This window comes from Poeciliopsis prolifica, unplaced genomic scaffold, assembly GCF_027474105.1.
Source record: "Poeciliopsis prolifica strain line A6 unplaced genomic scaffold, Auburn_PproV2 SCAFFOLD032, whole genome shotgun sequence".
In the NCBI taxonomy this organism is placed as follows: domain Eukaryota; kingdom Metazoa; phylum Chordata; class Actinopteri; order Cyprinodontiformes; family Poeciliidae; genus Poeciliopsis; species Poeciliopsis prolifica.
In genome coordinates, this window is record NW_026562407.1 from 656,708 (window position 1) to 786,976 (window position 130,269).

Sequence of the window (130,269 nt, forward strand, 5' to 3'; positions counted from 1 at the left end):
CTCTCTAAATCTTTGTAATACTCCTTTAACTTCTCCATGTCTGACTCCAATTAGTTTTCACCTTTTGACTTTTATTCTCTGGCTTAATAAAACTCAAAATATTCACACTGACATTATTTACTTAACAATACAATCACCCCCATGTTGACAATTTGTCTTTGCTGATAAACTCTACTCTTGAGATCATGAAAAGGTCAAAGGTGTTTCTGTCTTCCTCCTTGATGTGCAGCCATAGATTCACAAACAGTAGGCTGCACTTCACTTTGGATCCAATATTGTTTTTTGAAGATGCGGTTTTTACTCAACAATGAAGATCAAAGTGTTCTTGTGTCTCCTCATTTCTTACTTCACTGCATAAGAGGAAACATTCTGATCTATGAGTGAGTTTATCTACATCACTTTGACGCCCAGCTTTGTTGATTTTCCTCATTCCAAGATGCTCATCATGCCACTGAGATCAAACTGTGCATTCAGAGTTATTTTCCAGTTCCTTGTTCTGTTTGCAATTCATTCATTTTTCTTTTAAATCCCCAAAACAATCAATGGTATCTTCTTCCTTATTAACAGATGTCTTGACTGCAGAATGGAATCTTGATAGTTTACTTCCTCATTGACATTTTTCTACTAATTTGTAACTCTGCGTTCAAGTACTTCACTTTTGGTTTTTGTTGGTGGGTAACTATAACTGACTATATCATCAAGGTCATTTTTAACTGGAACAGGCAAACTTGCTTAATTTACAGAAGAGCTTTGTTTGTATACTGCTGATAAAATGGCAGCAGTCACATTATTATTAAAATATACTTTGTCCAATTTATACTAGCTACATTACAACCATTATTTTTGGTGTTTTTTTTAACTCATTCCAATATATCAGCTTTGTTTAAGTCCCCAAGATTAAAATCTTATTTGTAGATTAGCAATAAATCAAAACTTCGAAATGTGCCATCTGTTAAATGTGATTCATCTGTGACTTGTTGGAAGGATGAAGACAAATATCCCAAATATACATGATCTAAACAGTGGATTGTTTTACTGATAAACTACAGTTCTTGAGACGTCCATAATATTCATCATCTCTGGCCGTCTGTGCAACAACTCCACTCTCTAAATCTTTGTAATACTCCTTTAACTTCTCCATGTCTGACTCCAATTAGTTTTCACCTTTTAACTTTTATTCTCTGGCTTAATAAAACTCAACATATTCACACTGACATTATTTACTTAACAATACAATCACCCCCATGTTGACAATTTGTCTTTGCTGATAAACTCTACTCTTGAGATCATGAAAAGGTCAAAGGTGTTTCTGTCTTCCTCCTTGATGTGCAGCCACAGAGTTCAGCAGCATTTATGGTCCACTGGACTGAATGCCATGAAATGTTTCCACCGGCATGGATTCATTGTCTTCAACATGGACTTAAGTTCTTTTTCACATTTACATCATGAAGTTTTCCTCTCCATGTGTCACTTCTAACTTCCTAATACATTCTTAAAAGTGCATAACAGTTTGTATATTTTTAAAATGTTTTGTACTTAGTAGTTTTTACTCATTATCTTTGGCCATCATGAAATAAGATGAAATACCCCACTCTCTAAGACTTTTATGATGCTGCTGTAACACCTTCAGCTCAGACTTCAATTGATTTTAAGGCACGAAAAGTTTGGAGTTTGTCATTTATTCACAAATTCTCAAATCTAAAATGATGAGAACAAACAAAGAAAATGTTTGGATCTGTGCAAACACAATTTTATACATTGCTAACAAAATTAAAGAGAACACTAAAATAACATCCTAGAACTCAATTAATTAAATATTCTAATTGAAAATCTTTATTATTAAATAAAATTGAATGAGAAGAAAATAACAAAAATGAGCAATGTGAATAAATGTAGCACAGGAAATACTGGGGTTCTTAATGTGCAGCATATTTTATTTTCAGTTGAGACAGATTAAACAAAGCTGTCTTGTTTCTTACTATTGTTAAAAAATCAGAACATATGTGTACCAAACTTTGGGTAACTACTGTTGAATGTGGCAATCTCTAAAATAACAGAGAAAATGCACAAAAAAAGAAATATATTTAATACAAGAAAAGAAATACAGCAGTGGCCTCTGGAAGCACAAACAAAATACAGAGTTGCATTACAATACACTGATTTAGACCACATGAAATTGTGATATAACTTATTTTATCAACACTTAGAATAGAATAGCATTCATTGAACAGGATTCAACGAAATTTCTATTGCAACTCCCGTGCAAAAGTCTCAGTTCACTCTTCATACTGGAGCACATCGATGATCAGACATCTTATCGTCACGTTCAGGAAATGGCCGCCCTGCACGACACATACAGATTCCCTGAACCATCCGTTTCAGAAATGCACCATCTTATTAAGATACTGACTGCTTATCACATACATGAGAATGTACCAACATGTTTCAACAACTGATGGTTTTATTTTCCTATTTTCTGCCAAATCTCTCCCCTGCAGATAATACACGTACAATTCACATCCAAGTTCAACATGCAGCAAAGCAACACAGGAAGAAAACAAGATGCATTTCCTGCCCATCTTGGGAAACAGTAATCACCTTGAAATAATGCACCAAAATGTGCAGCACCAAGACCAACTACCTGCACATATTTAAATGTGAAAAACAAATAAAATTACATAACTGAACCAAAATAATTCAACAGCATTACTGCTGTGTATAAAAGAAAACCAACATTTTAAAATGGAATAAAGATTTTCCATTTTGTAAATCTGGATTGGATTCATGCTCACTATGAAAGTTTAAAACATGACTGATTGAATCAGTTAATATTCCTTAGGTTTAGTCTGAATGAGGCTCAGTAGTGTGTGTGTGGCCTCCATGTGTCTGTGGCCTCCAGACAACATCTGGCCATGTTCCTGATGAAACCGCTGATGTTCTCCTGAAGGATCTTTACCTGGTCCTGGATTAGAGCAGCAGTTAGTTCCTGAACAGTCTGTGGTGTGATGTGGTGTTGGAGGATTGACCAGCAACTGGTCTTACTTTTGAGCCAGTATGAACACTGGATTCACAAACAGTAGGCTGCACTTCACTTTGGATCCAATATTGTTTTTTGAAGATGCGTTTTTACTCAACAATAAAGATCAAAGTGTTCTTGTGTCTCCTCATTTCTTTGTTGATTTTCCTCATTCCAAGATGCTCATCATGCCACTGAGATCAAACTGTGCATTCAGTTATTTTCCAGTTCCTTGTTCTGTTTGCAATTCATTCATTTTCCTTTTAAATCCCCAAAACAATCAATGGTATCTTCTTCCTTATTAACAGATGTCTTGACTGCAGAATGGAATCTTGATAGTTTACTTCCTCATTGACATTTTTCTACTAATTTGTAACTCTGCGTTCAAGTACTTCACTTGACCATGGTGATCCAGGTTAATTATTTATTTTTAAAAAATATATATATCCCTGGCATTTTGACAATTTATGTTTACTGACAAGCTCTATTGTTGAGATTTATAAAAGGTCAAAGGTCTTTTTGTCTTCCACCTTTATGTGCAACCACAGTCCAGCGGTATTTATGGTCCACTGCTGATTTAGATTTTAATAACATACATTTCCACTGTCATCCACTGTCACAACTTCTCCACAGATTCAGAAATTGTTCAGCTTTGTTGTATTGAGCATTGACCAAAAACTGACCAAGTGTGCAGCATATTTTACCACACTACTGATCTTAAGTGTGCTGCAGAAAAACAATGTTAATTTTAATAACATTGTTTTCAGTCTGACAAAAACTATTAGTATCTGGAAATTTAGTGAAATCCAAGTTAATCCAAAACATCAAAACATATAACATATGCCATAATGAAATTGTTCAAGTGAAAACTGCAGACGTTTCAACAAAAAATGAAAAAAGATCGAAGGTGACTTACATGATGTATTTTCTATACAAGAAGTCCTATTTTACTACTTACTTTAGAAAATGGTTTTTCAACTAAAGGAGGAGCTCTGCATTTGTTTTTTATTTATTTGAGTAAAAACCAGAGATCAGCTGCTACAAAAGTCAGTGTACTTTATTAATACAAAAATATAAGAAGACATTTACAACAATTAGCATAACAATGAATTGATGCAACAGAGGTCTACAGCAGCATCAGAGCCAGAGACCTTAAAAAGCTCAAAACCCTGATAAAGAAATCTGGTTCTGTTCTGGAGACGACGATGGAACCTCCGGAGATGATCATGCAAAGAAGGAGTCAGGAATTGTGTAGTTGTGGTGGTGAAGAAAGATGCTGTAGACCCAAATTGTAGTGTGAAATTATGATTTTAATGATAAAATACACAAAATCCAGGAAGCCTGGGTAAGCAGGGAACAGAGACGTGGGTAAATACATGGGATGCACACAACAAGGATTTGACAAGCGGCTGATGACACAAGTCGAGTTAAATATGTGAGGCCTATATGGCCCACACTCCGTTTTTAACACAAGGGGGAGCAAACAACTCAAAAAACCCAAACAGCGGAGATGTCAGGTGGAAGGTATTTCAATACAAAAAGTCACTAGTGGCACCGTTCTTTATAAAATCCAATGTTCAATAAAAGTCACCAGTTGAATGCCACAGGTTGGTCTCCGCTTATTATTTTGTTCGTGGAGGTGATCTATGCGCAGCGCACACTCTTGTTTTTCCACAGCCGGCTGCACAGCGCTCCAGCATCGCTCCACTCCTCGGCGTGCCACGCCCCCTTCCGTTCCGGTCCAACTAAAAGAAAACACAGGAAAGCGCCAGCATCGCCGCACCAGAACTCCGTCGGAAGACGTACTTCTTGCCAGCACTGTGCAGGATCGGTTCGATCGGAATGGAACTTTACTTACAGGCGCGGGCAGAGGTTAAGCTCCGCCCTGATCCTCTGTACTGGGCCGTCTGTTCCGTCTGCCCCCCCGCAGCGTGTTAATGTCAATGATATAATTGATCATTTCGGGTTTTAAATCAGCTTGGGGGAGTTGAAGATGATATAAATGCTGTTGTGAGACTGAACCCCCATGCTCAGAATGAAAGTTAAGCTCTCTTTCAGGCCTTTCTACATTCATACACGATACGCAGACCGGTAGGCAATTTGGGGTTAAGTGCCTTGCCCAGAGGCACATCGACATGTGGCAGGAGGAAGCTGGAATCGAATCTACAACCTTCCGATTACAAGACGACAACTCTGCCACACAGCCACGCTCTCCCTTCTTCTTCATTTTCTTTTCTATTATGGCGGATCGCAAGCAACTTTAAGGTGCATACCGCCACCTACTGTACACGAGTGTGTAGCAACAGTATTTTACATCAGTTAGATTCTACTTTTTAATTTTGAATTTTGAAGAAAAATAAATAGTGCTTTCCTTAATATGCAAATATCCATTATATTTCCATCATTTCCCAATATTCCTTTCAAACTCCATTCTTGATCTGTCCTTCCAACTATTCTTCTCAATTTCTCCCTTTCACATTCATATGTTTCACAGTTCAATAATACATATTCTACATTTTCTTTCTCTCCACATTCTTCACACGTCATTATTTTTCTTCCCTATTAAATATAAAGTATCATTTAAATATGTATGCCCTACTCTTAATCTAATCATTATTATTTCTTCCCTTCCATTTCTCTCCTTAATATTTCTAAATATTGACTTCTGTATTTTACATAATTTCCTTCCTTTCTTATCTTCATTCCATCTTTTTTGCCATATTTTCATTTCTTTATTCTTAATAATTGATTTTCCTTCCCCTTTCCCAATAGGTATTTTAATCGTTATAGCCTGATCTAAAGCCTTTTTGCTAATTTATCTGCCCTTTCATTACCTTTTACACCTTCATGTGCTGGTACCCAACAGAACCAAATATCAATGCCACCTCTATATAATCTAAATAAACTGTGTTGAATTCCAAGTACTAGATCTTTCCTATTGTTTCCTTCTCCCTAAATACTTCCTATTACTGCTTTGGAATCTGTGCAAATTACTCTGTCTGGGTGAACCTCCTCTACCCACTGTAAGCTGATGATAACTGCCACCATTTCTGCCGTGAATACAGATAGTTGATCAGATAATCTGTTAGAGATGTCAATTTTAAACTCAGATATATATATATATATTCCTATTCCCACACGTCCTTTTAAATTCTTAGAACCATCTAAATATATTTTAAAATAGTTATAATATGAGTTTTTAAAATATATATCAGTCTTTACCCCTATTTCATTTAAATTCCAATCATTTTTTATTTTAAGGAGTTTCATGTCAACATTTACCTCAGGAACACTAATGGGATTAAATTGAGCTATTTCTTTATCTTCTAATCCATATATTTTAATCCATTTGTTTATGATCCATCCAAATCCATTACTGTGGAACTTTGAGTATTCCCAACAATATTTTTATATTGTTGAATTTCTATTTTCCTCCTTACTACTTCTTATTTTCATTCAGTATGTCAGAGCTAATTTTATTTGTCTTATTTCCAATGGAATCTCTCCAGTCTCTATTAGAAGGGCATTAATAGGTGTCGTTTTCACTGCTCCTGTACATATACGTACAGCCCTATTCTGTAAAGTATCTATTTTTTGTAATGTTGTTTTAGCTGCTACTCCATATATAAAACTACCATAATCTATTATTGATCTCATGAGAGCCCTTGTGATGGCCAAATCTATGGCCACACCCTGATGTCAAAAAAGGATGAGAGTCAGAGTTCAGTAAGCTCAAGTGCTGATTGGATTACACTATTAGTTCCTGCTGGCAGGGGATATGGAAGTTTTGTTTAGATAAGTTTTGTATTTAAGTAAACATTAATATTTAAAGTTTATTTTTCATTTTCATTTTTGGGTCTTTAGTTTAGCCAAACTTAGCTGTATTATTTGTTTTGTGTTATTTGTATTCTTTAGTTATCCCTATTGTGTCTTGGTCTGATCAGCCAGTATATAAACCCCTCTGTGTCATTTCTTTGTTAGGTCAGTTATGTTTGTTTGTGCAGCTAGTTTGCTTACACTTTTTCCTGAGCTCAGTTTATCTTTTGTCATTTATGATTTTTGGGTTAAAATAAAAACCCTATTTTTTCTAAATATATCCTGTGACTCCTCCTGTTTTAACTCCGTCCATCACAGCCCTATATATGTTTAATAATGACTGTCTATCTGCACCCCAGTTATTTCCAGCCACAGCCTTTAGTAGATTTATAACTTTCTTACATTTAGTTTCCAGATTCTCTATATGCGTTTTCCATGTACATGATTGATCCAACCATATTCCCAGATATTTAAATTCTGCTACCCTTTCCAATGGTTGTTCATGTAATGTTATTGTTCCTATATCAATATTTTTCTTATTTGTAAAACCATATAAGATTTACTTGTTGATAATTTAAAACCCCATTCATAGGAGCATTTTTCAACTTTATTAATTGCTTTCTTAACTTTACCTACAACATATTCTATATTCTTTCCTCTCAACCATTTATATCCCGTCATCAGCATGTAATGCAGATTTTATACATTCTTCTGTTTCAGAAAAGATATCATTTATCATAATACTAAATAGTATTGGGCTAATTGCACTACCTTGTGGATTCCATTTTCAATATTAAATTCTTTTGTGTCATCATTTCCAATCTTCACTCTTATTTTCTGTCTGACAAAAAATTTGCTATCCAATTAAACATCTTCCCACCTATTTCCATCTGCTTATTTTTTAAGTAGTCCTTCTCTCCATAATGAATCATAAGCTTTTTTCTATATCCAAAAACACTACAATCATAATCTCTTTCATTTTTAAAGCTTTCTCTATATCATTACTTACTCTGGTTATTGCATCCATTATTGATCTCCCTTTTCTAAATCCACACTGATTTTCATTAAATGATTTCTTATGATCGAGACTAAATTCTAATCTATTAAGTATTATTTTCTCCATCCACTTACTTAAATGTGAAGTTAATGCTATTGGTCTATAATTATTTGGATTTATAGGATCTTTCCCTGGTTTATTAAATGGAGGATGATTGCCCTCTTCCAGCTATTTGGTATTAAACCTTCTTTCCATATTTTATTAAACAGTTTTAATATTAATTCTAATGTTACTTCAGGAACCTGTTTAAACATAGCATAGCATAGCTAATCCTCCCAGGAGCTGAATATCCTGTCCCTTTCAATACTGTTTTAATTTCTTTCATGGTTATATTCATGTCTAATGTTGAATTATATTTTTATGCTCACCAAGTTTTTGAATCTTCTGTTGTCTATGAATGTAAGATGTTCGCCACTATGTACTGCTGCAAAAGACTTGCCCAACAAATCTGTCTTATCTTTATTTAACACTATTTCCTGACCTCTAACTAAGGCTGGTATTTTAACATCACTCCTTTTCCCAATCATTTACCATTGAGGAACAATATTCCTCCACGTTTTCCTTTTGACTTCCTTAATAGTTTTATGAGCCACTGCTCTTTTCTATTTATAATCAATAAGACTTTCGATTGTTAAATTTTTCTGCTGTTAAATGCACTGTTACGATCTTTAACTGCTCTAGTACATTCATCATTCCACCAAGGAACTACTTTTTTCTTCCCTTTTATTATTATTATATTTGGTATGCTTGAATTTGCAGCATTTAAAATATGTTTTGTTATCTGACTTGTACTTTCTTCTATATTGGCTTTTAATGTAACCAAATGTCTGCTTTTCTCACAATTTACTTTTAATTTTTGCCAGTCAGCTTTATCAAAACACCGTCTTGTGATTATGACATCTTCTTGCCTCTTTATATTATCATAAAATTATAGTACTCACTGGAAAGTCTCTCCCTCTCTCAGTTCTACCTGGCTGTCACAGGTGAAATGCATTGAAGCTCATCAGCCAATCAATGATGAGCTTCATTCCAGCTGTCAGGTTCCTTTTTCCCTGTCCTTGATCTGAAATGATCTTGTTTGTCTGCTGACTGTTTGTGGGGATTTTGGTGATCTTGCTGCAGCTTTATTGGGAAGAATTAAGGGTCTTAACTAAAGTAATATGTTTCTATTCACAGTGGAAGCTGCCATTTTTATTCTATGTTGTTTTCTCCTGTTTTGTGATCAGCCAGGGAGTTCAGGTGTGGAACCTTTTTCAGTTCTCCTATAGAAAGTGTTTAATTTTATAGTTAAAAGGTGATGTTTAGTTTATGTTTTGGCCTTGGAGACCCTGAAGCTTAAAGCTTCTCCATGTTTTCTGTCTTCTGTGATTGAGGTTTTAACTGAACTGTAAAATAAAGTAAATCTTGTACCGACATGTTTTATTTTCCTATTTTCTGCCATGTAATCTCATTCTTACATTAGTAGCTATAATAGATCTAGTATTCACATCCCTGAGAAAAGCTCTCATACTTGTTAGACTTTGGAGCTGCAGCCACTTGTATCTTCGGGATACTCCTATCTGCCTCCCTCCACATTCCTTTTCTACTTTGTAATAAAAGAGAAAGCCCTAACAAAGGGTCTTCAGAGCGCTCAGTGAACGGCTGGAAGCAGCGGTTTGCTGAGTTCTCTCCTTTTGCAAAAGCTTTCATAAAATTCACTTGCGTTGTCTGTTTGTTCTTCTATTTAGATTCACAAATACCTATCATTTTGGTGCCGTGACCCGGATCTCGCGTTTTGTTCGCTGACAGATGAAGAACAACGCGCTGAAACCGTGCACGGCCAGAGTCATTAGGACTTGGAGAGAAAGACCCGGAAGTGAATTCTTCGCCAGGCCAGCGCCTTAGGTCCGACTTTGTCTGCCAGCGACGGGACTGCCGAGATCTGACCGAACAGAACGAGCCGACAGAAAGCGCAAGTGAAACAATTGATATTGCAGTTGATGTTTATCAGCTAAATTCTAGGTTGGAGTCCTTGTCAAATAGTATTTTGACTAAAGTACCAAAGAGTTAAAGGCCCAGTTGATGTTTATCAGCTAAATTCCTAGGTTGGAGTCCTTGTCAAATAGTACTTGACTAAAGTACCAAAGGTTTAAAGGCCCAGTTGATGTCTATCAGCTAAAAAGGTTGGAGTCCATGTCAGAACAACTTGACTAAAGTCCCAGAGGGTGTAGAATCCCTGTTGTCTCAGCTAAAATCTACGAGAGAGGTATTTTTAGAGCCCCTCTTTTAATGAGGACTTCCCATAAGGAAGAATCCTTGCACTGATAGGAAATTGTTAGTTGCTGCGATTTTTATTGCTGTGTCATTGTTAGTTGCTGCGATTTTTATTGTTGTGTCATTGTTTGTTGCTGCGATTTTTATTGCTGTGTCATTGCTGCTGCGCTGTGTGTGCGTGTGTGCGTGTGTGTGTGTGTGTGTGAGTGTGTGTGTGTGTGTGTGTGTGTGTGTGTGAGTGTGTGTGTGTGCATACAAGAGCGAGTGGTGCTCATCTCTCTCTGTGAGTAAACTTTCTGTCCTCGGAATTAGAATCCTAAGTGAAGAACCGGACTGAGGCTAGTCTCAGTCTAGAAGCCTGTTCTTCAGGGGACACTAAGCGCTGACCTCCAGCACTTACTTGAGAGAGAGCACAAAATATCAAGTCATTTCTAAAGCTAAATTGCAGAGTACTTAATAATGGGAAATAAAAATTCTTGTAATTCCTCACTTGTTGAGGACCCCACAGGGGATGAAAAGTACATGCAGTCCAGATTTCCTGGTAGCACAGTACACATGTCAAAATGGAAGAATATAAGATAGATGGGAAATTAAAAATTGAACAATGGCAAACTTTAGTGGGAATATTAGAAAAAAAAGTGTAGCTGAGAAAGAAAGGAGGAAGAACTGAAATGTGCTAAACAAATTAGAAAAAACAAAGACAAAAGGAGTAAAAGTGAGGAAGCCACTACTTTGTTTGTAAAGCCAGAAGATAACGAGCCCATACTAGGTGCAATGCAGGCCCCTCCTCCGCGCACACAGGCAGCGCTCCCCTTGGCTCCTCCAACTCTCACTCCTGCAAAATCACCACCAGCTGAGCTGACCACAAATCCACTGTCAGTTATCACTCCAAATACACTTTATCCACCTCTTCCTGTCTACCCACCGTTGCTATATGAGAAGGAAGGCGCAGGTCCCAGTAATCAGGGACATTCATATAATCTCAGGCAGTACAAACAGCCAAAAGTTTTGAACAGTTTTGACGGTACAGAACAATATCCAATGATCCAGGTCCCAAACCCAAATCCCAAATACCACACGTTTATGTTTTTAGACCCTGGACTTTAGAAGAGGCCAGGAAGGCTGTGGAAGGAATGACACATGTTGCAGAGAACCCCGATAAGTGGATAGAGGATATGGCTGGATTATTTCACTCATACAGACTAAATGGGGTAGAAGTAGGAGATGCAGCCATGTCCTCATTAGGGAAAGATTGGGCAAAAATAAGGGGAAATTATACAGGGAAAGCAACAGATGACAACATTTTTTTTCCTTTCTTTTCAATGTATTGATTACTTGGTAGAACAATTACAAAAGAAAATGACACCAACTTTGGTGCTGTGATCCTTTGGCTGTGTAACAGGTTGGCCTTTTACGGCTGGATTTTTCAGTGCAGATAGATATATCAGGCAGAGTTTAGGTGGAACAGCAGGTTTATTCCTCCCAGCATCACAAACAATGTCACACTCACAAATCTCAATGTCTCAATCTCTCACAGGTGAAAATTACAATCTTAAATAGTCCCAGCTGTGACAGTTAAAACAATCTGAAAATTCATAAGATAATTCCGTCTTACCCTGTTCCCCTTAATTGAATAAAAAACATTTTACTATAACCACATCAACTTCCTTTTATAAATATTTTTTATGTTTTATCCTTACCCTTACTGAAACACCATAAAACAGTACACCATAAAACAATACACCCCTCTCCCATTCTTCTCAATGGTCTCTCCCAGGACCTATATCATTGTCCAGCCCCTTAGGACAATATTTGTCCAAACATCCTGAGAGGACACATAAAAAGACAGGTGAGTCACTATATTAGCACATTCCATACCTAATAAATTATGCACATCATTTATTTAGTTTTATCCACCAATAGCTCATTGCTCTGAGTATCAATTCTCCTCTCTTCACAGTTAACCACCTCCACTGGCCAATGAGGAGCAGCTGTGCAGAGCCCAGAACAAAGGCTACACACCAATCCCTAAAATACTCAATAAATACAATTAAAACTTCCTGAGTGCAAAATGTTAATTTATAGATCTATTTTAAAAGTGCAGTGCTAAATAAAGTGCATAGCGAGAAAGTGCAAATGTTTCTACAGTGCTATACAATACTTTGAATAAATTAATTCAGTAATGAAGGCTTCTTCATTACATTTCCTCCCTCCTCTTTTCAGAGCTCAGTATCTCAGTCCTCTGAGACTCTGGATAAATAGTCAGCAACCACATTCGACTTTCCTGGCTTGTACTGAACTGTAAAGTCAAATGGCTGCAGTGCCAAGTACCATCCAGCGATGCGAGCGTTGGCATCCCTCATCTGTCTCAACCACTGAAGAGCACGATGGTCAGTCTCCAGGATGAAGTGACGTCCTAACAGATAATACCTGAGGGCCTCGATAGCCCACTTCATGGCCAAGCACTCTTTTTCCACTGTCGAATATCTCGACAGTGGAAAAACTGTCAAGCAGCTTCCGACTCAGAAACACCACGGGTCTTCTCTCACCGTCCACCTCTTGTTGCAGGACAGCTCCAAGCCCTACTCCTGAGGCGTCTGTCTGTAAGATGAATGGCTTAGCAAAGTCTGGTGTGTGTAAAACTGGATGAGTACATACTGCTTGTTTGAGATTGTTGAATGCCTTCTCACAGTCTTCTGTCCAACACACTTTGTTGGGGGCTGCATTCCTTGTTAGCTGCGTCAACACAGCTGATCGTTCTGCAAACAAAGATATGAATTTCCGGTACCAGCCCACCAAACCCAGAAATCCTCTCACCTTCTTCTTTGTAGATGGAACTGGAAAGGACTGGATTGCTTCCATCTTCCCCACTTGTGGCTTTATTTTTCCAAACCCAATAACAAAACCTAAGTACTCCACTTCTCTTTGTGCAACCTTACACTTCTGTGGGTTGACTGTCAGTCCGGCCCGCTTGATGCGGTGTAGCACCTCCTTCAGATGAATCAGATGCTCCTCCCATGTCCGGCTATACACTACAACATCATCCAAATATGCTGCAGAAAACTCTGACACATCTCTCAACACTTGATCCATTAAACGTTGAAACGTCGCTGGCGCCCCCTGGAGCCCAAATGGCATGACTTTAAATTGGTACATACCAAAAGGCGATTTGAAGGCCGTCAGTTCTCTTGCCTCTTGTGCCAAAGCCACTTGCCAGTAGCCTTTACACAAATCCAACGTTGTGTGTAGCTTGCTGAACCGACTTTCTTCAACAGATCGTCCACTCTAGGCATTGGGTATGGATCAAAGTTAGAGACACCATTTAAATATCTGAAATCTATGCAAAATCTCAGAGATCCACCCTTCTTTGGTACCAGCACAATTGGGCTGCACCACTCACTGCTAGACTCTTCAATGATACCCAAATCCATCATCAACTTTATTTCTTTTTCCAGCACTGGAACCAATCGCTCTGGAATGCGATAACTCTTTTGACGACTCGGTGCGTCTTGTTTCACCTGAATCCTGTGTTTAACCAGTGATGTAAATCCTGGAACTTCTCTGAAGAGCTGAGGGTCCAAGAGAGGTTTGATTTCTTCCTGCTCAGTTGGAGACAGATGAGAAATATCAACCAGAGCACAGTCAGACATGTTGGTAGGAAAGAATTTTTCAGTCACTTCCTCATCCTCAACCGCTCTCACAAATAACTCCTGATGCACAGGTTCTTGGTGACTGTGGAACTCCTTCAACAAGTTAACATGAAAGGCTTGATGCTTCTTTATCCGTTCCGGCATATACAGTTCATAAACCACTTTACTCACTTGTTTGGTGATCTCATATGGTCCATGCCATTTTGTCAGCAGCTTGTTGTCACTGGTAGGCAGCAGTAACAGAACCTTCTGTCTGGCAAAAAGACTGTCTCTGGCCTTCTGAGCGTACCATGTCTTTTGATGTTGTTGAGCTGCTTTCATGTTGTCCTGTGCAAAAGATGTCATTTCCTGCAATCGCTCTCTCATGTTAATGACATATGCTGCAATGTTTTCACCCTCAGGTTTCGCATCTTCCCAGCAGTCTCTCAGTAGATCCAGCGGACCTCTCACTTGACGTCCATACATTAAGTCAAAAGGTGAAAAACCTGTGGAGACTTGTGGAACCTCCCTGTAAGCAAATAACAGATACGGCAGCCACTGTTCCCAGTCGACACCCGTGTTGGAGACAAACTTGCGTAGCATGTTTTTAAGAGTCTGATTGTATCTCTCCACTAGCCCGTCCGTTTGGGGGTATAAGGGGTGGTCTTAAGTCCCTTAATCCCTAGTAATTTGTAAACCTGCTGCAACAGTTTGGACAAAAAGTTTGTCCCACAATCTGTGAGAATTTCTCGGGGTATTCCTACTCTAGAAAAGAGCTGCAGGAGACAATTAGCAACATGTCGGGCCTTAATGGATCTAAGATGAAAAGCTTCAGGATACCGTGTAGCATAGTCGCATATCACCAATATATAACGGTGACCTGTAGTGCTTCTTTCTAATGGACCCACAATATCCATGCCTAGCCTTCAAAAGGAGTGTCAATAATGGGCAGCGGTTGTAGCTGGGCTCTTGCTACTCCTTTGCCTGAAGTCAACTGACATTTTTCACAGGAACTACAAATTTTGAAATCTGGGTATACATTCGTGGCCAAACAAAACGACTACTGATTCTGTTCAGTGTTTTGTAAAAAGCCATATGACCTGCCCATGGAATTGAATGACCCAATTCCATAACTTTGTGTCTGAACTGTTGTGGAAGAGCTAATGCTTCACAATGTCCTTTCTTCTGATACAAAATACCTCCTTTAATAATGTAAACTGCATCTTCACGGAAGTCTACCTGGTGCTGATGAGTTTCCTCCTCCCTAGTTGCTTCTAAACCAAGGTTTTAGAGTAGGATCATCTCTCTGGAGTGCAGCTAAATCTGAGGGAATGTCAAACTCAAACATTATTTGGCTTAGACAGCTGTTCTATTCCTTCATTATTTGAGCCTTTGAACTTCTTTTCTTTTCTGAGCTTTTGACTTTTTAGTTTTCCCTGATCTGTTTCCAGAGACTCTCCAAAATAAGGGAGTTCTTCCACATCGTCTTTGAACTTTGAGCTCTTATGACTACATTACATGGTTTCAATATTTCTGGTACATCGGATTTGAAACATGGACCTGGGGCATCTCTGTTGGTAAGTACTTAAGGCTCATAATCCGACTGATGAAGAAGGTCTAAGAGAGTGGGAATATCATTACCAAGTATAACTGAATATGGCAAAGAGGGAACTACAGCTACTTGTACCAGGTATGTTTGACCTCCCACTGTCAAATACACCTCTGCACTAGGGTAGACATGCTCATCTCCATGTATACAGCTTATTTTAACCCCCACCTCACTTAACTTTTCATCTGGGATTAAGCTTGCATGTACTAAAGACTGAAAACACCCAGAATCAAGCAATGCTTCTTCTTTCTTCCCATTAACTAGCACCGAAGCCGTACAAGCTTTTCTTTTTTCAACTTCAGTAGCCGCTCTTGGAATTGAACACATCAGTGATGGCTTTGATTTCAGGGCGGGACAAAAATGTTGCGTATGGCCAAAACCATTACAGTTGTAACATCTAACATCCTGACCTGACAACTTATGAAATGACTTTTTAACCTTAGCAGGTCGATGGGAAGGGAACTGCTTAAAGCTAGAACCATTTCTAGCCTGACTTAGACCAGAGCCCTGTTCACCCCCAGTGGACTTACTTGGTTGGGCATAATGAGTCTCTTGGCCAGCATAGGGTCCAGCTCCCCCTCCTGGCTGATCTGAAGACCTCTGCGAGAGTAGCTGCTTCTTCTGCCGTCTTCGGGTCACGCTCACGTATCCAGACCTCCAATTCTGGATTAACCATCCTTAAAAACTGCTCCAGAATTATCTGCTCAGATATTTCTTGCACAGTAGATTTATCAGGTTTGATCCATCTTGAAAACAAGTCTTTCAGTCGAACATAAAGTTCACGCGGCGTCTCACCTGATTCAATCTTTAGGCATCTGAAGCGGCGTCGATAAGTATCAGCAGTAATTTCATATTTTGCCAGAATTGCCTCTTTCAGTTTATCATAGTTCTGAGAGTCAGCAATATCCATTAGAACATAGGCTGTGCGGGCCTTGCCGGTCAACAGAGGGACCAGACGAATCGCCCACTCATCTCTGGACCAACGACACACCTGGGCCATCCTCTCGAACGTCGTCAGAAAATGCTCAATGTCGTCATTCGTCGATAAGGGAAGAAATTTTGGTTCAATTATGGACCTGGAACCATGAGCCCTGAACATCACCACCATCTGATTCTTCTGCAGGTGCTTCAGATGTTGAAGGTTGATCCTGTGTTTCTGACTCATCATGTTTTTCCAATACCGCATTCACTTGTAACTGCATTTGTTGAAACTGATGCTGCATACTTTTCCACCTCTCCTGGCGGGAAAAATCTTTATCCATCTTCATGTCTCTAGCCACCTGAGACCGCATAATGGATTTCACCAACACCGCCAGTTCCTCCTTATCTTCAGGGGGTGGTCGCTGCCATGGTCTCCATTTCAGAGGAAGCTCCAGCTGCTTCATCAGGCTCTCCCTCTTGGCCTGGCTTTTTACCACCTCTGGTCATCATCTTCGCACTGTGGCATGAATAGACGCACTTCTGACACCACTTGTGACAGGTTGGCCTTTTACGGCTGGATTTTTCAGTGCAGATAGATGATATCAGGCAGAGTTTAGGTGGAACAGCAGGTTTATTCCTCCAGCATCACAAACAATGTCACACTCACAAATCTCAATGTCTCAATCTCTCACAGGTGAAAATTGCAATCTTAAATAGTCCCAGCTGTGACAGTTAAAACAATCTGAAAATTCATAAGATAATTCCGTCTTACCCTGTTCCCCTTAATTGAATAAAAAAAACATTTTACTATAACCACATCAACTTCCTTTTTATAAATATTTTTTATGTTTTATCCTTACCCTTACTAAAACACCATAAAACAGTACACCATAAAACAATACACCCCTCTCCCATTCTTCTCAATGGTTTCTCCCAGGACCTATAACATTGTCCAGCCCCTTAGGACAATATTTGTCCAAACATCCTGAGAGGACACATAAAAAGACAGGTGAGTCACTATATTAGCACATTCCACACCTAATAAATTATGCACACCATTTACGTAGTTTTATCACCAATAGCTCATTGCTCTGAGTATCAATTCTCCTCTCTTCACAGTAACCACCTCCACTGGCCAATGAGGAGCAGCTGTGCAGAGCCCAGAACAAAGGCTACACACCAATCCCTAAAATACTCAATAAATACAATTAAAACTTCCTGAGTGCAAAATGTTAATTTATAGATCTATTTTAAAAGTGCAGTGCTAAATAAAGTGCTATACAATACTTTGAAATAAATTAATTCAGTAATGAAGGCCTCTTCATTACAGGCTTTATGTTTGGGGTGTCAGCGATCAGAGTTTTGGTACCGAGCTGGACATTATCCAGCCTCTTATCTCACTTAGGCTTAAAATGAGAAGAGGGCTGCTCGCTGACTTCACACCTCAGCATTAGGATCAACAAACTTAAAGTAATTCATTGATCTCTGATGTTTTCTCAGACTAAGTTAACTTAAACTTAAATTAACTTACATTCTACATTAAACTCTAACATGGCAAAGGATAAAAGAGACTATGGGTTTAACATGTTTCATTTTTATATGTGTTCGAATAATAATAAGTGGCTAAAACTATATAATCTAAGAGAGAAAGATATATAGATAGAAATATATATATATATATATATATATATATATATATATATATTTTTTTTTTTTTTTAATATATATATATATACACAGATATATATTTAGAAATAAAAAAAAACAGAAAGAAAGGCAAACTCTAATTGACTCCTATTTGCTTCTTTCTTTTTCCTCTGTCTGAGCCTCGCTGCGGTGCGTCTGACCTCTGACCTCAACTCAAACCTGTCTTGCCATGGCCGAGATGATGTCCCTCCCCCTCACCAGCTAATGACAGTGATCAAGAAGACAAAGAAGAGATCTGCTGATCCTAATTTTCTGACAACAGGAACTGTCATTGAGCAACTACTGCATAGTGTCCTGCTGGACATTTGGACTGAAACTGAACTCTCACAACCTCCGCTGGTCTTCTCCCTGACATCAGCATGGAGAAGGAAGGATAATGTGCTTCAGAGACAACAAACCGAACTGTTTGACCCTTGTTTCATTTGTGGACAGCATGGACATTGAGTGAGGGACAGTCTGGGCAACTCAAAGATCCAATACAGAACCAGTTGGACTGACAGGAAACTGCAGAGAGAGAGGAGGAGAGGACCACGCTGCAGCGACGCCAGCAGCAGGAGGAGGAGGGAGAAGTGAGCTCATCCAAGATAAGTGTTATACACATACACAACTGTTATACACTGCTACTGCAATGAAGACTTGCTTGCTTTATAACTCTGTTCACATATTATCTAGCCAGAAAATAAAGTCTTAACGGCTTTTATGTTCAATGATAGACAAATTCTCTCATTTTGTCCCTTTTAACTCTGAGTCCTGAACAGCAGGGCCACTGCTAAGGATCCTCTTAGGGTCCATGAGCCACAGGTTGGGAAACCGTGAAGGGAAAATTGCAATCGCTAAAAGTTTAGCAAAGAACTAACGGAATTTATGCCACTAAATTACACCAGCTAAAAATGATCAAAGATTCCAAGCTAATAATTATTTACAAAAGTTTTCTTTTTCTTTTTTTTTAGGACTATCTTGATAATACATGCTAGAGTGGATTTAAAATTAAATATTTCTGAACGGTAATAAATAAATAAACAAATAAATAAATAAGAAATAAATGAAATAAAATTAATTGCAGTCAAATTGAACAGTTATCAATCTGCATTTTATTGAAATGGGTGAAGTGTTTCAGCAGCAGGAAATTCAGTTGTGGCTGGTTTCCAACACGTCTGAGATAGCTCTTAAAATGTATACATTACTTAAAAGAAGATTCTGACAACTAAAGATAAATATTAACACATTAAAAATGTTAACAAATCAAAAAATTCTTGAAGCTTCAGAAAATTGTATAACCATTTGAGCAAAGGAAAACAATGAAAGCAGACTATAAATTTGTGGCTGAAAATCTGATTAATTTTCATGTTTCTGTTTGTGTCACATTATGTTTATGGAAATGAGTGTGATTATGGGAACAAACAGATTGCACTCAAGAACTGAGTATTCTGATCAAATTATAATTTAAATCATAAAAATTACATTGCCAACTGGTCTGAAATGCAAGGTTAAATTAAATTGTGATATTTTATCTAACTAGTTACTCCAAATTGATGTTTGTGAATGAACATAATGTTTTCTAGATAACGCTTAAAACCTTTAATCCAAGGTTGATTGATTAATGATCATTAAATTCATAAAGAAATAATAATAAAGGTCAGCAGATTAAGTATCAAAAGAAGAACAGGACAACATGGAACTGAAAACATCCTAGAACAAGATGAAGAAGAACTAATAATAGATAAAACTATTTTAGCAGACATGCCAAATGACGTTTTCCGCAGGCAGAAAAACGAATGTAGATAACTAAGGGTGCGAAAATTAATGAGGAAATTTTTCAATTCAATAACAGACCAGTTGTCCCAAAGTCTTTATCTAAAGCAGCCGCAATTGTGGCACATGGGCAATGCCATGTGTCAACAGGGGGAATAGTGGGGATAATACAACAATATTTCACAACATATGGACTAAATTCTTACCTAAAAATTTTTTGTTCTGCATGTCCAGTTTGTGTTAGACAATCCACAAGGGAACATAAAGCCAAAAAGAGGACGTTTTCCAAAACCTTATCCATTTCAAACAATGCATATGGATTTTATTGAACTCACACAAAGTGGAACAAACAAATATTGTTTGGTAATAATTGATGCTTTTTCTAAATGGGTTGAAATAGTTCTAGCAAAGCATCCAGATGCTTTGACAGTAGCTAAAGCTATATGTAAAACTATTATTCCAACACCAGAAACTAGACTGAAAAGTAGATTAAAGAAAATGTATGGAACCAATTAAGACACTGTGGCCAGAATGTTTAGATTTGGTAAAGTTGTACATGAGAATTACACCCACACAAGAAGGATTAACACTATTTGAAATAATTCATGGAAGACCATACAGATTACCAATATTTTCTCCAGATTTGCAACATGCAGATGAGGAGCAAACACAGGCATATTACATGATCAGGACTCTGAAACAGACGGAGGTGTCAAATGCAAATTTACTGCCCTCTGACTCTTCTCTCCCGCAGGAAACCACTCCCACCAAGCCAGGAGACTGGGTGTTCATCAAAGTCATAAAGAGGAAGAGCTGGGCCAGCCCACGGTGGGAGGGACCATTCTAAGTGCTGATAACAACTCCAACTGCTGTAAAGATTGCTGAACGACCCAGCTGGATTCATCTCAGTCACTGTAAGTTGCAGAGAGTGTTAGACTTCTAGATTTGAGTGACGGGGAAGCCGGACTTCAAAGGGAGGTCACTGTCATAGATGTGATTTGTCTCAATGTCCGCAGAAGAAACCAACAGATCCTCACTCTTTTAGCCTAGAAGTCCTGACATCTCTGTAATCTGAGCAGCAATGGGATTCTCACAGGCCAGGTGGAATCTCTGCTGCGCTGTGACTGCAGCATGTTTTTTGTTCTGGAGTGGAAGCTGCCTCAGCCTCCACAAGATAAGGAGAGAAGCACAAACTCTTCCCCCAGTCTCATCCACATGACTACAGCACTAACCTGTGGTGGCAACTAATGAACAGGACTGCTCATGAGGTGAACTGCTATGTGTGTGCACAGCTGCCCTACGCCACACACAACTCAGGCCTTCGACCAGGTAACATCACTGATGACAAACAGATGTGTCTCTATGGCCTGAGCACACACCCACGGTACAGCATCCCCATACCAAAGGGATGCAGATGGTGCAAAAAGGACTATTCTTTTTCACTTCGGACAGGAGCTGCCGTAAAGGACTTTTTGGAGCTATGAAACTGTTCACTTGCTGATGATGTTCTTCCATTTTCACAGACTGTGATGAATACCAGAGATCATTTCCTTGGCAGGGGCCAAACCAGTGTCTCTCAGGAGCTGCATTTACAACAATGGACCTACAACACTGGGAATGCTCCCATGGAACCTGTGTAACACAGTTTACACCTTCTGGAAACAACCGGAATTCGTCGCCTGCATCGCCTGCAGAGGTCAGGAGCCAACCTCAGGACGCAGCATCTGGAACGATAATTCAGACTATCACGATTTGCTTCAGGAAAGGAGGATCGACATCACTCAGCAGACGAGAGGACGACAGGAGACAGCTTGTTGCAGCACCATAGTGCCAGGAGACTATGGTCAACGGGTGATGGCTGACTAGTACTTCCTGTGTGGACATGGAGCTTACATGTTTTTGAAAACTGTGTTGTGTTGGCTTTTCTCACAACCTCTCAAGGAGGCGTCTGCAAGATCATAGGTTCAACATGAGATGAAAGAGGAACTGGTGGAACTATTCATGATGCCCTGCATGATTTGGAAGAGCTTAAGAACTATGTGGACAGTGCAAACTCAGGGCTCACAAACTTTTGACTTTCTTTCTTGGCTGACCTCCAGACTCTGGTGGCAGCTTTTGTTTAAGATTGGAACACCCATCTTGACTGGACTGATCCTCTTCTGTCTGTTTACAACCTGCATCATTTCATGTTTTCAAAGCATGCTGTTAAAGACATTTAACACTGCTCTGCTCAGCTATCAGATGGTCAGAGTAACCTCTGACACAGATGAGGACTACATGTTGCTCCAGAAGAAAGAAGATGACTGGAAAACGAGTACATGAGATGTCTTGTAAATTAATAAACAGATTAAATCATTTGCTTGATGACTCCTACACTGACAATGTGAAAACAAATGGTGTTAGTGATGACTGCACTTGATTTTCTGCTGTTCTTGGTTTTGGGGTTGTTGTTTTTTTTTCTTTCTGTGTTCTCATTCTTACATTCAACATTATTATATCATTAACACATTATATGCATTTGGTTTTTAATGTTTCTTTTATATTTCTTTTTTTCCTATCCTTCTTATATTATATATAATGTATTCTACAACTCTTGTATAACATGTGTAATCCATTCTTTTCTTTTTATACTATTTTTTGCATAGTTATTACGTAAGAATTATAAACAGGGGGGAATGTTAGAATAATTATGTTTTGTTATCATTCTTACATTGGTAGTTATAATAGATTTAGTATTCACATCCCTGAGAAAAGCTCTCATACTTGTTAGACTTTGGAGCTGCAGCCACTTGTATCTTCGGGATACTCCTATCTGCCTCCCTCCACATTCCTTTTCTACTTTGTAATAAAAGAGAAAGCCCTAACAAAGGGTCTTCAGAGCGCTCAGTGAACAGCTTGAAGCAGCAGTTTACTGGTTCTCTCCTTTTGCAAAAGCTTTCATAAAATTCACTTGCGTTGTCTGTTTGTTCTTCTATTTAGATTCACAAATACCTATCAGACATCAACTGTTTACTGTTTTTGTGTTGCACCCAGTGCCAGAATTTACCCTTAATTTGTCTTGAGGAGGGGATGAAACTCTTCCTTAAGGATTCATGGGCTCATGATTAAGAGTTGTTGTTGATCCAACACAGCCAGAGATCAGGTTGGGCTGTTAGTGTGCAGCTTATAATTGGTCTTTAATGTACAACAGACACATTGTTTTAACTAAAGTAGCAAGATAATATCAGACTGATGAAACTGTTATTTGGCACCTGATTAAATACAAGATCATTTTTAAAATAGGCAGCAAATATTATCATGAAGTTATTTTTAGTAAATTCTGATAACTGATATAGTTCTGTATATCCACAACAATATTTTATTCATGTCATGCATGTTTCTTTATTTGGAGAATATAATATTTTAACAAAAAATGAGCAGCTTTATTTGTTTACACAAGAAAAGAGAATCAGCTGCTATGACATTTAGTTGGAAATAAAAACATTAATATAATTATCACAACAACACATCAAGTCAACACAGAACTAAAGATCTGACAAAAAACAAGTCATGTAAAAACTTTGAATTGAGTTGAACTGAATTTTCTGTTACATTTGATGATAAATGCTGAGGATAAAAACCTAAACACATTTGAATGAATTCTGAGAAAAACTCAAGATAAAACCCAGAACTAGATGTTTGTAAACCCTAAATATTTATGAATGTGACAAAATGATGAAAAGGGGAAGAATAAATTACACTTTTATGCAAACTATTTTTGAAAATGACACTGAATATGCAATCAAACAAATTAAATATAAGATTTTTTATTTAATAACATTCCTGCAACCATACAGCAAAAATTACCAAAAGAAAAATAATTTGACATCAATCTGAATTCATTAAGTTTGTTGTTCTAGCACTAATTCATAGCAAATGTAATCTCAATACTACCATATCTTATACAGAAATACATAATCAGTTCAACCACATCAGATTTAAAATTAAATAAATTCTAATTTGACCGATCAGCTGCGTTCAGATTGATATTTAATTTGGTGAAACTTTTTCTATCTAAGGAAACTCAGTAAATTGATCCAGTGATTGACTTTGCAGCAATGACCCACTGAATGATGTCATGATAATGGAGAATTGATCGCATTGAGTCGTTAACAATGAACAATAATTTGTACTGAAACTCTCCAATTATCCATATAATGTGGAAACAAAACATACAATCTTTCAACAAGAAATATTTTCAGACAAGATATGTTGCTACAAAAGTTAATAAAATAAGAGAATAACAAAATGCTAAAATTATAAATGATCAATGAAGAAAATAAGGAGCTGCAGTAAATTAAGGTGAAGCTTTTATATTGACAAAAAAACTACATGCAAGAACCAATTGTTAAACTAAACATGAATTATGGTTTCATTTGATGTTGAATGATTTCTTGAGGCTTATTACTGCCTGTTCTTCTGTGATTTTCTTCCAACCATCAGGAATGTCAGCAGGCTCTGCATCATATGCTTCTGCAAATTTCTTGTTGTATTTGTTCATCACATTTCCAATAATCTGCCGCCTGAAGGCTATCTGGAGAATATTCCAGTCTGGGTAAATCTGCCTATATTCTTTGTAAGGATGATATTCATTCTTTGTGTCACAGCAGGAAAAACGTTTTGCGGTGGTAACAAGAGAAGAGCAGATGTCAGTCGTGAGTTTCCAAGAGCCTTTATCCTTGTGTCCACCTAATCCATTTGGTCGATGCAAGAAGCAAAGTGTTCAGTGTGTTTTTCTCCACCTGCATCACAGGGTATTTTGGCAGAATGGACACTGTTTGCCACAACCAATCACTCTGTAAAAAGTTCATTCTCTGGTTTTATATGGAGACGTGAGAGTTTTGTTTCAAACTTGGTTGATTTAAACTTTTCTTTAAGAGTTTCTGTCATTTCTTCCACACACTTGTTGAGCCAGTGAGCAAACTGTTCCTGGTCAGATTGTTCAGAACCCATGAAGGGATCAAGAGCATCCTGGGAAATTACCAGTTTATCATCAAGTTCTTGCAGATCTGAAACAAATGTCTTCAGACTGTCAGTCTTTTCTGTTTTTTGCCTTTTTAATGGCAGCATTTATGTGGTTGATGCAAAACTTAAGATGTTTGTCCTCAAACTCACAAACTGCCCCCCACAGGAGAAATTCTCCTTTATTCTACCAGATATCCATGATTTTACATAAGTTTCATATGAACAAATGTAGCTCTTAAAGCTTTCAAAGTCACTTTTAGAAATCAGATCCAGTAAAATTGAATACAGGAAGGACATTCGTGTGCTGAACTCCTCTTTTTCAATTATCAAATATCAACACCAAGAGAACGACAGATGAAGTTTTCAACAGCAGGTTTCAGACACTGATTAGTGAATTCTTCAGCTTTTTTCTGGCATTGATCTCGTTTGTGGAAAATCTTTGAAATCTGTGCAAACCTTTCTTTGTTTTTCTGCAGACATTTTATAAGGATCATTTTCTTGATAAAATCTTCATGCATTTTCTGAAACTTTCTGGCTGCAGATCCACAAATGTGTTGTTTCAGAGACACTTCAAACTCAATGTCTGTGTCAACATCAGTTTTGTTCAGCCTCTCATCAATGAAGTGAAGAATCTCCTGGATGTAGTATCATGATAATTAGTTTTTCTCTTGATTTTATCACAAATAGAGTCATTGCAAGCAGAGATGATGCTGTCAGCAATAGTTTGTCTTTCCTTTATTAGATCCATCCAGGTGAAAAATCCTCTAAAAGGAGTTTTGATGTTTTCCTTCACTCCTTTAGGTTTGTATGTAAAAGGCTCCAGTCCACATTCTTTGAGGTTTTTTCACTCAGTAGTTCACATGCATGGCTTCCTTTGTGTGAAAGATTTGTTCGTAACTGATGGGAAACACTGGTGTAGATATTTATGTCTGTTGTTTAGAAAAAGTCAAACTGTTCAGTGTTTTAGTCCACATCTTATTAAATTTTCATCAAGCTCTCTGTCAGTCATTTGAACTTTTTTCTTCGACATTCATCAATTAAATCACAAACTGCTTTCTCAATTCTTTCTCTATAAGTGGCCTTGATTTTGTCGAGTTCTTTCAATCCCTTCTTAATATCAGCAGCTGCTGTGATCTGGTTGAACATTGATCTTTCAGTTTCTCGTCGAAGACTCTTGATGCTGTTGGAGAAATCCTCTCTGTATCCTTCAACCAGATAAACATGACCTTCTGGCTGCTCAAAGTATTTCTTAGGTTTTCAAGGATCTTTGTCTCCCACTTGATCAGCTCTGTGATTGCTTCACTTTTCAACTCAGTGATGAATTCATTCATGTCAGATATTTCATATGTTGCAGTAAATGAACCAAAATTGAAAATTCTTGTCTCTGCTTTGGTGACCATTTGTACATTTCCTTTTTGAACTCCCACTCCCATTGGTTGTACTCTGTGCAGAGCCATGTAAGCATCAGCCACCAGGCTGTTTCTGAAGCTGAAGATGAAGTTTTCATGTTTTACTGCGTTCCACAGGCTGGTTATCCACTCTCTGAACTCCAAGATGTCATTAGAAGTTGAGCCACACTTTCCCAGCTGTTGGATGATGTTTTTCTTGAGTTCATAGACAGTCTCACTGTATCCTGCATTGACTGGAGCCATTGGTGGGTTTCCATTCCAGAGTCCAGGAATATAGCAGTTCCAGTGTCTGGATTATAATCCATCACATCAGTGAAGCTCTTGTTTTCCTCTTTCTTCTCCATTCTAGCTGCTGCCTGGGTCATCTCATCCAGCTGTTCTAACAGCAGCTTCCTGTCTCTAGGTTCTTCTCATGGGCTGAAACATCAGAAACGTTCTGGTGAACAAACTGACATTGAGGCTTTTTGCCGACCTCCTTCATCCTGAGGAAAGCATGCACCACTATCTGCAGGATGTCCTTCATCTCTGTTAAATTCTCCATGGCAATATTGATAATGGTGATGTCACTCAGCCCAACAACAAGTGTTGCCAGCTCATTGTCGTGCTCATAGCTGTTGTCCAGCTGTGCTAGCTCTGGTGACTTTAAGCCTTCAGTGTTGATGATCATCATGAAGTCACAGTTGAGAACTTTCTTGAAGTCTTCATTGACTTTGATGAGCAGCATGAAGGCACCTCTAGTGCATCGACCACTGCTGACTGCAAACTGGACTCCAAACATGGTGTTAAGGAGAGTGGACTTCCTGTGCTCTGAACTCCAAGAACTGTGACGACCCGTATCTTGTTGTTGGAGACACCAAGTCATTGAGCTGAGAGAGAACATCACTCACCCATCTGAGAGGAATGTTGGAAGCATCTCCATCTACAAGCTCAATAGGAAATCCATCCAGCAACAACTGAGCACAGAGTTTGGGCAGATGTTGCAGTTGTTGACGTGATGGATCTGTTTCTGGAAGGGAAAGAGAAGCTTCATAGATCTGACCCATTTCACGGAAGAAGTGCTCAACTCCCAGTGAGCTGCTGGAAAGTTGTTGGTCAATTTCTTTGATCTCTTCTTTGTTCTCAGAATCTTTGCATTTTTCCTTGTAAAGCTCCCTGAGGACAGAAAGTTTGATTCTAGACAAGTTGTCGAGGTTCATTCTTAGCCATTTCAGAAAGTAACACCTCTCTCTGTTGGCTGGATATTGCACTAATGAAGCAGGTCATTGCTTTGGACATTGCATAAGAGTTTTGTTTTTTACGTTGCTCTTCTTTTTTCTCTTTAAGTTTGCTCTTGTAGTTTTCTATGTCTTCAGAACCAACTTTTCGGAGACGAAATTCTTCCTTTTCCAAGAAAGTCAGTTCCTTCCATATCTGACCTTGTAAGGAAAATGATTTTCTTTGAATTGAAAGTATCTTTAATCTCTAAAGTGATGGCATCTGCATTTTTCTTTCCATCCTGACCTCTGGAGAATCTTCATCAACAGAATTTCCATTTCATGAGCAACATCAGCCCTGCTCTACTGACATCTTTAACTGTGGGTTGGCAAGTACAGTAATCACAGTTTCCTTCAAACATTTGACAAAATTTGCATCATTTGTTTGTTTAGTTTTTATAATTATATTGTTTTTTGTCAAGTTCAGGCTGGTTGCTACTTTCTTCAAAACATCTGGAGTCAGACTCTTGCTCTTTTGGTTTCCCACTAAGAAGATTTGAGCTTTGTGGTTTTTGTTCATCAGCAGTTTGCAGTCAGAGTCCAGCTGGTCACAGAAAACAAAAACTGCAGCAGATGTCTGACACAAAAAGGAGAATTGAGTTTCAAATGAAGCAATGTCTCCACGAAGGTTAGCTATAGCAACTGGTTCACTGAAGATGTCCATGTTTTTGTTTCCACAGGGAAGGTACCAGGTCAGTTCAGTCAGTCCATTGGATATTCTTCTCTCAATGTCTCCACACTCCATGTGGTGAACAAAGGTGTCATGGTTGTTTAAAAGTTTGTTGAGGATCTCTGATTTGGACAGAGAGCACTCACCCAGTCTCACAAATGAGATCATTGGAAGTTCGGAAAGAACTATTCTTTCTTCTATGAAGCCTTTTGATTCTGAAGGATTTGAAGGTCTGTACTTCTTAACAATGTCTCTCATGGCCCACAGCATGAGGGTGCACTGCTGTGTATCACAGTTAGGAAGAAGCAGAGGAACAGAGAACTGACACATGGACATTTTTAGAGCCAGTTCTTGCTGAACAAACCCATCAGAACACAGGAAGAGAGCAGTGATTATATCAAGAGGATTTAGAGAGTCATTCATGTTATTACAGACAAATAGATCATTAAAATCACAATGATCCCTTAATGTATCATCACTGTTGGACTTGGAATCTGAGGCGCATTTTATCTTTCTAGCTGTTACATTCACTGCCATCAGTTTCTTAAGAAAATACCATGGAAGATCAGATTTACATTGTGAAGACTCATCTTTGGTGGTCTTCTCATTGATCTCCAGTATGTTGCTGAGTGACAGTTTCTCCTGGTAGAACTGGTCCAATCCCAGATCCTCCAAAAGCGTCGTCAGGTTGGTCCCTGTTCAACATAAAGCAATTTATCATACATGTGTCATTTAAATCCAAAATAATTATGTATACCTTTTAATGTTAATGTCAATAGTAAGTCCATCCAAAAGTAGTAATACCTGCTAATCTTTTGTTTTTTTAAACTTTTGTCACAAAACCACAAATTTCAAAGTGTTTCACTGAGATTTTGTGGAATGGATCAAAACAAAATAACACGATTTTGAAATCAAACAAAAACGATTAAATAGGTTTTTAAAAATATTCATAAATAACAATCTGACATCTATGGTGTGATTTTGTATTCAGTTCCCTGAGTCCACCTCCCTGAGGAGTTTGTATTTCTGGGTAATGAAACTGAATGAATCTGTTCAAATGCTTGTTATGTGTTTTCCTCTCTGCTCTCGGTGAAGACAGACTTTTCTCCTCTGCTCCCTCTGCTCTGTTTGCTCTATTTTTTTCTGACTTTTTCATAATTTTGGAGCCTCCAAATTGATCAAATTTTCTCATGAGGATCTGGCACAGGAGAGTCTTATCCTGCAGAGACACACCTGGCGGGATACACCCTGTATTTATTCATGATAACAGGATTTCTGCTGTTTGGAGCTTGCAGATATCTGGCTTATCAATGATTTGTGATGGACTTGGCAGAACTAGCGAACACTCAGACTGTTGGTTTGTACAGAGACATGTTGGATGTGAGTCTTGCTGAGACTCAAAAACTCACTAGGGGGATGAAATCAATCTTTGAGAAGTTTCTAGTTTCGTTTCAGTGGAACGACCAAACTAATCTGGATGATGGTGGATCTGTGAGTTACGACAAGACTGAGCAGAAGGTTAAACTTCAGACATGGCAGAATGTTTTGGGCATTAAATAACTGATTTAACCAAAACTGTTAATCATAGGATTATTATAGCCATTTAAAATCAAACAGATAGAGTTATGTCTCCCTCTGTGTGTCTCAATCACAGTTGAAAGTTGGTAGAGATGATTAATTACCATAGCATCAGAACACAGAGGAGGGCAGACTGCTGATTAGGACAACAAACACGACATGTTTGTAGTTCTATCTATGGCCAACACTCAGTTAAAACAGAGGGCTGAGCAGAATGTCAGAACTACAAACATGGTGGAACACATGGTCACTATAGAGGAGGACTGTAACTGTAACTGGTTCAACCCAACTACTGTTACACATGGGATTAGTTTGGCCATTTAAATGAAGCTCACTGAAAATTTCCTCTCAGGAATATTGAGGCATTAGCCTGCCTTATCTTTTTCTCTGATTAGGACCTAGGGCAGGTTAGGGCATTGCCTTGCTGCATGGCACCGCTAATGGCCAGCTAATGCACAGCTAATGCATTAGCCTTTTCTCTAAAATAAGCATTTAGATATTTCTTATGCATTACCTATGTTCAGTATACTGAATGGAGGAAGTGAATGTAAGTCAACATGCTAGTGATACCTCACATGCTACTCACAGCACTCATGCTAACATTAGCATTGATGCTAATTTTAGCCTATGCATTAAATTTAACATACTGAATGGTTCAAGTCCATATTAGTCAACATGGTTGTGATTCTCCACATGCTACGTTGTAATGTTTTAGCAAAGCTTAGCATTGATGCTAATTTTTAGCATCAGAGCACTGGGTCCAAACCAATGGGCACACTTTGGCAGGCCACGGTTAAATTTCTTCAGGATGTTTTTATTTTTTATTATTCCTTAGAAACTGTGTGTATTCATTGCTTTTCCAAATGTAGAGCATAATTAGAAAGTCCAAAAAATACTTACACTTATTTAACCTCTGCTCTGCTGACCAGAGCAGAGGTTGCTAATAACCCTGTTAAGGTAGCAACTAAGTTGGTAAAATAGTAGAATAAAGAAAAACTACCTCAGCAACCACTTTTTAGACTCTCATTCTTCTAAACCAGAAAAGGAGTTAGACCAAAAAAAACATACAGCTCATGAAAACCCAAAATTCCTATCTCACAAATTACCATATCATGAAAAGGATCTGTAAACGAGCCTAATCATCTGAATCAACAAATTAACTTTAAAACACCTGCAAAAGATTCCTGAGGCCTTTAAAACTCCCAGCCTGGTTCATCACTCAAAACTCCAATCATGGGTACCTGACTGCTGTCCAGAAGGCCATTATTGACACCCTCAAGCAAGAGGGAAAGACACAGAAAGAAATTTCTGAAAGAATAGGCTGTTCCCAGAGGGCTGTATCAAGGCATCTCTGTGGGAAGAAAAAAGTGTGGCAGAAACACTGCACAACGAGAAGAGGTGACCAGACCCTGAGGAAGATTGTGGAAAAGGGCCGATTCCAGACCTTGGGGTCCTGCAAAAGCAGTGGACTGAGTCTGGAGAAGAAACATCCAGAGCCACCGTGCACAGGCGTGTGCAGGAAATGGGCTACAGGTGCCGCATTCCCCAGGTCAAGCCACTTTGAACCAGAAACAGCAGCAGAAGCGCCTGACCTGGGCTTCAGAGAAGCAGCACTGGACTATTGCTCAGTGGTCCAACATACTTTTTTCAGATGAAAGCAAATTTTGCATGTCATTCAGAAATCAAGGTGCCAGAGTCTGGAGGAAGACTGAAGGAATTGCCAAAATGCCAAAAGTCCAGTGTCAAGTACCCACAGTCAGTGATGGTCTGGGATGCCATGTCAGCTGCTGGAGTTGGTCCACCTTGTTTTATCAAGGGCAGGGTTCATTCATGCAATTCTGAAACTTATTCATTCATTGAAAAGCTTAATGGAGATGAAGTTTTCATTTTTTTATCTTTGGAGCTGGCTCCTGCTCACAGTGCCAAAACCACTGGTAAATGGTTTACTGACCACGGCATCACTGTGCTCATTGGCCTGCCAACTCTCCTGACCTGAATCCCATAGAGAATCTGTGGGATATTGTGAAGAGAAAGTTGAGAGACGCAAGACCCAACATTCTGGAAAAGCTACAGGCCGTTATCTAAGCATCCTGGGCCTCCATAACACCTCAGCAGAGCCACAGGCTGAGAGCCTCCATGCCATGCCGCATTGAAGCAGTCATTTCTGCAAAAGGATTCCCGACCAAGTATTGAGTGTATAACTGTCCGTAGTTATTTGTAGGTTGACAATTTTTGTATTAAAAACACTTTTCTTTTATTGGTCGGATGAAATATGCTAATTTTATGAGATAGACATTTTGGGTTTTCATGAGTTGTTTGCCACAATCATCCATATTAAGACAATAAACGACCTGAAATATTTCAGTTAGTGTGCAATGAATCTAAAATATATGAATGTTAAATTTTTATCATTACATTATTAAAAATAATGTAATAAGTACAATGAATAAACTAAACTGAATTATATTGTGTATAACATCCAAAGCAGTGAGTCTCTACTGAAGGCAAGAGACAAACAGGGTCTTTTAAAACTATAGTTGTTTAAAAGAGAATAGGAGAGATAGTTGCTTATTATGGAGTATAATATTACATCATCTAATTTGTCACAGACTTACTAAATAAACACTAATAATACTTTACAACATCCACAGCAAATTAAACAGCTGCTATGGAGCTGCTTAACATGCAGAATGCTTTAAAGATCAAAATAGTTTATAGAGGTAACTACATCATTTTTCTATATTAGCTCCTCTGATAGATCTAGATCTGTAATGTTGGGACTGGAGATAAACTATATTCAACAGATCTCTTCTTTCTCAACAAGATCTTGAAAAGGACCTGTAAACTTTTACATATCTTGTCAAATCATCTCCATAAACATCAGTGGATCTTTGGTTCTGTGCAATTGTCAAATTTCAGCTATGAAAAGCTTGAAGAAACACATCCCACAATGTGGTTCTACAAAGTGTTGACTCAGTTACTGCTACATATGTGACAGTAAAAACAGGAATGTGAAAAGCAATAATATTATCTGAATAAACTGCGAGCACATATCACTTTCATTTTCAATTTTATTCTACTGACCTTTATCATCTGTACCAGCTTTTGGATCATCAATATCAGACCCAGCAGATGTTGATGCAGGTTCCTCTCCTCTCTCACCATCAGGAGCCTCAGATTTATCTTCAGTGCTGCTTCCCTTAAGATAAATAACAAAACATAAATAATTTAAGTATCACACAGAGATCAATTCATGGTTCATTTATTTGTATTATATTTTTGATGTTTGCAATGTTCTACCTCCATTCTGAGAATGGAAACTTTATCATCACTGTTGTGTTGAATATTGATGCATCTTGTCTCTAAATGGGAAAAAGACAGTAGTCACTCTGCTGTTTGGTTACATGGTGTGTAACACTCTCACCAGGGGCCAGAGGAAGCACGTTGAGGAGGTTAGAAAGAAAATTATCAACAAGCATGTTAAAGGTTATAGTACCATCTCCAAGTAGCTTAATGTTACTTAAGATCCATTGCACTGTAGCCAACCTCCATGGCTGCAGGAGGAAAATTGATGACAAAACAAAAGGCTCTTTTTTTTCTTCTGTAACAAAATAGCCCAGAAAAAATTCTTGAAAGATTAAAGATGAAGTTCAGCCTCAAGGAACATCAGTGTCAAATCTCACCATTCAATGTCGTTTTAGCCAAAGTGGATTTAATGGGAGATGACTAAGGAGAACACTATTGTTGAAAACAAATAATAAAAAAGCCAGACTAGAATTTGTCAAATATGTTGACAAGTCACAAGGCTTTTGGGAGAATGTCCTATGGACAGATGAGACAAAAACTGAAATTTTTGGCAAGGCACATAAGCTCTATGTTGGCAGACCAAAAAATGAAACATATCAAAGAAAAGAACATTGTCCCTACTGGGATTATCTATGCTTCATCTGGCACAGGGCATCCTAAATATGTACAGATTACAATGAAATCTCAATCCCATCAAGGGATTCTAGAGAGAAATGTGCTGCTCAGTGTCTTGGTTCTCAGTTGCAGATTATGGGTCTTACAAAAGAATAATGACCCAAAACACCAAAGAAATGCTAAGAGGAAAACATTGGAGTATTTTGAAGTGGTTTTCTATGAGCCCTGACCTAAATATTGAGCATCTTTGTAAGGAACTGAAGCATGTTGTCTGGAAAAGGTACTTTCAAACCTGAGACATCTGGACTCATGAGGACTGGACAAAAATACAGTGCCTTGAGAAAGTTTTCGGCCATCTTGAACTTTTAAACCTTTTGTCACTTTTCAGGCTTCAAACATAAAGATCTAAAAATTTTTGTTATTTTGTTAAGAATCAACAACAAGTGGGACACAATTGTGATGTGGAACAAAATTTATTGGATATTTCAAACTTCTTTTTAACAAATGAAAAACTGCAAAGTGGGGCATGCAATATGATTCGAACCCTTTACTTTCAGTGCAGCAATTTCACTCCAGAAGTTCAGTACGGATCTCGGAATGATCCAGTGTTGCCCTAAATGACTGATGAGGATAAGTAGAATCCACCTGTGTGTAATCGAGTCCCCGTATAAATGCATAGAATTTATGCATTTAAATAAAACCCTGAGCCATTTCTCAGGTTTTATTTAATGCTCAGAGAGCATCATTCTGACCACGGTGCAAACCAGGCAGTTCTGAGATCTGCCTGGTTTTATCTCAAACCAGGAGAAAATTAATCAGAGATGCAGCCAAGAGGCTCATGATCACTCTGGATGAACTACGAAGATCTGTGGCTCAGGTGGGAAAGTCTGTCCATAGGACATCAGTCAGATGTACGCTGTACAAATCTGGCCTGTATTTAAAGAAAGCCATTTCTCAACGATATCCATAAAATGTTTGTCACAAGCTACCTGGGAGACACCCTGGACAGGTGATCAGTTTGTCGCATGGCAACAGACATGCACACACACACACCACACACACACACACACACACCACACACACACACACACACACACACACACACACACCTACGGAGAATTTAGAGAGACCAATTAACTTAACAGTCATGATTTTGGACTGTGGGATGAACCCGGAGTCCCCGGAGAGAACCCGCCCTACACAGAGAGAACATGCAAACTCCATGCAGAAAGATCAGGAATTGAACCCAGGACCTTCTTGCTGAAACTGTGCCATTGTGCAGCCTTTTTTTCCACCTCACGATTGTGTTCCACTTGTTGATTCTACACAAAATGATAAAAAATTTTGATCTTTATGTTTGAAGCCTGACAAGCAGCAAAAGGTTGAAAAGTTCAAGGGGGCCGAATACCTGCTGAGAGGTGCAGAAGTAAAATTTATCTTTATAGGAATCGTTTTATGCAGTGATTGCCTCAAAACGTTGTAGAGTACCATCATTTTGTCCAGGCCTGTTTCATGAGTTTGTTTTTTAAATAATTAATTCTGTTGAGCACTCTTGAGTTTATTCAGGCTTTCTTCATTTAAAAAAACTACAATCCTTGATTTCAAATTTTTCAGTTGTGGATTCAAATTAAAAAATTATATGAAATCCATAGCCGATCCTAAAAATCCCCAAATATTCTCTGATCACTGTGTCTACATCTGAAATAACAAATATAAACACGTACAAAATTATTGGTACTTCTTTGTTCATATAAAAAATAACAAACACAATGGTGACAGAAATAACTTGAATCTGACAAAAGAAATGATGAATAAAAATTCTATGAAAACGGACAAATGACAGTCAGACTTTGCTTTTCAAAGATGCTTGCACTCTGATTTCATTTTCATTTTATTTTACTGACCTTCACCCTCTGTGCCCCCCTTTGGTTTGTCATCAGACTCAGCAGATGTTGATGAAGTTTCTTCTCTTGTCTTTCCATCAAGAGTCTCAGATTTATCTCCAGTGCTGGTTCCCTTATGATAAATAATAAAATATATAGCTTAAGTCTCACATGTACATAGATAGATTGATGACTCAATTACTTTCATTATATTTTAGACATTACAGTGTTCCTCTACCTTCTTTGTGGGAGTGGACTCTTTATTATCACACTCAGACTGATTGTTTGTCTCTGAAAGAAAAATAAGAAAAATGTTTTGGCTTTTATTTGTGTCTGCAAACAAAGACTCATGGTCCCAACGCCAGTTGTTGGATATCACAAAGATTTATAGAGGAAATCTGAGAACTGCAGAGGGAGAGAGTGTTAGCCTCTCTGAAGTGGAGAGGTGATCACCTCTCACAATAACAATGTTTAATTATTCATAAATATAAATCTGAAAAATTCTCCATTTACTGACATTAAGCCTCTCAAGTCAGTGTTTTCAGCAGGCATCTTTTGCTGCAGAAAATATTTTAGGGTAAGCCTCCACCAGTTTTGCCTAAAATGCAGAAATTATCGTATCTTTCCTAATTTATTACTTCCAGTTTCCTCAGCATTTATAATTTCACTCTTTCAGCTAATATTAATTTTAAAAGCTTCTGTAAATCAAAGTTTATTTGCTTCCATTTTAATGTTTGTTTGTATAGAGTTCATTTTAAATATGTTGTACTCTTCTTTGACTTTTGTCGACTGTATTTACAAATATGTGCAGGTGTTGCAGGAGGCTTACCTGGTTTGTTTGTTGGGCTTTCCTCTGGATTCTGACGGGTTCCCTCCTGGGGTTTACGTGAGAAGACTTGGCCTATCAGTAGTAGTGCAATGTATAATATACAGATATAGATCAGAGTCAGGAAGTCCATTTTACCATCAGGTGTTGAGTTGATAGGCAGGCTAACTGTAGATTTTGTGCTCTGCTGTCTCCATATGAATGGATCAAGCTGTGTGAAAGAAACAAAAAACAAACTTGGCATTAATAACTTCCCTAATATTTGAATGTTGTTTTTGTTTTTTGTAGGTATGACTGTCTGAAGAAAACCTACTAATCTTTATTAAAATGCTTGCCCTTTTATTAAAAAAAAAAGCCCGGATCCTCTTTTCCGGGATCCGTATTGGGTCTAGAAAGCAACTTTCTAGACCCAATAAACCTCACATTTAAGGTGTGTCGTCTCCACCTTGCTGGTCATCTTCAAAGCTAAGAGGGCAGAGGTCACTGCAAACTTTGAAACATGTTAATGTCTCTCTGGCTTCTGATGTCTCTAAAATATTCTGAAACCCTTTAAGACGTCTTGGTGTATTATCTCTGCAGGTAAATTTAAAGCTGCAGTAACTTTTATAAAAATGAATTTATTACATATTTGTTAAAACTGTCAAACAAAAGACAGATCATCTCTGAAAACATCAAAGTCCTCTGGCTCCCTCCAGTGGTTCTACTGCAGAAATGCACAGCCAGAAACTACCAAACAAATCCAGGAAGATTTTCGCACTGTCAATCTAGCTTGTGCATACGCTGCTCACACCCTTCCCTTGCACAGTACATACTAAAGCTCAAGATTATTGTGTGATGCAGTCGTGCTAATGGTGGAGAAACAATGTAACATTGCAGAAAAAATTCCCAAGTTCAACGGTAGTCTCTCTGCCAAAATGGGAGACTTGACAGGTAAGCCGATCACTAAAACCAATCACTTATATGTTACTTCACAGCCAGCCAGTGCAGCTGATCTCCTCTTTCCTTTACACTGCACAGCACCAAATCCTAAACAATGTGATGAGGAACTTCAACACTCGGAGTGAATGGAGAAGTGTGTGTGTGGAGACGAAGAAATAACTCGAGGCTGAAGCGCGTCAAAATGCATTAACACACCAAATCTGTTATGATATTTAAAAAAACAAACATTAAGCTACAATGTGGCTTGATGCAGGAAAAAAAGGCATCATGAGCAGCCAGGCAGCAGGTACAACGGTGCACAACTACCAGCATTCACCCGGAAGAGCATGATGGTCAGAAAGCTTAGCAAGTAACCCAAAAAATAATTTAAGTCAACAAGTTAGGGTTGGTGGTAATATTTCACAGACATAGCACCAGTTAACCTCCAGCAATGAACTCTCACACTGAACATCTGCTTGACGCTGCAGCATGAAACTTAAGCAAAAAGATTTGACATAAACTTTATGTCCTAACATAAAACAGATAATCTCTGAAATAAAAATAATTAAAAAACAAGATCTCCTTTGCCTCCTTCTGGCAATTTGCAGAATTACTCAGCAAGGTCAGAAACAACCAATCAGAACCAGCATTAATCAGCTAGCCATGATCTCAGGAAGTTTTGATTTGGTAATTTTGGATTGTTTATTTCGATGCAACCTGCATTCAAATTTGACAGTATTTGATATAGGCAGTGTTTTGAGATTTATTTGACTCATGCATAACTTAGGGTACAGTGAATATTACTGTCAAATATTAACTGACTGCAGATTTTTCAGTTCTCCTTTTGATTGAGTTCCTGCTGTATTTTGCCTGCAAGTATTTTGCATGTTTTGTTTAAATTTGGACAATTTTCCCATTTTGCCTGATCACATATAGTGCCTTACAAAAGTATTTGCCCCCCTTGAACTTTTCAACCTTTTGTCACTTCAGGAGAGCAAAATTATTCAAACCCTTTACTTTCAGTGGAACAAATTCACTCCAGACGTTCAGTGAGGATCTCTGAATGATCCAATGTTGTACTAAATGATTTATGATGATAAATAGAATCCACCTGTGTAATCAACCTAAAGTGAAAAATTAACATCCAATACAGGTGATCGGCATTGATCAGTGATCGGGCCTCACAGGTGATTATAAAGGTTTTATTGACATAATCAAAACACTTACCTTGAAAGAAGCTCTGTAGTGAAGCGATTCTGTGGAGGAGCAGTTCTGTCTGAGAGCTGATCAGCAGCCGACTCTTTTTATATCCTTGATTTTATTTTCACTTTGGATTTAAGTGAAACCACTTGATCTAATCTGTTTACAATTAAGGATATGATCATCATACCACAGGGGTGAAGCTGAGTTATTTACCACTTCCTTGTTCTGTGTTCAGTTCATTTCTGTATCTCATTGAGTCTGAGGTAAATCCCCAACACAATCAATGGTATGTTCGTCCTTCTTAACAGGTTTCCTAACTAAATAATGCAGGCTTCCTCATTGAAACTATTCTACTAATTTGTAACTCTGGTTTCCATTACTTGGCAGACCGATACTTTTGCCTGAGGTGTGTAATTCAAAGCAGGAAACCCGCATCAATTCAATACCATCAGCATCAGCTTTTGTTTTTTGTTTTCTGATTCACTCTGCCTGACTCTATGATTGAGGTATCGCATAATTAAAACAGGTAAATTTGATTAATTCACAGCAGAGCTCTGTTTGTACATGATTATTAAAATAATTGTCCAATTCAAACCATTAAAACTATTATTTTATTGTTTTTGAACCCCAACAGTCTGACACATTTTGAGATTCTTTTATTAGTAGAATAATTATTATTACTGTAATAATATTCATCATCTCTGGCCGTCTGTGCAACAACTCCACTCTCTAAATCTTTGTAATACTCCTTTAACTTCTCCATGTCTGACTCCAATTAGTTTTCACCTTTTAACTTTTATTCTCTGGCTTAATAAAACTCAAAATATTCAGACTGACATTATTTACTTGACATTTCACCCCCATGTTGACATTTGTCTTTGCTATAAACTCTACTCTTGAGATCATGAAAAGGTCAAAGGTGTTTCTGTCTTCCTCCTTGATGTGCAGCCATAGATTCACAAACAGTAGGTTGCACTTCACTTTGATCCAATATTGTTTTTTGAAGATGCGGTTTTTACTCAACAATAAAGATCAAAGTGTTCTTGTGTCTCCTCATTTCTTACTTCACTGCATAAGAGGAAACATTCTGATCTATGAGTGAGTTTATCTACATCACTTGATGCCCAGCTTTGTTGATTTTCCTCATTCCAAGATGCTCATCATGCCACTGAGATCAAACTGTGCATTCAGAGTTATTTTTCAGTTCCTTGTTCTGTTTGCAATTCATTCATTTTCCTTTTAAATCCCCAAAACAATCAATGGTATCTTCTTCCTTATTAACAGATGTCTTGACTGCAGAATGGAATCTTGATAGTTTACTTCCTCATTGACATTTTTCTACTAATTTTAACTCTGCGTTCAAGTACTTCACTTTTGGTTTTTGTTGGTGGGTAACTATAACTGACTATATCATCAAGGTCATTTTTAACTGGAACAGGCAAACTTGCTTAATTTACAGAAGAGCTTTGTTTGTATACTGCTGATAAAATGGCAGCAGTCACATTATTATTAAAATATACTTTGTCCAATTTATACTAGCTACATTACAACCATTATTTTTGGTGTTTTTTTTAAACTCATTCCAATATATCAGCTTTGTTTAAGTCCCCAAGATTAAAATCTTATTTGTAGATTAGCAATAAATCAAAACTTCGAAATGTGCCATCTGTTAAATGTGATTCATCTGTGACTTGTTGGAAGGATGAAGACAAATATCCCAAATATACATGATCTAAACAGTGGATTGTTTTACTGATAAACTACAGTTCTTGAGACGTCCATAATATTCATCGTCTCTGGCCGTCTGTGCAACAACTCCACTCTCTAAATCTTTGTAATACTCCTTTAACTTCTCCATGTCTGACTCCAATTAGTTTTCACCTTTTAACTTTTATTCTCTGGCTTAATAAAACTCAACATATTCACAATGACATTATTTACTTAACAATACAATCACCCCCATGTTGACAATTTGTCTTTGCTGATAAACTCTACTCTTGAGATCATGAAAAGGTCAAAGGTGTTTCTGTCTTCCTCCTTGATGTGCAGCCACAGAGTTCAGCAGCATTTATGGTCCACTGGACTGAATGCCATGAAATGTTTCCACCGGCATGGATTCATTGTCTTCAACATGGACTTAAGTTCTTTTTCACATTACATCATGAAGCTTTCCTCTCCATGTGTCACTTCTAACTTCCTAATACATTCTTAAAAGTGCATAACAGTTTGTATATTTTTAAAATGTTTTGTACTTAGTAGTTTTACTCATTATCTTGGCCATCATGAAATAAGATGAAATACACCACTCTCTAAGACTTTTATGATGCTGCTGTAACACCTTCAGCTCAAACTTCAATTGATTTTAAGGCACGAAAAGTTTGGAGTTTGTCATTTATTCACAAATCCTCAAATCTAAAATGATGAGAACAAACAAAGAAAATGTTTGGATCTGTGCAAACACAATTTTATACATCGCTAACAAAATTAAAGAGAACACTAAAATAACATCCTAGAACTCAATTAATTAATATTCTAATTGAAATATTTATTATTAGCACAATAAAATTGAATGAGAAGAAAATAACAAAAATGAGCAATGTGAATAAATGTAGCATAGGAAATACTGGGGTTCTTAATGTGCAGCATATTTTATTTTCAGTTGAGACAAATTAAACAAAGCTGTCTTGTTTCTTACTATTGTTAAAAAAATCAGAACATATGTGTACCAAACTTTGGGTAACTACTGATGAATGTGGCAATCTCTAAATAACAGAGAAATGCACAAAAAAAGAAATATATTTAATACAAGAAAAGAAATACAGCAGTGGCCTCTGGATGCACAAACAAAATACAAAGAGTTGCATTACAATACACTGATTTAGACCACATGAAATTGTGATATAACTTATTTTATCAACACTTACATTCCACAGTAACGTCTCAGTTCACTCTTCATACTGGAGCACATCGATGATCAGACATCTTATCGTCACGTTCAGGAAATGGCCGCCTGCACGACACATACAGATTCCCTGAACCATCCGTTTCAGAAATGCACCATCTTATTAAGATACTGACTGCTTATCACATACATGAGAATGTACCGACATGTTTCAACAACTGATGGTTTTATTTTCCTATTTTCTGCCAAATCTCTCCCCTGCAGATAATACACGTACAATTCACATCCAAGTTCAACATGCAGCAAAGCAACACAGGAAGAAACAAGATGCATTTCCTGCCCATCTTGGGAAACAGTAATCACCTTGAAATAATGCACCAAAATGTGCAGCACCAAGACCAACTACCTGCACATATTTAAATGTGAAAAACAATAAAATTACATAACTGAACCAAAATAATTCAACAGCATTACTGCTGTGGTATAAGAAAACCAACATTTTAAAATGGAATAAAGATGATTCCATTTTGTAAATCTGGATTGGATTCATGCTCACTATGAAAGTTTAAAACATGACTGATTGAATCAGTTAATATTCCTTAGGTTTAGTCTAAATGAGGCTCAGTAGTGTGTGTGTGAGGCCTCCATGTGTCTGTGGCCTCCAGACAACATCTGGCCATGTTCCTGATGAAACCGCTGATGTTCTCCTGAAGGATCTTTACCTGGACCTGGATTAGAGCAGCAGTTAGTTCCTGAACAGTCTGTGGTGTGACGTGGTGTTGGAGGATTGACCAGCAAACTGGTCTTACTTTTGAGCCAGTATGAACACTGGATTCACAAACAGTAGGCTGCACTTCACTTTGGATCCAATATTGTTTTTTGAAGATGCGGTTTTACTCAACAATGAAGACCAAAGTGTACTTGTGTCTCCTCATTTCTTACTTCACTGCATAAGAGGAAACATTCTGATCTATGAGTGAGTTTATCTACATCACTTTGATGCCCAGCTTTGTTGATTTTCCTCATTCCAAGATGCTCATCATGCCACTGAGATCAAACTGTGCATTCAGTTATTTTCCAGTTCCTTGTTCTGTTTGCAATTCATTCATTTTTCTTTTAAATCCCCAAAACAATCAATGGTATCTTCTTCCTTATTAACAGATGTCTTGACTGCAGAATGGAATCTTGATAGTTTACTTCCTCATTGAAATGTTTCTACTAATTTGTAACTCTGCGTTCAAGTACTTCACTTTTGGTTTTTGTTGGTGGGTAACTATAACTGACTATATCATCAAGGTCATTTTTAACTGGAACAGGCAAACTTGCTTAATTTACAGAAGAGCTTTGTTTGTATACTGCTGATAAAATGGCAGCAGTCACATTATTATTAAAATATACTTTGTCCAATTTATACTAGCTACATTACAACCATTATTTTTGGTGTTTTTTTTAACTCATTCCAATATATCAGCTTTGTTTAAGTCCCCAAGATTAAAATCTTATTTGTAGATTAGCAATAAATCAAAACTTCGAAATGTGCCATCTGTTAAATGTGATTCATCTGTGACTTGTAGGAAGGATGAAGACAAATATCCCAAATATACATGATCTAAACAGTGGATTGTTTTACTGATAAACTACAGTTCTTGAGACGTCCATAATATTCATCATCTCTGGCCGTCTGTGCAACAACTCCACTCTCTAAATCTTTGTAATACTCCTTTAACTTCTCCATGTCTGACTCCAATTAGTTTTCACCTTTTGACTTTTATCCTCTGGTTTAATAAAACTCAACATATTCACAATGACCATGGTGATCCAGGTTGATTTTTTTTTTTTTTTTAATATCCCTGGCATTTTGTCAATTTATGTTTACTGACAAGCTCTATTGTTGAGATTTTGAAAAGGTCAAAGGTCTTTTTGTTTTCCACCTTTATGTGCAACCACAGTCCAGTGGTATTTATGGTCCACTGCTGATTTAGATTTTAATAACATACATTTCCACTGTCATCCACTGTCACAACTTCTCCACCAGATTCAGAAATTGTTCAGCTTTGTTGTATTGAGCATTGACCAAAAACTGACCAAGTGTGCAGCATATTTTACCACACTACTGATCTTAAGTGTGCTGCAGAAAAACAATGTTAATTTTAATAACATTGTTTTCAGTCTGACAAAAACTATTAGTATCTGGAAATTCAGTGAAATCCAAGTTAATCCAAACATCAAAACATATAACATATGCCATAATGAAATTGTTCAAGTGAAAACTGCAGACGTTTCAACAAAAAATGAAAAAAGATTGAAGGTGACTTACATGATATGTATTTTCTATACAAGAAGTCCTATTTTACTACTTACTTTAGAAAATGGTTTTTCAACTAAAGGAGGAGCTCTGCATTTGTTTTGTTTTTTATTTATTTGAGTAAAAACCAGAGATCAGCTGCTACAAAAGTCAGTGTACTTTATTAATACAAAAATATAAGAAGACATTTACAACAATTAGCATAACAATTAATTGATGCAACAGAGGTCTACAGCAGCATCAGAGCCAGAGACCTTAAAAAGCTCAAAACCCTGATAAAGAAATCTGGTTCTGTTCTGGAGACGACGATGGAACCTCCGGAGATGATCATGCAAAGAAGGAGTCATGAATTGTGTAGTTGTGGTGGTGAAGAAAGATGCTGTAGACCCAAATTGTAGTGTGAAATTATGATTTTAATGATAAAATACACAAAATCCAGGAAGCCTGGGTAAGCAGGGAACAGAGACGTGGGTAAATACATGGGATGCACACAACAAGGATTTGACAAGCGGCAGATGACACAAGTAGAGAAAAACACTTCATCACATAGCTACAGCGCCAATGACAATCACTAAATAAAACACAAGGTATCTAACACTAGATAGTCTTGTTCCAGACACGGTTAAACAGAGCAAGTTGTACATCTTCACAGTCATAGTTTTATAGAAATCTAGCAGTTCAAAGTTGCCTTGCTTCCTGCTGAGAGTTAACCCTGCAGAAACCTGTTGTCACTGCTTTCCTTCAGTGAGGCCTTTTGAGAAAGGAATCAGAGTAATTCAACAATACAGAAAGATTCTTAATTCTAAGATGAAATTAAACAATAAAAGTATATAAGAAAAGATACATTTTAAGGATACATGAGAATAACAAATATTTGCTTAATAACATCCCACTTTATCCAACAGAAACAAAACATTTAACATAATTAACATAATGACACTTCAATCTGGAGAGACTCAGACACAGAAAGAAAGCGATTAGAAAAGTTTATTGACATGCATAAATTAAGTCTTTGGCGCTCGGGCCCCGGCTAAGGACATCGAGCTGATTGCGATAAGCTCGGATGAGCATTCCCGATGCTGACAGGAATGTCATCCCCCGGGACCCGATCCTGGTGGTGGAGGTCGGTGAATGAAGTATGCCTGGGAGCCAGAACAGTGGAGGTGGGTTGAGCGCAGCAGCGAAACAGAAGACGCCTTGGATGGACGTCCTTATCAACTGGGGCATGGTCGGTGATTGGCCATGACGTGACTTGATTCCAACAATGATTGGTCGTTTGTGATTGGCGGGATGCACCGACTGAATGCTGCAGGTGGGGCTAAAGAGTCTTCCAGTTTGAATTTGCGCCAAGGCTTCATATCAAGTCAACACAGAACTAAAGGTCTGACAAAAAGCAAGTCATGTAAAAATTTTGAATTGAGAAGAACTGAATTTTTCTGTTACATTTGATGATAAATGCTGAGATAAAAACCTAAATATATTTGAATAAAGTCCAAGATAAACTCAAGATAAAACCCAGAACTAGATGTTTGTAAAACCTAAATCCTTATGAATGTGACAAAATAATAAAAAGCAAAAAAAAAAAAGATATTTTATGCAAACAAAACACTATATCTAAAAATTACATTGAATATGCAATCAAACAAAATATATATAAGAACATTTATTTAATAACACCCTGCACCGACACAGAAAAAATAATAAAATAAAAATAATTTGACACCAACCTTAATTCAATTAAGTTTATTGTTTTAGCATTAACTCAAAGCAAATGTAATGTCAATATAATTTGGAATATAAACCAAATCAATTTAATATACAGAAATACATAATCAGTTCACCACATCAGATTTAAAATTAAATAAATTCTAATTTGAGCAATCAGCTGCGTTCAGATTGATATTTAATTTGATGAAACTTTTTCTATCTAAGGAAACTCAGTAAATGCATCCAGTGATTGACTTTGCAGCAATGACCCACTGAATGATGTCATGATAATGGAGAATTGATTGCATTGAGTCGTTCACAATGAACAATAAATTTGTACTGAAACTCTCCAATTATCCATCTAATGTGGAAACAAACAATATTTCAACAAGAGAGTAAATATTTTCAGACAAGATATGTTGTCTGAAAACAACATATCTTTCTACAGATGCAGATATCTGTAGAAAGATATGTATTTTATTCTATTAATAAAACAAAATGCTAAAATTATAAATGATAAATGAAGAAAATAAGGAGCTGCAATAAATTAAGGTGAAGTTGTTTATATTGGCTTTTGTTAAAGAGGTGAGTCCAACGTGTAAATTTGGCCTTTCAAAAAAGGACAAAAAAATCTATACATGCAAGAACCAATTGTGTTCTTACAACTAACATGATTATGGTTTCATTTGATGTTGAATGATTTGTTGAGGCTTTTTACTGCCTGATCTTCTGTGATTTTCTTCCAAGCATCAGGAATGTCAGCAGGCTTTGCATCATATGCTTTAGCAAATTCCTGGTTGTATTTGTTCATCACATATTTCCAATAATCTGACACCTCCAGGCTCACATCTGGAGGAATATTCCAGTCTGGGTAAATTTGCCTATATTTTTTGTAAGGATGCCATTCATTCTTTGTGGCACTGCAGCGAAAACATTTGTCACTGATAACAAGAGAAGAGCAGATGTCAGTCGAGAGTTTTCTAGACTCTTTATCCCTGCACTGACCTAATCCATTTGGTCGATGCAAAGAAGCAAAGTGTTCAGTGTGTTTTTCTCCACCTGCATCACAGGGTATTTGGCAGAATGGACACTGTTTGCCACAACCAATCACTCTGTTAAAAAGCTCATTCTCTGGTTTCATGTGGAGACGTGAGAGTTGTGTTTCAAACGTTATCTTTTCAAACTCTCCTCTAAGAGTTTCTTTCATTTCCTCCACACACTTGTTGAGCCAGTGAGCAAACTGTTCCTGGTCAGATTTGTTCAGAACCATGAAGGCACCAAGAGCATCCTGGGAAATGACCAGTTTATCACCAAGTTCTTTGCAGATATCTTCAACAAATGTCTTCAGACTGTCAGTGTTTTCTGTGTTTGCCTTTTTTATGGCATCATTTATGTGGTTGATGCAAAACTTAAGATGTTTGTCCTCTAACTCTCAAATTGTCTATTGGATGTCCATGATTTTACATATTTTTCATATGAGCAAATGTAGCTCTGAAAGCTTACAAATTCCCCATTTGAAATCAGATCCAGTAAAATATAATACTGGAAGGACATTCGTGTGCTGAACTCCTCTTTTGTCATCATTTTATCATATCAGGACCAAGAGAACGACAGATGAAGTTTTCAACAGCAGGTTTCAGACACTGATTAGTGAATTCTTCTGCTTTTTTCTGGCATTGATCTCTTTCTTGAAACACATCTTTGAAATCTGTGCAGAACATTTCTTTGTTTTCTGCAGACATTTATAAGGATCATTTTCTTGGATAAAATCTTCATGCATTTTCTGAAACTTTCTGGCTGCAGATCCACAAATGTGTTGTTTCAGAGGTACTTCAAACTCAATGTCTGTGTCAACATCAGCTTTGTTCAGCTTCTCATCAATGATGTGAAGAATCTCCTGGATGTAAGTATCATGATAATTAGTTTTTCTCTTGATTTTATCAGTAATACACTCATTGCAAACAGAGATGATTCTGTCAGCAATTTTTATTAGATCTGTCCAGGTACAAAATCCTTTAAAAAGAATTTTGTGTTTTTCCTTCATTCCTTTAGGTTTGTATGTAAAAGGCTCCAGTCCACATTCTTTCAGACTTTTCTACTCAGCAGTTCACATGCATGGCTTCCTTTAGGAGAAAGATTTGTTCTTAATTGATGGGAAACACTGGTGAAGATATTTATAGTCTGTTGTTCAAACAAGACAAACTGTTCATTATTTCATTCCACATCTTATTAAAACTTTCATCAAGCTCTGTCAGTCATTTGAACTTTTTTCTTACGACATTCATCAATTAAATCACAAACTGCTTTCTCAATTCTTTCTCTATAAGTGGCCTTGATTTTGTCAAGTTCTTTCAATCCCTTCTTAATATCAGCAGCTGCTGTGATCTGGTTGAACATTGATCTTTCAGTTTCTCGTCGAAGACTCTTGATGCTGTTGGAGAAATCCTCTCTGTATCCTTCAGCCAGATTAACATGACCTTCTGGCTGATCAAAGTATTTCTTCAGGTTTTTCAAGGATCTTTGTCTCCCACTTGTTGAGCTCTCTGATTGCTTCAGTTTTCAACTCAGTGTGATGAATTCATTCATATTAAATATTTCAGATATTGCAGTAAATGAACCAAAATTAGAAATTCTAGTTCAGAGTCTTTGCATTTTTCCTTGTAAAGCTCCCTGAGGCCAGAAAGTTTGATTCGAGACAAGTTGTCGAGATTCATTCTCATCCATTTCAGAAAGTAACACCTTTCTCTCTGTGGGCTGGATATTGCACTAATGAAGCAGGTCATTGCTTTGGACATTTCATAAGAATTTTGTTTTTTACGTTGCTCTTCTTTTTTCTCTTTAAGGTTGCTCTTGTAGTTTCTATGTCTTCAGAACCAACTTTCCGAAGACGAAATTCTTCCTTTTCCAAGAAAGTCAGTTCCTTCCATATTTGACCTTGTAAAGGAAACTGATTTTCTTTGAATTGAAAAGTATCTTTAATCTCTGCAGTGATGGCATCTGCATTTTTCTTTCCCTCCTTACACTCTGGAAAATCTTCATCAACAGTAATAAGTCATGAGCAACATCAGCCATCTGCTCTACTGACATCTTTAACTGTGGGTTGGCAAGTGCAGTAATCACTGTTTTCTTCAAAGATTTGACAAAATTTGCATCATTTGTTTTGTTAGTTTTTATAATTATATTGTTTTTTGTCAAGTTCAGACTAGTTGCTACTTTCTTCAAAACATCTGGAGTCAGACTCTTGCTTTGTTGGTTTCCCACTAAGAAGATTTGAGCTTTGTGGTTTTTGTTCATCAGCAGTTTGCAGTCAGAGTCCAGCTGGTCAAAGAAAACAAAAACTGCAGCAGATGTCTGACACAAAAAGGAGAATTGAGTTTCAAATGAAGCAATGTCTCCACGAAGGTTAGCTATAGCAACTGGTTCACTGAAGATGTCCATGTTTTTGTTTCCACAGGGAAGGTACCAGTTTCAGTTCAGTCAGTCCATTGGATATTCTTCTCTGAATGTCTCCACACTCCATGTTGTGGTGAACAAAGGTGTCATGGTATTGCTCAGAGTTACTCAGAAGCTTATTGAGAATCTCTGATTTGGACAGAGAGCACTCACCCAGTCTCACAAATGAGATCATTGGAAGTTCAGAAAGAACTATTCTTTCTTCCATGAAGCCTTTTGATTCTGCAAGATTCGAAGGTCTGTACTTCTTAACAATGTCTCTCATGGCCCACAGCATGAGGGGCACTGCTGTGTATCACAGTTAGGAAGCAGCAGGAACAGAGAACTGACACATGGACATTTTTAGAGCCAGTTCTTGCTGAACAAACCCATCAGAACACAGGAAGAGAGCAGTGATTAAATCCAGAGGGTTAAATGTTTCAGCCTCATTTGGGCTCTCAAACAGATCCTCAAAATTGCTCTCTGTACTCTCTGATAGATCATCACAGTTTGAATCAGAAGAGGCATCACTCAGATCACCTTTTATGTTCCTAGCAGTCACATTAACCATCACTAATTTCTTAAGAAACTACAAAGGGACATTTGATTTACAGTTGCTCGGGTCATCATTGATCGTCTTCTCATCAATCTCAAGTATTTTGCTTAATGATAACTTCTCTCTGTGGTACTGCTCCAAGCCCAAATCTTCCAAAAGCCTCTCAAGGTTGGTCTCTGTGAATGATAAAGATACATTAAGTTTTTTAATGTGTATGGGTGTGAATTCTAATTAAATACTATTTTTAACTTCAGCACTTTAGATCATATTTTTGCACAGTAGGCAAGAAACATTGTTCTACAATTGAAACTAATCATGTTTTATCTAATAACTTAAAAGAGACATATCCTGCAAAATATTTTTTTAGCACTTAATTAAATTTTGTTGTGTACTTGGCGTCTCTAATATTGCAGATAAATTTAGTCTGTTTACATTCTGTTTGGTTCTTATCTTTCTATTCGTCAACTTTTTCTCTATTCACTATTACATCCTTTGAACTATTACATCCCAGAATTTGTTGGTTTAACATGGGACGTCAATTTTGCAAATTTAATTTCTCGCATTGATTTTCAAGACAAAGTTCAATGATGCTGAAGCTGTGAGAAGATCAATGAAAATATTCAATTGTTTGGTGTATTAACACACACAAGTCATTACACATCCTGTAGCATCAGAGTCTCTGTGAACTTCCTGGTAAAAAACAAAACTTCATGCAAATGTTTGTTTTGCATGAAGGACGAGAAGGACTTCAGCAATCTCCAGTTCTATGAAGAAAGATTCTTTGAAAGACTTTGTCTGATTGAGGCGTCCGTTCCTTCTATCTATGGATTTTACATACATATCAACCAATAAGCTACAAATAACAATAAAATCACTCTTTTAGCCAAGAATTTATTATGCGTTGATATGACAACCTATCCAGTTTTTTTGCAGTAAATATTTGCCTTCTGCGTATGTTGGTGCTGTGTCATTGCGAACATAAACATGCCTTCATCATTATGTAGAGCTGAGTATCATCTGCATAGTTATGGTAGCTAATTTATTTCCTATTATAACCTGAGCTAATGGGAACACATAAATATTAAATAAGAGGGGTCCTAGGATTGAACCTTGGGGTACCCCACATGTGACCTTTGACCTCTTTGATGAGAAGTTTCCAATTGAAACAAAGAAATCCCTGTTCTTTATGTAAGATTCAAACCAGTCGAGCACCGAACCAGAGAGTCCAACCCAACTCTCCAGTCGATTCAGTAATATGTCATGGTCGACAGTGTCAAAAGCTGCACTGAGGTCCAACAGAACCAGCACCGTGGTTCTCCCACAGTCCGTATTTATATGGATGTCATTGAATACTTTGACTAGGCCAGTCTCCGTGCTGTGGTGAGCACGAAAACCAGACTGGAAAGTGTCAAAGCAGTTGGTTATTGTTAGGAAGCTATGTAACTGTTTACAGTTTTTTCAGTAACTTTGCAGATGAATGGGAGGTCAGAGGTCAGCCTGTAATTCTGCAATAGTGATTTGTCCAGGTTCTTTTTTATCAATGGTTTGATGACTGCTGTTTTCAAGGCCTGGGGGAAAACACCTGATGTAAGCGATGAGTTTACTATTTGGATCAGATCAGTAGCAATAACAGGCAGGACTTTCTTAAAGAAATGTGTGGGAAGGACATCCAGACAGCAGGAGCTTGAACTTAATTGACTTATAATTTCTTCTAGGGTTTTATAATTAAGTAGTTGAAAATGGGTCATTTTTCCTGTATTTGTTTTGTTTTGGTACAGCAATGGTTCTGGCTTTGAAGTTGATGTGCAGATTAATCCTCTGATTTTTTGAATTTTCTCTGAAAAGAAATCAGAAAACGTATTACAGGCAGCATTAGATTGGAGTTCAGGTGGAAACGTCACAGGAGGGTTTGTGAGCCTGTCAACTGTTGCAAATAAAGTTCGAGCATTATTAATGTTTTTGTTTATGACCTCTGCAAAGAAAGCCTCCCTTGCATGTTTTATTGTTGAGGGATAGTTACGTAGTCTTTCTATATAGATGTCATAATGTACGTGAAGTTGAGTTTTAAGCCATTTTCGTTCTGCTCTGCGGCAGAGTTGTCTTGCAGATTGAACTGTTTGTGCTTTTCTCCATGGATATTTATTCCTACTAGACACAACCTTCATGTTAATGGGTTCAGTAGAGTCAATGATATTTGAAACTTTAGATCTAAAATCAGTCAAACGGTGCTCAGATGGATTCTCCCATCAGATTGGAGTGGTATGGCTTTACATCATACGGAACAGGTTTTCGTCACTCGGCCCGATGGTCGGGTAAAACCGTCTCACTGAACCGTCTCCAGTACCATTGGTAATATTGTTCACCGCCTCGAATGCACAATGCTAAAATCCAGTGACATAATCCAATAAAATCAACGTGATTGTTTTTCTTCCAAATAATGTTGGGTTGTAAATAAAAATTTTTCTTAATATCTCACCTGATTAAACAGAAGTTAAATAATTTTAAAAAATGATCTTGAAGGAATACTGGCAGCAGACGTTGTGCTAGACTTATTTTGTTGTCTGTCATTTTGACTGACAGCGTCAAAAAAAATTCTGTCATATTCCATTTCTATCTGTGAATTTTTAAAAACATGGACATGGCCTATTCATTTCAAATTAAAGTTTTATGCGGTTTAATTAATATTTGACAAGTTGAACAGATTAATCAAGCAGATGAACATATCAAACTTTTTCTATACCTGCAAGCTCTCTTCCTCAAATTTAACCAAATCAAAAAACTTTCATTGTTGTGATATGATCTTAGTTATTAAATGCATCACAGATGGAGGAAATACATATTTAACTCCTGTTTGTGAAGCATGAATGCATTATCAGTGGTTTGGAATAAAGCTAATTTAATTCGCTTTGTTCTGTGTTGTTGATTTTTAATGCACTGCCTTTAGTTTAGATAAATTAATTTAAAATTTGGAAGACCACTTCCAATTTCTAGGGTTAGCATTTTAATAAAGTTGTGTGCAGGATGACCTACAATCCCTTTCTAATACCAGGCAAACATATTTAGTTCAAAATAAATTTATAAATTATGTATTTTTTTGCTTTGTATCAAAGTCAACACAAAATGCTTACTTTGTGTTTTCCTTTCTTTCTCAGGGTTTGGTTTTCCAGGGAGGTCACTGATTTCTGCTGAGTCATTTGTGTCTGTTGTCTCTTGTAACGTTCTTCCTCCCTGCACTTGATCACAATCTGGTTCTTCATTTCACCAACAGGAGTCGCCAGAGGCTGAGAAATTATTTTATGGCTGATTTTATACTGTGTTGTCTTCATATGACAGCAAACAGCTGTGAAGACAATAACAACAATCATAATAATACCTGAAGACACAGACTGCTCATTGTTCTTTGTCAAATTCAATGCACTGACCTTTAACATCTGGACCCGTTTCATGATATTCAGCTTTACAGTCAGCACATGTTGTTGATCCTGGGTCATTTCTTCTTCACAGTAAAAATCCACAAATGAATCTACAGCACTAGTTTCCTTAAGATAAAAATATAAGATTACATATTTTTCAGTCTTATAGTAGTTACAACATTTTTCATCACGTTTTTCTACAAAGTAGTTGTCTACCTCCATTGTAGAAAATGACTCTTTAATATTTCCTGCTTGGTTATTATTCAGGCATTTTTCACTGAAAGGAGAATGAGAAAAATTATTCAATTATTATTTGCATCTTTAACTTTCTCCAACACATTTATTATCCAATATAATCCCACAAAACCTAAAAGCTCTTTTTCCTCACAGACTCAAAGATGCAAGTTAAAAAAAAAACAGTTGTCTGTCTGTTATTAGCATGATAAATATTCTCAGGCTGGAGTAAAAGAATGTTAAAATAGATGGTCTGACCCAATGGGGGCCCAATTTAGTTTTTTTAATGTGAGTGTGGAACTCAGAATGGTTGAATGATTGTCAACAGGAGGTCAAATACATGCACTTTCACTTTCATTTAAATCAGAAAAAGGAAATTCACATACATCTAATTTTGTTTTTTTGAAACAGGAAAAAGTATTTAGTGTTTTTTTTCCCAGAAACCTTTCACTGCAAAATAAGCTCAGTGACCATCTGGACCACATTGATTAACATTAGTTTGGTATTTTATGTTTTATCTGCAGTTCATTCAAAATGAAGTCCAGTAAATCTGTTGAGCGTCTCCCGCGCAAATTAGTTTTCTGTCCTTTAGCACTGATAATATCAGAGGTTAGTACAAGTGAATATTAATGTTTATTTTTACTCTTATATTTCATTTTTTAAATCAATCAACAAAACAGGATGAATATCTTACCGTAGCAGAAGATCTGCTTGAGCACCGACTGTTAATAAAAATCAAACGTCCTCCTCCTTCCAACGAATCTGCAGGACTGTCCGTTTACAACCTGCTGAAAAACACTTTCACTTTCATAAACACATTTTCCAGTTTCTTGTAAATCACGTGGTTTCCAAGACATGGTCATTCCAGCTCTGTTGTATTTTTAAAAGTACTGCAGCAAAAGGCTATGACGTCATGACTGAACACCAGGGATAAAAAGGAAAAGAAGAAAAATATTTGCATGCAGAAAGAAATTTGTCTTTGCAGTTTCCTAAGTCATTGTCCAAAGTCGCCCCCTATCGGTCAACAACAATCCAACAAATTGAAAATTTTCTCTCTAAAAACTTGTAATCATTGAAAATGAATCTGTTTGCCATTTACTCCTGCTTAAAGCTTGCTCAAATAAATATAATATACATTAAAATTCTAATGAGGTTTGTGGACATTGATATTAATTGAGTCATCTCATTAGTATTGGTTCTTCTATTTAATGTAAAATCTATGTACATGGTTCTAGAAAGGTGGTGGCTTCAGTAAATCTATTTTGGACTGTAATATAGATTTACAGTAATATGTTGACAAATTATTTCTTAACATTGTTAGTGACCAGATTCTTCTTATAAAAGTCTATGTGAGATTTTCAAATAATACCCTTTAAATAAAAATAATAAAAAATATATTTGTTGGTACCGTGTCGTTATAGTAGAGACATCCTCAGTCTTTGGTATTCTGGATGACTGTCAAATAGACTTTTACTTTCAGTCTGTATTTCTGTCTGTCTCAGTGTCATTTGTCATGAAAACTGGTATGAGGAGGTGAGATCTGTCCAGGTTCATGCAGAAAACAGATCATAACTGGCCTGAGAGACTAAAGTAATATTGCATGCTGAATAATGTTTATTATGGAAAAATTTACTGTATTGAAGTATTGGTGATTATGAAGTAAGTAAATTCTGAAGTTGATTGTTGATAATTATATAAATCAGTTAAACAAGGAATCACAATTGAAAGTATAATCATACTGAATCAAAAGTAACGAGTATTAAAAAGTTATGATTGAAGAAATGTATTAAAAGTGTTTATGTCGATGAGTTATAAGTCTGTATAACATGTAAAAGACTGAAATCAGAATAATAAAATGCATAAGGACAGTCTTTGGGTGCAAAGTCAAGCCTGAATATGTTCTGGTTATGGGTGTGGACAGGCCTGACTCATCGCGGGGAGAGGACATCTGGGCAGTGAGCCCAGAGGCTTGATGCAAGTAGAGGATGAAGTGATCAGGGGGCCTGGTGTAAGCGAGCACAGAAACAGAGAGCTTCGGTTCTTCGTCTTCAGCAAGTGGAACGAGTAACAGCGGGCCAAGGAACCAACGAGGGAGCCTTGCCCCGGACCCAGAGGGAGGACAAGCTTACACTTCGCTGGAAGAAAGACGGGACCCGATACAACAACTCTGGCTCCTAATTTGACCGAGGCTCCACACTCAACCCGAAAGATCTCAAGAATTAATGCAACAGACTTGGGGATTGGACAAAGATCACAAAAGTGATGAAGATTTGGGACGTTTGAAAGATAACTACCAACTCTACTTTGCTCCTGTTCGGAGGAGAATTCGTCATATCATCACCAGAATCTGCCCAAGAAAGTTTACTTTTGTGTTGTCGAGATCCCCTGTCATCTGGATATGAGTTGCCTACACCCCAAACGCCTTCTTTAGTAAATTGATGGCACTATTAGGGAGAGGTGTTAGTGGAGATTTAAGTTGATCTTATACAAATTTAAATTTTACTCTCTAAAAAACTTGTAATCATTAAAAACTAATTTGTTTGCCATTTACTCCTGCTTAAAGCTTGCTCAAATAAATATTTATACATTAAAATTCTAATGAGGTTTGTGGACATTGAAATTAATTGAGTCATCTTATTAGTATTGGTTCTTCTATTTAATGTAAAATCTATGTACATGGTTCTGGAAAAGTGGTGGCTTCGGACTTTCCTTTAGTTGACAAATTAAATAATGACCCTGGGACTTACAAAGTCACTAAAACTATGCTAGTCATTAACAAGTGCTGGTTATTGTTAGAGAGAGGGCGACCGTTAACAGAAGTGGTTATTGCAGTTATGGGGTTGTGATGGCCACTCAACTGATTGCTTCTTTACTGAAAAGAGTCATAACTTCTGGATAGTAGGTAGTTAGAGCGAGACGAGTCTCTCTCGACACCAGCTTGGACAGATTGTTCCTCTCAGACCCTCTGCAGGGTAATACCCAGGTTTCAGGACCTTTCCGGACCCGTTAGACGGAGAGCTGGTCAGTAGTCAGCCCAGAAGAGTTGTGAGGATTAGGGCGGGGCTGGCTATTGCGTAATAACTTCATGAGTACATGTGATTGGTTAATTGATCTGTGTTCTTTATTAACACAAGCAGAACTATAAAAACCATAATTTCAGCAGGAGATCAGCACCAGCATCCATCCTGACACCACCGGGTACCAGGCTGTTAGAAAATGGATGGATGGTTTACTGTAGTAAAATACTTTATAGAAATACAAGAGAAAGAAATATCAAAGACTTGAGATTAACCAAACTGATAAACATTGAAATATATAGAAGAGCTTATCAAAGGTAATGATATTTCTATCACTTCAGAAGTTACTGTATCTAAGTGTTAAGGTCCATATTTTCCTCTGAGTCATTTCTTTCCTTCCTCTGCCGCCTGATTAAATAGTTTACATTCAAATTAATTTCCTCTACTGCTGGTCTGTTGAATTGAAGCTTCAGGATCATGGTCTCTGACCTTTAGGGTCTCTCTATCTTTATGAGAGCACTCTCACTCACTCTCTGTTTCAGTTCTACCTGGCTGTCACAGGTGAAATGCACTGAAGCTCATCAGCCAATCAGTGAAGAGCTTCATTCCAGCTGTCAGGTTCCTTTTTCCCTGGTCCTTGATCTGAAGTGATCTGGTTTGTCTGCTGATATTGCTGCAGCTTTATGGGGAAGAATTAAGGCTCATAACTAAAGTAATGTGTTTCTATTCACAGTAGAAGCTGCCAATTTTTTCTGTTTTCTCCTGTTTTGTGATCAGCCAGAGAGTTCAGGTGTTTTACCTTTTCAGTTCTCCTATAGAAAGTGTTTTAATTTTATAGTTAAAAGGTGATGTTTAGTTGATTGTTTTGGCCTTGGAGACCCTGAAGCTTAAAGCTTCTCATGTTTTCTGTCTTCTGTGATTGAGATTGTACCTGAACTGTAAAATAAAATACATCTTTTTCTGCTGACATCAACTGTTTACTGATTTTGTGTTGCACCCAGTGCCAGAATTTATCCTTAATTGTCTTGAGGAGGGGATGAAACTCTTCCTTAAGGATTCATGGACTCATGATTCAAGAGTTGTTGTTGATCCAACACAGCCAGAGATCAGGTTGGGCTGTTAGTGTGCAGCTTATAATTGGTCTTTAATGTACAACAGACACATTGTTTTAACTAAAGTAGCAAGATAATATCAGACTGATGAAACTGTTATTTGGCAGCTGATTTAAATACAAGATCATTTTTAAATAGACAACAAATATTATCAAGAAGTTATTTTTATTAAATTCTGATAACATTTTAACAAAGAGGTCTGTAGATCCACAACAATCTATTTTATTAAGCATGTCATAAACAAGATGTCCTATTTCTTTATTTGTAGAATATAATTTATTTTAACTAAAAATGAGCAGCTTTTTATTTGTTAACAGAAGAAAAGAGAATCAGCTGCTATGACATTTAGTTGGAAACAAAAACATTTAATATAATTATCACAACACATCAAGTCAACACAGAACTAAAGATCTGACAAAAAGCAAGTCATGTAAAAACTTTGAATTGAGTTGAACTGAATTTTTCTGTTACATTTGATGAAAAATCATGAGGATGAAAACCTAAATATACTTTTGAATGAAGTCTGAGAAAAACTCAAAATAAAACCCAGAACTAGATGTTTGTAAACCCTAAATCCTTATGAATGTGACAAAATGAAACAAAGGAAAAGAATAAATGACATTTTAATGCAAACAAAAACACTATGTCTGAAAATGACACTGAACATGCCAATCAAACAAATTAAACATATTGTACATAAGAACATTTATTTAATAACATTCCTGCACCGACACAGAAAAGATAATCAAAACAAAAATAATTTGACATCAATCTTAATTCAGTTAAGTTTATTGTTCTAGCACTAATTCATAGCAAATGTAATCTCAATCAAATCCATTTAATATACAGAAATACATAATCAGTTCAACCACATCAGATTTAAAATTCAATAAATTCTAATTTGACCCAATCAGCTGCGTTCAGATTGATATTTAATTTAGTGAATCTTTTTCTATCTAAGGAAACTCAGTAAATTGATCCAGTGATTGACTTTGCAGCAATGAATGATGTCATGATAATGGAGAATTGATTGCATTGAGTCGTTAACAATGAACAATAAATTTGTACTGAAACTCTACAATTATCCATCTAAGGTGGTTTACAAAAATGTAAATATTTTCAGACAAGATATGCTGCAAATAAAAAATTATAAAATAATAGGAATGACAAAATGCTAAAATAATAAATTATTAATGAAGAAAATAAGGAGCTGCAATAAATTAAGGTGAAGCTGTTTATATTGGCTTTTGTTAAAGAGGTGAGTCCAACGTGTGAATTTGGCCTTTCAAAAAAAAGGACAATAAAATCTACATGCAAGAAACAATTGTGTTCTTAAAACTAAACATGAATTATGGTTTCATTTGATGTTGAATGATTTCTTCAGGCTTTTTACTGCCTGTTCTTCTGTGATTTTCTTCCAACCATCAGGAATGTCAGCAGGCTCTGCATTATATACTTTAGCAAATTCCTTGTTGTATTTGTTCATCACATATTTCCAATAATCTGACACCTCAAGGCTCACATCTGGACAAAATTTCCAGTCTGGGTAAATCTGCCGATATTCTTTGTAAGAATGATTTTCATTCTTTGTGTCACTGCAGTAAAAAGTTAAGTTACTCATAACAAGAGAAGAGCAGATGTCAGTCGAGAGTTTTCTAGACTCTTTATCCCTGCGCCCACCTAATCCATTGGTCGATGCAAAGAAGCAAAGTGTTTAGTGTGTTTTTCTCCACCTGCATCACAGGCTATTTTGCAGAATGGACACTGTTTGCCACAACCAATCACTCTGTTAAAAAGGTAATTCTCTGGTTTTATATGGAGAAGTGAGAGTTTTGTTTCAAACGTTTTCTTTTCAAACTCTCCTCTAAGAGCTTTTGTCATTTCCTCCACACACTTGTTGAGCCAGTGAGCAAACTGTTCCTGATCAGATTTGTTCAGAACCATGAAGGCATCAAGAGCATCCTGGGAAATTACCAGTTTATCACCAAGTTCTGTGCAGATCTTGACAACAAATGTCTTCAGACTGTCAGTCTTTTCTGTTTTTGCCTTTTTAATGGCAGCATTTATGTGGTAGATGCAGGACTTAAGACGTTTGTTCTCAAATTCACAAATTGTCTCCCCAGAGGAGCAATACTCTCTAATTCTTTTAGATGTCCATGATTTTACATAATCTTCATATGAGCGAATGTATTCCTGAAGGCTTTCAAAGTCACTTTCCAGTAAAATTGAATACTGGAAAGACATTCGTGTGCTGAACTCTTTTCTTGTCATCATTTTATCAACAATATCAGGACCAAGAGAAAATAGATGAAGTTTTCAACAGCAGGTTTCAGACACTGATTAGTGAATTCTTCAGCTTTTTTCTGGCATTGGTCTCTTTCTTGAAACACATCTTTGAAATCTCTGCAGAACTTTTCTTTGTTTTTCTGCAGACATTTATAAGGATCATTTTCTTGTATAAAATCTTCATGCATTTTCTGAAACTTTCTGGCTGCAGATCCACAGATGTGTTGTTTCAGAGACACTTCAAACTCAATGTCTGTGTAAACATCAGCTTTGTTCAGCTTCTCATCAATGATGTGAAGAATCTCCTGGATGTAAGTATCATGATAGTTGGTTTTTCTCTTGATTTTATCACAAATAGAGTCATCACAATCTGAAATAATCCTGTCAGCAATTTTTGTCTTTCCTTTATTAGATCCGTCCAGGTCAAAAGTCCTTTAAAAAAAGTTTTGATTTTTTCCTTCACTCCTTTAGGTTTGTATGTAAAAGGCTCCAGTCCACATTCTTTTAGATTTTTTTCACTCAGCAGTTCACATGCATAGCTTCCTTTGTGTGAAAGATTTGTTCTTAACTGATGGGACACTTTGGTGAAGACATTTATAGTCTGTTGTTTAGAGAAAGACAAACTGTTCAGTGTTTTAGTCCACATCTTATTAAAACTTTCATCAAGCTCTCTGTCAGTCATTTGAACTTTCTTCTTACGGCATTCATCAATTAAATCACAAACTGCTTTCTCAATTCTTTCTCTATAAGTGGCCTTGATTTTGTCAAGTTCTTTCAATCCCTTCTTAATATCAGCAGCTGCTGTGATCTGGTTGAACACTGATCTTTCAGTTTCTCGTCTAAGACTCTTGATGCTGTTGGAGAAATCCTCTCTGTATCCTTCAAACAGATTAACATGACCTTCTGGCTGCTCAAAGTATTTCTTCAGGTTTTCAAGGATCTTTGTCTCCCACTTGATCAGCTCTGTGATTGCTTCACTTTTCAAATTAGTGATGAATCCATTCATGTCAGATATTGCATATGTTGCAGTAAATGAACCAAAATTGGAAATTCTTGTCTCTGCATTGGTAACCCATTTGTACATTTCCTTTTTGAACTCCCACTCCCATTGGTTGTTCTCTGTGCAGAGCCTCATATAAGCATCAGCCTCCAGGCTGTTTCTGAAGCTGAAGATGAAGTTTTCATGTTTTACTGCGTTCCACAGGCTGGTTATCCACTCTCTGAACTCCAAGATGTCATTAGAAGTTGAGCCACACTTTCCCAGCTGTTGGATGATGTTTTTCTTGAGTTCATAGACAGTCTCACTGTATCCTGCATTGACTGGAGCCATTGGTGGGTTTCCATTCCAGAGTCCAGGAATGTAGCAGTTCCCAGTGTCTGGATTATACTCCATCACATCAGTGAAGCTCTTGTATTCCTCTTTCTTCTCCATTCTAGCTGCTGCCTGGGTCATCTCATCCAGCTGTTCTAACAGCAGCTTCCTGTCTCTCAGGTTCTTCTCATGGCTGAAACATCAGAAACGTTCTGGTGAACAAACTGACATTGAGGCTTTTTGCCGACCTCCTTCATCCTGAGGAAAGCATGCACCACTATCTGCAGGATGTCCTTCATCTCTGTTGAATTCTCCATGGCAATATTGATAATGGTGATGTCACTCAGACCAACAACAAGTGTTGCCAGCTCATTGTCGTGCTCATAGCTGTTGTCCAGCTGTGCTAGCTCTGGTGACTTTAAGCCTTCAGTGTCGATGATCATCATGAAGTCACAGTTGAGAACTTTCTTCAAGTCTTCATTGACTTTGATGAGCAGCATGAAGGCACCTCTAGTGCATCGACCACTGCTGACTGCAAACTGGACTCCAAACATGGTGTTAAGGAGAGTGGACTTCCCTGTGCTCTGAACTCCAAGAACTGACGACCCGTATCTTGTTGTTTGGAGACACCAAGTCATTGAGCTGAGAGAGAACATCACTCACCCATCTGAGAGGAATGTTGGAAGCATCTCCATCTACAAGCTCAATAGGAAATCCATCCAGCAACAACTGAGCACAGAGTTTGGGCAGATGTTGCAGTTGTTGACGTGATGGATCTGTTTGTGGAAGGTAAAGAGAAGCTTCATAGATCTGACCCATTTCACGGAAGAAGTGCTCAACTCCCAGTGAGCTGCTGGAAAGTTGTTGTTCGATTTCTTTGATCTCGTCTTTGTTCTCAGAGTCTTTGCATTTTTCTTTGTAAAGCTCCCTGAGGCCAGAAAGCTTTATTCGAGACAAGTTGTCGAGGTTCAATCTTAGCCATTTCAGAAAGTAACACCTTTCTCTCTGTTGGCTGGATATTGCAGTAATGAAGCATCTCATTGCTTTGGACATTGCATAAGAGTTTTGTTTGTTACGTTGCTCTTCTTTTTTCTCTTTAAGGTTGCTCTTGTAGTTTTCTATGTCTTCAGAACCAACTTTTCGGAGACGAAATTCTTCCTTTTCCAAGAAAGTCAGTTCCTTCCATATTTGACCTTGTAAAGGAAACTGATTTTCTTTGAATTGAAAAGTATCTTTAATCTCTAAAGTGATGGCATCTGCATTTTTCTTTCCCTCCTGACACTGTGGAGAATCTTCATCAACAGGAATTTTCAATTCATGAGCAACATCAGCCATCTGCTCTACTGACATCTTTAACTGTGGGTTGGCAAGTACAGTAATCACAGTTTTCTTCAAAGATTTGACAAAATCTGCATCATTTGTTTTGTTAGTTTTTATAATTATATTGTTTTTTGTCAAGTTCAGACTGGTTGCTACTTTCTTCAAAACATCTGGAGTCAGACTCTTGCTTTGTTGGTTTCCCACTAAGAAGATTTGAGCTTTGTGGTTTTTGTTCATCAGCAGTTTGCAGTCAGAGTCCAGCTTGTCAAAGAAAACAAAAACTGCAGCAGATGTCTGACAAAAAGGAGAATTGAGTTTCAAATGAAGCAATGTCTCCACGAAGGTTAGCTATAGCAACTGGTTCACTGAAGATGTCCATGTTTTTGTTTCCACAGGGAAGGTACCAGGTCAGTTCAGTCAGTCCATTGGATATTCTTCTCTCAATGTCTCCACACTCCATGTCACGGTGAACAAAGGTGTCATGGTATTGCTCAGAGTTACTCAGAAGTTTGTTGAGGATCTCAGATTTGGACAGAGAGCACTCACCCAGTCTCACAAATGAGATCATTGGAAGTTCAGAAAGAAACTATTCTTTCTTCCATGAAGCCTTTTGATTCTGAAAGATTTGAAGGTCTGTACTTCTTAACAATGTCTCTCATGGCCCACAGCATGAGGGTGCACTGCTGTGTATCACAGTTAGGAAGCAGCAGAGGAACAGAGAACTGACACATGGACATTTTTAGAGCCAGTTCTTGCTGAACAAACCCATCAGAACACAGGAAGAGAGCAGTGATTATATCAAGAGGATTTAGAGAGTCATTCATGTTATTACAGACAAATAGATCATTAAAATCACAATGATCCCTTAATGTATCATCACTGTTGGACTTGGAATCTGAGGCGCATTTTATCTTTCTAGCTGTTACATTCACTGCCATCAGTTTCTTAAGAAAATACCATGGAAGATCAGATTTACATTGTGAAGACTCATCTTTGGTGGTCTTCTCATTGATCTCCAGTATGTTGCTGAGTGACAGTTTCTCCTGGTAGAACTGGTCCAATCCCAGTTCCTCCAAAAGCGTCTTCAGGTTGGTCCCTGTTCAACATAAAGCAATTTATCATACATGTGTCATTTAAATACAAAATAATTATGTATACCTTTTAATGTTAATGTCAATAGTAAGTCCATCCAAAAGTAGTAATACCTGTTAATCTTTTGTTTTTTTTTAAACTTTTGTCACAAAACCACAAATTTCAAAGTGTTTCACTGAGATTTTGTGGAATGGATCAAAACAAAATAACACGATTTTGAAATCAAACAAAAACGATTAAATAGGTTTTTAAAAATATTCATAAATAACAATCTGACATCTATGGTGTGATTTTGTATTCAGTTCCCTGAGTCCACTTCCCTGAGGAGTTTGTATTTCTGGGTAATGAAACTGAATGAATCTGTTCAAACGCTTGTTATGTGTTTTCCTCTCTTGCTCTCGGTGAAGACAGATGCTTTTCTCCTCTGATCCCTCCCTGCTCTGTTTGCTCTATTTTTTTTCTGACTTTTTTCATAATTTTGGAGCCTTTTTTTGTACATCCTCCAAATTGATCAAATTTTCTCAATGAGATTTCTGGCACAGGAGAGTCTTATCCTGCAGAGACACACCTGGCGGGATACACCCTGTATTTATTCATGATAACAGGATTTCTGCTGTTTGGATCTTGCAGATATCTGGCTTATCAATGATTTGTGATGGACTTGGCAGAACTAGCGAACACTCAGACTGTTGGTTTGTACAGAGACATGTTGGATGTGAGTCTTGCTGAGACTCAAAAACTCACTAGGGGGATGAAATCAATCTTTGAGAAGTTTCTAGTTTCGTTTCAGTGGAACGACCAAACTAATCTGGATGATGGTGGATCTGAGTTACGACAAGACTGAGCAGAATGTTAAAACTTCAGACATGGCAGAATGTTTTGGGCATTAAAATAACTGATTTAACCAAAACACTGTTAATCATAGGATTATTATAGCCATTTAAAATCAAACAGATAGAGTTATGTCTCCCTCTGTGTGTCTCAATCACAGCTGACAGTTGGTAGAGATGATTAATTACCATAGCAACAGAACACAGAGGAGGGCGGAGCTGCTGATTAGGACAACAAACACGACATCTTTGTAGTTCTATCTATGGCCAACACTCAGTTAAAACAGAGGGCTGAGCAGAATGTCAGAACTACAAACATGGTGCAACACATGGTCTATAGAGGAGGACTGTAACTGTAACTGGTTCAACCCAACTACTGTTACACATGGGATTAGTTTGGCCATTTAAATGAAGCTCACTGAAAATTTCCTCTCAGGACTATTGAGGCATTAGCCTGCCTTATCTTTTTCTCTGATTAGGACCTAGGGCAGGTTAGGGCATTGCCTTGCTGCGCATGGCACTGCTAATGCACAGCTAATGCACAGCTAATGCATTAGCCTTTGCTCTAAAATAAGCATTTAGATATCTCTTATGCATTACCTATGTTTAGTATACTGAATGGAGGAAGTGAATGTAAGTCAACATGCTAGTGATACCCCACATGCTACTCACAACACTCATGCTAACATTAGCATTTTGGCTAATTTTAGCCTATGCATTAAATTTAAAATACTGAATGGTTCAAGTCCATATTAGTCAACATGGTTGTGATTCTCCACATGCTACGTTGTAATGTTTTAGCAAAGCTTAGCATTGATGCTAATTTTTAGCATCAGAACACTGGGTCCAAACCAATGGGCACACTTTGGCAGGCCACGGTTAAATTTCTTCAGGATTTTTTTATTTTTTATTATTCCTTAGAAACTGTGGTGTATTCATTGCTATTTCAAAAAACTATAAACCTGGATTTCAAAGATTTCTGATGTGGATTGAAATTCAAAAATGTATATGAAATCCATAGCTGATCCTAAAAATCCCCAAATATTCTCTCTGTTTCTACATCTGAAATAACAAATATAAACACGAACAAAAATGTTGGTACTTCTTTGTTAATATAAAAAAATCCCACAATGGTGACAGAAATAACTTGAATAAAAATTCTATGAAAACGGACAAATGACAGTCAGACTTTGCTTTTCAAACATGCTTGCACTCTGATTTAATTTTCATTTTATTTTACTGACCTTCACCCTCTGTGCCCCCTTTGGTTTGTCATCAGACTCAGCAGATGTTGATGAAGTTTCTTCTCTTGTCTTTCCATTAAGAGTCTCAGATTTATCTCCAGTGCTGGTTCCCTTACGATAAATAATAATAATATATGGCTTAAGTCTCACATATACATAGATAGATTGATGACTCAATTACTGTCATTATATTTTAGACATTACAGTGTTCCTCTACCTTCTTTGTGGGAGTGGACTCTTCATTATCACACTCAGACTGATTGTTTGTCTCTGAAAGAAAAATAAGAAAAAATGGTTTGGCTTTATATGTGTCTGCAAACAAAGATTTAAGAGAGGAAATCTGAGAACGGTGGAGAGGTGATCACCTCTCACAATAACAATGTCTAATTATTCATAAATATAAATCTGAAAAATTCTCCTTTCACTGACATTAAGCCTCAAGTCAGTACTTTCCTCAGGCATCTTTTGCTGCATTTACAGTAGAAAATATTTTAGGGTAAGCCTCCACCAGTTTTGTACATCCAGACTGTAATTTTTGCCTAAAATGCAGAAATTATCTTTCCTAATTTATTATTTCCAGTTTCCTCAGCATTTATAATTTGACTCTTAATTTTTAGAAAGCTTCTGTAAATCAAAGTTTATTTGCTTCTAATTTTCTCTGATTAGGACCTAGGGCAGGTTAGGGCATTGCCTTGCTGCGCATGGCACTGCTAATGCACAGCTAATGCATTAGCCTTTGCTCTAAAATAAGCATTTAGATATCTCTTATGCATTACCTATGTTTAGTATACTGAATGGAGGAAGTGAATGTAAGTCAACATGCTAGTGATACCCCACATGCTACTCACAGCACTCATGCTAACATTAGCATTTTGGCTAATTTTAGCCTATGCATTAAATTTAACATACTGAATAGTTCAAGTCCACATTAGTCAACATGGTTGTGATTCTCCACATGCTACGTTGTAATGTTTTAGCAAAGCTTAGCATTGATGCTAATTTTTAGCATCAGAACACTGGGCCCAAACCAATGGGCACACTTTGGCAGGCCACGGTTAAATTTCTTCAGGATTTTTTTATTTATTATTCCTTAGAAACTGTGGTGTATTCATTGCTTTTACAAATTTAGAGCATAATTAGAAGTCCAAAAAATACTTACACTTATTTAGCAACCCAGAGCAGAGGTTGCTTAATAACCCGTGTTAAGGTAGCAACTAAGTTGGTAAAGTAGTAGAATAAAGAAAAACTACCTCAGCAACCACTTTTTAGACTCTCATTCTTCTAAACCAGAAAAGGAGTTAGACCAAAAAAAAAAAACACAGCTCATGAAAACCCAAAATTCCTATCTCACAAATTACCATATCATGAAAAGGATCTGTAAACGAGCCTAATCATCTGAATCAACAAATTAACTTTAAACACCTGCAAAAGATTCCTGAGGCCTTTAAAACTCCCAGCCTGGTTCATCACTCAAAACTCCAATCATGGGTAAGACTGCCGACCTGACTGCTGTCCAGAAGGCCATTATTGACACCCTCAAGCAAGAGGGAAAGACACAGAAAAATTTCTGAAAGAATAGGCTGTTCCCAGAGGGCTGTATCAAGGCATCTCTGTGGGAAGAAAAAAGTGTGGCAGAAAACGCTGCACAACGAGAAGAGGTGACCGGACCCTGAGGAAGATTGTGGAAAAGGGCCGATTCCAGACCTTGGGGTCCTGCAAAAGCAGTGGACTGAGTCTGGAGTAGAAACATCCCAGAGCCACTGTGCACAGGCGTGTGCAGGAAATGGGCTACAGGTGCCGCATTCCCCAGGTCAAGCCACCTTTGAACCAGAAACAGCAGCAGAAGCGCCTGACCTGGGCTTCAGAGAAGCAGCACTGGACTATTGCTCAGTGGTCCAACATACTTTTTTCAGATGAAAGCAAATTTTGCATGTCATTCAGAAATCAAGGTGCAAGAGTCTTGAGGAAGACTGAAGGAATTGCCAAAATGCCAGAAGTCCAGTGTCAAGTACCCACAGTCAGTGATGGTCTGGGATGCCATGTCAGCTGCTGTAGTTGGTCCACCGTGTTTTATCAAGAGCAGGGTCAATATAGGAGATTTTGGAGCACTTCATGATTCCATCTGCTGAAAAGCTTAATGGAGATGAAGTTTTCATTTTTTTATCTTTGGAGCTGGCTCCTGCTCACAGTGCCAAAACCACTGGTAAATGGTTTACTGACCACGGCATCACTGTGCTCAGTTGGCCTGCCAACTCTCCTGACCTGAATCCCATAGAGAATCTGTGGGATATTGTGAAGAGAAAGTTGAGAGACGCAAGACCCAACATTCTGGAAAAGCTACAGGCCGCTATCTAAGCATCCTGGGCCTCCATAACACCTCAGCAGAGCCACAGGCTGAGAGCCTCCATGCCACGCCGCATTGAAGCAGTCATTTCTGCAAAAGGATTCCCGACCAAGTATTGAGTGCATAAATGTCCGTAATTATTTGTAGGTTGACAATTTTTGTATTAAAAACACTTTTCTTTTATTGGTCAGATGAAATATGCTAATTTTATGAGATAGACATTTTGGTTGGGTTTTCATGAGTTGTTTCCCACAATCATCCATATTAAGACAATAAAGGACCTGAAATATTTCAGTTAGTGTGCAATGAATCTAAAATATATGAATGTTAAATTTTTATCATTATATTATGAAAAATAAAAAATAAGTAAGATGAATAAACTAAACTGAATTATATTGTGTATAACATCCAAAGCAGTGAGTCTCTACTGAAGGCAAGAGACAAACAGGGTCTTTCTAAAACTATAGTTGTTTAAAAGAGAATAGGAGAGACAGTTGCTGATTATGGAGTATAATATTACATCATCTAATTTGTCACAGACTTACTAAATAAACACTAATAATACTTTACAACATCCACAACAGATTAAACAGCTGCTATGGAGCTGCTTAAATAATGCTTTAAAGATCAAAATAGTTTATAGAGCCTAACTACATCATTTTTCTAGATTAGCTCCACTGATAGATCTAGATCTGTAATGTTGGGACTGGAGATAAACTATATTCAACAGATCTCTTCTTTCTCAACAACATCTTGAGAAGGACCTGTAAACTTTTGCATATCTTGTCAAATCAACTCCATAAACATCAGTGGATCTTTGGTTCTGTGCAATTGTCAAATTTCAGCTATGAAAAGCTTGAAGAAACACATCCCACAATGTGGTTCTACAAAGTGTTGACTCAGTTACTGCTACATATGTGACAGTAAAAACAGGAATGTGAAAAGCAATAATATTATCTGAATAAACTGCGAGCACATATCACTTTCATTTTCAATTTATTCTACTGACCTTTATCATCTGTACCAGCTTTTGGATCATCAATATCAGACCCAGCAGATGTTGATGCAGGTTCCTCTACTTTCTCACCATCAGGAGCCTCAGATTTATCTTCAGTGCTGCTTCCCTTAAGATAAATAACAAAACATAAATAATTTAAGTATCACACAGGGACTAATTTATGGTTCATTTATTTTTATTATATTTTGGATGTTTGCAATGTTCTACCTTCATTGTGTGAGGGGAAACTTTATCATCACTGTTGTGTTGAATATTTCTGCAGCTTGTCTCTGAATGAAAAAAGAAAATGATTTTATTTGCATCTGTAAACTCCTGATTGTCACCTACAGAACAACGTTCATGAACACATAGCCGGTCACTAAATATCTTTAAAAGACTTTTACCACTTATATTAAATATTTGAAATGGAAAAAAACAAAACAAACTATAGTTAATTTGTTTGTGACAGTCATGAAATGGATGTTTGTTGGTGGTGGGGATGGATGCGGTCAGAACCAGGGTTGGTACAAAGTGAGTTTAATGACAAAAACCAGGAAGTAGTGATGGACCATCTGAAGCCAGGCTTTGAGGTGAGTACTGAGTAAAAAGTCGGCGTGTCAGATGAAGACCCGCTTCAATGCTTGTGTCGTCTTGCTGAAAACCAAGTGACTGGCATCAAATTCTTTGGTAATTTTTCATTAAATTGTAAACTTTTAATAGAATTTTTAGAAATTCAGTTTATTGTTGGAAACTGTGACTATTTAGATGTTCTGAATGAAAAACCAATACATATACAAAAATCTGACAGTTCAAATTATTCCTCTATCTCCTTGTGACATCTTGGAAATGTACTGACATTATATAAATTGCAAATTAATATTTTTTCTGAAAAGACTATGGACATGTACGTTGTTGTTGGTGCTCCTCTGTTAATGAAAGGGAAACCCACAATGGTCACAGAAATAACTTGAGTCTCACAAAGGTAATGAATAATTGTTCTATGGAAATGAAGAAATGAACGTCAGACAAAGAAATAAACTCATAAAACAGGCCTGGACAAAAATGTTGGCACCCTGAAAGTAATGTGACCAAATACATATGGGACATCTTCACAAAGGGACATCTTCACAAAAATAACAAGCAATTTAAGGTGCATACTGCCACCTACTGTACATGAATGTGTAGCAACATTACTTGACATGTTAAATCAAGGTGTGTCCAATTGTCAGCATGGCAGGTGTCCACATTCTTGTCATCAGTCACTGGGTGTACATAGGGCTACAGATAGTCACTCTACTGTTTGGGTAATTGAACTGTTTGATAATTGAATCAATGGGAATGTGTGTCATTTGTGGTGAAATGGTGCTACACGAGTAAGATGAATAAACTAAGCTGATATTGTATATATCATCCAAAGTACTATGTGAGTCTGAAGGCAAGAGACAAACAGGGTCTTTTTAAAACTATAGTTGTTTAAAAGAGAATAGGAGAGATAGTTGCTTATTATGGAGTATAACATTACATCATCTAATTTGTCACAGACTTACTAAATAAACACTAATAATACTTTACAACATCCACAGCAGATTAAACAGCTGCTATGGAGCTGCTTAAAGAATGCTTTAAAGATCAAAATGGTTTATAGTTACATCATTTTTCTAGATTAGCTCCTCTGAGAGATCTAGATCTGTAATGTTGGGACTGGAGATAAACTATATTCAACAGATCTCTTCTTTCTCAACAAGATCTGGAAAAGGACCTGTAAACTTTTACATATCTTGTCAAATCATCTCCATAAACATCAGTGGATCTTTGGTTCTGTGCAATTGTCAAATTTCAGCTATGAAAAGCTTGAAGAAACACATCCCACAATGTGGTTCTACAAAGTGTTGACTCAGTTACTGCTACATATGTGACAGTAAAAACAGGAATGTGAAAAGCAATAATATTATCTGAATAAACTGCGAGCACATATCACTTTCATTTTCAATTTATTCTACTGACCTTTATCATCTGTACCAGCTTTTGGATCATCAATATCAGACCCAGCAGATGTTGATGCAGGTTCCTCTCCTCTCTCACCATCAGGAGCCTCAGATTTATCTTCAGTGCTGCTTCCCTTTAGATAAATAACAAAACATAAATCATTTTAGCATCACACAGAGATCAATTCATGGTTCATTTATTTGTATTATATTTTTGATGTTTGCAATGTTCTACCTTCATTGTGTGAGTGGAAACTTCATCATCACTGTTGTGTTGAATATTGATGCATTTTGTCTCTAAAGGGGAAAAAAACAGTAGTCACTCTGCTGTTTGGTTACATGGTGTGTAACACTCTCACCATGGGCCAGAGGAAGCACGTTGAGGAGGTTAGAAAGAAAATTATCAACAAGCATGTTAAAGGTTATAGTACCATCTCCAAGTAGCTTAATGTTACTTAAGATCCATTGCACTGTAGCCAACCTCCATGGCTGCAGGAGGAAAATTGATGACAAAACAAAAGGCTCTTTTGTTTCTTTTGTAAGAAAAGAGCCCAGAAAAAATTCTTGAAAGATTAAAGATGAAGTTCAGCCTCAAGGAACATCAGTGTCAAATCTCAGCATTCAATGTCGTTTTAGCCAAAGTGGATTTAATGGGAGATGACTAAGGAGAACACTATTGTTGAAAACAAATCATAAAAAAGCCAGACTAGAATTTGTCAAATATGTTGACAAGTCACAAGGCTTTTGGGAGAATGTCCTATGGACAGATGAGACAAAAACTGAAATTTTTGGCAAGGCACATAAGCTCTATGTTGGCAGACCAAAAAATGAAACATATCAAAGAAAAGAACATTGTCCCTACTGGGATTATCTATGCTTCATCTGGCACAGGGCATCCTAAATATGTACAGATTACAATGAAATCTCAATACTATCAATGGATTCTAGAGAGAAATGTGCTGCTCAGTGTCTTGGTTCTCAGTTGCAGATTATGGGTCTTACAAAAGAATAATGACCCAAAACACCAAAGAAATGCTAAGAGAAAAACATTGGAGTATTTTGAAGTGGTTTTCTATGAGCCCTGACCTAAATCTTATTGAGCATCTTTGTAAGGAACTGAAGCATGTTGTCTGGAAAAGGTACTTTCAAACCTGAGACATCTGGACTCATGAGGACTGGACAAAAATACAGTGCCTTGAGAAAGTTTTCGGCCATCTTGAACTTTTAAACCTTTTGTCACTTTTCAGGCTTCAAACATAAAGATCTAAAAATTTTTGTTATTTTGTTAAGAATCAACAACAAGTGGGACACAATTGTGATGTGGAACAAAATTTATTGGATATTTCAAAACTTCTTTTTAACAAATGAAAAACTGCAAAGTGGGGCATGCAATATGATTCGAACCCTTTACTTTCAGTGCAGCAATTTCACTCCAGAAGTTCAGTACGGATCTCGGAATGATCCAGTGTTGCCCTAAATGACTGATGAGGATAAGTAGAATCCACCTGTGTGTAATCGAGTCCCCGTATAAATGCATAGAATTTATGCATTTAAATAAAACCCTGAGCCATTTCTCAGGTTTTATTTAATGCTCAGAGAGCATCATTCTGACCACGGTGCAAACCAGGCAGTTCTGAGATCTGCCTGGTTTTATCTCAAACCAGGAGAAAATTGATCAGAGATGCAGCCAAGAGGCTCATGATCACTCTGGATGAACTACGAAGATCTGTGGCTCAGGTGGGAAAGTCTGTCCATAGGACATCAGTCAGATGTACGCTGTACAAATCTGGCCTGTATTTAAAGAAAGCCATTTCTCAACGATATCCATAAAAAGTTTGTCACAAGCTACCTGGGAGACACCCTGGACAGGTGATCAGTTTGTCGCATGGCAACAGACATGCACACACACATCCACACACACCCACACACACACACACACACACACACACACACACCTACGGAGAATTTAGAGAGACCAATTAACTTAACAGTCATGATTTTGGACTGTGGGATGAACCCGGAGTCCCCGGAGAGAACCCGCCCTACACAGAGAGAACATGCAAACTCCATGCAGAAAGATCAGGAATTGAACCCAGGACCTTCTTGCTGAAACTGTGCCATTGTGCAGCCTTTTTTTCCACCTCACGATTGTGTTCCACTTGTTGATTCTTCACAAAATGATAAAAAATTTTGATCTTTATGTTTGAAGCCTGACAAGCAGCAAAAGGTTGAAAAGTTCAAGGGGGCCGAATACCTGCTGAGAGGTGCAGAAGTAAAATTTATCTTTATAGGAATCGTTTTATGCAGTGATTGCCTCAAAACGTTGTAGAGTACCATCATTTTGTCCAGGCCTGTTTCATGAGTTTGTTTTTTAAATAATTAATTCTGTTGAGCACTCTTGAGTTTATTCAGGCTTTCTTCATTTAAAAAAACTACAATCCTTGATTTCAAATTTTTCAGTTGTGGATTCAAATTAAAAAATTATATGAAATCCATAGCCGATCCTAAAAATCCCCAAATATTCTCTGATCACTGTGTCTACATCTGAAATAACAAATATAAACACGTACAAAATTGGTACTTCTTTGTTCATATAAAAAATAACAAACACAATGGTGACAGAAATAACTTGAATCTGACAAAAGAAATGATGAATAAAAATTCTATGAAAACGGACAAATGACAGTCAGACTTTGCTTTTCAAAGATGCTTTCACTCTGATTTCATTTTCATTTTATTTTACTGACCTTCACCCTCTGTGCCCCCCTTTGGTTTGTCATCAGACTCAGCAAATGTTGATGAAGTTTCTTCTCTTGTCTTTCCATCAAGAGTCTCAGATTTATCTCCAGTGCTGGTTCCCTTATGATAAATAATAAAAATATATAGCTTAAGTCTCACATGTACATAGATAGATTGATGACTCAATTATTGTCATTATATTTTAGACATTACAGTGTTCCTCTACCTTCTTTGTGGGAGTGGACTCTTTATTATCACACTCAGACTGATTGTTTGTCTCTGAAAGAAAAATAAGAAAAATGTTTTGGCTTTTATTTGTGTCTGCAAACCAAGACTCATGGTCCCACAGCCAGTTGTTGGATATCACAAAGATTTAATAGAGGAAATCTGAGAACTGCAGAGGGAGAGAGTGTTAGCCTCTCTGAAGTGGAGAGGTGATCACCTCTCACAATAACAATGTTTAATTATTCATAAATATAAATCTGAAAAATTCTCCATTTACTGACATTAAGCCTCTCAAGTCAGTGTTTTCAGCAGGCATCTTTTGCTGCAGAAAATATTTTAGGGTAAGCCTCCACCAGTTTGCCTAAAATGCAGAAATTATCGTATCTTTCCTAATTTATTACTTCCAGTTTCCTCAGCATTTATAATTTCACTCTTTCAGCTAATATTAATTTTAAAAGCTTCTGTAAATCAAAGTTTATTTGCTTCCATTTTAATGTTTGTTTGTATAGAGTTCATTTTAAATATGTTGTACTCTTCTTTGACTTTTGTCGACTGTATTTACAAATATGTGCAGGTGTTGCAGGAGGCTTACCTGGTTTGTTTGTTGGGCTTTCCTCTGGATTCTGACGGGTTCCCTCCTGGGGTTTACGTGAGAAGACTTGGCCTATCAGTAGTAGTGCAATGTATAATATACAGATATAGATCAGAGTCAGGAAGTCCATTTTACCATCAGGTGTTGAGTTGATAGGCAGGCTAACTGTAGATTTTGTGCTCTGCTGTCTCCATATGAATGGATCAAGCTGTGTGAAAGAAACAAAAAACAAACTTGGCATTAATAACTTCCCTAATATTTGAATGTTGTTTTTGTTTTTTGTAGGTATGACTGTCTGTAGAAAACCTATTAATCTTTATTAAAATGCTTGCCTAAGTGACTTTCTAGACCCAATAAACCTCACATTTAAGGTGTGTCGTCTCCACCTTGCTGGTCATCTTCAAAGCTAAGAGGGCAGAGGTCACTGCAAACTTTGAAACATGTTAATGTCTCTCTGGCTTCTGATGTCTCTAAAATATTCTGAAACCCTTTAAGACGTCTTGGTGTATTATCTCTGCAGGTAAATTTAAAGCTGCAGTAACTTTTATAAAAATGAATTTATTACATATTTGTTAAAACTGTCAAACAAAAGACAGATCATCTCTGAAAACATCAAAGTCCTCTGGCTCCCTCCAGTGGTTCTACTGCAGAAATGCACAGCCAGAAACTACCAAACAAATCCAGGAAGATTTTCGCACTGTCAATCTAGCTTGTGCATACGCTGCTCACACCCTTCCCTTGCACAGTACATACTAAAGCTCAAGATTATTGTGTGATGCAGTCGTGCTAATGGTGGAGAAACAATGTAACATTGCAGAAAAAATTCCCAAGTTCAACGGTAGTCTCTCTGCCAAAATGGGAGACTTGACAGGTAAGCCGATCACTAAAACCAGTCACTTATATGTTACTTCACAGCCAGCCAGTGCAGCTGATCTCCTCTTTCCTTTACACTGCACAGCACCAAATCCTAAACAATGTGATGAGGAACTTCAACACTCGGAGTGAATGGAGAAGTGTGTGTGTGGAGACGAAGAAATAACTCGAGGCTGAAGCGCGTCAAAATGCATTAACACACCAAATCTGTTATGATATTTAAAAAACAAACATTAAGCTACAATGTGGCTTGATGCAGGAAAAAAAGGCATCATGAGCAGCCAGGCAGCAGGTACAACGGTGCACAACTACCAACATTCACCTGGAAGAGCATGATGGTCAGAAAGCTTAGCAAGTAACCCAAAAAATAATTTAAGTCAACAAGTTAGGGTTGGTGGTAATATTTCACAGACATAGCACCAGTTAACCTCCAGCAATGAACTCTCACACTGAACATCTGCTTGACGCTGCAGCATGGAACTTAAGCAAAAAAGTTTTGACATAAACTTTATGTCCTAACATAAAACAGATAATCTCTGAAATAAAAATAATTAAAAAACAAGATCTCCTTTGCCTCCTTCTGGCAATTTGCAGAATTACTCAGCAAGGTCAGAAACAACCAATCAGAACCAGCATTAATCAGCTAGCCATGATCTCAGGAAGTTTTGATTTGGTAATTTTGGATTGTTTATTTCGATGCAACCTGCATTCAAATTTGACAGTATTTGATATAGGCAGTGTTTTGAGATTTATTTGACTCATGCATAACTTAGGGTACAGTGAATATTACTGTCAAATATTAACTGACTGCAGATTTTTCAGTTCTCCTTTTGATTGAGTTCCTGCTGTATTTTGCCTGCAAGTATTTTGCATGTTTTGTTTAAATTTGGACAATTTTCCCATTTTGCCTGATCACATATAGTGCCTTACAAAAGTATTTGCCCCCCTTGAACTTTTCAACCTTTTGTCACTTCAGGAGAGCAAAATTATTCAAACCCTTTACTTTCAGTGGAACAAATTCACTCCAGACGTTCAGTGAGGATCTCTGAATGATCCAATGTTGTACTAAATGATTTATGATGATAAATAGAATCCACCTGTGTAATCAACCTAAAGTGAAAAATTAACATCCAATACAGGTGATCGGCATTGATCAGTGATCGGGCCTCACAGGTGATTATAAAGGTTTTATTGACATAATCAAAACACTTACCTTGAAAGAAGCTCTGTAGTGAAGAGATTCTGTGGAGGAGCAGTTCTGTCTGAGAGCTGATCAGCAGCCGACTCTTTTTATATCCTTGATTTTATTTTCACTTTTGGATTTAAGTGAAACCACTTGATCTAATCTGTTTACAATTAAGGATATGATCATCATACCACAGGGGTGAAGCTGAGTTATTTACCACTTCCTTGTTCTGTGTTCAGTTCATTTCTGTATCTCATTGAGTTGAGAAATCCCCAACACAATCAATGGTATGTTCTTCCTTCTTAACAGGTTTCCTAACTAAATAATGCAGGCTTCCTCCTTGAAACTATTCTACTAATTTGTAACTCTGGTTTCCATTACTTGGCAGACCGATACTTTTGCCTGAGGTGTGTAATTCAAAGCAGGAAACCCGCATCAATTCAATACCATCAGCATCAGCTTTTGTTTTTTGTTTTCTGATTCACTCTGCCTGACTCTATGATTGAGGTATCGCATAATTAAAACAGGTAAATTTGATTAATTCACAGCAGAGCTCTGTTTGTACATGATTATTAAAATATAATTTGTCCAATTCAAACCATTAAAACTATTATTTTATTGTTTTTGAACCCCAACAGTCTGACACATTTTGAGATTCTTTTATTAGTAGAATAATTATTATTACTGTAATAATATTCATCATCTCTGGCCGTCTGTGCAACAACTCCACTCTCTAAATCTTTGTAATACTCCTTTAACTTCTCCATGTCTGACTCCAATTAGTTTTCACCTTTTGACTTTTATTCTCTGGCTTAATAAAACTCAAAATATTCAGACTGACATTATTTACTTAACAATACAATCACCCCCATGTTTACAATTTGTCTTTGCTAATAAACTCTACTCTTGAGATCATGAAAAGGTCAAAGGTGTTTCTGTCTTCCTCCTTGATGTGCAGCCACAGAGTTCAGCAGCATTTATGGTCCACTGGACTGACTGCCATGAAATGTTTCCACCGGCATGGATTCATTGTCTTCAACATGGACTTAAGTTCTTTTTCACATTTACATCATGAAGTTTTCCTCTCCATGTGTCACTTCTAACTTCCTAATACATTCTTAAAAGTGCATAACAGTTTGTATATTTTTAAAATGTTTTGTACTTAGTAGTTTTACTCATTATCTTTGGCCATCATGAAATAAGATGAAATACCCCACTCTCTAAGACTTTTATGATGCTGCTGTAACACCTTCAGCTCAGACTTCAATTGATTTTAAGGCACGAAAAGTTTGGAGTTTGTCATTTATTCACAAATCCTCAAATCTAAAATGATGAGAACAAACAAAGAAAATGTTTGGATCTGTGCAAACACAATTTTATACATCGCTAACAAAATTAAAGAGAACACTAAAATAACATCCTAGAACTCAATTAATTAAATATTCTAATTGAAAATATTTATTATTAGCACAATAAAATTGAATGAGAAGAAAATAACAAAAATGAGCAATGTGAATAAATGTAGCATAGGAAATACTGGGGTTCTTAATGTGCAGCATATTTTATTTTCAGTTGAGACAGATTAAACAAAGCTGTCTTGTTTCTTACTATTGTTAAAAAATCAGAACATATGTGTACCAAACTTTGGGTAACTACTGATGAATGTGGCAATCTCTAAAATAACAGAAAATGCACAAAAAAAGAAATATATTTAATACAAGAAAAGAAATACAGCAGTGGCCTCTGGATGCACAAACAAAATACAAAGAGTTGCATTACAATACACTGATTTAGACCACATGAAATTGTGATATAACTTATTTTATCAACACTTACATTCCACAGTAACGTCTCAGTTCACTCTTCATACTGGAGCACATCGATGATCAGACATCTTATCGTCACGTTCAGGAAATGGCCGCCCTGCACGACACATACAGATTCCCTGAACCATCCGTTTCAGAAATGCATCATCTTATTAAGATACTGACTGCTTATCACATACATGAGAATGTACCGACATGTTTCAACAACTGATGGTTTTATTTTCCTATTTTCTGCCAAATCTCTCCCCTACAGATAATACACGTACAATTCACATCCAAGTTCAACATGCAGCAAAGCAACACAGGAAGAAAACAAGATGCATTTCCTGCCCATCTTGGGAAACAGTAATCACCTTGAAATAATGCACCAAAATGTGCAGCACCAAGACCAACTACCTGCACATATTTAAATGTGAAAAACAAATAAAATTACATAACTGAACCAAAATAATTCAACAGCATTACTGCTGTGGTATAAAAGAAAACCAACATTTTAAAATGGAATAAAGATGATTCCGTTTTGTAAATCTGGATTGGATTCATGCTCACTATGAAAGTTTAAAACATGACTGATTGAATCAGTTAATATTCCTTAGGTTTAGTCTAAATGAGGCTCAGTAGTGTGTGTGTGGCCTCCATGTGTCTGTGGCCTCCAGACAACATCTGGCCATGTTCCTGATGAAACCGCTGATGTTTCTCCTGAAGGATCTTTACCTGGTCCTGGATTAGAGCAGCAGTTAGTTCCTGAACAGTCTGTGGTGTGACGTGGTGTTGGAGGATTGACCAGCAACTGGTCTTACTTTTGAGCCAGTATGAACACTGGATTCACAAACAGTAGGCTGCACTTCACTTTGGATCCAATATTGTTTTTTGAAGATGCGGTTTTTACTCAACAATGAAGACCAAAGTGTTCTTGTGTCTCCTCATTTCTTACTTCACTGCATAAGAGGAAACATTCTGATCTATGAGTGAGTTTATCTACATCACTTTGATGCCCAGCTTTGTTGATTTTCCTCATTCCAAGATGCTCATCATGCCACTGAGATCAAACTGTGCATTCAGTTATTTTCCAGTTCCTTGTTCTGTTTGCAATTCATTCATTTTCCTTTTAAATCCCCAAAACAATCAATGGTATCTTCTTCCTTATTAACAGATGTCTTGACTGCAGAATGGAATCTTGATAGTTTACTTCCTCATTGACATTTTTCTACTAATTTGTAACTCTGCGTTCAAGTACTTCACTTGACCATGGTGATCCAGGTTAATTATTTATTTTAAAAAATATATATATATCCCTGGCATTTTGACAATTTATGTTTACTGACAAGCTCTATTGTTGAGATTTTGAAAAGGTCAAAGGTCTTTTTGTTTTCCACCTTTATGTGCAACCACAGTCCAGCGGTATTTATGGTCCACTGCTGATTTAGATTTTAATAACATACATTTCCACTGTCATCCACTGTCCAACTTCTCCACCAGATTCAGAAATTGTTCAGCTTTGTTGTATTGAGCATTGACCAAAAACTGACCAAGTGTGCAGCATATTTTACCACACTACTGATCTTAAGTGTGCTGCAGAAAAACAATGTTAATTTTAATAGCATTGTTTCCAGTCTGACAAAAACTATTAGTATCTGGAAATTTAGTGAAATCCAAGTTAATCCAAAACATCAAAACATATAAATACCATAATGAAATTGTTCAAGTGAAACTGCCAGACGTTTCAACAAAAAATGAAAAAAGATCGAAGGTGACTTACATGATATGTATTTCTATACAAGAAGTCCTATTTTACTACTTACTTTAGAAAATGGTTTTTCAAACTAAAGGAGGAGCTCTGCATTTGTTTTTTATTTATTTGAGTAAAAACCAAAGATCAGCTGCTACAAAAGTCAGTGTACTTATTAATACAAAAATATAAGAAGACATTTACAACAATTAGCATAACAATTAATTGATGCAACAGAGGTCTACAGCAGCATCAGAGCCAGAGACCTTAAAAAGCTCAAAACCCTGATAAAGAATCTGGTTCTGTTCTGGAGACGACGATGGAACCTCCGGAGATGATCATGCAAAGAAGGAGTCATGAATTGTGTAGTTGTGGGTGGTGAAGAATGATGCTGTAGACCCAAATTGTAGTGTGAAATTATGATTTTAATGATAAAATACACAAAATCCAGGAAGCCTGGGTAAGCAGGGAACAGAGACGTGGGTAAATACATGGGATGCACACAACAAGGATTTGACAAAGGCTGATGACACAAGTAGATAAAAACACTTCATCACATAGCTACAGCGCCAATGACAATCACTAAATAAAAACACAAGGTATCTTGCACTTGATAGTCTCGTTCCAGACACGGTTAAATAGAGCAAGTTGTACATCTCCAATGTTCATAGTTTCATAGCAATCTAGCAGGTCAAAGAAGCCTTGCTTCCTGCTGAGAGATAAACCTGCAGAAACCTGTTGTCACTGCTTTCCTTCAGTGAGGCCTTCTGAGAAAGAAATCAGAGTAATTCAACAATACAGAAACATTTCTTAATTCTAAGATGAAATTAAACAATAAAAGTATATAAGAAAAGATACATTTTAAGGATACATGAGAATAACAAATATTTGCTTAATAACATCCCACTTTATCCAACAGAAACAAAACATTTAACACAATTAACATAATGACACTTCAATCTGGAGAGACTCAGACACAGAAAGAAAGCGATTAGAAAAGTTTATTGACATGCATAAATTAAGTCTTTGGCGCTCGGGCCCCGGCTAAGGACATCGAGCTGATTGCGATAAGCTCGGATGAGCATTCCCGATGCTGACAGGAATGTCATCCCCCGGGACCCGATCCTGGTGGTGGAGGTCGGTGAATGAAGTATGCCTGGGAGCCAGAACAGTGGAGGTGGGTTGAGCGCAGCAGCGAAACAGAAGACGCCTTGGATGGACGTCCTTATCAACTGGGCATGGTCGGTGATTGGCCATGACGTGACTTGATTCCAACAATGATTGGTCGTTTGTGATTGGCGGGATGCACCGACTGAATGCTGCAGTGGGGCTAAAGAGTCTTCCAGTTTGAATTAGCGCCAAGGCTTCATATCAAGTCAACACAGAACTAAAGGTCTGACAAAAAGCAAGTCATGTAAAAATTTTGAATTGAGAAGAACTGAATTTTTCTGTTACATTTGATGATAAATGCTGAGATAAAAACCTAAATATATTTGAATAAAGTCCAAGATAAACTCAAGATAAAACCCAGAACTAGATGTTTGTAAACCTAAATCCTTATGAATGTGACAAAATAATAAAAAGCAAAAAAAAAAAGATATTTTTATGCAAACAAAACACTATATCTAAAAATTACATTGAATATGCAATCAAACAAAATATATAAGAACATTTATTTAATAACATCCCTGCACCGACACAGAAAAAATAATAAAAAAAAAAAATTTTGACACCAACCTTAATTCAATTAAGTTTATTGTTTTAGCATTAACTCAAAGCAAATGTAATGTCAATATAATTTGGAATATAAATCAAATCAATTTCATATACAGAAATACATAATCAGTTCAACCACATCAGATTTAAAATTAAATAAATTCTAATTTGAGCAATCAGCTGCGTTCAGATTGATATTTAATTTGATGAAACTTTTTCTATCTAAGGAAACTCAGTAAATGCATCCAGTGATTGACTTTGCAGCAATGACCCACTGAATGATGTCATGATAATGGAGAATTGATCGCATTGAGTCGTTAACAATGAACAATAAATTTGTACTGAAACTCTCCAATTATCCATCTAATGTGGAAACAAACAATATTTCAACAAGAGAGTAAATATTTTCAGACAAGATATGTTGTCTGAAAACAACATATCTTTCTACAGATGCAGATATCTGTAGAAAGATATGTATTTTATTCTATTAATAAAACAAAATGCTAAAATTATAAATGATAAATGAAGAAAATAAGGAGCTGCAATAAATTAAGGTGAAGTTGTTTATATTGGCTTTTGTTAAAGAGGTGAGTCCAACATGTAAATTTGGCCTTTCAAAAAAGGACAAAAAATCTATACATGCAAGAACCAATTGTGTTCTTACAACTAAACATGAATTATGGTTTCATTTGATGTTGAATGATTCCTTGAGGCTTTTTACTGCCTGATCTTCTGTGATTTTCTTCCAAGCATCAGGAATGTCAGCAGGCTTTGCATCATATGCTTTAGCAAATTCCTGGTTGTATTTGTTCATCACATATTTCCAATAATCTGACACCTCCAGGCTCACATCTGGAGGAATATTCCAGTCTGGGTAAATTTGCCTATATTTTTTGTAAGGATGCCATTCATTCTTTGTGGCACTGCAGCGAAAACATTTGTCACTGATAACAAGAGAAGAGCAGATGTCAGTCGAGAGTTTTCTAGACTCTTTATCCCTGCACTGACCTAATCCATTTGGTCGATGCAAAGAAGCAAAGTGTTCAGTGTGTTTTTCTCCACCAGCATCACAGGGTATTTTGCAGAATGGACACCGTTTGCCACAACCAATCACTCTGCTGAAAAGCTCATTTTCTGGTTTCATATGGAGAAGTGAGAGTTTTGTTTCAAACGTTATCTTTTCAAACTCTCCTCTAAGAGTTTCTTTCATTTCCTCCACACACTTGTTGAGCCAGTGACTAAACTGTTCCTGGTCAGATTTGTTCAGAACCATGAAGGCATCAAGAGCATCCTGGGAAATTACCAGTTTATCACAAGTTCTCTGCAGATATTTTCAACAAATGTCTTCAGACTGTCAGTGTTTTCTGTGTTTGCCTTTTTTATGGCATCATTTATGTGGTTGATGCAAAACTTAAGATGTTGTCCTCCAACTCACAAATTGTCTATTGGATGTCCATGATTTTACATATTTTTCATATGAGCAAATGTAGCTCTGAAAGCTTACAAATTCCCCATTTGAAATCAGATCCAGTAAAATATAATACTGGAAGGACATTCGTGTGCTGAACTCCTCTTTTGTCATCATTTTATCAACAATATCAGGACCAAGAGAACGACAGATGAAGTTTTCAACAGCAGGTTTCAGACACTGATTAGTGAATTCTTCTGCTTTTTTTCTGGCATTGATCTCTTTCTTGAAACACATCTTTGAAATCTGTGCAAAACCTTTTTTTGTTTTTCTGCAGACATTTATAAGGATCATTTTCTTGATAAAATCTTCATGCATTTTCTGAAACTTTCTGGCTGCAGATCCACAGATGTGTTGTTTCAGAGGTACTTCAAACTCAATGTCTGTGTCAACATCAGCTTCATTCAGCCTCTCATCAATGATGTGAAGAATCTCCTGGATGTAGGTATCATGATAATTAGTTTTTCTCTTGATTTTATCAGTAATACACTCATTGCAAACAGAGATGATTCTGTCAGCAATTTTTATTAGATCTGTCCAGGTACAAAATCCTTTAAAAAGAATTTTGTGTTTTTCCTTCATTCCTTTAGGTTTGTATGTAAAGGCTCCAGTCCACATTCTTTCAGACTTTTTCTACTCAGCAGTTCACATGCATGGCTTCCTTTAGGAGAAAGATTTGTTCTTAATTGATGGGAAACACTGATGAAGATATCTGAAGTTTGTTGTTCAAGCAAAGACAAACTGTTCATTATTTCAGTCCACATCTTATTAAAACTTTCATCAAGCTCTCTGTCAGTCATTTGAACTTTTTTCTTACGACATTCATCAATTAAATCACAAACTGCTTTCTCAATTCTTTCTCTATAAGTGGCCTTGATTTTCTCAAGTTCTTTCGATCCCTTCTTAATATCAGCAGCTGCTGTGATCTGGTTGAACATTGATCTTTCAGTTTCTCGTCGAAGACTCTTGATGCTGTTGGAGAAATCCTCTCTGTATCCTTCAGCCAGATAAACATGACCTTCTGGCTGATCAAAGTATTTCTTCAGGTTTTCAAGGATCTTTGTCTCCCACTTGATCAGCTCTGTGATTGCTTCACTTTCAACTCAATGATGAATTCATTCATATTAAATATTTCAGATATTGCAGTAAATGAACCAAATTAGAAATTCTAGTTCAGAGTCTTTGCATTTTTCCTTGTAAAGCTCCCTGAGGCCAGAAAGTTTGATTCGAGACAAGTTGTCGAGATTCATTCTCATCCATTTCAGAAAGTAACACCTTTCTCTCTGTGGGCTGGATATTGCCTCTAATGCTTTGGACATTTCATAAGAATTTTGTTTTTTACGTTGCTCTTCTTTTTTCTCTTTAAGGTTGCTCTTGTAGTTTCTATGTCTTCAGAACCAACTTTCCGAAGACGAAATTCTTCCTTTTCCAAGAAAGTCAGTTCCTTCCATATTTGACCTTGTAAAGGAAACTGATTTTCTTTGAATTGAAAAGTATCTTTAATCTCTAAAGTGATGGCATCTGCATTTTCTTTCCCTCCTGACACTCTGGAGAATCTTCATCAACAGTAATTTCCATTTCATGAGCAACATCAGCCATCTGCTCTACTGACATCTTTAACTGTGGGTTGGCAAGTACAGTAATCACAGTTTTCTTCAAAGACTTGACAAAATCTGCATCATTTGTTTTGTTAGTTTTTATAATTATATTGTTTTTTGTCAAGTTCAGACTGGTTGCTACTTTCTTCAAAACATCTGGAGTCAGACTCTTGTTTTGTTGGTTTCCCACTAAGAAGATTTGAGCTTTGTAGTTTTTGTTCATCAGCAGTTTGCAGTCAGAATCCAGCTGGTCAAAGAAAACAAAAACTGCAGCAGATGTCTGACACAAAAAGGAGAATTGAGTTTCAAATGAAGCAATGTCTCCACGAAGGTTAGCTATAGCAACTGGTTCACTGAAGATGTCCATGTTTTTGTTTCCACAGGGAAGGTACCAGGTCAGTTCAGTCAGTCCATTGGATATTCTTCTCTCAATGTCTCCACACTCCATGTCACGGTGAACAAAGGTGTCATGGTATTGCTCAGAGTTACTCAGAAGTTTGTTGAGGATCTCAGATTGGACAGAGAGCACTCACCCAGTCTCACAAATGAGATCATTGGAAGTTCAGAAAGAACTATTCTTCTTCCATGAAGCCTTTTGATTCTGCAAGATTTGAAGGTCTGTACTTCTTAACAATGTCTCTCATGGCCACAGCATGAGGGTGCTGCTGTGTATCACAGTTAGGAAGCAGCAGAGGAACAGAGAACTGACACATGGACATTTTTAGAGCCAGTTCTTGCTGAACAAACCCATCAGAACACAGGAAGAGAGCAGTGATTATATCAAGAGGGTTAAATGTTTCAGCCTCATTTGGGCTCTCAAACAGATCCTCAAAATTGCTCTCTGTATTCTCTGATGGATCATCACAGTTTGAATCAGAAGAGGCATCACTCAGGTCACCTTTTACATTCCTAGCAGTCACATTAACCATCACTAATTTCTTAAGAAAATACAAAGGGACATTTGATTTACAGTTGCTCGGGTCATCATTGATCGTCTTCTCATCAATCTCAAGTATTTTGCTTAATGATAACTTCTCTCTGTGGTACTGCTCCAAGCCCAAATCTTCCAAAAGTCTCTCAAGGTTGGTCTCTGTGAATGATAAAGATACATTAAGTTTTAATGTGTATGGGTGTGAATTCTAATTAAATACTATTTTTAAGTTCAGCACTTTAGATCATATTTTGCACAGTAGGCAAGAAACATTGTTCTACAATTGAAACTAATGATGTTTTATCTAATAACTTAAAAGAGACATATCCTACAAAATATTTTTTTAGCTCTTAATTAAATTTTGTTGTGTACTTGTCTCTAGAGCAGATAAATTAGTTTGTTTATATTCTGTTTGGGTTCTTCTCTTTCTATTTCAATTTATTCTCTATTCACTATTACATCCTTTGAACTTTTACATCCCAGTATTTTTGGTTTAACATGGACGTCAATTTTGCAAATTTTATTTCTCGCATTGATTTTCAAGACAAAGTTCAATGATGCTGAAGCTGTGAGAAGATAGTGAAAATATTCACTTGTTGGGTGTATTAACACACACAAGTCATTACACATCCTGTAGCATCAGAGTCTCTGTGAACTTCCTGGTACAAACAAAACTTCATGCAAATGTTTGTTTCCATGAAGGACGAGAAGGACTTCAGCAATCTCCAGTTCTATGAAGAAAGATTCTTTGAAAGACTTTGTCTGATTGAGGCGTCCGTTCCTTCTATCTATGGAAATTACATACATATCAACCAATAAGCTACAAATAACAATAAAATCACTCTTTTAGCCAAGAATTTATTATGCGTTGATATGACAACCTATCCAGTGTTTTTTTTTTTTTTTTTTTTTTTTTTTTTTTTTAATCTTTTATTCGATTTTTACAACAAAATACAAAATATGCAAAAAATATATAAACAAAGTATATAAACTTTTCTATAACAAAACCGGACATATAGAATGCATACATAAACTTTCCCCTCGGGGGGAGAAAAAAAAAAAAAAAAAAAAAAAAAAAAAAAAAAAAAAAAGAAAGAAAAGAAAGATTCTTTGAAAGACTTTGTCTGATTGAGGCGTCCGTTCCTTCTATCTATGGAAATTACATACATATCAACCAATAAGCTACAAATAACAATAAAATCACTCTTTTAGCCAAGAATTTATTATGCGTTGATATGACAACCTATCCAGTGTTTTTGCAGTAACATTTGCCTTCTGCGTATGTTGGTGCTGTGTCATTGCGAACATAAACATGCCTTCATCATTATGTAGAGCTGTGTGTCATCCGCATAGTTGTGGTAGCTAATATTATTTCCTGTTTAACCTGAGCTAATGGGAACACATAAATATTAAATAAGAGGGGTCCTAGGATTGAACCTTGGGGTACCCCACATGTGACCTTTGACCTCTTTGATGAGAAGTTTCCAATTGAAACAAATAAATCCCTGTTTTATGTAAGATTCAAACCAGTCGAGCACCGAACCAGAGAGTCCAACCCAACTCTCCAGTTGATTCAGTAATATGTCATGGTCGACAGTGTCAAAAGCTGCACTGAGGTCCAACAGAACCAGCACCGTGGTTCTGCCACAGTCCGTATTTATATGGATATCATTGAATACTTTGACTAGGCCAGTCTCCGTGCTGTGGTGAGCACGAAAACCAGACTGGAAAGTGTCAAAGCAGTTGGTTATTGTTAGGAAGCTATGTAACTGTTTACAGTTTTTCAGTAACTTTGCAGATGAATGGGAGGTCAGAGGTCAGCCTGTAATTCTGCAGTAGTGATTTGTCCAGGTTGTTCTTTTTTATCAATGGTTTGATGACTGCTGTTTTCAAGGCCTGGGGGAAAACACCTGATGTAAGCGATGAGTTTACTATTTGGATCAGATCAGCAGCAATAACAGGCAGGACTTTCTTAAAGAAATGTGTGGGAAGGACATCCAGACAGCAGGAGCTTGAACTTAATTGACTTATAATTTCTTCTAGGGTTTTATAATTAAGTAGTTGAAAGTGGGTCATTTTTCCTGTATTTGTTTTATTTAGGTACAGCAATGGTTCTGGCTTGAGAGTTGATGTGCAGATTAATCCTCTGATTTTTTGGATTTTCTCTGAAAAGAAGCTGGAAAACTTGTTACAGGCTGCATTAGATTGGAGTTCAGGTGGTAACATCACAGGAGGGTTTGTGAGCCTGTCAACTGTTGCAAATAAAGCTCGAGCATTGTTGATGTTTTTGTTTATGACATCTGCAAAGAAAGCCTCCCTTGCATGTTTTAGTGTTGAATTAGTTATGTAGTTTTTCTATATAGATGTCATTATGAACTGAAGTTGAGTTTTAAGCCATTTTCGTTCTGCTCTGCGGCAGAGTTGTCTTGCAGATTGAACTGTTTGTGCTTTTCTCCATGGAGATTTCTTCTACCAGACACAACCTTTACTTTAATTGGGTCAATGGAATCAATGATATGAAACTTTAGACCTAAAATCAGTCAAACGGTGCTCAGTTGGATTCTCCGATCAGATTCGAGTGGTATGGCTTTACATCATACGGAACAGGTTTTCGTCACTCGGCCTGATGGTCGGGTAAAACCGTCTCACTGAACCGTCTCCAGTACCATTGGTAATATTGTTCACCACCTCGAATGCACAATGCTAAAATCCAGTGACATAATCCATTAAAATCAACGTGATTGTTTTTCTTCCAAATAATTTATAATAATGTTGGGTTGTAAATAAAAATTTGTTCTTAATATCTCACCTGATCAAACAGAAGTTAAATAATTTTAAAAAAAAATTCTTTAAGGAATCTGGGAGCAGACGTTGTGCTAGACTTTTTTTTGTCTGTCATTTTGACTGACGGCGTCAAAATATTCTGTCATATTTCATTTCTATCTGTGAATTTTCAAAAACATGGACATGGCCTATTCATTTCAAATTAAAGTTTTATGCGGTTTAATTAATATTTGACAAGTTGAACAGATTAATCAAGCAGATGAACATATCAAACTTTTTCTATACCTGCAAGCTCTCTTCCTCAAATTTAACCAAATCAAAAAACTTTCATTGTTGTGATATGATCTTAGTTATTAAATGCATCACAGATGGAGGAAATACATATTTAACTCCTGTTTGTGAAGCATGAATGCATTATCAGTGGTTTGGAATAAAGCTAATTTAATTGGTGTTGATTTTGTTGATTTTTAATACACTGCCTTTAGTTTAGATAAATTCATTTCAAATTTGAAAGATCACTTCCAATTTTTAGGGTTAGCATTTTAATAAAGTGTGTGTGCAGGATGACCTACAATCCCTTTCTAATACCAGGCAAACATATTTAGTTCAAAATAAATTTATAAATTATGTATTTTTTTGCTTTGTATCAAAGTCAACACAAAAGCTTACTTTGTGTTTTCCTTTCTTTCTCAGGGTTTGGTTTTCCAGGGAGGTCACTGATTTCTGCTGAGTCATTTGTGTCTGTTGTCTCTTGTAACGTTTCTTCCTCCCTGCACTTGATCACAATCTGGTTCTTCATTTCACCAACAGGAGTCGCCAGAGGCTGAGAAATTATTTTATGGCTGATTTTATACTGTGTTGTCTTCATATGACAGCAAACAGCTGTGAAGACAATAACAACAATCATAATAATACCTGAAGACACAGACTGCTCATTGTTCTTTGTCAAATTCAATGCACTGACCTTTAACATCTGGACCCGTTTCATGATATTCAGCTTTACAGTCAGCACATGTTGTGATCCTGGGTCATTTTCTTCTTCACAGTAAAAATCCACAAATGATCTACAGCACTAGTTTCCTTAAGATAAAAATATAAGATTACATATTTTCAGTCTTATAGTAGTTACAACATTTTTCATCACGTTTTTCTACAAAGTAGTTGTCTACCTCCATTGTAGAAAATGACTCTTTAATATTCCTGCTTGGTTATTATTCAGGCATTTTTCACTGAAAGGAGAATGAGAAAAATTATTCAATTATTATTTGCATCTTTAACTTTCTCCAACACATTTATTATCCAATATAATCCCACAAAACCTAAAAGCTCTTTCCTCACAGACTCAAAGATGCAAGTTAAAAAAAAAACAGTTGTCTGTCTGTTATTAGCATGATAAATATTCTCAGGCTGGAGTAAAAGAATGTTAAAATAGATGGTCTGACCCAATGGGGGCCCAATTTAGTTTTTAATGTGAGTGTGGAACTCAGAATGGTTGAATGATTGTCAACAGGAGGTCAAATACATGCACTTTCACTTTCATTTAAATCAGAAAAAGGAAATTCACATACATCTAATTTTGTTTTTTGAAACAGGAAAAAGTATTTAGTGTTTTTTTTCCCAGAAACCTTCACTGCAAAATAAGCTCAGTGACCATCTGGACCACATTGATTAACATTAGTTTGGTATTTTATGTTTTATCTGCAGTTCATTCAAAATGAAGTCCAGTAAATCTGTTGAGCGTCTCCCGCGCAAATTAGTTTTCTGTCCTTTAGCACTGATAATATCAGAGGTTAGTACAAGTGAATATTAATGTTTATTTTTACTCTTATATTTCATTTTTTAAATCAATCAACAAAACAGGATGAATATCTTACCGTAGCAGAAGATCTGCTTGAGCACCGACTGTTAATAAAAATCAAACGTCCTCCTCCTTCCAACGAATCTGCAGGACTGTCCGTTTACAACCTGCTGAAAAACACTTTCACTTTCAAACACATTTTCCAGTTCTTGTAAATCACGTGGTTTCCAAGACATGGTCATTCCAGCTCTGTTGTATTTTTAAAAGTACTGCAGCAAAAGGCTATGACGTCATGACTGAACACCAGGGATAAAAAGGAAAAGAAGAAAAATATTTGCATGCAGAAAGAAATTTGTCTTTGCAGTTTCCTAAGTCATTGTCCAAAGTCGCCCCCTATCGGTCAACAACAATCCAACAAATTGAAAATTTTCTCTCTAAAAACTTGTAATCATTGAAAATGAATCTGTTTGCCATTTACTCCTGCTTAAAGCTTGCTCAAATAAATATAATATACATTAAAATTCTAATGAGGTTTGTGGACATTGATATTAATTGAGTCATCTCATTAGTATTGGTTCTTCTATTTAATGTAAAATCTATGTACATGGTTCTAGAAAGGTGGTGGCTTCAGTAAATCTATTTTGGACTGTAATATAGATTTACAGTAATATGTTGACAAATTATTTTCTTAACATTGTTAGTGACCAGATTCTTCTTATAAAAGTCTATGTGAGATTTTCAAATAATACCCTTTAAATAAAAATAATAAAATAATATATATTTGTTGGTACCGTGTCGTTATAGTAGAGACATCCTCAGTCTTTGGTATTCTGGATGACTGTCAAATAGACTTTTACTTTCAGTCTGTATTTCTGTCTGTCTCAGTGTCATTTGTCATGAAAACTGGTATGAGGAGGTGAGATCTGTCCAGGTTCATGCAGAAAACAGATCATAACTGGCCTGAGAGACTAAAGTAATATTGCATGCTGAATAATGTTTATTATGGAAAAATTTACTGTATTGAAGTATTGGTGATTAGAAGTAAGTAAATTCTGAAGTTGATTGTTGATAATTTATAAATCAGTTAAACAAGGAATCACAATTGAAAGTATAATCATACTGAATCAAAAGTAACGAGTATTAAAAAGTTATGATTGAAGAAATGTATTAAAAGTGTTTATGTCGATGAGTTATAAGTCTGTATAACATGTAAAAGACTGAAATCAGAATAATAAAATGCATAAGGACAGTCTTTGGGTGCAAAGTCAAGCCTGGATATGTTCTGTAATGGGTGTGGACAGGCCTGACTCATCGCGGGGAGAGGACATCTGGGCAGTGAGCCCAGAGGCTTGATGGAAGTAGAGGATGAAGTGATCAGGGGGCCTGGTGTAAGCGAGCACAGAAACAGAGAGCTTCGGTTTCGTCTTCAGCAAGTGGAACGAGTAACAGCGGGCCAAGGAACCAACGAGGGAGCCTTGCCCCGGACCCAGAGGGAGGACAAGCTTACACTTCGCTGAAAGACGGGACCCGATACCCAACAACTCTGGCTCCTAATTTGACCGAGGCTCCACACTCAACCCAAAAGATCTCAAGAATTAATGCAACAGACTTGGGGATTGGACAAAGATCACAAAAGTGATGAAGATTTGGGACGTTTGAAAGATAACTACCAACTCTAACTTTGCTCCTGTTCGGAGGAGAATTCGTCATATCAGGACCAGAATCTGCACAAGAAAGTTTACTTTTGTGTTGTCGAGATCCCCTGTCATCTGGATATGAGTTGCCTGCACCCCAAAACCCTTCTTTAGTAAATTGATGGCACTATTAGGGAGAGGTGTTAGTGGAGATTTAAGTTGATCTTATACAAATTTAAATTTTACTCTGTAAAAAACTTGTAATCATTAAAAACTAATTTGTTTGCCATTTACTCCTGCTTAAAGCTTGCTCAAATAAATATTCATACATTAAAATTCTAATGAGGTTTGTGGACATTGAAATTAATTGAGTCATCTTATTAGTATTGGTTCTTCTATTTAATGTAAAATCTATGTACATGGTTGTAGAAAAGTGGTGGCTTCGGACTTTCCTTTAGTTGACAAATTAAATAATGACCCTGGGACTTACAAAGTCACTAAAACTAATCTAGTCATTAACAAGTGCTCGTTATTAGAGAGGGGGCGACCCTTAACAGTAGTGGTTATTGGGGTGATGCAGTTGTGAGGGCTACTCAACTGATTGCTTCTTAACTGAAAAGGGTCATAACTTCTGGATTGTAGGTAGTTAGAGCTAGACGAATCCCTCTCGACACCAGCTTAGACAGATTGTCCCTCTCAGACCTTCTACAGGGTCATACTCAGGTTTTAGAGACTTTATGGACCCGTTTGAAGAAGAGCTTGTCAGTAGTCAGCCCAAGGGAGTTTAGGGCGGGGCTGGCTATTGCGTAATAACCTACACATTGCAGTAAATTTCTCCTCTACTATTATCAGAAAGAGTTTCGTTTTTCTTTCACTGTTCAGCTCACTGAACACAATATCCCAAAGAAAGAGTGACAAGCAGTGCAAACATGTTCAGTTCCTTTATTTTCCCCCAATGGGGGTTTATTTTATAGCCAGGCATTTCAAAAATACAGAACATTAAATAGACAATAGTAAAAGCAGATAAAGCATACAAGCACTAATTCATTTATATGCAATGGAGAATGTGAAAAAATGACAATGATTGGTCATAAAAAGTGGCTAATCTGTGCTTTATACTTTAGACCTCCATGACTGCAAGAGCCTTTCAGTCTGTCTCAGAGTCCTGACTCACATCAATCAGCTGGTTTGCTGCTTTGGCCTGTATTTGCTACAACCACAAGTATTAAAGAGCCATTTAAAGGAAAATATTTAAACTGTAACAAGTCAGTATTTAAGAAGTTTATCTTTTCAAGGTTGTAACAGGGGCTGGTCTCCAGAAAGGGACTTGAACCCAAGACCTTCACTGTGCAGCCCTAAGAACTAATGTAACATATTTATTATTACTTGATTGTGTGAAGGGAGCTTTTCACTTCATCTTCAGTCTTTCTCCTCAAAATGTAGCGGATCAGGCTGCTGTTACAGACCTTGATTTTAGATCAGTACTTCACCCAAAACCTTTTGTGAATCATCTAAATTATTTATATTAATGTGGAAAGACAGAATACCAACCCAACCACACATTACTTAAAATGTAAAAGTGGTTTGTGTCTTATTTAAATAAGCCTTTGATCCCCAAGTGAAGAATAATTTTCATGAAAAAACATCTAAATTCATGCACACCCTTTCTTCTGGTTCATCTCTCCTGTGAGAGATTATCAGTGGGATTCTGGTGACTGATTCCACATCAACAAACAATCCACTGAACTTGTGGACAGATTTTTCTCATTCATTAAGGTCATTTATTAACGTCATCCTCACCTCATATTGCTACAGACCAAGAGAGAATGAAGCTCATTTTATTGTTCAATGTTGAATCATTTTAACAGCTGTCACTTTCTCACCAAGCTTTAAAGCCGATGGCCTCATTCCATCCATGTGCAGATTGAACATTTTGACTCAGATTTGCTTTGGTTTCTGGCCCAACATGTTGTTAGTGAGGTGGAATGAAGAACATTAATTATGTGGACTGCTGTGAATTATACATAAGTCATGAGTACATGTGATTGGTTAATTGATCTGTGTTCTTCATGAACACAAGCAGAACTATAGAAACCATAATTCCAGCAGGAGATCAGCACCAGCACCTCCTGATACCACCAGGTACCAGGCTGTTAGAAAATGGATGGATGGTTTACTGTAGTAAAATACTTTATAGAAATACAAGAGAAAGAAACATTAACCAAATTGATGAATATTGAAATATATAGAAGAGTTTATCAAAGGTAATTATATTACTATCACTTTAGAAGTTACTGTATTTAAGTGTTAAGGTCCATATCTTCCTCTGAGTCATTTCTTTCCTTCCTCTGCCACCAGATTAGTTTATATTCAAATTAATTTCTTCTACTGCTGATCTGTTGATTTGAAGCTTCAGGGTTACGGTCTCTGACCTCTAGGGTCTCTCTCTCTCTTTCTCTCTCTCTTTTCTTTCTATCTCTGTGTGTTTCAGTTCTGTCTGGCTGCAACAGGTGAAATGCATTGAATCTCATCAGCCAATCAGTGAAGAGCTTCATTCCAGTTGCCAGGTTCCTTTTTCCCTGGTCCTTGATCTGCAGTGATCTTGTTTGTCTGCTGACTGTTTGTGGGGATTTAGGTGATTTTGCTGCAGCTTTATTGGGAAGAATTAAGGGTCTTAACTAAAGTAATGTGTTTCTATTCACAGTGGAAGCTGCCATTTTTATTCTACGTTTTCTCCTGTTTTGTGGTTAGACAGGGAGTTCAGGTGTTTTACCTTTTTCAGTTCTTCTATAGAAAGTGTTTATTTTATAGTTAAAAGGTAATGTTTAGTTTATTGTTTTTGCCTTGGAGACCCTGAAGCTGTAAAATAAAATAAATCTTTTTCTACTGACATCAACTTTTATTAAGCATGTCATAAACAAGATGTCCTATTTCTTTATTTGTAGAAAATCACTAATTTTAACAAAAATTGAGCAGCTTTTTATTTGTTTACAGAAGAAAAGAGAATCAGCTGCTATAATATTTAGTTGGAAATAAAAACATTTAATATAATTAGCATAATGACACATCAAGTCAACACAGAACTAAAGATCTGACAAAAAGCAAGTCATGTAAAAACTTTGAATTGAGTTGAACTGAATTTTTCTGTTACATTTGATGATAAATGCTGAGGATGAAAACCTAAATACATTTGAATGAAGTCTGAGAAAAACTCAAAATAAAACCCAGAACTAGATGTTTATAAACCCTAAATCCTAATAAAAGTGACAAAATGATAAAAAGGGGGAAAAAATGACATTGTTATAGAAACAAAGCTCTATATCTGAAAATGACACTGAATATACCAATCAAACAAATTACAAGAACATTTATTTAATAACATTCCTTCACCCATACAGCAAAAATAATCAAAAGAAAAATAATTTGACATCAATCTTAATTCAATTAAGTTTATTTTTCTGGCACTAATTTATAGCAAATGTAATCTCAACCAAATCCATTTAATATACAGAAATACATAATCAGTTCAACCACATCAGATTTAAAATATATTCTAATTTGACCCAATCAGCTGCTTTCAGATTGATATTTCATTTAGTGAAATTTTTCTATCTAAGGAAACTCAGTAAATGCATCCAGTGATTCACTTTGCAGCAATGAATGATGTCATGATAATGGAGAATTGATCGCATTGAGTCATTAACAATGAACAATAAATTTGTACTGAAATTATCCGTCTAATGTGGAAGCAAACATACAATCTTTCAACAAGAGTGTAAATATTTTCAGACAAGATATGTTGCAAACAAAGTTAGTAAAATAATAGAATAACAAAATGCAAAAATTATAAATGATCAATGAAGAAAACAAGGATCTTCAGTAAATTAGGCTGAAGCTGTTTATATTGGCTTTTGTTAAAGAGGTGAGTCCAACGTGTGAATTGGGCCTTTCAAGAAAATGACAAAAAATTCCACATGCTAGAACCGATTGTGTTCTTAAAACTAAACATGAATTATGGTTTCATTTGATGTTGAATGATTTCATGAGGCTTTTTACTGCCTGTTCTTTTGTGATTTTCTTCCAAGCATCAGGAATGTCAGCAGGCTTTGCATCATATGCTTCAGCAAATTTGTGGTTGTATGTGTTCATCACATATTTCCAATAATCTGATGCCTCAAGGCTCTCATCTGGACAAATTTTCCAGTCTGGGTAAATCGTCCTATACTCTTTGTAAGGATGATATTCATCCTTTGCGGCACAACAGAGAAAACGTTTGTCACTGATAACAAGAGAAGAGCACATGTCAGTGGTGAGTTTCCCAGAGCTTACATACCTGTATGTACCTAATCCATCTGGTCGATGCAAAGAAGCAAAGTGTTCAGTGTGTTTTTCTCCACCTGCATCACAGGATATTTTGCAGAATGGACACTGTTTGCCACAACCAATCACTCTGGAAAAGCTCGTTCTCTGGTTGCAGATGGAGACGTGAGAGTTTAGAGTCAAACTCAGTTGATTTAAAACTTTTCTCTAAGAGATTCTGTCATTTCCTCCACACACCTGTTGAGCCAGTCAGCAAACTGTTCTGGGTCAGATTTGTTCAGAACCATAAAGGCATCAAGAGCATCCTGAGAAATTTCCAGTTTATCACCAAGTTCTGTGCAGATCTTGACAACAAATGTCTTCAGGCTGTCAGATTTTTCTGCTGTTGCCTTTTTAATGGCAGCATTTAGGTGTTTGATGCAGGACTTAAGATGTTTTCCTCAAACTCAAATAGTGAAGACTGAGAGGAGAATGTCTCCTTTATTCTTTCAGATGTCCATGATTTTACATAATCTTCATATGAACAAATGTACTCCTGAAAGTTGTTGAAGTCACCTTGAGAAATCAGATCCAGTAAAATATAATACTGGAAGGACATTCGTGTGCTGAACTCCTCTTTTGTCATCATTTTATCAACAATATCAGGACCAAGAGAACGATAGATGAAGTTTTCAACAGCAGGTTTCAAACTTTGGTTTGTGAATTCTTCAGCTTTCCTCTGGCATTGGTCTCTTTCTTGAAACACATCTTTGAAATCTGTGCAAAACTTTTCCTTGTTTTTCTGCAGACATTCATAAGGATCATTTTCTTGGATAAAATCATCATGCATTCTGAAACTTTCTGGCTGCAGATCCACAGATGTGTTGTTTCAGAGACACTTCAAACTCAATGTCTGTGTCAACATCAGTTTTGTTCAGCCTCTCGTCAATGATGTGAAGAATCTCCTGGATGTAGGTATCATGATAGTTAGTTTTTCTTTTGATTTTATCAGTAATACAATCATTGCAAGCTGAAATAATCCTGTCAGCAATCTTTTGTCTTTCCTTTATTAAATGCCTCCAGGTAATTAATCCTCTCCAAAGAGTTTTGAATTTTTCCTTCATACCTTTAGGTTTGTATGTAAAAGGCTCCAGTCCACAGTCTTGGAGGATTTTCTTACTCAGCAGTTCAGATGCATAGCTTCCTTTGGGGGAAAGATTTGTAAGTAACTGATGGGACACTTTGGTGAAGACATTTATAGTATGTTGTTTAGGGAAAGACAAGGTGCTCATTGTTTCAGCCCACATGTTATCAAAACGTTCATCAAGCTCTTTGTCAGTCATTTGAACTTTTTTCTCTCGACATTCATCAATTAAATCACAAACTGCTTCTTTAATTTTTTCTCTATAAGTGGCCTTGATTTTGTCAAGTTCTTTCAATCCCTTCTTAATATCAGCAGCTGCTGTGATCTGGTGGAACACTGATCTTTCAGTTTCTCGTCGAAGACTCTTGATGCTGTTGGAGAAATCCTCTCTGTATCCTTCAACCAGATAAACATGACCTTCTGGCTGATCAAAGTATTTCTTCAGGTTTTCAAGGATCTTTGTCTCCTCCTTGATCAGCTCTGTGATTGCTTCACTTTTCAACTCAGTGATAAATTCATTCATGTCAGATATTGCATATGTTGCAGTAAATGAACCAAAATTGGAAATTCTAGTTTCTGCTTTGGTAACCCATTTGTACATTTCCTTTTTGAACTCCCACTCCCATTGGTTGTACTCTGTGCAGAGCCTCATGTAAGCATCAGCCACCAGGCTGTTTCTGAAGCTGAAGATGAAGTTTTCATGTTTTACTGCGTTCCACAGGCTGGTTATCCACTCTCTGAACTCCAAGATGTCATTAGAAGTTGAGCCACACTTTCCCCTGTTGGATGATGTTTTTCTTGAGTTCATAGACAGTCTCACTGTATCCTGCATTGACTGGAGCCATTGGTGGGTTTCCATTCCAGAGTCCAGGAATGTAGCAGTTCCCAGTGTCTGGATTATAATCCATCACATCAGTGAAGCTCTTGTATTTCTCTTTCTTCTCCATTCTAGCTGCTGCCTGGGTCATCTCATCCAGCTGTTCTAACAGCAGCTTCCTGTCTCTCAGGTTCTTCTCATGGGCTGAAACATCAGAAACGTTCTGGTGAACAAACTGACATTGAGGCTTTTGCCGACCTCCTTCATCCTGAGGAAAGCATGCACCACTATCTGCAGGATGTCTTTCATCTCTGTTGAATTCTCCATGGCAATATTGATAATGGTGATGTCACTCAGCCCAACAACAAGTGTTGCCAGCTCATTGTCGTGCTCATAGCTGTTGTCCAGCTGTGCTAGCTCTGGTGACTTTAAGCCTTCAGTGTCGATGATCATCATGAAGTCACAGTTGAGAACTTTCTTCAAGTCTTCATTGACTTTGATGAGCAGCATGAAGGCACCTCTAGTGCATCGACCACTGCTGACTGCAAACTGGACTCCAAACATGTGTTAAGGAGAGTGGACTTCCCTGTGCTCTGAACTCCAAGAACTGTGACGACCCGTATCTTGTTGTTTGGAGACACCAAGTCATTGAGCTGAGAGAGAACATCACTCACCCAACTGAGAGGAATGTTGGAAGCATCTCCATCTACAAGCTCAACAGGAAATCCATCCAGCAACAACTGAGCACAGAGTTTGGGCAGATGTTGCAGTTGTTGACGTGATGGATCTGTTTGTGGAAGGTAAAGAGAAGCTTGGTAGATCTGACCCATTTCACGGAAGAAATGCTCAACTCCCAGTGAGCTGCTGGAAAGTTGTTGGTCAATTTTTTTATCTCTTCTTTGTTCTCAGAATCTTTGCATTTTTCCTTGTAAAGCTCCCTGAGGCCAGAAAGTTTGATTCGAGACAAGTTGTCGAGGTTCATTTGCATCCATTTTAGAAAGTAACATCTCTATGTGGCTGGATATTGCACTAATGAAGCAGGTCATTGCTTTGGACTTTGCAGAATTATTTTGCTTTTTCCTCAGTTTTTTTCTCTCATGCTGAAGTTTACATTTGTAATTTTCTATGTTTTCTGAACCAACTTTTCGAAGACGAAATTCTTCCTTTTCCAAGAAAGTCAGTTCCTTCCATATCTGATCTTGTAAAGGAAGTTGATCTTCTTTGTATTTCATTATGTCTTTAATCTCTGCAGTGATTTTATCAGCTTTCTTCTTTCCATCCTTACACTCTGGAGAATCTTCATCAACTGTGATTCCCAGTTTATGTGCAACATCAGCCATCTGCACTACAGACATCTTCTTCTCTCTGGTTTAATTACATCACTGACTCTTTTCCTCAGTAGTTTGACAAAATCTGCATCATTTATTTGTGTCTTTTTTATTAGAATATTATTTTTCTTCAAGCCCAGACTGGTTGCCAGATTTTTAACAGAATCAAAACTGAAGTTTTTGCTTTGTTGGTTTCCCACCAAGAAGATTTGAGCTTTGTGGTTTTTGTTCATCAGCAGTTTGCAGTCAGAGTCCAGCTGGTCAAAGAAAACAAAAACTGCAGCAGATGTCTGACACAAAAAGGAGAATTGAGTTTCAAATGAAGCAATGTCTCCACGAAGGTTAGCTATAGCAACTGGTTCACTGAAGATGTCCATGTTTTTGTTTCCACATGGAAGGAACCAGGTCAGTTCAGTCAGTCCATTGGATATTCTTCTCTCAATGTCTCCACACTCCATGTCACGGTGAACAAAGGTGTCATGGTATTGCTCAGAGTTACTCAGAAGTTTATTGAGGATCTCTGATTTGGACAGAGAGCAATCACCCAGTCTCACAAATGAGACCATTGGAAGTTCAGAAAGAACTATTCTTTCTTCCATGAAGCCTTTTGATTCTGTGAGATTTGAAGGTCTGTACTTCTTAACAATGTCTCTCATGGCCCACAGCATGAGGGTGCACTGCTGTGTATCACAGTTAGGAAGCAGCAGAGGAACAGAGAACTGACACATGGACATTTTTAGAGCCAGTTCTTGATGAACACAGAAGAGAGCAGTGATTAAATCAAGAGGATTTAGAAAGTCATCCTCATTTGAACTGTCAAGAAGATCATCAAAATTTGAATCATCAGATTCTAATTCATTATCTTGGTTTGACATAAAAACTGATTTTATTTTTCTTGCTGTTACATTCACCATCATCAGTTTCTTGAGAAAATGCCATGAAATACCTAATTTACACTTTGGAGGCTCATCATTGATGATCTTATTGATCTCAAGTATTTTACTGAGTGACAGCTTCTCCTTGTAGAACTGCTCCAATTCCAGATCCTCCAGAAGCATCATCAGGTTGGTCCCTGTTTAAAATTAAGACAAATATCTTACTTTAGTCAATAACCTTAAGTCACAAATAATGGTTGTCTTTTAACTGTTAATGTCAATAATTAATTTTTTTCAGTAAGTCCAAAAGGTCCATGATGTGCCCTGCAAAATTATTTATATCCCTTATTACTTAAACTTAAAAAAGAAAATTACAACCACAACTTTTCACGTATTTCACTGAGATTTTATTAGACTAACAACATAAAATAATTATGAAGTAGAACTAATATAATAAATGTTTTTCAAATGATTCCTAAAATTCGTAATTCATATTAATAGGCCCGGGCCTTGTGGGGCATTGCCTGCCCACAGAGTCAGCTATGTCCTCCCCTGAACTGGAATCTTTTTATTTTTAATTTTCTATTTCTATTTTTTCTGTCTTGATTTGACACACATTAGGGCTCCTACACATTTTTCAGCCATTACAACTATCTAATCAATAGTTAACATATCGCAATGTGTTTTTTCATAATGACACCGATGCGGCAGTGACGGCGACACTGCTGAGCTGTGCAAGTGTTAGAATCATGGCAGCAAACCAGCTAAAGCCAGAGAACTTGCACAGGTTTCCCCCCCAAACTAACCATGAATAGTTCAGTAATGCTGTTGGATGCAGATGTTAGATAAATGATGACTTGCTAATGCAAATACATCATGTTAAGCTTGTTAACAAGTTTTGCCTACAAATTTTCAAAAGTGGCTAGTATGGTTACATTTACTTGATTAGCTTTCTGAGATAAAAAATGAGTAATAATAAGAGTAGTTTTACTGCACTGTACTTTTCATTTTTACTTCAAATTTAAAAATACTATGAACCCCAAAGGGAAATTAAATGCTGTAGAAACTCATTAATTCAGATTCAAAGAGTTTTTGTGATGGTTGTAGGCAGGAAAGAGTTTCTGCAACAGTCTGTGCTGCACTAAATCTGCCTTCCCAAGACAGTCTGATGAAGAGGATAGTCAGGATTGTCCATAATTTTCTTGATTTTATCTAGAATCCTTCTTTGCATAATTATCTCTAGAGGTTGTACAGCCAAATCTTCACTCTCCACAGGTATGCTGCTTTCTTAGCTTTTGCATTATGGTTATTTTGATCGCACATTTGAACACTTTCACATTTAGCTTTCACTCACACACACCATGCAAAGCTGATTTCACTGATTCTCAGAATTCATATTAGAAACTTTAAGGTTATTTTTTTTCTAAATTTGTTTTTCAGATCCTCTTAAACATGGTGTGAGTTTCTTCTTGTTGTGACCTTTGTGCCCAGTCATAACAGAATTGTGGTGTGATTTTATATTCAGCCCCTGATTTTATGTTTTATAGAAGCATCTTTTGCTTTCTTCTCTGGTTTCCGTTCATCCAGAGTTGATCTAATATTTCAGTAAACATTTCTCTCGCACACACTCAGCATGGCAGCCTATATCTTATTTTTCACTGAGAATAAATAATGATACCTGCAAGGAATTAAAGTATTTTGTGAATATTTAGTTGACTCCTTTTTATTTTTCCTACTTCACTCAGGATGTGCAGTATTTCCATACTGACTGGACAGCTTGCCATATGGAGGACCAAAACTGACATAATAAAAAATAGAAGTAGATATTTTGTTTTGTCTTTTCCTTATACAAGCCCTCCTTCTTTTGTCATTGCCTCCCGTCCTTTTTCTGCTTCTCTGTGTGCATCTTTATGTTAATGAGGAGAGCTGCCGTCCAGCTCTTCTACTATTGGCCAATAGAGCTTTGGAACGTCACTGCGTAAGAATTGTGGGGCGTTTACATTTCGTGCAGTTGCTTGGTGCCATCTTTACAGGCCACAAACCAAAACAAACTTTATCAAGGTGTTTTTATTGTGTTACCAACTGCAGTGAAGTTAGTTTCGAGTTGGACATTCCAATATCTGAGGAGTAAGCGATGTTTAGATTAATGTTGATACGATTTATGAACGATAATTTCGGCCAGCTGTTCTCAAGCTCCCTCCTCAAGTTCTCAGAGGTTCACTTAGGGACTGTCAGCAAATTTCCGAATCAAACACTCCTTCCTGTCACACAAATGTTAGTAACTGCCATGCCTTGTGACCAACTGATGGGTTTTTGAAATAAAATTCAAATATAAATACTTAGGACTGTAGGATTTATGTCTGTTCCTAAAAGACACTGTTCCTGTGTTTAGTGATGTTTGCAACAGTAGGAAGCGTGCTGAATTGGGAGACAGATGACCTGGAGACAAAAGCTGTCCTGACAGGAGGAGCAGAAAGAGAAGGCATCAAAGACTAAGGCTCAAAGTTTTATGACCTGGAGGGACACAAGAGCTGAAGTTTTATGACTCAGAGAGACACAGGATCTTGAGAACAACGCCTCAGCAGCAGGACAGCAGCAGTATAAAGACTGGATGGCACCATTGTTTGAGTAGAGACTTGCGACTGACTCAATATTGGGAGCTGTGTTTCCACCTGCCCTTCCTATCTCTGGACAGCTGAACATGATTTGTTACCTTGAAAACTCATTTGTAATACATAGGCACTTTGGAGTGAAAGCTGGCAGAACATGGTTCACAGACAGATAAAGAAGGTGTCTGAGATCTACTTTCTCCGTTCCTTCGAGTGTATTGCATCTTCAATCATCTTTCTCTTCCTTTCCAGAGTGTTACTGAATGTCTCGGTAATTTAAACCTGACACCAACTGAGACAAAAAAGTGGTAATTCATGCTTTTACACGAGATATTAAAATGTCAAGTCGTATTCAAAATTTTGAATCATTTTGATATTAAATATGTTTTCTTCAATAGCTTCCATATTGTGTGCCACATTGACTAGAAATCAGTGTGTAATTGTTCTACTAAACTGTGTATATGAGGCACATGCATTTCTATTCCATTTTAACTCTTTTTTTTGTCACCTATTTTTTTAGTTTAAATTTTGTATTTCTCCTCAATAGCTTCTAGGTCATGTGACCAATTGAGTCAAAATCAGGGAGAAATTGTTCTACTAAACTGGAGATTTGATGTAACCAAATTTTTATTCGATTTGACCTTTTTATTCCCTGTCGATACACACCTCTACATTACCATGTCACCAGGTGACTCTGAGTCTGTCCAGTCACTGAATAAATGCTTAGAATAGATAAATGTGTGGATGAGCCAAAACCTTCTGCAGTTGAACAGAAACAAAACTGAAGTTATTATCTTTGTGCCTTAAGGAACAATCTAGAGTTATAGATCTGGAGTCAATGCACAGCATCAGTTATCTTAACTAAAACCTAGTGATCAGGCCCGAAACTTGGGTGTAGTGATGAGCTCTGACCTGAACTTTTAGAGACACATTAAGACAGTCACAAAGTCGGCCTTCTATCAGCTTAAGAACATTTCATTAGAAGACTAATGCCTCAGCAAGATTTACCGGTCGATCTACGTTCTTACCCTTATCTATGGTCATGAGCTTTGGGTCATGACCGAAAGAACGAGATCTCGGATACAAGAGGCTGAAATGGGTTTCCTCCGTAGGGTGGCTGGGCTCTCCCTTAGAGATGGGGTGAGAAGCTTGGTCATCCGGGCGGGACTCAGAGAAGAGCTGCTGCTCCTCCACATCGAGAGGAGCCAGTTGAGGTGGCTCGGGCATCTCCTGGACGCCTCCCTGGTGAGGTGTTTCAGGCACGTCCCATCGGGAGGAGGCCCCGGGGAAGACCCAGGACATGCTGGAGGGACTATGTCTCCCAGCTGGCCTGGGAGCGCCTTGGGATTCCCCCGGAGGAAGAAGAAGTGGCTGGTGAGAGGGAAGTCTGGGCCTCCCTTCTTAAGCTGCTACCCCTGCGACCCGACCCCAGATAAGCGGCAGACGATGGATGGATCTGATTTGACATTTTAATAGAGAGCAGTGTGTCTCATGTAAAAGCATGAATCACCACTTTTGTATCAGTTGGTCACAAGGCAAGGCATTTATTAACATTTGTTTGACAGGAGTGTTTGGTATGGAAATTTGTTGACAGTCCCTGTTGACTGTTCCCATCACACACATACATGATCTGTATACAATTCTTATATAATCTGTAAATCTAACTTGCCATTATTTATCCTGTATTATAAAACAACTAATATATACAATCCATTCTTTATATTCCTGTGTATTCTGTGTAATCTTTGTATAATATGTACATAGCTCTCATATTTTATATTTGTACAAAACATTTTATGGCCGAAATTAGCGTTCATAAAACCTTGAGCTAAAACCACTTGCTCCTTGGATATTGGAATATCCAATATCCAACTGGAAACTAACTTCACTGAGGTCAGTAACACAATAAACACCGAGATGAAGTTTATTTTGGTCTGTGACCTGTAAAATGGCACTGAGCAACTGCGTGAGACGTAAACGCCCCACAACGTCCTATGCAGTGACGTTAGTTCCAAAGCTCTATTGGAGCTGGACATAGAAGGTAGCTCTCCTCATTAACATAAAGATGCACACAGAGAAGCAGAAAAGGGCAGGAGGCAATGACAAAGAAAGAGAGCTTGTAAGACAAAACAAAATATCTACTTTTCTTGACAAAAACGCATGTTTAGGGGAAATGAAAAAGAAAATATATATATTTCTTGACGGAACTCAGGGTGGTTTCTAGAATCTGACTTTTAGGGGTGTTTAGCCCCCAGCAGCACCAAGAGAAGTTAATTGTTGGTGCATTTTTCTAAACATCACTACTTTTTCACATACGTTCACATAAGAAATTTAATAGTTTTGTTCAACTAAAACTGTTAACAACTACATACAGATCTGGAAGAAATGAAGAGACCACTGCACTGCACATTGAAAACCTCCTGTTATTCCACCAAATATTGATTTCTGACTCTCCCGGAGTTAAAACATTAATTTTGTTGTTTCTAAATGAATATAAACTTGTTTTCTTTGCATTATTCAAGGTCTGAAAGCACTGCATCTTTTTTGTTATTTTGACCTTCTCTCATTTTCTGAAATTAAATACTAAGTTTTTGCTTGGAATTTTGGAGACATGTTGTCAGTAGTTCAACAATGTTCATTTTACTTAAACATGTACCTATAAACAGTAAAATCAGAGGACTGATCATTTTTTCCAGAGCTGTATATATTTATATATATATATATGAAACAGAATCAGTCTACATCATACCTCCCAACATCTGCTGACATTAATGAGACACAAGCAGCTGTGGAGTCACACACTCCTAGCAGGGTCTGCTCACCCAGAAATTAAAATAAAAGCTATTCAGAACAAAAAGCATTTTACTAAATTCATGGGATTAATAAACCTAAAACCAGTTTATTATCAATGTAGTAAGAACTAGTTCAAGGACTAGTTCTTACTAGTCCTTAACCTGAACTTCATTTGAAAATCATACTTAGAATTTGCATTACCATTACTTTTATTTGGACATTATGCAGCTGTTGGCCTTTTTGTGTTTAAACAAAAAGGCCATCTATAGAAAAGTGAACATTATGAGTCGGGGTTTTACTATTTCAGTTCACAGTTCATGGGTGTGTCATAGTTTCAGTACAAACACCTTTTTCTTCACAAAGAAAGAGCCTGCCTCTAACATTTTGTGCTGTTCTTTAGTTTTACTTTATTTAAGTGACTCCAGAGAGATTTGGGAAATTAATCACAAAACAACACAACAGTCACTAACCAAATTCCAAAAAAGAACAAGCGTAATTAACAAGGCTAAGGACCAGGATCAGACTAAGCCATTATTTATCCAAATATTTTGCACACATACAACATTTTGTACTGAACAACTACAAAATAATATTCAAGTAAATAAAGCCAATGTTGTACACAATTTCTATTCATAAATATCTCAATAATAATTCTAAATTAAGTACTGCATTGCCAATTGCAAAAAATCGATAAGCATAATATTTTGCATTACAATTGCCATCTAACTGAAGGTGCTAATGAAACAAGTCGGGTTCCTTATAGCTAGTTAAAATAATCTATATAATGGTCTTTACTGTTTTCTTTAGAGGCTGATTCTAGACCAGATTTACCACAGGGGACCTTGTGTATTCTATGGAGAACACTTAAAAAGAATTACACAAAAAGAATAGCAATATATGATGATATATATACTTATATTAAGTCAGTGAAAGAGACTTAATATAAGTATATAAGCTGGAGGGACTTGTGTCTCCAGAGATTCAGGTTGCAGATCCCCGACCTACCAGATGGGAAATGTGATCCTATCTAGGGCTATTGTAAATGAATATTTTTAGTAATCGAGTAATCTATTGATTATTCTTACAATTTATTGAGTTATTGGATTAAAAACAACATTGGTAAATCCAAACATAACAGCAGTAATGAAGCTTAGGCGTAAATTCAACCTGGGAGACTCGATCCAGCTGACATTCATCTCGCAATCGCCACGTCCTACCTCAACCAATCAGGGCTGGAGCAACTCTCCGCTTCGAGCCTATCATCATCCAGGACAGTCTTCAAAAGCCAAGCTACCAGAGGGTCGACCCGCTCGTCGCTGTGCACAACCCACCTCCTCCCCCTCTTCTCCACCTCTGTTCTGATGGATGTTTCCAGATCCTTCTGCTCCCAGCTCCACCACCGGTTTCGGCCCCGGGGAAGACTGTCCGAGCTCGGCCGAGCTGATGTCCTGCCCGCGTGATCCGCGACTCACAGTCTTCAGCCGGGGCCGAGCGCCAAAGACTCTGTATCATTAAATCTCTAACTGCTATTCTCTTCTCTGTGTGAGTCTCTCCAGATTGAATCACTATTGCATATCAATATTGGTCCAATTTTTTACATTTGAGTTGTCCTAACAATAACTTTTCTGTAGTTTAGAAAATTAACCTGTAACAATAACAGTTCACTTTCTAATTAACCTGAAGAAAAGTTATACAAAAATCTGAAATTATATTCAATAATGAAGAGCAGGCTCACAAATATGCTTATGAAAATGTCTATACTCCAGCTTTTGTTTTTTTTTTTGTTTTTTCTGCCAGTTTAATAGATGAACTCTGACCTTGCCCAGACATTTATAGGTTTGTGTTCAGCAATAATAGCGCGACGGGATTTAACATCTTGGTTGGTTACGAACGGAAAACATCTACCAGGTAAGTAACGCCTCCCATTAGTGGCGACCGGGATAATATGAATATAATTTATGTTCCGGTTCATCCTTACGCTACGAATCTAAGCACAGCCGCCCGCATTATTCAGTCTGTCTGCTCACCTGTATAAATACACCTGCAGCCTCTTCCGCCGTTTGCTCTGAACGGGCTCCCGGTGGAGAAAAGCTGCCATACTCCAGGCATCGCTCCCGTCATTTCAAGGATGCTCATTGGTTCCCCAAGAAACTACAAAAACCCGGACATTATCACGAATCAATAAAATCCTCCCAGGCCGAACTTGAACGTTGGACTGTATGCTGCTAACACTTAGCTTTCCTCAACAACTCAGGCGAAAGTGAGAGCGCTGCTCAACGCAAGTACCGACCCGGCCAGAACACGGTGCATTAAATAATAAAACATGAAATTGTTCAGGCTGGAATGTGCGTCTTCCTCCTCACGTGTGTACTTTTGCCAGTTTTTGCTTCTAAGTACGATGGAGAATCGGGTGGTAATTTAAAAAGACTCGGGTTGATAGCAGCTCGCCGAGGTGCGTAACCTGAGTCCGTCTCTATGCCACCGTGACGCAACGTCGGTCCGTAGCGTTCTGGGGTCCTTTAGCTCCCGCCACAAGAATTTAGCTGGCCTTAATATTTCCTGTGTTTTATTTTTGTCATTATTGGAGAGCATTATTGTTACATTTAGTGTTGATGTGTGTGTGGTAGGCGTGTCTATCGGACAGTTATGTATCGGTTCAACACGAGACGTAACATTTAACGTTTCTTTATGGAGGGGTGGTAATCCTATTCAGGGTGATGAGGTACATTTTAATGCCGAGATACGCCCCTGACGGAAATGTATATGTAAGGACAAGTAAAAACAAAATATATATTTATGCTTTTATTTGTTATTATATCAGTTTAGTCGTCCATATTGCCACTCTTCATGCTAACAAATGTTAAAAAAAAAGATAGATATGCCTCTGAATCAGACACTACCCACTGTTTTCCAACACTGTGTTTTTTCTAGATTTATTTTAGAATGGAGGCTGCCTTTGCTGAACATAAAAATGTAGATTTCCTGAAAAGATGAGAGTAGGCTTACGCTATTTCAGTAAACCACATTTTTATGTGAAATATGACGCATTACTGAACTAATGAGACTGATGAGTGAAAAGTAAGGTCAGGGGATGTATTTTCCACATGAGTTTGTGGGCAGCAACAATTACTGGATGAATGAAAACTCTTCATCTTCAGAGAGGACATCCTGAAGAAAAGGAAAGCCTGATTTCTTCTTGCAGCCCAGTAAGTGCTGTAAGAACAGCTGGAATGTTGTATGACCTTTTCCTGAACTGAGTTAATCATGTATACAATGTAGTTTCTGTAGTTACTGTCGCTGGTTGTGACAGTAACTACAGAAATAAGAATGGTAATAATGTTTCCTGAAAAAACTGAGAGAGCACTTATTACATTCATTTTCATTGTCAGATTTATTTGTCTGACCTTTATTATCTGTACCAACTTGTTGATTGTCTGCATCAGACTCACCAGATGTTGATGTAGGAACCTCTTCCTTCTTACCCTTGATATTTGATACAGATGTACGTTTAAGCCTCCGCCACTTAAGATGAGTAACAAAAAATATATAAGTCTCACATATAGATTAACTGATGGTTACATTACTTTCATTATTTTATGAATGTTCCTGTGTACCTCCATTGTGGGAGTGGACTCTTTAGCTTCACACTTGTCCTGATTGTTTAAGTTTGTCTGAAAGAAAAATGACATAAATATTTTGATTATTATCGTTACCTCTTCACTCTCATCTACAGGGTAACTGTCATAAAATCAATTGATCAATCAATTTTTTATATAGTCCTATAATTATTTAGAGCAGCTGGGTCCTGAATATTTTTTAAGACCTGCTGAACTACATGGAGTAAATAACATACCTTTCCAGAAGATCTGCCTGAGGGCCGACTGTCATTCACAAAAAAGTTTTAACTCTCTCTTCGCTCTCCTAACGATGACTGGAGAACTGCAGCTGCCCAGATTTTCTTTTATATCATGCTGAAAACCTTTTTCACTTTCGTTTTCTCTCCCTGCGCTTTGCAAGAAATTGCATGGTTTTATGAAATGAACAAGCATTCCACCCTGGTGAATAATTTATATAGTATGTTAGATTTGGACATAATTGAGCATACTTTAAATAAGACTAATCATGAGTATACTTTAAGTTCACTTAGGATTAGTAAACTCAGAACAACTAATTTTTTGTTTAGTGTATTTTAATAATATTTAAATAATATTTAAATTGTATTAAAGCACGATTTAAAGTGTACTAAGTGTACTTCGACGTACTTTTTTGGACAACTTAAGTTAAACTTAGTGTACTTTAAGTGTATTGCTTTTCATAAAATCCACCCATTCATTATCTGGGATCGGGTCGCGGGGGTAGCAGCTTCAGAAGGGAGGCCCAGACTTCCCTCATCTAGCTCCTCCGGGGGAACCCCAAGGCATTCCCAGGCCATCCGATGGGATGCCTCCTGGCCGCCTCCCTGGTGAGGTGTTTCGAGCACATCCCGCCTAGGAGGAGGCCCCGGGGAAGAGCCAGGACACGCTGGAGGGACTATGTCTTCCAGCTGACAACACAACAATCTCCAAACAATAACATCTCTACCACCGAAGTGAACAGGTGTTTCTGTTTATCATATGAATATATTATTAACGTTTTTTGTCAAATTTGTCCAAATTTCTCTCCTACGTTTTACCAAACTAATTCCAAGGAAAAACCACAAAATACCCACATATTGATATTGGCAATACTGGCCCCTTATATACTTGGCATTGGATTAATACCAAAATATTTAGTATCTCATTCATCTTCTGCAAGCAGTACCTGCTTCTCTGAAGATCCGATCACAATGAGGAAACGAGACATGGTGCAACTGGCAAACATTCTGTCAGAACTAGTTTTGTGCTGGTTGTATGAAACATTAGAACATTTGGCTGTAATGTGCATTTTATTCTTTGGTTTGAATTTTTTTGTAAATATAATTCATGTGTGGATATTGGTGTAAGTCCTTTGACTGAATTACCAAGATCCAACATGGTTCACGCTGTTTTAGAAAAAAGAAAAACTAAGTGCCTAATAGTTCTTTATGTACAGCAAAACAATCAGCTGCTCTGGATTTTTATCATTATGTTTGGGAATTTTTACAAGACATAATGAAGTATCTGGGTTTATTTGAGTTAATTAGAATCACCACCTTAAGGTTCTTCATTGCTGAGTGTCACTTCTGACAACATTGCATAGTTCACCACAGCTCCAAAAAGCTCATTGTCTGCCCACTTTCACATATTCCTGCCCACATTCTCTCCCACAATAGTGAGGAAAGATTAATGGAGCCACTCCTATCTTAGGTAGAACAGAATGAGACATAACCGGTTAGAGTGATACTTGACAATTGAGAAGTAACCATGCAGTGTGTTTGTTAGAGTGAAACTGCGCAAGTCATCTAAAAATATATCAGGAGCATATCTTCTCATGCAGATGTATTTTGAAGTCATGATTATCTTTCCAGAAATGACAAACTGCAGAAAGTCCTTGTTAACTGATCACCATGGAGGCCATAAGTAGCAATGAAAATGTTTTCATCATGTTTTTCTCTTTATCTGTTCTCTTCTATTTGCCTTTCGCTTTGGATACAATTTTTTCCCCTCCCATTGGTTACTGGAAGCCACAGGATTCACCTGAAGTGAGCAAACATTCCAGTCCTGTTGCTTTTTGCGTCAAAATATTTTTAATTTAAAATCCCTTTTTGACGAATTAAGTGTAATCCATAATCATCCAAGTGTTTATTTTTCATCCTCTGAATGTAAATAATCCAGGACTTCCAATTTTTGAACTGGATTACTAAAATAAATAAACTTTTCAAAGACATTCTTATTGAAATGCATGGATATATAAACTGGTTTTGTTAGAGATTTTGAGATTTATTTTAATAAATAAATCTCAAAGTCTCATTTAGTGCTGCAGTAAATATCAGTAACAAATCCCGCATTTGTGTTTTGAAAGGGAAACTTGGATAAAGGAACTTTTTATTTAGCAGCTACATATAGCTAATTATGACTACAAAATAATACTGTTTATTATAGTTTTTAGCTATAAAGAAGAATAACATTATTTTGATGTCTAAAAGAAATACAGAGAACTACCCTCTTTCCTCAGAGTAAATTGAGAAATATAACTAAAGTAGTAAAACCAGTTGTTAATCCTAAGTTTTATTTTGTAAATAAAATACAGATAATAAATACAGTTTAACTGCTTTGCGGTTCATTGATAGAAAAAATGGTGTGAATCAAAAGACGAATGAAGTTTTGCTATTTATGTTGTGCGCAAACTGCCTGCAGTTAGAACAAAGACCACGTGGGGGCAGCATAAAGCAACTTATACGCTTTTCAAATATGTCGACTGTAACTCCTGACACCTAAAACAAAACAAACCAGTTTAAAACTACTAATTAAAGCTGAAGCAAAACCTGGAACTCTTTTGTGGACTTAATGACAGCCATTAAATTATGTTAACATAAATTTAAAGAAGTAAACTTTGAATGTGAGACGTCTGTCTTCTTTCATCAGGAGAAACACTTTCAGGCAAAACCACAACGGCTTTCCTCTGTTGTTTGTCCACTACGACAATGTCTGGTTGGTTCGCCATTACCATTTTGTCTGTCTGGATCTGGAAGTCCCACAGGATCTTAGCTCTGGCATTCTCCACCACCTTTGGGGGTGTTTCCCACTTTGATCTCGGGGTTTCCAGTCCATATTCTGCACAGATGTTTCTGTACACTATGCCTGCCACTTGGTTATGTCGCTCCATGTACGCTTTCCCTGCCAGTATCTTGCACCCTGCTGTGATGTGCTGGACTGTCTCAGGGGCCTCCTTGCACAACCTACACCTTGGGTCTTGTCTGGTGTGGTAGATCTGGGCCTCTATTGCTCTGGTGTTTAGGGCCTGTTTCTGGGCGGCCAGGATGAGGGCCTCTGTGCTGTCCTTGAGTCCAGCTTTTTCCATCCATTGGTAGGATTTACTGATATCAGCCACTTGGGTTATTTGCTGGTGGTACATCCCATGTAGGGGCTTGTCCTCCCATGATGGTATCTCTGGCACCTCAACCTCCGTTCCCTGTTGTCTGAGACATTCACTGAGCACATTGTCTGTTGAGGCTTTGTCCCTGATGTATTTATGGATCTTAGTTGTTTCGTCCTGGATAGTGGTTCTCACACTCACTAGTCCTCTGCCTCCTTCCTTGCGGCTCGTGTACAGTCTCAGGGTACTGGATTTGGGGTGGAACCCTCCATGCATGGTTAGTAGCTTTCTGGTCTTAATATCTGTGGCTTTTATCTCCTCCTTTGGCCAGCTAATTATTCCAGCAGGGTATCTGATTACTGGCAGGGCATAGCTGTTTATCGCACGGATTTTGTTCTTAACTTAACTACAAGTCCCCACCCAGTGAGGGGATACACGGCCCCAATGAGCGAAACAGAGCTGAACGAGACAGCTGCTGACCTGAGAGAGAGAATCATGACCCGAATGACAACCAGGCCTCCTCGGCGCCAATTACAACGGCTGAGTGAAGTACCATTGAGAATGTGAATGCAGCATTGAGAACGATCCCTACCAACACCATAACAGAAACCAATGAGCTGATCTAGCTGAGATACTTGGCTATAAGAGCAACCACGAGACCCAATACCCACCATGGAAAAGACGGTTAGAGGCTAAAATCAAGGTAACAAGGAGGGAAGTGAGCCAACTGTCAGAGCTCCACAAGGGTACAATGAAAAGACCAGTACCCAGAAAGTACATACCTGAAGCACTTGAAACTGCCAAACTGCCAGTACTGAACAATACTGGAAAGGCATATGGGAAAGGGAGGCGTCCCACAACAGCAATGCACAGTGGCTGATCTCTCTACGAGAGGACCACAGCAACCTCCCTGAGCAAGCCCCGGTAACCATCACTGTGACAGATGTTCAAGAAAGAGTCTCAGGAATGAAAAATTGGAAACTCACTGCTCTCCATGAGCGACTGGCAGCCCAAATAAACCAGCTGTTACAAAGTGGGACTCACCCTGAATGGTTATGGATCAACTTATGGATCTTATGGATCCTTCTGGTTAATCCAGAAGGATCCATCAAAGGGTCCAGTCCCACCCAACTACCGACCAATAACCTGCCTCTCCACAACCTGGAAGCTCATGTCAGGCATCATAGCGGCCAAAATAAGCAAACACATGGATAAACACATGAGCACGGCACAGAAGGGTATCGGTGTAAATACCAGAGGAGCCAAACACCAACTCCTCGTAGACCGCACAGTTGGCTTGGATCGATTACAAGAAAGCCTATGACTCAATGCCGCATACTTGGATCATTGAATGCCTAGAGATGTATAACATCAACAGGACTCTGAGAGCCTTCATTGCAAACTCGATGAAGCTGTGGAAAACCACCCTTGAAGCCAACTGCAAACCACTTGCACAAGTGTCCATCAAATGTGGTATATACCAAGGAGATGCTCTGTCCCCGCTACTGTTCTGCATAGGCCTGAACCCCCTCAGCCAAATTATCAACAAGACTGGCCACGGATACCGACTCAAAAATGGGGCCAACATCAGTCACCTCCTCTACATGGATGACATCAAGCTGTATGCCAAGAGTGAGCGAGACATCGACTCACTGATCCACACCACCAGGATCTACAGCACTGACATTGGGATGTCATTCGGACTAGAGAAATGTGGTCGGCTGATCACAAAGAGGGGGAAGGTCATCCGCACAGAAGGAGTCTCACTCCCACAAGGAACAATAGCAGACATAGAGGACAGTTACAAGTACCTTGGTATACCACAAGCAAATGGCAACCTCGATGAGGCCACAAGGAAAGGAGCCACAGCTAAATACCTCCAACGAATAAGGCAAGTCCTGAGAAGCCAGCTCAATGGCAAGAACAAAATCCGTGCGATAAACAGCTATGCCCTGCCAGTAATCAGATACCCTGCTGGAATAATTAGCTGGCCAAAGGAGGAGATAAAAGCCAGAGATATTAAGACTAGAAAGCTACTAACCATGCATGGAGGGTTCCCCAAATCCAGCACCCTGAGACTGTACACGAGGCGCAAGGACGGAGGCAGAGGACTAGTGAGTGTGAGAACCACTGTCCAGGACGAAACAACTAAGATCCATAAATACATCAGGGACAAAGCCTCAACAGACAGGACCCGAGCTCAGAGGATAAGAACCACCCGCGGTGGGTGAGAAGGGAATTTTTATATAAAAATTCCCTTATATAAAAAATTCCCTTCTCACCCACCGCGGGTGGTTCTTATCCTCTGAGCTTGGGTCCTCTACCAGAGGCCTGGGAGCTTGAGGGTCCTGCAGTATCTTGGCTGTGCCAAGGACTGCACATTTCTGGACTGAGATGTCTGATGTTGTTCCTGGGATCTGTTGTAGCCACTGCTCCAGTTTGGGGGTTACTGCCCCGAGGGCCCCGATGACCACAGGCACCACTGTGGTCTTTCACCTTCCAGGCCCTCTCCAGTTCTTCCCTGAGGCCCCTGGTATTTCTCCAGTTTCTCGTGCTCCTTTTTCCTGATGTTGCAATCACTTGGTATTGCTACATCTATCACAACGGCTTTCCTCTGTTGTTTATCCACTACGACAATGTCTGGTTGGTTCGCCATTACCATTTTGTCTGTCTGGATCTGGAAGTCCCACAGGATATTAGCTCTGGCGTTCTCCACCACCTTTGGGGGTGTTTCCCACTTTGATCTCGGGGTTTCCAGTCCATATTCTGCACAGATGTTCTGTACACTATGCCTGCCACTTGGTTATGCCGTTCCATGTACGCTTTCCCTGCCAGTATCTTGCACCCTGCTGTGATGTGGACTGTCTCAGGGGCCTCCTTGCACAACCTACACCTTGGGTCTTGTCTGGTGTGGTAGATCTGGGCCTCTATTGCTCTGGTGTTTAGGGCCTCATCCTGGCCGCCCAGGATGAGGGCCTCTGTGCTGTCCTTGAGTCCAGCTTTTTCCAGCCATTGGTAGGATTTACTGATATCAGCCACTTGGGTTATTTGCTGGTGGTACATCCCATGTAGGGGCTTGTCCTCCCATGATGGTATCTCTGGCACCTCAACCTTCGTTCCCTGTTGTCTGAGACATTCACTGAGCACATTGTCTGTGGAGGCTTTGTCCCTGATGTATTTATGGACAGCGGTTCTCACACTCACTAGTCCTCTGCCTCCTTCCTTGCGGCTCGTGTACAGTCTCAGGGTGCTGGATTTGGGATGGTTACAGATTTTGAAGGGCTAATTTTAAAATATTTGCAAGGAATTCTGAGATATTTGCATAAGCTGGTAAATGTAACCTTTAGTTATTCTCTACATCAGTCATGTATTAAAGCTTGACATCAAATAAGCCTGACAGAGAAAAGAAGTAGAGGAAAAATGTTATCACCTGAGCTGGAGGTAAAAAAAAAGTGTTTAAAAAAAACTTGTTTATACTACAAAAGTGTTTACTAGTCTACAACACTTTTGCCAATTTTTTGCAAAAAATTTGTGATCAACACAATTATGCATTGACGTGAAATAGTGCATCTGTTGATTCTGCATGAATTTCTGCAAAAGACTGAAACAAAAGAAACAGCACTAAACAAATAAAATCTCAATTTCATTGATAAAATATTTAAGCACAACTGTTATCTTGACAATTTTATATATATGTCCCTTTTGGAAATTAAGCATTGTGATTGAGGAATCTGCATCCCAGATTTTTAAGTACACAGCTTAATTCAAATAAATTTAAAGACTTAAAACAAAACTGAAGATTCTACTTCTTTATTCTGTGACAAATATGCAGACAACTAATTCTGCTTTAATTCATGCCATATTGTATGGCACACTGCTTTATTTTATTTAAAAGGTATCAATATGTAATTATCCTAATAAATGAAAATGCAGACTTCCTTTCTGTTATAGAATCACAAATTCAGAATGATCAATGAAGGTGTTTCCAGTAATCTGGTTTGTTTGTTTATTAGAGGCAGTTTGTTCTTTCCTCTATCAGAAGAATAGAGGCAAGAACAAACTCCAACTTTTTTATTACCATTTATTGTGTCATAATGGTTAAACATTAGCTGGGTTTGTATTGGACAAGCAACATGCTACACCTTTTACAAATCTAAGTAATGTCTTCTTTCATGCAATGAAAAATAAGACAAATGAAATGTATCAAAATCAAAACACCAAACATCTAAAAAGGAATGTTCAAATGTTAAAATGGACAAAAATAAGATTCAGATGGTTTCTGCAAAGCTTTGCATGACTAACTCTAATTGAGGTCATGTTATCTCAGGTCAGGGTCATAATATCAAGGATTATGAACTTGAAATTTGACCTGTTGTTTCTGTAACTGATTAATAAGCAATTGCAGCAGTAAATAATCAATGGTTTGGAAAAATACACCAAAATACAACAGGATAAAGGCAGCCATAGGGAGAAGTATTAAAAATGAACTATAACCCAATAATGATAACAAGAACAGGAACAACAGAATCCAGGAAAGTCCAAATAAATCATCCATCCTGTGTAGTTGTACATTTTAACCATTTTCTAAAAAGCTGTACTATAAGACAAGATACTTTGTAAACATAAGTTTATAAAAGAACAGAACAATAAAATGCATTAATTAGAAATTATTATTGATTAAAAAATAGACAGAGCTATAGTAAAACAGGCTTTGCAGTTTATTTTGTCTTTGGTGAAAGAAATTAGCCCTAAGTGTTAATTATCCTGCCTTTCAAAAAAAGGAGGAAGAATAATAGAAATACTCTACATGCAAAAGTATTTCTATTATGTTTTTAATAGAAATACCAGCTTTTATTAAGAGTGTCATAGAATAGAAACTAGTTATTAAAACTGGTCTAGTTTTTAAAACCACTTGTGCTCTTAAAACTCAGCATGAGTTACATTTCACTTGATGTTGAACGACTCCTTGAGACTTTCCTCTGCCTCTTGCTTTGTGATTTTCTTCCAGGGTTCAGGAATGTCAGCAGGCTGTGCGTCATATGCATCAGCAAATTCCTTGTTGTATGTGGACATCACATATTTCCAGTAATCTGATGATTCAAGGCTCACATCAGCACGAATATCCCAATCAGGGAAAAAATTCTTGTATTCTGTGTAAGGACACCATTCATTGTTTGTGACACTGCAGCGAAAACGTTTGTTACTGATAACAAGAGAAGAGCAGATGTCAGTAGTGAGTCTTTTTGAGTCTTTCGACTTGATCACACCAAATCCATTTGGTCGATGCAAAGAAGCAAAGTGTACAGTGTGTTTTTTTCCACCAGCATCACAGGGTATTTGCAGAATGGACACTGTTTGCAACAACCAATCACTCTGTTAAAAAGCTCATTCTCTGGTTTTATGTGGAGCTGTGAGAGTTTTGTTTCAAACTTTGTTGATTTGAACTTTTCTCTAAGAGTTTCTGTCATTTCTTCCACACACATGTTGAGCCAGTGACTAAACTGTTCTGGGTCAGATTTGTTCAGAACCATGAAGGCATCAAGAGCATCCTGGGAAATGACCAGTTTATCACCAAGTTCTTTGCAGATATCTTCAACAAATGTCCTCAGACTGTCAGTGTTTTCTGTTTTTGCCATTTTAATGGCAGCATTTATGTGGTCGATGCAAAACTTAAGGTGTTTGTCCTCTAACTCACAAACTGTAGACTCAGAGGAGAAAAACTCCTTTATTCTTGTAGATGTCCATGATTTTACATAATCTTCATATGAGCGAATGTAGCTCTTAAAGCGTTTGAAGTCACTTTTTGCAATCAGATCCAGTAAAATATAATACTGGAAGGACATTCGTGTGCTGAACTCCAGTTTTGCCGTCATTTTGTCAACAATATCAGGACCAAGAGAAGAATAGATGAAGTTTTCAACAGCAGGTTTCAGACTTTGGTTTGTGAATTCTTCAGCTTTTTTCTGGCATTGGTCTCTTTCTTGAAATCTGTGCAGAACTTTTTCTTGTTTTTCTGCAGACATTTATAAGGATCATTTTCTTGGATAAAATCTTCATGCATTTTCTGAAACTTTCTGGCTGCAGATCCACAGATGTGTTGTTTCAGAGGTACTTCAAACTCAATGTCTGTGTCAACATCAGCTTCATTCAGCCTCTCGTCAATGATGTGAAGAATCTCCTGGATGTAGGTATCATGATAGTTAGTTTTTCTTTTGTTTTTATCAGTAATACAATCATTGCAAGCAGAGATGATGCTGTCAGCAATTTTTTGTCTTTCCTTTATTAGATCCGTCCAGGTCCAAATTCCTTTTAAAAAAGTTTTGGCTTTTTCCTTCACTCCTTCAGGTTTGTATGTAAAAGGCTCCAGTACACAGTCTTTTAGACTTTTTCTACTCAGCAGTTCACATGCATGGCTTCCTTTGTGTGAAAGATTTGTTCGCAACTGAAGAGAAACACTGGTGTAGATATTTGAAATCTGTTGTTTAGAGAAAGACAAGCTGCTCAGTGTTTCAATCCACATCTTGTCAAAACTTTCATTTAGTTCTTTGTCCATCATTTGAACCTTTTTCTTACGACATTCATCAATTAAATCACAAACTGCTTTCTCAATTTTTCTCTATAAGTGGCCTTGATTTTCTCAAGTTCTTTCAATCCCTTTAATATCAGCAGCTGCTGTGATCTGGTTGAACACTGATCTTTCAGTTTCTCGTCGAAGACTCTTGATGCTGTTGGAGAAATCCTCTCTGTATCCTTCAACCAGATAAACATGACCTTCTGGCTGCTCAAAGTATTTCTTCAGGTTTTCAAGGATCTTTGTCTCCCACTTGATCAGCTCTGTGATTGCTTCACTTTTCAACTCAGTGATGAATTCATTCATGTCAGATATTGCATATGTTGCAGTAAATGAACCAAAATTAGAAATTCTTGTCTCTGCTTTGGTGACCAATTTGTACATTTCCTTTTGAACTCCCACTCCCATTGGTTGTTCTCTGTGCAGAGCCTCATGTAAGCATCAGCCACCAGGCTGTTTCTGAAGCTGAAGATGAAGTTTTCATGTTTTACTGCGTTCCACAGGCTGGTTATCCACTCTCTGAACTCCAAGATGTCATTAGAAGTTGAGCCACACTTTCCCAGCTGTTGGATGATGTTTTTCTTGAGTTCATAGACAGTCTCACTGTATCCTGCATTGACTGGAGCCATTGGTGGGTTTCCATTCCAGAGTCCAGGAATGTAGCAGTTCCCAGTGTCTGGATTATACTCCATCACATCAGTGAAGCTCTTGTATTTCTCTTTCTTCTCCATTCTAGCTGCTGCCTGGGTCATCTCATCCAGCTGTTCTAACAGCAGCTTCCTGTCTCTCAGGTTCTTCTCATGGGCTGAAACATCAGAAAACGTTCTGGTGAACAAACTGACATTGAGGCTTTTTGCCGACCTCCTTCATCCTGAGGAAAGCATGCACCACTATCTGCAGGATGTCTTTCATCTCTGTTGAATTCTCCATGGCAATATTGATAATGGTGATGTCACTCAGCCCAACAACAAGTGTTGCCAGCTCATTGTCGTGCTCATAGCTGTTGTCCAGCTGTGCTAGCTCTGGTGACTTTAAGCCTTCAGTGTCGATGATCATCATGAAGTCACAGTTGAGAACTTTCTTCAAGTCTTCATTGACTTTGATGAGCAGCATGAAGGCACCTCTAGTGCATCGACCACTGCTGACTGCAAACTGGACTCCAAACATGGTGTTAAGGAGAGTGGACTTCCCTGTGCTCTGAACTCCAAGAACTGTGACGACCCGTATCTTGTTGTTTGGAGACACCAAGTCATTGAGCTGAGAGAGAACATCACTCACCCATCTGAGAGGAATGTTGGAAGCATCTCCATCTACAAGCTCAACAGGAAATCCATCCAGCAACAACTGAGCACAGAGTTTGGGCAGATGTTGCAGTTGTTGACGTGATGGATTTGTTTCTGGAAGGTAAAGAGAAGCTTCATAGATCTGACCCATTTCACGGAAGAAATGCTCAACTCCCAGTGAGCTGCTGGAAAGTTGTTGATCAATTTTTTTTATCTCTTCTTTGTTCTCAGAATCTTTGGATTTTTCCTTGTAAAGCTCCCTGAGGCCAGAAAGTTTGATTCGAGACAAGTTGTCAAGGCTCATTCTTAGCCATTTCAGAAAGTAACACCTCTCTCTTTGTTGGCTGGATATTGCAGTAATGAAGCAGGTCATTGCTTTGGACATTGCATAAGAGTTTTGTTTGTTACGTTGCTCTTCTTTTTTCTCTTTAAGGTTGCTCTTGTAGTTTTCTATGTCTTCAGAACCAACTTTTCGGAGACGAAATTCTTCCTTTTCCAAGAAAGTCAGTTCCTTCCATATTTGACCTTGTAAAGGAAAATGATTTTCTTTGAATTGAAAAGTATCTTTAATCTCTGCAGTGATGGCATCTGCATTTTTCTTTCCCTCCTGACACTCTGGAGAATCTTCATCAACAGTAATTCCCAGTTCATGAGCAACATCAGCCATCTGCTCTACTGACATCTTTAACTGTGGGTTGGCAAGTACAGTAATCACAGTTTTCTTCAAAGATTTGACAAAATCTGCATCGTTTGTTTTGTTAGTTTTTATAATTATATTGTTTTTTGTCAAGTTCAGACTGGTTGCTACTTTCTTCAAAACATCTGGAGTCAGACTCTTGTTTTGTTGGTTTCCCACTAAGAAGATCTGAGCTTTGTAGTTTTTGTTCATCAGCAGTTTGCAGTCAGAGTCCAGCTGGTCAAAGAAAACAAAAACTGCAGCAGATGTCTGACACAAAAAGGAGAATTGAGTTTCAAATGAAGCAATGTCTCCACGAAGGTTAGCTATAGCAACTGGTTCACTGAAGATGTCCATGTTTTTGTTTCCACAGGGAAGGTACCAGGTCAGTTCAGTCAGTCCATTGGATATTCTTCTCTCAATGTCTCCACACTCCATGTCACGGTGAACAAAGGTGTCATGGTATTGCTCAGAGTTACTCAGAAGTTTGTTGAGGATCTCAGATTTGGACAGAGAGCACTCACCCAGTCTCACAAATGAGATCATTGGAAGTTCAGAAAGAACTATTCTTTCTTCCATGAAGCCTTTTGATTCTGTGAGATTTGAAGGTCTGTACTTCTTAACAATGTCTCTCATGGCCCACAGCATGAGGGTGCACTGCTGTGTATCACAGTTAGGAAGCAGCAGAGGAACAGAGAACTGACACATGGACATTTTTAGAGCCAGTTCTTGCTGAACAAACCCATCAGAACACAGGAAGAGAGCAGTGATTATATCAAGAGGGTTAAATGTTTCAGCCTCATTTGGGCTCTCAAACAGATCCTCAAAATTGCTCTCTGTATTCTCTGATGGATCATCACAGTTTGAATCAGAAGAGGCATCACTCAGGTCACCTTTTACATTCCTAGCAGTCACATTAACCATCACTAATTTCTTAAGAAAATACAAAGGGACATTTGATTTACAGTTGCTCGGGTCATCATTGATCGTCTTCTCATCAATCTCAAGTATTTTGCTTAATGATAACTTCTCTCTGTGGTACTGCTCCAAGCCCAAATCTTCCAAAAGTCTCTCAGGGTTGGTCTCTGTGAATGATAAAGATACATTAAGTTTTTAATGTGTATGGGTGTGAATTCTAATTAAATACTATTTTTAACTTCAGCACTTTAGATCATATTTTTGCACAGTAGGCAAGAAACATTGTTCTACAATTGAAACTAATGATGTTTTATCTAATAACTTAAAAGAGACATATCCTACAAAATATTTTTTTTAGCTCTTAATTAAATTTTGTTGTGTACTTGGAGTCTCTAGTATTGCAGATAAATTTAGTTTGTTTATATTCTGTTTGGGTTCTTCTCTTTCTATTTGTCAATTTATTCTCTATTCACTATTACATCCTTTGAACTTTTACATCCCAGTATTTGTTGGTTTAACATGGACGTCAATTTTGCAAATTTTATTTCTCGCATTGATTTTCAAGACAAAGTTCAATGATGCTGAAGCTGTGAGAAGATAGTGAAAATATTCACTTGTTGGGTGTATTAACACACACAAGTCATTACACATCCTGTAGCATCAGAGTCTCTGTGAACTTCCTGGTACAAACAAAACTTCATGCAAATGTTTGTTTCCATGAAGGACGAGAAGGACTTCAGCAATCTCCAGTTCTATGAAGAAAGATTCTTTGAAAGACTTTGTCTGATTGAGGCGTCCGTTCCTTCTATCTATGGAAATTACATACATATCAACCAATAAGCTACAAATAACAATAAAATCACTCTTTTAGCCAAGAATTTATTATGCGTTGATATGACAACCTATCCAGTGTTTTTGCAGTAACATTTGCCTTCTGCGTATGTTGGTGCTGTGTCATTGCGAACATAAACATGCCTACATGTAGAGCTGAGTATCATCTGCATAGTTATGGTAGCTAATATTATTTCCTGTTTTAACCTGAGCTAATGGGAACACATAAATATTAAATAAGAGGGGTCCTAGGATTGAACCTTGGGGTACCCCACATGTGACCTTTGACCTCTTTGATGAGAAGTTTCCAATTGAAACAATAAATCCCTGTTCTTTATGTAAGATTCAAACCAGTCGAGCACCGAACCAGAGAGTCCAACCCAACTTTCAAGTCGATTCAGTAATATGTCATGGTCGACAGTGTCAAAAGCTGCACTGAGGTCCAACAGAACCAGCACCGTGGTTCTCCCACAGTCCGTATTTATATGGATGTCATTGAATACTTTGACTAGGCCAGTCTCCGTGCTGTGGTGAGCACGAAAACCAGACTGGAAAGTGTCAAAGCAGTTGGTTATTGTTAGGAAGCTATGTAACTGTTTACAGTTTTTTCAGTAACTTTGCAGATGAATGGGAGGTCAGAGGTCAGCCTGTAATTCTGCAGTAGTGATTTGTCCAGGTTGTTCTTTTTTATCAATGGTTTGATGACTGCTGTTTTCAAGGCCTGGGGGAAAACACCTGATGTAAGCGATGAATTTACGATTTGGATCAGATCAGTAGCAATAACAGGCAGGACTTTCTTAAAGAAATGTGTGGGTAGGACATCCAGACAGCAGGAGCTTGAACTTAATTGACTTATAATTTCTTCTAGGGTTTTATAATTAAGTAGTTGAAAATGGGTCATTTTTCCTGTATTTGTTTTGTTTGGGTACAGCAATGGTTCTGGTTTTAGAGTTGATGTGCAGATTAATCCTCTGATTTTTTGGATTTTCTCTGAAAAGAAATCAGAAAACGTATTACAGGCAGCATTAGATTGGAGTTCAGGTGGAAACGTCACAGGAGGGTTTGTGAGCCTGTCAACTGTTGCAAATAAAGTTCGAGCATTATTAATGTTTTCGTTTATGACATCTGCAAAGAAAGCCTCCCTTGCATGTTTCAGTGTTGAATTAGTTATGTAGTTTTTCTATATAGATGTCATTATGAACTTGAAGTTGAGTTTTAAGCCATTTTCGTTCTGCTCTGCAGCAGAGTTGTCTTGCAGATTGAACTGTTTGTGCTTTTCTCCATGGATATTTATTCCTACTAGACACAACCTTCATGTTAATGGGTTCAGTAGAGTCAATGATATTTGAAACTTTAGATCTAAAATCAGTCAAACGGTGCTCAGATGGATTCTCCCATCAGATTGGAGTGGTATGGCTTTACATCATACGGAACAGGTTTTCGTCACTCGGCCCGATGGTCGGGTAAAACCGTCTCACTGAAATGTCTCCAGTACCATTGGTAATATTGTTCACCGCCTCGAATGCACAATGCTAAAATCCAGTGACATAATCCAATAAAATCAACGTGATTGTTTTTCTTCCAAATAATTTATAATAATGTTGGGTTGTAAATAAAAATTTGTTCTTAATATCTCACCTGATCAAACAGAAGTTAAATAATTTTAAAAAATGATCTTGAAGGAATACTGGCAGCAGACGTTGTGCTAGACTTATTTTGTTGTCTGTCATTTTGACTGACAGCGTCAAAAAATATTCTGTCATATTCCATTTCTATCTGTGAATTTTCAAAAACATGGACATGGCCTATTCATTTTAAATTAAAGTTTTATGAGGTTTAATTAATATTCGACAAGTTGAATAGAGAATACAGATCCCATTACACATTAATCAAGCAGATGAACATATCAAACTTTATCTATACCTGCAAGCTCCCTCCCTCAAATTTAACCAAATCAAAAAACTTTCATTGTTGTGATATGATTTTAGTTAATAAATGCATCACAGATGGAGGGAATTCATGTTTAACTCCTGTTTTTGAAGCATGAGTGTTTTCTCAGTGGTTTGGAATAATCCTAATTTAATTCGCTTTGTTCTGTGTTGTTGATTTTTAATGCACTGCCTTTAGTTTAGATAAATTAATTTAAAATTTGGAAGACCACTTCCAATTTCTAGGGTCAGCATTTTAATAAAGTTGTGTGTGCAGGATGACCTACAATCTCTTCTCAATACCAGGCAAAAATATATTTAGTTCAAAATGCATTTATAAATTATGTATTTTTTTGCTTTGCATCAAAGTCAACACAAAAATGCTTACTTTGTGTTTTCCTTTCTTCCTCAGGGTTTGGTTTTCCAGGGAGGTCACTGATTTCTGCTGAGTCATTTGTGTCTGTTGTCTCTCGTAAGGTTTCTTCCTCCCTGCACTTGATCACAATGTGGTTCTTCATTTCACCAACAGGAGTCGCCAGAGGCTGAGAAATTATTTCATGGCTGATTTTATACTGTGTTGTCTTCACATGACAGCAAACAGCTGTGAAGACAATAACAACAATCATAATAATACCTGAAGACACAGACTGCTGATTGTTCTTTGTCAAATTCAATGCACTGACCTTTAACATCTGTATCCATTTTATGATATTCAGCTTTACAGTCAGCACATGTTGTTGATCCTGGGTCATTTTCTTCTTCACAGTAAAAATCCACAAATGAATCTACAGCACTAGTTTCCTTAAGATAAAAATATAAGATTACATATTTTTCAGTCTTATTATAGTTACAACATTTTTCATCACGTTTTTCTACAAAGTAGTTGTCTACCTCCATTGTAGAAAATAACTCTTTAATACTTCCTGCTTGGTTATTATTCAGGCATTTTTCACTGAAAGGAGAATGAGAAAAAATATTCAATTATTTGCATCTTTAACTTTCTCCAACACATTTATTATCCAATATAATCCCACAAAACCTAAAAGCTCTTTTTCCTCACAGACTCAAAGATGCAAGTTAAAAAAAAACAGTTGTCTGTCTGTTATTAGCATGATAAATATTCTCAGGCTGGAGTAAAAGAATGTGTTAAAATAGATGGTCTGACCCAATGGGGGCCCAATTTAGTTTTTTTAATGTGAGTGTGGCACTCAGAATGGTTGAATGATTGTCAACAGGAGGTCAAATACATGCACTTTCACTTTCATTTAAATCAGAAAAAGGAAATTCACATACATCTAATTTTGTTTTTTTGAAACAGGAAAAAGTATTTAGTGTTTTTTTTCCCAGAAACCTTTCACTGCAAAATAAGCTCAGTGACCATCTGGACCACATTGATTAACATTAGTTTGGTATTTTATGTTTTATCTGCAGTTCATTCAAAATGAAGTCCAGTAAATCTGTTGAGGATCTCCCGTGCAAATTAGTTTTCTGTCCTTTATCACTGATAATATCAGAGGTTAGTACAAGTGAATATTAATGTTTATTTTTACTCTTATATTTCATTTTTAAATCAGTCAACAAAACAGGATAAATATCTTACCGTAGCAGAAGATCTGCTTGAGCACCGACTGTTAGTAAAAATCAAACGTCCTCCTCCTTCCAACGAATCTGCAGGACTGTCCGTTTACAACCTGCTGAAAAACACTTTCACTTTCATAAACACATTTTCCAGTTTCTTGTAAATCACGTGGTTTCCAAGACATGGTCATTCTGTTGTATTTTTAAAAGTACTGCAGCAAATGTCTATGACGTCATGACTGAACACCAGGGATAAAAAGGAAAAGAAGAAAAATATTTGCATGCAGAAAGAAATTTGTCTTTGCAGTTTCCTAAGTCATTGTCCAAAGTCGCCCCCTATCGGTCAACAACAATCCAACAAATTGAAAAATTTCTCTCTAAAAACTTGTAATCATTGAAAATGAATCTGTTTGCCATTTACTCCTGCTTAAAGCTTGCTCAAATAAATATAATATACATTAAAATTCTAATGAGGTTTGTGGACATTGATATTAATTGAGTCATCTCATTAGTATTGGTTTTTCTATTTAATGTAAAATCTATGTACATGGTTCTAGAAAGGTGGTGGCTTCAGTAAATCTATTTTGGACTGTAAAATAGATTTACAGTAATATGTTGACAAATTATTTCTTAACATTGTTAGTGACCAGATTCTTCTTATAAAAGTCTATGTGAGATCGTCAAATAATACCCTTTAAATACAAATAATAAAATAATATATATTTGTTGGTACCGTGTCGTTATAGTAGAGACATCCTCAGTCTTTGGTATTCTGGATGACTGTCAAATAGACTTTTACTTTCAGTCTGTATTTCTGTCTGTCTCAGTGTCATTTGTCATGAAAACTGGTATGAGGAGGTGAGATCTGTCCAGGTTCATGCAGAAAACAGATCATAACTGGTCTGAGAGACTAAAGTAATATTGCATGCTGAATAATGTTTATTATGGAAAATTTTATTGTATTGAAGTACTGGTGATTATGAAGTAAGTAAATTCTGAAGTTGATTGTTGATAATTATATAAATCAGTTAAACAAGGAATCACAATTGAAAGTATAATCATACTGAATCAAAAGTAACGAGTATTAAAAAGTTATGATTGAAGAAATGTATTAAAAGTGTTTATGTCGATGAGTTATAAGTCTGTATAACATGTAAAAGACTGAAATCAGAATAATAAAATGCATAAGGACAGTCTTTGGGTGCAAAGTCAAGCCTGAATATGTTCTGGTTATGGGTGTGGACAGGCCTGACTCATCGCGGGGAGAGGACATCTGGGCAGTGAGCCCAGAGGCTTGATGCAAGTAGAGGATGAAGTGATCAGGGGGCCTGGTGTAAGCGATGCACAGAAACAGAGAGCTTCGGTTCTTCGTCTTCAGCAAGTGGAACGAGCAACAGCGGGCCAAGGAACCAACGAGGGAGCCTCGCCCCGGACCCAGAGGGAGGACAAGCTTACACTTCGCTGGAAGAAAAGACGGGACCCGACGGCAAACAACTCTGGTTCCTAATTCGACCGAGGCTCCACACTCAACCCGAAAGATCTCAAGAATTAATGCAACAGACTTGGGGATTGGACAAAGATCACAAAAGTGATGAAGATTTGGGACGTTTGAAAGATAACTACCAACTCTACTTTGCTCCTGTTCGGAGGAGAATTCGTCATATCAGGACCAGAATCTGCCCAAGAAAGTTTACTTTTGTGTTGTCGAGATCCCCTGTCATCTGGATATGAGTTGCCTACACCCCAAACGCCTTCTTTAGTAAATTGATGGCACTATTAGGGAGAGGTGTTAGTGGAGATTTAAGTTGATCTTATACAAATTTAAATTTTACTCTCTAAAAAACTTGTAATCATTAAAAACTAATTTGTTTGCCATTTACTCCTGCTTAAAGCTTGCTCAAATAAATATTCATACATTAAAATTCTAATGAGGTTTGTGGACATTGAAATTAATTGAGTCATCTTATTAGTATTGGTTCTTCTATTTAATGTAAAATCTATGTACATGGTTCTGGAAAAGTGGTGGCTTCGGACTTTCCTTTAGTTGACAAATTAAATAATGACCCTGGGACTTACAAAGTCACTAAAACTATGCTAGTCATTAACAAGTGCTGGTTATTGTTAGAGAGAGGGCGACCGTTAACAGAAGTGGTTATTGCAGTTATGGGGTTGTGAGGGCTACTCAACTGATTGCTTCTTAACTGAAAAGAGTCATAACTTCTGGATAGTAGGTAGTTAGAGATAGACGAGTCTCTCTCGACACCAGCTTGGACAGATTGTTCCTCTCAGACCTTCTGCAGGGTAATATTCAGGTTTCAGGAACTTTCTGGACCCGTTAGACGGAGAGCTGGTCAGTAGTCAGCCCAGAAGAGTTGTGAGGATTAGGGCGGGGCTGGCTATTGCGTAATAACTTCATGAGTACATGTGATTGGTTAATTGATCTGTGTTCTTTATTAACACAAGCAGAACTATAAAAACCATAATTTCAGCAGGAGATCAGCACCAGCATCCATCCTGACACCACCAGGTACCAGGCTGTTAGAAAATGGATGGATGGTTTACTGTAGTAAAATACTTTATAGAAATACAAGAGAAAGAAATATTAAAGACTTGAGATTAACCAAACTGATAAACATTGAAATATATAGAAGAGCTTATCAAAGGTAATGATATTTCTATCACTTCAGAAGTTACTGTATCTAAGTGTTAAGGTCCATATTTTCCTCTGAGTCATTTCTTTCCTTCCTCTGCCGCCTGATTAAATAGTTTACATTCAAATTAATTTCCTCTACTGCTGGTCTGTTGAATTGAAGCTTCAGGATCATGGTCTCTGACCTTTAGGGTCTCTCTATCTTTATGAGAGCACTCTCACTCTCTCTCTGTTTCAGTTCTACCTGGCTGTCACAGGTGAAATGCACTGAAGCTCATCAGCCAATCAGTGAAGAGCTTCATTCCAGCTGTCAGGTTCCTTTTTCCCTGGTCCTTGATCTGAAGTGATCTGGTTTGTCTGCTGATATTGCTGCAGCTTCATTGGAAAGAATTAAGGCTCATAACTAAAGTAATGTGTTTCTATTCACAGTAGAAGCTGCCAATTTTTTCTGTTTTCTCCTGTTTTGTGATCAGCCAGAGAGTTCAGGTGTTGAACCTTTTTCAGTTCTCCTATAGAAAGTGTTTAATTTTAAAGTTAAAAGGTGATGTTTAGTTGATTGTTTTGGCCTTGGAGACCCTGAAGCTTAAAGCTTCTCATGTTTTCTGTCTTCTGTGATTGAGATTGTACCTGAACTGTAAAATAAAATACATCTTTTTCTGCTGACATCAACTGTTTACTGATTTTGTGTTGCACCCAGTGCCAGAATTTATCCTTAATTGTCTTGAGGAGGGGATGAAACTCTTGCTTAAGGATTCATGATTCAAGAGTTGTTTTTGATCCAACACAGCCAGAGATCAGGTTGGGCTGTTAGTGTGCAGCTTATTATTGGTCTTTAATGTACAACAGACACATTGTTTTAACTAAAGTAGCAAGATAATATCAGACTGATGAAACTGTTATTTGGCAGCTGATTTTAATACAAGATCATTTTTAAATAGACAACAAATATTATCAAGAAGTTATTTTTATTAAATTCTGATAACATTTTAACAAAGAGGTCTGTAGATCCACAACAATCTATTTTATTAAGCATGTCATAAACAAGATGTCCTATTTCTTTATTTGTAGAATATAATTTATTTTAACTAAAAATGAGCAACTTTTTATTTGTTAACAGAAGAAAAGAGAATCAGCTGCTATGACATTTAGTTGGAAATAAAACATTTAATATAATTAGCACAACAACACATCAAGTCAACACAGAACTAAAGATCTGACAAAAAACAAGTCATGTAAAAACTTTGAATTGAGTTGAACAGAATTTTTCTGTTACATTTGATGAAAAATCATGAGGATGAAAACCTAAATACTTTTGAATGAAGTCTGAGAAAAACTCAAAATAAAACCCAGAACTAGATGTTTGT

The 130,269-nt window shown here is 37.4% G+C and overlaps 1 long non-coding RNA gene and 6 pseudogenes across 1 annotated transcript; all 7 read right to left on the reverse strand.

Annotated features, from left to right (window-relative positions):
• Positions 1-23,995: 23,995 nt before the first annotated feature.
• LOC129373184 (interferon-induced very large GTPase 1-like) lies at positions 23,996-38,527 on the reverse strand (annotated as a pseudogene).
• Positions 38,528-46,021: 7,494 nt separating this feature from the next.
• LOC129373185 (up-regulator of cell proliferation-like) lies at positions 46,022-49,342 on the reverse strand (annotated as a pseudogene).
• A 36-nt stretch (positions 49,343-49,378) lies between these two features.
• On the reverse strand, positions 49,379-53,018 carry LOC129373242 (uncharacterized). The gene is made up of 4 exons (XR_008607329.1): positions 52,957-53,018; positions 52,750-52,866; positions 52,456-52,667; positions 49,379-49,503 (listed from the first exon to the last, which is right to left on the reverse strand). It is a non-coding gene; the product is annotated as an uncharacterized LOC129373242 (long non-coding RNA).
• Positions 53,019-58,146: 5,128 nt separating this feature from the next.
• LOC129373241 (interferon-induced very large GTPase 1-like) lies at positions 58,147-76,177 on the reverse strand (annotated as a pseudogene).
• Positions 76,178-84,370: 8,193 nt separating this feature from the next.
• On the reverse strand, positions 84,371-89,223 carry LOC129373238 (up-regulator of cell proliferation-like; annotated as a pseudogene).
• A 7,458-nt stretch (positions 89,224-96,681) lies between these two features.
• On the reverse strand, positions 96,682-103,880 carry LOC129373186 (up-regulator of cell proliferation-like; annotated as a pseudogene).
• A 12,384-nt stretch (positions 103,881-116,264) lies between these two features.
• Positions 116,265-125,624, reverse strand: LOC129373236 (up-regulator of cell proliferation-like; annotated as a pseudogene).
• Between the last annotated feature and the right edge of the window lie 4,645 nt (positions 125,625-130,269).